We start from the raw sequence: 144,179 nt of genomic DNA on the forward strand, positions 1-144,179 counted from the left end.
ACAAAAAATCTGCACAAGTTCAATACAAACGCTTTTTTTTCCTGAATTTTTTTTCTTTCTTTTTTTTTTTAGAGGCAGAATCTTGCCCTGTTGTCCAGGCTGGTGTACAGTGGTGCGACCATAGCTCACTGCAGTCTCAAACTCCTGGGCTCAAGCAGTTCTTAAACTTCAGCCTCCTAAGTAACTGGGACCACAGGTGCATGCCACCATGCCCAGCTAATTTTGTTTTTTTTGTAGAGATAGGGTCTTTACATGTTGTCTAGGCTGGTCTTGAACTTCTGGGCTCAAGCGATCCTCCCATCTTGGCCTCCCAAAGTGCTGGGATTACAGAAATGAGCCACCTCACCTGACCTCTTTTTCTGATTTTTTTTTTTTTTTTTTTTTTTTTAATTTAAGGTTGGTTGAATCCATGGACGTGGAATCCATGGATGGGGAGGTGGCTTATACTCTATTATTAGTTATATTCAGTGGGCTGTTCAATTTATTATTTTCTAAAAAAGAGATCAGATTTACTCCTCCATTCTAACTGAGGCTTTATACCTTTTGACTATCATCTCCTCTTTTCCCCCAACCCCCAAGCCCTCTGGCAATCAGCATTCTACTCTCTTCTATGAGTTAAGTTGTTTTAGATTCCACATATAAGTGAGAATATATGGTATTTGCTTTTCTGTTTCTGACCTGACTTATTTAACTTAGCATAATGTTCTCCAGTTCCATCCCTGTTATCACAAATAGCAGAATTTCTTCATTTTTAAGGTTGAATAGTATTCCATTGTGTATATATACACTACATTTTCTTTATCCATTTATCTATTGATGGACACTTAGGCTGATTCTATATATAGCTATTGGGAATAGTGCTGCAATTTACATGAGAGTGCACACATCTCTTTGACATACTGAATTCAAAACTTTTGAGTGAATGCCCATAAGCCGAATTGCTGGATCATGTTGTAATTCTATTTTTAGTTTTTTGAGGAACCTTTTACTGTTTTCCATAATGGTTGCACTAACTTACATTCCCATCAACAGTGCACAAGTGTTCCCCTTTTTCCACATCTTCACCAATACTTGTTTTTTTTTCTCTTTGATAATAGTGATTCTAACAGATGTGAGGTGATAGTTCATTGTGTTTTTAATTTGTACCTTTCTAACTAATGATTAGTGATGTTGAGCATCTTTTTCACGTATCTCTTAGTCATTCATATGTCTTCTTTTTAGAAATATTCATTCGGTTTATTTCCAATTTCTTTTTCTTTCTTTCTTTTTTTTAAAATTTATTTATTATTATTATACTTTAAGTTGTAGGGTACATGTGCATAACGTGCAGGTTTGTTACATATGTATACTTGTGCCATGTTGGTGTGCTGCACCCATCAACTCGTCATTTACATCAGGTATAACTCCCAATGCAGTCCCTCCCCCCTCCCCCCTCCCCATGATAGGCCCTGGTGTGTGATGTTCCCCTTCCTGAGTCCAAGTGATCTCATTGTTCAGTTCCCACCTATGAGTGAGAACATGCGGTGTTTGGTTTTCTGTTCTTGTGATAGTTTGCTAAGAATGATGGTTTCTAGCTGCATCCATGTCCCTACAAAGGACACAAACTCATCCTTTTTTATGGCTGCATAGTATTCCATGGTGTATATGTGCCACATTTTCTTAATCCAATCTGTCACTGATGGACATTTGGGTTGATTCCAAGTCTTTGCTATTGTGAATAGTGCTGCAATAAACATACATGTGCATGTGTCTTTATAGCAGCATAATTTATAATCCTTTGGGTATATACCCAGTAATGGGATGGCTGGGTCATATGGTACATCTAGTTCTAGATCCTTGAGGAATCGCCATACTGTTTTCCATAATGGTTGAACTAGTTTACAATCCCACCAACAGTGTAAAAGTGTTCCTATTTCTCCACATCCTCTCCAGCACCTGTTGTTTCCTGACTTTTTAATGATTGCCATTCTAACTGGTGTGAGATGGTATCTCATTGTGGTTTTGATTTGCATTTCTCTGATGGCCAGTGATGATGAGCATTTTTTCATGTGTCTGTTGGCTGTATGAATGTCTTCTTTTGAGAAATGTCTGTTCATATCCTTTGCCCACTTTTTGATGGGGTTGTTTGTTTTTTTCTTGTAAATTTGTTTGAGTTCTTTGTAGGTTCCGGATATTAGCCCTTTGTCAGATGAGTAGATTGCAAAAATTTTCTCCCATTCTGTAGGGTCCCTGTTCACTCTGATGGTAGTTTCTTTTGCTATGCAGAAGCTCTTTAGTTTAATGAGATCCCATTTGTCAATTTTGGCTTTTGCTGCTGTTGCTTTTGGTGTTTTAGACATGAAGTCTTTGCCCATGCCTATGTCCTGAATGGTACTACCTAGGTTTTCTTCTAGGATTTTTATGGTATTAGGTCTAACATTTAAGTCTCTAATCCATCTTGAATTAATTTTCGTATAAGGAGTAAGGAAAGGATCCAGTTTCAGCTTTCTACTTATGGCTAGCCAATTTTCCCAGCACCATTTATTAAATAGGGAATCCTTTCCCCATTTCTTGTTTCTCTCAGGTTTGTCAAAGATAAGATGGCTGTAGATGTGTAGTATTATTTCTGAGGACTCTGTTCTGTTCCATTGGTCTATATCTCTGTTTTGGTACCAGTACCATGCTGTTTTGGTTACTGTAGCCTTGTAGTATAGTTTGAAGTCAGGTAGCGTGATGCCTCCAGCTTTGTTCTTTTGACTTAGGATTGTCTTGGAGATGCGGGCTCTTTTTTGGTTCCATATGAACTTTAAAGCAGTTTTTTCCAATTCTGTGAAGAAACTCATTGGTAGCTTGATGGGGATGGCATTGAATCTATAAATTACCTTGGGCAGTATGGCCATTTTCACGATATTGATTCTTCCTTTCCATGAGCATGGTATGTTCTTCCATTTGTTTGTGTCCTCTTTGATTTCACTGAGCGGTGGTTTGTAGTTCTCCTTGAAGAGGTCCTTTACATCCCTTGTAAGTTGGATTCCTAGGTATTTGATTCTCTTTGAAGCAATTGTGAATGGAAGTTCATTCCTGATTTGGCTCTCTGTTTGTCTGTTACTGGTGTATAAGAATGCTTGTGATTTTTGCACATTAATTTTGTATCCTGAGACTTTGCTGAAGTTGCTTATCAGCTTAAGGAGATTTTGGGCTGAGACAATGGGGTTTTCTAAATATATAATCATGTCATCTGCAAACAGGGACAATTTGACTTCTTCTCTTCCTAACTGAATACCCTTGATTTCTTTCTCTTGCCTAATTGCCCTAGCCAGAACTTCCAACACTATGTTGAATAGGAGTGGCGAGAGAGGGCATCCCTGTCTTGTGCCAGTTTTCAAAGGGAATTTTTCCAGTTTTTGCCCATTCAGTATGATATTGGCTGTGGGTTTGTCATAAATAGCTCTTATTATTTTGAGGTACGTTCCATCAATACCAATTTTATTGAGTGTTTTTAGCATGAAGGGCTGTTGAATTTTGTCAAAAGCCTTTTCTGCATCTATTGAGATAATCATGTGGTTCTTGTCTTTGGTTCTGTTTATATGCTGGATTATGTTTATTGATTTGCGAATGTTGAACCAGCCTTGCATCCCAGGGATGAAGCCCACTTGATCATGGTGGATAAGCTTTTTGATGTGTTGCTGAATCCGGTTTGCCAGTATTTTATTGAGGATTTTTGCATCGATGTTCATCAGGGATATTGGTCTAAAATTCTCTTTTTTTGTTGTGTCTCTGCCAGGCTTTGGTATCAGGATGATGTTGGCCTCATAAAATGAGTTAGGGAGGATTCCCTCTTTTTCTATTGATTGGAATAGTTTCAGAAAGAATGGTACCAACTCCTCCTTGTACCTCTGGTAGAATTCAGCTGTGAATCCATCTGGTCCTGGACTTTTTTTGGTTGGTAGGCTATTAATTATTGCCTCAATTTCCTACGCTGCTATTGGTCTATTCAGGGATTCAACTTCTTCCTGGTTTAGTCTTGGAAGAGTGTAAGTGTCCAGGAAATTATCCATTTCTTCTAGATTTTCCAGTTTATTTGCGTAGAGGTGTTTATAGTATTCTCTGATGGTAGTTTGTATTTCTGTGGGGTGGGTGGTGATATCCCCTTCATCATTTTTAATTGCGTCGATTTGATTCTTCTCTCTTTTCTTCTTTATTAGTCTTGCTAGTGGTCTGTCAATTTTGTTGATCTTTTCAAAAAACCAACTCCTGATTCATTGATTTTTTGGAGGGTTTTTGTGTCTCTATCTCCTTCAGTTCTGCTCTATCTTAGTTATTTCTTGCCTTCTGCTAGCTTTTGAATGTGTTTGCTCTTGCTTCTCTAGTTCTTTTAATTGCGATGTTAGAGTGTCAATTTTAGATCTTTCCTGCTTTCTCTTGTGGGCATTTAGTGCTATAAATTTCCCTCTACACACTGCTTTAAATGTGTCCCAGAGATTCTGGTATGTTGTATCTTTGTTCTCATTGGTTTCAAAGAACATGTTAATTTCTGCCTTCATTTCGTTATGTACCCAGTAGTCATTCAGGAGCAGGTTGTTCAGTTTCCATGTAGTTGAGCGGTTTTGATTGAGTTTCTTAGTCCTCAGTTCTAGTTTGATTGCACTGTGGTCTGAGAGACAGTTTGTTATAATTTCTGTTCTTGTACATTTGCTGAGGAGTGCTTTACTTCCAATTACGTGGTCGATTTTGGAGTAAGTACGATGTGGTGCTGAGAAGAATGTATATTCTGTTGATTTGGGGTGGAGAGTTCTATAGATGTCTATTAGGTCTGCTTGCTGCAGAGATGAGTTCATTTCCTGGATATCCTTGTTAACTTTCTGTCTCGTTGATCTGTCTAATGTTGACAGTGGGGTGTTGAAGTCTCCCATTATTATTGTATGGGAGTCTAAGTCTCTTTGTAAGTCTCTAAGGACTTGCTTTATGAATCTGGGTGCTCCTGTATTGGGTGCATATATCTTTAGGATAGTTAGCTCTTCCTGTTGAATTGATCCCTTTACCATTATGTAATGGCCTTCTTTGTCTGTTTTGATCTTTGATGGTTTAAAGTCTGTTTTATCAGAGACTAGTATTGCAACCCCTGCTTTTTTTTGTTCTCCATTTCCTTGGTAAATTTCCTCCATCCCTTTATTTTGAGCCTGTGTATGTCTCTGCATGTGAGATGGGTCTCCTGAATACAGCAGACTGATGGGTCTTGACTCTTTATCCAGTTTGCCAGTCTGTGTCTTTTCATTGGAGCATTTAGTCCATTTACATTTAAGGTTAAGATTGTTATGTGTGAACTTGATCCTGCCATTATGATATTAACTGGTTATTTTGCTCGTTAGTTGATGCAGTTTATTCCTAGCCTCGATGGTCTTTACATTTTGGCATGTTTTTGCAATGGCTGGTACCGGTTGTTCCTTTCCATGTTTAGTGCTTCCTTCAGGGTCTCTTGTAAGGCAGGCCTAGTGGTGACAAAATCTCTAAGTATTTGCTTATCTGTAAAGGATTTTATTTCTCCTTCACTTATGAAACTTAGTTTGGCTGGATATGAAATTCTGGGTTGAAAATTCTTTTCTTTAAGAATGTTGAATATTGGCCCCCACTCTCTTCTGGCTTGGAGAGTTTCTGCCGAGAGATCTGCTGTTAGTCTGATGGGCTTCCCTTTGTGGGTAACCCGACCTTTCTCTCTGGCTGCCCTTAAGATTTTTTCCTTCATTTCAACTTTGGTGAATCTGGCAATTATGTGTCTTGGAGTTGCTCTTCTCGAGGAGTATCTTTGTGGCATTCTCTGTATTTCCTGGATTTGAATGTTGGCCTGCCCTACTAGGTTGGGGAAGTTCTCCTGGATGATATCCTGAAGAGTGTTTTCCAACTTGGTTCCATTTTCCCCCTCACTTTCAGGCACCCCAATCAGACGTAGATTTGGTCTTTTTACATAATCCCATACTTCTTGCAGGCTTTGTTCATTTCTTTTTCTTCTTTTTTTTTTTTGTTTTCTCTTCTCGCTTCATTTCATTCATTTGATCCTCAATCGCTGATACTCTTTCTTCCAGTTGATCGAGTCGGTTACTGAAGCTTGTGCATTTGTCACGTATTTCTCGTGTCATGGTTTTCATCTCTTTCATTTCGTTTATGACCTTCTCTGCATTAATTACTCTAGCCATCAATTCTTCCACTTTTTTTTCAAGATTTTTAGTTTCTTTGCGCTGCGTACGTAATTCCTCCTTTAGCTCTGAGAAATTTGATGGACTGAAGCCTTCTTTTCTCATCTCGTCAAAGTCATTCTCCGTCCAGCTTTGATCCGTTGCTGGCGATGAGCTGCGCTCCTTTGCCGGGGGAGATGTGCTCTTATTTTTGGAATTTCCAGCTTTTCTGCCCTGCTTTTTCCCCATCTTTGTGGTTTTATCTGCCTCTGGTCTTTGATGATGGTGATGTACTGATGGGGTTTTGGTGTAGGTGTCCTTCCTGTTTGATAGTTTTCCTTCTAACAGTCAGGACCCTCAGCTGTAGGTCTGTTGGAGATTGCTTGAGGTCCACTCCAGACCCTGTTTGCCTGGGTATCAGCAGCAGAGGCAGCAGAAGATAGAATATTTCTGAACAGCGAGTGTACCTGTCTGATTCTTGCTTTGGAAGCTTCCTCTCAGGGGTGTACTCCACCCTGTGAGGTGTGGGGTGTCAGACTGCCCCTAGTGGGGGATGTCTCCCAGTTAGGCTACTCAGGGGTCAGGGACCCACTTGAGCAGGGAGTCTGTCCCTTCTCAGATCTCAACCTCCATGTTGGGAGATCCACTGCTCTCTTCAAAGCTGTCAGACAGAGTCATTTGCGTCTGCAGAGGTTTCTGCTGCGTTTGTTATTGTGTACTGTGCCCTGTCCCCAGAGGTGGAGTCTACAGAGACAGGCAGGTTTCCTTGAGCTGCTGTGAGCTCCACCCAGTTTGAGCTTCCCAGCAGCTTTGTTTACCTACTTAAGCCTCAGCAATGGCGGGCGCCCCTCCCCCAGCCTCGCTGCTGCCTTGCCGGTAGATCACAGACTGCTGTGCTAGCAATGAGGGAGGCTCCGTGGGTGTGGGACCCTCCTGGCCAGGTGTGGGATATGATCTCCTAGTGTGCCTGTTTGCTTAAAGCGCAGTATTGGGGTGGGAGTTACCCGATTTTCCAGGTGTTGTGTGTCTCAGTTCCCCTGGCTAGGAAAAGGGATTCCCTTCCCCCTTGCACTTCCCAGGTAAGGCAATGCCTCGCCCTGCTTCAGCTCTCGCTGGTCGGGCTGCAGCAGCTGACCAGCACCAATCGTCCAGCACTCCCCAGTGAGATGAACCCAGTACCTCAGTTGAAAATGCAGAAATCACCGGTTTTCTGTGTCGCTCACGCTGGGAGTTGGAGACTGGAGCTGTTCCTATTCGGCCATCTTTCTCCTCCTCTTTTTCTTTTTTTTGAGACAGAGTCTCGCTCTGTCACCCAGGCTGGAGTGCAGTGGCGTGATCTCCACTCACTGCAAGCTCCACCTCCCAGGTTCACGCCATTCTCCTGCCTCAGCCTCCCATGTAGTTGGGACTACAGGTGCCCACCACCACGCCCAGCTAATTTTTTTATTTTTTTTAGTAGAGATGGGGTTTCACCATGTTAGCCTGGATGGTCTCGATCTCCTGACCTCATGATCCACCCATCTCGGTTTAAGTTTCATATGTGTGTGTGTGTATATATGTGTGTGTGTATATATGTGTGTGTATATATGTGTGTGTGTGTGTATATGTGTGTGTGTATATATATAGTTTATTTTATTTTATTTCTTTTTTGAGACAGAGTCTCACTCTGTTGCCCAGCCTGGAGTGCAGTGGTACAATCTCGGCTCACTGCAGCCTCCGCCTACTGGGTTCAAGAGATTCTCCTGCCTCAGCTGCCCAAGTAGCTGGGATTAGAGATGTGAGTCACCACACCTGGCTAATTTTTGTATTTTTAGTGAAGATGCGGTTTCACCATGTTGGCCAGGCTGGTCTCGAACTCCTGACTTCAAGTGATCCACCTGCCTTGGCCTCCCAAAGTGGTGGGATTACAGTGTGAGGCACCATGCCCAACCCTCTTATGTATTTTGGATATTAATCCCTTATCAGATATATGGCTTGCAAATACTTCTCCTAATCCATAAGTTTTCTCTTCACTCTGTTGTTTCCTTTGCTGTGCAGAGACTTTTTAGTTTGACATAATCCCATTTGTCTATCTTTGATTTTTCTGCCTCTGCTTTTGGGGTAAAATCTAAACAATTATTGCCCAGACCAATATCATGTAGTTTTTTTCTCAATCTTTTCTTCTAGTATTTTATCATTTCTGGTGTTATATTTAAGTCTTTAATCCATGTTGAGTTGCTTGAGTATATGGTGTGAGATAACGTTCAATTTTATTCTTTAGCATATGGATATCCAGTGTTCTCACCATTTATTTAAGAGACTATCTCCTTTCCATTGCATGTTCTTGGTACCTTTGTCTAAAATCAATTGTAGTTGCATAGGCTCTTTTCCAGCTCTCTATTGTATTCTGTTGGTTGATGTATCCATTTTTATGCCAGTATCATGCTGTTTTAATTATTACCAATTTTTAGTATAGCTTGAAATCAGGTAATGTGATGCCTCCAACTTTGTTCTTTCTGCTAATGATTGCCTTGGCTATTTGGGTATTTTTGTGGTTCTATATGAATTTTGGGGGGATGACTTTTCCTGTATCTATGAGAGATAACACTGATATTTTAATAGAGACTTCAATGAAACTGCAAATTGCTTTAGATAGTATGGACATTTTGACAATATCAACTCTTCCAATCCATGTATATGGTATCTCTTTTTAATTTGTGTCTTCTTCATTTTTTAAATTAATGTTTTATGGTTTTTGGTGACTTTTCTCTTTTTTGGTTAAATTTACTCCTAAATACTTTATTTCTTTGATGCTATTGTAAATGAGATTGTTTTAAAGTATCTTTTTCATTCCATTTTTTGTTAGTATATAGAAACGCTATTAATTGATTTTGTATCCTGCAACTTTATTGAATTTATTATCAGTTTTAAGAGTTTTTTGGTATTGTGTTTAAGGTTTTCTGTATGTAAGATCATGCCATCACCAAACAGAGACAATTTTACTTGTTTTCTTATTTGGATGTCTTTCATTTATTTTTCTTGTCTCATTGCTCTGGCTAGTACTTCCCATACTATGTTGAATTGAAGTAGTGAGAGTGGGTATCCATGTGTTTTTCATGGCCTTACAGGAAAATCCTTCAACTTTCCACTATTGAATATGAGGTTAGCTGTGCACTTGTCATATATGGACTTCATTGTGTTGAGGCTAGTTAGAAGCTCCACTGTTGGGAACAGCAGTTTGCAGAACATACTAAGTCTCATCTACGCAGAAACTTGGACTTTTGAGTTTCATCCCTTTCTCTGCCCTGATCCCAGAGGATAAAACCTCTGGAAGTGCTTGTATGCCAATATATTACTGGTACTTTTTCCTGTGGTCTAGAGAGAGACTCCTGTATACTTAGTCCTCTCTGCTCCCAGAGTTGGTAAGTTAAGTGGATAGCTGTGGGGAACCTTAGAGTTAGGGTGTTAATGTGTGGTCTAAACCCTCCTTTTCCCAGGGAGAAGCTGGATGTTGGGGATTCCTTCTCAATTGTATGGTGTAGTGCCTGGGTGAGGTTGTTGTCATAGCTTTTACTTCCCAGTCTATGTGTATATGTTCTTTGTTGTCCAGTACATAGAAGTCTCTCAACTTGTTTCTGACTTTCTCTCAGAGGGAAATGATCTGTGAATAGATGTTTACTTGGTGTATCCTTGGGTGGAAGGAGATACTGGAGCCTCCTATTCTGCAATGTCACCATTGTGACACTGAGAATTGCAAACCCTTGATTCTGGCTTATAATGTATTTGTGTCTCTAATTTAATTATTTCCATTTCTGTCAATTAAGATTGTGTGTATACAAACAAGAAAAAACAGTTAACATGGCTTAAACAAATAATGTGTTTATTTATTTCACATACAGGGTGTCATGTGGGCAGTGCAGAACTAGTACTGTAGCTCTGAAGCATCCTAGAACCAGGTGCCTGCCATTTTTGATCCCCACACTTATAACATGAATCTTCATCTTGACTAATTTTTTTTTTAGACAGGATCTCTCTTTGTCATCCAAGCTGAAGAGCAGTGGCATGAACATGGTTCATTGCAGCCTCAACCTCCTGGGCTTATGTGATTTTCTGTGTCAGCCTACCATATAGCTTGGACTACAGATATGTGTCATTCACCCAGTTAATTTTTTTTTTTTTTTTTTCTGAGATGGAGTCTTGCTCTGTCACTCAGGCTGGAGTACAGTGGCACGATCTTGGCTCACTGCAAGCTCTGTCTCCTGGGTTGACACCATTCTCCTGCCTCAGCCTCCCAATTATTTTATTTTTATTTTATTTTATTTTATTTTTTTGAGAAGGAATCTCACTCTATCACCCAGAATAGAGAGCAGTGGCACCATCTTAGCTCACTGCAACCTCCACCTCCTGGGTTCAAGCGATTCTTATACCTCAGCCTTCTGAGTAGCTGAGATTACAGGCGCATGTCATCACGCCCAGCTAATTTTTGTGTTTTTAGTAAAGACGAGATTTCACCATGTTGCCCAGGCTGGTCTCAAACTCCTGACCTCAGATGATCTGCCTGTCTTGGCCTCCCAAAATGCTGGGATTATAGGCATGAGCCACCACGCCTGGACAATTTTTTGATTTTTTTTTTTTTTTTTTTTTTTTTTTTTTTTTTTAGAGACAGGGGTTCTCACTTGTTGCCCAGGCTAGTGTCAAACTCCAGGGCTCAAGTGATATTACTGCCTCGGCATCCCAAAGTGTTGGGATTACAGGCATGAGCCACCACAGACGGTCTTGTTAGGACTCTTAAATACTCACGTTCCAAGGTGATGTCTATACCATCTCTACCTTCATATATGTATTTTGAGTAAAAAGGAGAGAAAATGCCATCAGCAGGTTCCTGCTTCTATGTTATAGACAAGAAATACATTTCATAGCCAACACAGCTCCAAGATATCCTGGGAAATGGAATTTTTAGGCAAGCAATAGGTAAGTGGAAATGGGAAATGAACTTCATCGTATCCCTTATCATATTTACATTCTCTGCCACACTTTGCAGTGTTGTAGTTTTAATACTACACTCTCTAGTTTCCAAATTTCCTTATGTTTAGAACAGCCTGATATATTTTGGATTTTTTGTTAGTATGCTGGCAAACTATCAAATAATTAAGTGATGAAACAATTTTTAGGAAAAGCACAATCAACAGTCTGAATTTACTATTAAAAACTTGATAGCCACCGTAACTGATGTGTTTGGAGCTGGAACAGAGACAATGAGCACCACCCTGAGATTTGGACTCCTGCTCCTGCTGAAGTACCCAGAGGTCACAGGTATGATGATGTATGATGAGCAGGGTGATTTTCAGAAAAGATGTTGGGAAGACACTGCTATTGTCCTCCATCTTGTTTCTCTTAGAGAAGCTTCATTATTGAAATTTCTGTGCCATTGGTTTTAAGTTGTCTAAATACAATGAAGGGATAAGAATGAGACAAATTTGCACAATAGGGAAGAGTGACTAAGAGAAGTGAAGACAGTGTAATCAGTAGCAAAAGTGATAAAGCCCTGGATTTTAGTGACTAAATACTCTGAATAAGGTGTCTAGGTTTCATGGGAGAGGATTTGTAGCAGACATAGGCATGAGGAATTGACCTAGGATTGTATGTTGATTTTCTTAAGAACAGACCACTTTGTTGCAGTTTCTTTTTTGAAATGAGTAGAAATTGTATTTCACTAAAAGCCATGTCTACAAAATTCCATTTTCCAGCAGAACAGACCACTTTGAGTGATAAGTACGCTATTTTTTTTTTTTAAAGAACAATCTCACACTGTTGCCCAGGCTAGAGTGCAGTGGTGCAATCTTGGCTCACTACAACCTCCACCTCCCAGGTTCAACCGATTCTCCTGCCTCACCCTCTGGAGTAGTTGGGATTACAGGTGTACCCACAATGCCTAGCTAATTATTTTGTATTTCTAGTAGACATTATATATTATTCTGATACAACAGGGTTTCACCATGTTGGTCAGGCTGGTCTCGAACTCCTGACCACAAATGAACTGCCTGCCTTGGCCTCCTAAAGTGCTGGGATTACAGGTGTGTGCCACTGTGCCCAGTCAGGTATGCTCTTACAGATCTTCCCTTATTCTGGAACTGGAGTGTTTTAATGCTGAGACAGTAAAGACAGAAACTCTTTTTATTTTTAATTTTTATTATTGGCAATACTTTTGTGGTTGGTTTGATGCCATTTTTTAATGTTTTGGTAAATTTCTATTTTTATAGACTTAGGGGTACAAGTGAATTGTGTTCATAAATATATTCCATAGTGGTGAAGTCTGGGCTTTTAGTATACCCATCACCTGAATAGTGTTCATTCTTCCCAATAGATAGCATTTCATCCCTCACCTCCCTCCTACCTATCCACCTTTTAGAGTCTCCAGTGTCTATTATTCCACTCTGTATGTCTCTGTGTACCCATTGTTTAACTCCCAATTTTAAGTGAGAATATGTGGTTTTTGACTTTCTATTTTGAGCCTTTGCACTTAGGATAATGGCTTCCAGTTCCATCCATATTGCCACAAAAGACATGATCTCATTCTTTTACATGGCTGAGTAGTAGTGCATGGTATGTGTGTGTGTGTGTGTGAGACACACCATGGAATACTAGATGCAGATTTTTAAACCGCACACATAACATTTTTAATCCAATCATCTGTTGTTGGATGCTTAGGTTGATTTTATAAATTTGGCTTGGTGAATATTGTTGCAGTAAACATATGAATTATTTCAATTAGAATTGAAATAGACACTCAAGTCCAAGGATATACAAAAGAGGAGACATAATTATAGTTGTCCCACTTGTGATCGATGTTTATAAAATCATAATGATGTGAACACGAGTATTAATATAATAAAAATTGATATAAATACATTGGGGAAGCTTGAGTGGGGGGAAGTGGGAGTGTGTGTGAATGTTTCTGTTTGTGGGTGTGTGTCTATTTGTTATGGGTTGGTGATGGAGAAAGTCCTCATCTTTCTTACCATGAAGTTTTAGAAATTTTCTAAAAATAAATTAAAAAATCAAAAGAGAGTCATTATTTAGAAATATGAATATAAATTTCAGAAGAAATTTCTAGAATGTTTCAACATGGCCACCTTTGCGGAGTGTGAGGATAAGAGAATATCATTTCAAGTTTCAAATAACGTATGCACATAATACACAAATCCATTCTTACATATAGATCTATTAGTAGAATTAAAGGTTTAAAACATTATATATTATTCTGATACAACATTAATTTGGTTTTTTCCTTTCTCCAAGAACAGTAATTTCTTGAGTTTATAATGTACTAAATATTTGTATTTTGAAGTATTTTATGATTTACATTTGTACTGATTACCCTGTATGCTAATATGTAGGTGGTTACAGCTTTATCTTAATACTTAGCTTGTAGAAGGGTTAGATGTCTTTATAGTGTAGTAATTTCTTCTCTAAAGTCTAGGTGTATTTTCAATCCTATAAATTAAGTTTATAATGATGTTGGGACCCCTTCATTATGCTTCATGTAACCTGAATTGCCACAGCAAATGTGTCATTTTTCTCCTTTCCCATCATTTCTTACTTATGTCTTATCAGCTAAAGTCCAGGAAGAGATTGAATGTGTGGTTGGCAGAAACCAGAGCCCCTGCATGTGTGACAGGAGTCACATGCCCTACACAGATGCTGTGGTCCACAAGATCCAGAGATACATTGACCTCATCCCCACCGACCTGCCCCATGCAGTGACCTGTGATGTTAAATTCAGAAACTACCTCATCCCTAAGGTAAGTTTGTTTCTCCTACACCAGACCTCCATGCTCTTGAAGTTCCCAAACTCATAGTATGATACCAATCCTCTAACAACACACGATGAGAAAAGTGTACAATTCATACTTAGGGCAGCTTGATGGACTCTGCTATTTCCATTCCAGTTTGGACCTATGAAGGTTTATAACAGGTCACGATATCTAGCAGTGTATGTCTTCCAACTTTGTTCTGCTTCTTTAATGTTTTGTGGCTATTCTCAGGTGTTTCCAAAAAAATGTTTGAAGTGTAGTTTTGTCAATTTCCCAAAACACCGTGCTGGAATTTTTATCATGGTGACATTAATTCTTTAGATCAATTTAGAAAGAATTGATGTCCTGACAGGTTGAATCTTTCAATTTATGGATATGATTATGTTCTTAATTTATTTGGGCTTTCTTCTATTTTGTCAGTAATGTTTTGGTTTCAGTTCAGTGGCTTTCACATGTATTATATAATTTTTTCTGAAATAAATGATACTTTGGATATAATTGTACATTGTGTATATAATGTATAATTATAAATATATAATATGAATTATTATGAAATATTTATGTATCTTTTTTCTTTTCTTTATTATACTTCAAGCTCTAGGGTACATGTGCACAATGTGCAGGTTTGTTACATAGGTATACATGTGCCATATTGATTTGCTGCACCCATCAACAGGTCATTTACATTAGGTATTTCTCCTAATGCTATCCCTCCCTCTGCCCCCAACCCCATGACAGGCCCTGGGGTGTGATGTTCCAGGCCCTGTGTCCAGGTGTTCTCATTGTTCAATTCCCACCTATGAGTGAGAATATGTGGTGTTTGCTTTTCTGTCCTTGTGATAGTTTGCTCAGAATGATGGTTTCCAGCTGCATCCATGTCCCTGCAAAGGACATGAACTCATCCTTTTTTATGGCTGCGTAGTATTCAATGGTGTGTATGTGCCACATTTTCTTAATCCAGTCTGTCACTGATGGACATTTGGGTTGATTCCAAGTCTTTGCTATTGTGAATAGTGCCACAATAAACATACTTGTGCATGTGTCTTAATAGTAGCATGATTTACAATCCTTTGGGCATATACCCAGTAATGGGATCACTGGGTCAAATGGTATTTCCAGTTCTAGATCCTTGAGGAATTGCTACACTGTCTTCCGCAATGGTTGAGTTAGGTTACACTGCCACCAACAGTGTAAAAGCGTTCCTATATCTCCACATCCTCTCCAGCATCTGTTGCTTACTTACTTTTTAATGATTGCCATTCTAACTGGTGTGAGATGGTATCTCACTGTGGTTTTGATTTGCATTTCTCTGATGACCAGTGGTGATGAGCATTTTTTCATGTGTCTGTTGGCTGCATAAATGTCTTCTTTTGAGAAGTGTCTGTTTATATCCTTTGCCAATTTTTGGTGAAGTTGTTTGTTTTTTTCTTATAAATTTGTTTAAGTTCTTTGTAGATTCTGGATATTAGCCCTTTGTCGGATGGGTATACAGCAAAAATTTTCTCCCATTCTGTAGGTTGCCTGTTCACTCTGATGGTAGTTTCATTTGCTGTGCAGAAGCTCTTTAGTTTAATTAGATCCCATTTGTCTATTTTGGCTTTTGTTGCCATCGCTTTTGGTGTTTTAGTAATGAAGTCCTTGCCCATGCTTATGTCCTGAATGGTATTGCCTAGGTTTTCTTCTAGGGTTTTTATGGTTTTACATCTAACATTTAAGTCTCTAATAAATCTTCAATTAATTTTTGTATAAGGTGTAAGGAAGGACTCCAGTTTCAGCTTTCTGCGTATATGGCTAGCCAGTTTTCCCAACACCATTTATTAAAAAGGGAATCCTTTCCCCATTTTCTTTTTTTTTTTTTTTGGTCAGTTTTCTGAAAGATCAGATGGTTGTAGATATGTGGTGTTATTTCTGGGACCTCTGTTCTGTTCCATGGGTCTGTATATCTGTTTTGGTACCAGTACCATGCTGTTTTGGTTACTGTAGTCTTGTATACTTTGAAGTCAGGTAGCATGATACCTCCAGCTTTGTTCTTTTTGCTTAGGATTGTCTTGGCAATGCAGGCTCTTTTTTGGTTCCATATGAACTTTAAAGTAGTTTTTCCAATTCTGTGAAGAAAGTCATTGGTAGCTTGACGGGGATGGCATTGAATGTATATATTACCTTGGGCAATATGGCCATTTTTGTGATATTGATTCTTCCTATCCATGAGCATGGAATGTTGTTTTATTTGTTTGTGTCCTCCTTTATTTCGTTGAGCAGTGGTTTGTAGTTCTACTTGAAGAGGTCCTTCACATCCCTTGTAAGTTGCATTCCTAGGTATTTTATTCTCTTTGTAGCAATTGTAAGTGGGAGTTCACTCATGATTTGGCTCTCTGCTTGTCTGTTATGGGTGTATAGGAATGCTTGTGATTTTTGCCCATTGATTCTGTATCCTGAGACTTTACTGAAGTTGCTTATCAGCTTAAGGAGATTTTGGTCTAAGACGTTGGGGTTTTCTAAATATACAATCATGTCATCTGCAAACAGGGACAATTTGACTTCCTCTTTTCCTAATTTAATACTCTTTATTTCTTTCTCTTACCTGATTGCCTTGACCAGAACTTCCAACACTGTGTTGAATAGGAGTGGTGAGAGAGGGCATCTCTGCCTCGTGCCAGTTTTCAAAGGGAATGCTTCCAGATTTTGCCCATTCAGTATGATATTTGCTGTGGGTTTTTCATAAATGGCTCTTATTATTTTGAGATACTTTCCATCAATACCTAGGTTATTGAGAGTTTTTAGCATGAAGGGCTGTTGAATTTTGTCAAAGGCCTTTTCTGCTTTTCTATTGAGATAATCAGGTGGTTTTTGTCATTGGTTCTGTTTATGTTATGGATTATGTTTATTGATTTGTGTATGTTGAACCAGCCTTCCATCCCAGGGTTGAAGACTACTTGATCGTACTGGATGAGCTTTTTGATGGGCTGCTAAATTCAGTTTGCTAGTATTTATTGAGGATTTTCACATTGATGTTCATCATGATATTGGTCTAAAATTCTCTTTTTTGTTGTGTCTCTGCCAGGCTTTGGTATCAGGATGATGCTGACCTCATACAATGAGTTAGGGAGGATTCCCTCTTTTTCAATTGATTGGAATAGTTTCAGAAGGAATGGTACCAGTTCCTCCTTGTACCTCTGGTGGAATGTGGCTGTGAATCCATCTGGTTCTGGACGTTTTTGGTTGGTAGGCTATTAATTATTGCCTCAATTTCAGAACCTGCTTTTTGTCTTTTCAGGGATTCAACTTCTTCCTGGCTTAGTCTTGGAGGGTGTATGTGTCCAGGAATATATCAATTTCTTCTAGATTTTCTAGTTTATTTGTGTAGATATGTTTATAGTATTCTCTGATGGTAGTTTGTATTTCTGTGGGATCAGTGATAATATCCCCTTTATCATTTTTTATTGTGTCTATTTCATTCTTTTGTATTTTCTTCTTTATTAGTCTTGCTGGCAGTGTATCAATTTTGTTGATCTTTTCAAAAAACCAACTCCTGGATTCATTGATTTTTTGAAGGGTTTTTTTGTGTCTCTATCTCCTTCATTTCTGCTCTGATCTTAGTTATTTCTTGCCTTCTGCTAGCTTTTGAGTTTGTGTGCTCTAGCTTCTCTAGTTCTTTTAATTGTTATGTTAGGGTGTTGACTTTAGATCTTTCCTGCTTTCTCTTGTGGGCATTTATTACTGTAAATTTTCATCGACACACTGCTTTAAATGTGTCCCAGAGATTCTGGTACATTGTGTCTTTATCCTCATTGATTTTAAAGAACACTTTTACTTTTGCCTTCATTTCGTTAGGTACCCAGTAGTCTTCAGGAGCAGGTTGTTCAGTTTCCATGTAGTTGTGCAGTTTTGAGTGAGTTCCTTAATCCTGAGTTCTAGTTTGATTACACTGTGGTCTGAGAGATAGTTTGTTGTGATTTCTGTTCTTTTACATTTGCTGAGGAGTGCTTTACTTACAACTATGTTGTCAATTTTGGAATAAGTGTGATGTTGTGCTGAGAAGAATGTATATTCTGTTGATTTGGGGTGGAGGGTTCTGTAGATGTCTATTAGGTCTTCTTGGTTCAGAGCTGAGTTAGAGTTCCAGATATCCTTGTAAATTTTCTGTCTCATTGATCTGTTTAATATTGACTGTGGGGTGTTATAGTCTCCCGTTATTATTGTGTGGGAGTCTAAAGACTACCTTGGAGTTGCACTGCTCTAAGGAGTTGCTTTATGAATCTAGGTGCTCCTGTATTGGGTGCCTATATATTTAGGATAGTTAGCTCTTCTTGTTGAATTGATCCCTTTACCATTATGTAATGGCCTTCTTTGTATCTTTTGATCTTTGTTGGTTTAAAGTCTGTTTTATCAGAAACTACCATTGCAACTCCTGCTTTTTTTTTTTTTTTCCCATTTCCTTGGTAGATCTTCCTCCATCTCTTTATTTTGAGCCAGTGTGCGTTCTTTGCATGTGAGATGGGTCTCCTGAATACAGCACACTCATGGGTCTTGACTCTTTCTCCAATTTGCCAGTCTGTGTCTTTTAATTGGGGCATATAGCCTATTTACATTAAAGGTTAATATTGTTATGTGTGAATTTGATCCTGTCATTATGATGCTAGCTGGTTATTTTGCCCATTAGTTAATGCAGTTTCTTCCTAGCATTGATGGTCTTTACAATTTGACATGTTTTTGCAGTGACTGATACCAGTTGTTCCTTTCCATATTTAGTGCTTTCTTTGGGAGCTCTTGTAAGGCAGGCCTGGTGGTGACAAAATCTCTCCGCTTTTGCTTGTCTGTAAAGGATTTTATTTCTCCTTCCCTTATGAAGCTTAGTTTGGCTGGATATGAAATTCTGGGTTGAAAAAATTCTTTTCTTTAAGAATGTTGAATATTGGCACCCATTCTCTTCTGGTTTCTAGTGTTTCTGCCAAGAGATCCGCTGTTAGTTTGATGGGCTTCCCTTTGTGGTAACCCGACCTTTCTCTCTGGTTGCGCTTAACACATTTTCCTTCATTTCAACCTTTGAGAATCTGACAATTATGTGTCTTGGAGTTGCCCTTCTACAGGAGTATCTTTGTGGTGTTCTCTGTATTTCCTGAATTTGAATGTTGGCTTGCCTCACTAGGTTGGGGAAATTCTCCTGGATAATATCCTCAAGAATGTTTTCCAACTTGGTTTCATTCTCCCCATCACTTTCAGGTACACCAATCAAACATAGATTTTCTTTTTTCACATAGTCCCATATTTCTTGGAGGCTTTGTTCATTTCGTTTTACTCTTTTTTTCTCTAACCTTGTCTTCTTGCTTTATTTCATTAATTTGATCTTCAGTCACTGATATCCTTTCTTCCACTTGATCAAATTGGCTACTGAAGCTTGTGCATGCATCACATATTTCCCGTACCATGGTTTTCAGCTCCATCAGGTCATTTACAGTCTTCTCCACACTGTGTATTCTAGTTAGCCATTTGTCTAATCTTTTTTCAAGGTTGTTAACTTCCTTGCAATGGGTTCCAACATTCTCCTTTAGCTCGGAGGAGTTTGTTACTGCTAACCTTCTGAAGCCCACTTCTGTCAGCTCCTCAAAGTCATTCTCCATCTAGCTTTGTTCTTTTGCTGGCGAGGAGCTGCAATCCTTTGGAGAACAGGTACTCTGGTTTTTAGAATGTTCAGCTTTTCTGCTCTGGTTTCCTCCCATCTTTCAGGTTTTATCTACCTTTGGTCTTTGATGTTGGTGACCTACAGATGAGGTTTTGGTGTGGATGTCCTTTTTGTTCATGTTATGCTATTCCTTTCTATTTGTTATTTTTCCTTCTAACAGTTGGATCTCTCAGCTGCAGGTCTGTTGGAGTTTACTGGAGTTTACTATATCCTGTTTTCCTGGATATCACCAGCGGAGGCTGCAGAACAGCAAATATTGCAGAGCAGCAAATATTGCTGCCTGATCTTTCCTCTGGAAGCTTCATCCCAGAGGGACACCTGTCTGTATGAGGTGTCAGTCACCCCCTACTGGGAGGGGTCTCCCAGTTAGGCTACACAGGGGCCAGGGACCCACTTGAAGAGGCGGTCTGTCTGTTCTCCAAGGTCAAAAACTGTGCTGGGAGAACCACCGCTCTCTTCAGAGCTGTCAGACAGGGTTGTTTAAGTCTGCAGAAGTTTCTGCTGCCTTTTGTTCAGCTATGCCCTGCCCCCAGAGGTGGAGTCTACAGAGGCCTTGCTGAGCTGCAGTGGGTTTCACCCACTTCAAGCTTCCTGGCTGCTTTGTCTACCTACTCAAGTCTCAGCAATTGCAGATGCCCCTCCCCATACCAGGCTCCTGCCCACAGGTAATCTCAAACTGCTGTATTAGCAGTGAGCAAAGCTCCATGGGACCCACTGAGCCAGGTGCGAGATACAATCTCCTGGTGTGCCATTTGTTAAGAACTTTGGGAAAATGCAGTATTTGGGTGGGAGTGTCCCATTTTTCCAGGTACCATCTTCAGTTAAGGTATGGCTTCCTTTGGCTAGGAAAGGGAAATCCCCTGACCCCTTGCACTTCCTGGGGGAGTCGACACCCCACCCCATTTCAGCTTGCCCTCTGTGGGCTGCACATACTTTCCAACCAATCCCAATGAGATGAACCAAGTACCTTAGTTGGAAATGCAGAAATCACCCATCTTCTCTGTCAACCATGCTGGTGGTTGCAGACAGGAGTTGTTCCTGTTTGGCAATCTTGGAATGCAATTTGAATTCTTTTTAAGACAAACACATTTGAGCCTCCTCCTGGTGATGAACCCCAACCCCAGGTGCCGAGCCTGGCCCCATGTCGCTGGTCACCTGACAGGGTTGAACCAAGTCCAAGATATATATCATATTTTTTAAAATATGTTTTCAAAACACAGTCTTGCTATGTTGCACAGATTGATCTTCTGGGCTCAAGCAATCCTCCCACAACATCCTCCTGAGTAGCTGGGATTAGAGATGTGTGCCACTGCACCTGGCTTTTAAATCATATACTTTAAAAAAAAGTGCCTTTTCATTTCTTTGTTTCTGGAACATGGAAATATGATTGATTTTATTATTTTGATGACCTTACATCAAGCAAATTTACTTAGCATTGCTAATTTTTTGTTTGTAAATTTACTTGTAATTTCTATGTATTCTGTGATCTGTTTTATTTTATTTCTTATTTTTCAATTCTTATAACTCAATTTTCTCTTTATTGCTTTATTTCACTGGTTAGGATTTCCAGGACAGTGTTGAATAAATCATGATGGTGGGCATCCTTGTTTCATCTATGATATTCAGGATGGGTGGAGCTTTAACATCTCACCAGTGAGAATGATATTTTATGTATATTTTTGTATTAAAAAATCAGTTTACAGAAGATTGCCTTCTTCTTTACTTTTGATGATTTTTTTTGGTTATGAATGTGTATACAATTTGATCAAATGGATTTTCTGCATCAATTGATATATTTTATCCTGCCTATATATATAACATATATATGTGTGTGTGTGTATATATATATATATAAGTTAAAATACACACAAATACACACACAGAGACATGCACAACTGGGTTTTAGTTGCTATGTTTTTTCAGGATATTTGAATTTATATTTATAAGAGACATTGGTTTGCAATTTTTCTTCCTCAAAATTTTCTTGTCATATTTCTGATATTAAGGAAAGGCTGGCTTCATAAAATAAGGAAGATAATGTTCCCTATTGTGCTTGTTTTTATAACCTTTTCTCTCTTCTCTATTCTTATTGTGCTCACTTAGTTCTGTCTTTGGAGTGACTCATAAGTTTTGGTTAAGTGCCAGTTATGATATATGAAAAAATGCAGAATGTCAGATGAAGTTAATCTTCTTTCAGAAAAGGTTCATCCCTCCCGTACTAGGCAGACAGAATTATGCAACACCTTCTACCTTCATTCAGAATTAGATATGAACACAGTCAAGAATTGACTGTAGACATCAGTTGAGCTCTCTGAGGTTCCCCTATGTCTGCAAGCCTGAGTAATTTTTGTCTCAGCAGCTTTTCTAGTGCCTTCTAACACACGGTTTCTGTGTTTATTGGGACTTTTTAGTTGCTATTCTGCAAGCTGCTCCATTCCACTTGAAGCATGTACATATTGCCATTATAAATAAATAAAATAATGAAAATTTAACTTTGAGAGGAAAAAGGATTGGAGTTTACAGGGAAGAGGGAATCCTGAATGTCTGTATTGTGCCATATGGAATCCACTAGCCACAGGTACTTATTGAGTACTGAAGTGTAATGAATGCAACTGAAGAATTGAAATTAACATTTTAATTTACTTTTCATTACTTTAAATTTAAATACAAATAACCATGGATCATTCATGGCTACCATGCTACAGAACACATGTCTAATTTTTAAATGTTCTATAATACAGGGTTAGAAATATCTCATTCTCAATTATGCAATACTAAAAGCCTGAATAGCTAAAACCAATTTGAGGTAGGTGTAATTTCATTTGGCTAAACCTTTACTTGCATGGAGTGAATGTATTTATATTCCTTACTTATCATACTTTGTATAAATATTAATGTTTTGCTAAAGAAAAGGCCAGGTGTGGAGGCTCACACTTGGAATCCAGGCACTTTGGGAGGCTAAAGTGGAAGGATCATTTGCACCCAGGAGCTGGAGGCCAGCCTGGACAACATAGTGAAACCATATCTCTACAGAAAATTTAAAAAATGGCTGGGTGTAGTGGCATGTGCCTATAGTCGCAGCAGCTTGGGAGGCTGCAGTGGGAGGATTGCTGGAGACCAAGAGGTTGAAGCTGCTGTTAGCTATGGTCGTACCACTGCACTCCAGCCTGGGTGACAGAGCGAGGCCCTGTCTCAAAAAAAAAGAAAAAAAAAAAGAAAGAAGAAAAGAAATATCATGTATTCAATTATATGGTATCTCCCCACTCCCACATTATTGGGAGTATTAGAAAATCTATAGCAACTATCATGTATCATAATATCTTTCTAGAATGAATATGTGTGTGTAGGTATATAGTATACATATAATATACTGAAATGTGTATACATCTACATTTTCATCTATACATTTATCTGCATTTATCTATCATCTATCTACCTATGTAATCTAATCTGTCACATTTAACACCTAAGTACTTCAGTATATAATTCCCCAAAACAAGGACTTTCTCCTACATAATAATAATAACATTCACACTGAAGGAATGATTATCAATAGGTTAATATTATCTAATATCTTACAATTACATTTTCCCAGTTATACTAAAATATCTCTTATAGCTTTTTTTTTGGTGGACTTCCTGTAGTCCAGTCAAGGAACAAGCTTTTAATTTGGTTATCTTGTTTTGTTAGTCCTCCTTCATCATGAACACTATTTTTTAGTTTGTTTCACTTTAATGCATAGACAATTTTTAAAAGTCCTGTCCTCTTGTTATGTAAAATGTTGCTCAGTCTGACTTTCCTTGAATGTTTTTTGAGAATTAGCTTCCAGTTATGTGTTTTTGGCGAGAAAGTTACATAGGTGATGTTATATATGTGCTATTGCATCACATGTGCGGTCCACATTTTGTAACGGTGTGTCTGCTAGTCTCTCCATTGTTGGGGTTCTGTTTTCCATATACAGTTAATAAAAAGATGGCATGGTACTTTAATATCTTGTGAATATTACTTTCCAAAAGAATTTACCCAGTAGTTTTAAAGTTAATTGATGATCCTTGCCTGAATCTATGGTCCTACCTGAATGGTTGCAAAAATGATGATTTTTTCACTTTTATCATGCCTTCTGTGTTTTTTTTAGGTTGGATTCATCTGTAATGAAGAGTTCCCCCACATATTTTAATTAAAAGAAACATATAGCACTTCTGTGATCAATCCCTCAATTGATTTTAGTGTACTTGTTGATATCATCTCAGAAGTCACTTTTAATTAAATGAGATTTTGATTTAAAAAAACCCTATGAATGGATTCCAAATTCTCCTGACTCTTTAAGAGCCAGCAGAGGCTTCTATTTAAAAGTCATCATCTGGAAGTCCTAGCCAGAGCAATCAGGCAAGAGAAAGAAAGAAAATGTATTCAAATAGGAAAAGAAGAAATCAAACTATCTCTCTTCACTGATAGTATGATTATACACCTAGAAAACCCTAAAGACTCTGTCAAAAGGGCCCCTGGAAGTGATAAATGACTTCAGGAAAGTTTCAGGATACAAAATAAATGTACAAAAATCATTAGCATTTTTATATATCAGTAATGTTCAAGTTGACAGCCAAATCAAGAACGCAATCCCATTTACAATAGCCACAAAATATTAAATCCCTAGGAATACATCTAACCAAGGAGGTGAAAGATCTCTATAAGGAAAACTACAAAACACTACTGAAAGAAATCATAGATGACACAAACAAATGGAAAAACATTCCATTTTCATGGATTGGAAGAATCAATACTGTTAAAATTGCCATACTGCCCAAAGCAATCTACTGATTCAATGCTATTCCTATCAGACTACCAGTGTCTCTTCTAAAATTCATATGGAAACAAAAAAGAGACTGAATAGCCAAAACAAACCGAAGCAAAAAGAAGAAAGCTGGAGTCATCACGCTACCAGACTTCAAAATATGCTATAAGGCTACAGTAACCAAAATAGCATGGTACTGGTACAAAAACAGACACACATACCAATGGAACAGAATACAGTACCCAGAAATAAAGCTGCATACCTACAGCCATCTGATCTTCAACAACGTTGACAAAAATTAGGCAATGGGAAAGGACTCCCTTTTCAATAAATGATGCTGGGATGGCAGGGTAGCCATATGCAGAATGAAACTGGACCCCATCCTTTCACCATATACAAATATGAACTCAAGATGGATTAAAGTTTTAAATGTAAGACATCAAACTATAAGAATTGCAAAAGAAATACCCAAGAAACACCATTCTGGACATTGGCCTTGGGAAAGAATTCATCACTAAGTCCTCAAAAGCAGTCACAATGAAAAAAAAAATGATATGTTAATTAAAATTGATACATTAGTTACAAATTAAGAGCTTCTGTGTAACAAAAGTAACTGTTAACAAAGCAAACAGACAACCTACAGAATGGGAGGAAGTATTTGCAAACTAGGCATCTGATAAAAGTCTAATATCCTATAAGGTAATTAAACAATTGAACAAACAGAAAAACAATGCCATTAAAAAGTGGGCAAAAAACATGAACAGATGCTTCTCAAAAGACATACAAGCGGCCAATAAACATATGAAAAAATGCTTCACATCACTAACCATCAGAGAAATGCAAATCAAAACCAAAACAGGATACCATCTCACATCAGTCAGAATGGCTATGATAAAAATGTCAAAAAACAGTGGATGATGGCAAGGCTGTGGAGTAAAGGAAACACTTATAGGCTGCTTGTGGGAATGTAAATTATTTCAGCTACTGTGAAAAGCAGTTTGGAGGTTTCTCAAAGAACTTAAAACAGAATTACAATTTGATCCAGCAATCCCATTACTGGGTATATTGCCAAAAGAAAATAAATCATTCTAGTAAAAAGACACATGCACTTGTATATTCATTACAACATTATTCACAATGGCAAAGGATTGGAATCAACCTAAATGCCCATCAACAGTAGACTGGATAAAGAAAAGATGGTACAAACACACCAGGAAACACTATGCAGTCATAAAGAATGAAATCTTGTCCTTTGTAGCAACATAGATGCAGCTGGAGTGAATTAACGCAGGAACAGAAAACCAAATATTGTATGTTCTCACTTACAGGGGGGAGTTAAACATCAGTACTCATGGACATAAAGATGGCAACAATAGACACTGGGGACTGCTAGATGGGGGCTGGAGGGAAGGAAGGGTTGAAAAACTACCCGTTGGGTACTGTGCTTTCTACTTGGGTAATGGAATTATTTGTATCCCAAACCTCAGCATCACACAATATACCTGTGTAGCAATCCTGCAAACAAACAACAAAAAAGGTAATCCGTGTGTGAGATGTGTGAAAACTGAAGTGATGAAATACAGCAGCAAGTGGGGATGTACACCAGGGTCCAAGCTTGATAATAAATGGGGGATTCAGAAGGCTGCCCCCAAGTACTCAAATGCTCAGGACTTCAAATGCAATTAATTGGAGGGGACTTTAGCAAAGTCACTGCCACTTGCCTTAAATTCATCCTGCTTCTTACTAGGTCTGTCTGGGTGGGAATGTAACTTCTTTGGACCTCAATTTTCTTATCTATTGACCAAAGAGATTGGACTAGGTGATTTCCACCACTTCTTCCCATTCTTTGACTTCTTTATAACTTAGTTTGTCTGTTTTGCTATTTCCAAGTCATGACCATAATAACATCACTGACTTCTGTGCTGCACAATGACAAAGAATTCCCCAACCCAGAGGTGTTTGACCCTGGCCACTTTCTGGATAGGAGTGGCAACTTTAAGAAAAGTGACTACTTCATGCCTTTCTCAGCAGGTAATAGATATTCATTTCCATCTGTCCTTCAAGGGACATGATACCTTTTTGGGATCATTTGACTCTTACATGATGCCTCTGCTGGGGTCTGGCTGAATTGCTTTGCAGATCATTAGCACCGTTCCCTATGCCTATGCGATTTCCCTGTTGAACATCCCCTTTATTGGGCCAGATTAATGGGGCTTTGGAGAGTTGATCCAGTTTTTCAAACTGAAAAAGCTAGAGTGTAGGATAATTTAATTCTGCCTCTAGATACATCACTGAGCTACCCAAGAGCTCCTCTTAATGGGTGAAACTCATTTAGACATTTCTCATCTGCCATGAGAAAGGTATCTAATTCCACAATTTTGAATATCTGCCCTGTGGTGTCCCTCACTCCCTAGACTGAGCTCTGGAGATACAAGTATCTGAGAGCAGAGAATGGGCTCTTAAGAGGCTCACTTCTGATTTAGAGAAGTAGACAAGTAAACAGATCATTGTAATATAGTAGGAGGAAGGTTGCCAGAGGGGAAAGCACAGGATGTTGGGGAGCTCAGTGGGGGAAGCTGCCTGCTTCCTGCTCATTCACAAGCCATACCACTTCCAAGAGGAAGGAAACTTAAGTTGCCACATTGGAGCAGGAAGCAGGATAAGAAGAGAAGGCAGGAAATTTTTACAGAGGTAATGAACCCCAGTAGCAGGACATTTTCTGTAGATCTAGAGGATCAGAACCTGTCAACAAATTTCAGGATCAGGAAACCCTGGGAATATGGAAGGATAGTCTGCAATTATTCCAGAGCACCTTGATCTCCCTCCACTCATGATCATACATCTTGGATATTCAATCTCTACAGCTAAAGTGTGTGGTGAGTCTGTGGACATAGAATTCCCTTTATTTTTTTCTCTGGCTTTTGATCCCAGCTTTGGATCTGGCACTGTATACACTAAGATGTCAAGAACTGAGACCTTCATTTAAGGATCTCACGTTTTAGCGGGATAGAAAAATAAATACACAGAGAATAGAATTCTAGGTGATCTATGCTCCAGCGGAAGCATGAATATGATGAGGAAACCTAGAGAGGATGAGTTTCTATTGACTAGTGATCACAGAAATCCTAAAGAGGAAATGACATGGGACATAAATTCTGAAGGAAGCATATGAGTAGAGCTTTTTAGACAGATGGGACAGCAAGAGATAATGCTTGAAACTTTGTGGTGTGTTGGAGATTGATGAAGAATGGATATGCCAAGAGCTGAGAGCGGAGGAGATGAAAAATGGAAGGAGTGATATAGAATGTCAGCCTGGAAACAGAATGTGAAGAGTCAGGTCAAGCCATTTGACCTTTATCCCATAGGACAGATGGGTGTCATTTAAAGTTGTAAAGTGAGAGAGTGACATGTTTAGACATGTACTTTTCAAAGTACACTAGGCAAAAAATCTTTGGCTACATATTGTTCCAGAGGTACAAAGGAGAACACACTGTATGAGCCTTCTCCTTTCAACCTTCTTCCTTGTGAGTTCATTTCTAGAAAAAGACTGATGGAAACTAGTAGTGTCAAAAGAGCAGTTATAATGTGGGAATACTTAGTGAAGTACGTGGCATAGAGCTGATACTCCATAAATATTTTTTGAGTGAAGGGTATCTAGTAAAATATGATATTAAGTAGATAGGAAATGTATCCATTTTTCTGCCTTTCTATGTATCCAACCTTTCTTCCAGCCATTCTGCCTTCGATCCATCCATCAATTTGATCATTTATCAAATAGTTACTGTATACTTTTTGTGACTGTTCATGACCTAATGTTCAAGGAACAGATCCTCTATGTCTGTTATTTTCAAGAAAATTGATGTGTGTGGGAGAGGGCCTGGCCTGCGTGGAGCTGTTTTTATTCCTGACCACCATTTTGCAGAACTTTAACCTGAAATCTCAGGTTGACCCAAAGGATACTGACATCACCCCCATTGCCAATGCATCGGTCGTGTGCCACCCTTGTACCACCTCTGCTTCATTCCTGTCTGAAGAAAGGCAGATGGTCTGGCTGCTGCTGTGCTGTCACCTGCAATTCTCCCTTATCAGGGCCATCACCCTCTTCCTTCCCACCATAAGGGATATCTTCTCTGACTTGTCAACCCACATCTTCCCATTCCCTCAAGATCCAGTGAACATCCAACCTCCATTAAAGAGAGTTTCTTGGGTCACTGCATACATTTATCTGCTATTCTCCATACTCTGTAACACTTGTATTGATCACTACATATGCTAATACCTATCTACTGCTGAGTCGTTAATATGTTATCACTATAAAACAAAGAAAAATGATTAATAAATGACAATTCAGAGCCATTTATTCTCTGCATGTTCTAGATAAAAAGGATTATTATTTTCTGGGTCAGTTCTCAGATTTCTGTCTTTTGAGTAAAATGAAAGTGAGAAATGAAAGAAAATAGAATGTGAAGAGGCTTTGCTGGACCTCATAATGTTAAGCACAAAAAGAGAGAAAGGTAAGAAGGTAGAAAAGCTGTTTTGGCTGAGTGTCACCTAGAATTACTGGAGGTCTGGATTTGGAACAGAAAAACTATGTCTAGGAGCAGCTGTAACCTGTAGGGATATACTGGAACAATCAGCCGTAAGAGGAATGAACATTAAGTGTTTGAATTCATGCTCTGATTTTGTGTTACTGTAAACACAAGATCAAGATTTGGATAATCTTTTTCCTTTGTGTTTCCAACTTAGATCATGTCTAAATATATGTTTTCTTATTGCTAGTCATGCATTAATGACTGTTATTTTTCTCTTCCAAACAAGAGAAAAATCTCCAGAAATTCTCACCAGGTTTTATTTTTTTCTATTTTGCACTGCATCCATTTTTTTTTTTCTGACTGAACATAAATGCAGTGGTAATTAGATGCTATAGTCCTGAAATTATTAGCCTTATGTCAACTCTAAAGCTTAAACGAGTGAACAACTCATACACAACAAATTCTAGTCTTTTTTTCCTTCCTTCTGTCTTGAAGTGTATGAAATGAGAAATGACACATTAACTTTTTCTCAGTTCATCTCCAACAGAAAGTCATTTATACTTATCATGCATTGACAAGATAACACATGTGTATAGTTTTATAAACACACACACATATGTTTGTATAGGTGTATATTTACACATAATATATACATGCATATATATATAAGATTAATAGTGGTTCTTTAATATACTGGGTTTATATTACACACACTATATTATACAACTTGCTGGCTTTTTTTAACTTTTATTTTAGGTTAGGAGGTCCACACGCAGGTTTGTTATGTTGGTAAACTCATGTCACGGGGTATTTTTGTACAGATTATTTCATCACCCTGGTACTAAGCCTAGTACTCAAGAGTTATTTTTCTCTGCTCCTCTTCCTCCTCCCACCCTCTACCCTCATGCTGTCCCTAGTGTTTGTTGTTCCTTTCTTTGTGTTCATGAGTTCTCATCATTTAACGCCCACTTATAAGTGAGATCATGTGGTATTTGGTTTTCTGTTTCTGTTAATTTGCTATTGATAAAGGCCCCAGATCCATCAATTTTCCTGCAAAAGATATGTTTTGTACTAAACCATATGCCAGGAAAATTTCCAAGGTAGTAGAAATATGGGCAAGTCATTTCATTGGTCAGATTACAGAAGAGAACATGGAAATGGCCAAAAATTAAAAATATTTTAATTTAATATTTAATTAAAAATATTAAAATAGCTTAAAAATAAAACGTATACATTAAGCTACATTACTTGTAATATTAGCAATAAAACAGACATTTCTTTATTTAATCAATAGATAATATACAGCAGCTTTTTCACCAATGCTACTGTCCCATTACTGTGTTGAACTTAAAGCAGGGAGTGAGCGATGGTTGTATTAGCAATGTTGCCCAAAGTTGCCCTCCAGGTGGACTAAAGGTTCTCTAAATTAAGTGAAAATCATAGGCATTAATAGTGATAAGAGTCTTACAATACGGAGTCTTTTTCTAGTGTTGTGGGAAATGCTGTCAATAGCATGAAGCCATGAAGCCATCAACTTCTCATTCTGGTTTGCAGTTTGAATGTCTCTGGTTATGGGCATTGAGAGGTTTGATAAATTTTCTGTGTGCCCCACACATCAGGAATGAGACTCGTCCCTTAAAATTCATCTAGTTTCAGATTATAGGGCTTCAGAACCAGAGCAGTTTCCAGTTTTAGAAATTTCATCAAAGAAAACGGGATTAGAGAAATCTAGAAGAATTCAAGATCTAGTCTACTCTGTAGGTAGATGACAAGAACTAGAAAACAATGCACAGGGCTACAATCCAATAACTGGTGTCACTTTTCTCTACAAACATACTTTTTCTCTCTACATTGATCACAGAGGAATCTCAGATTTATTGTTTTTTTTTTCTTCTTTTTAACTTTTATTTTAGGTTCAAGGTACATGTGCAGGTTTGTTATGCGGGTTAATTTCAAGTCACGGGAGTTTGGTGTACAGATTATTATTACATCTAAGCTTTGTAAGCTTAGATGTTGTTGGTATATAGAAATGCTATGAATTTTTGTACATAAATCTTGTACCCCAAAACTTTGCTGAAATTGTTTATCAGATCAAGGGGCTTTTGGTTACAGACTGTGAGTTTTCTATGCTAATCAAGTACTTATTAGCATAGTAGTTGATAGGAAGTTTTTTGATTTTCACCCTCTACCCTCAAGTAGGCCCCGATATCTGTTGTTCCCTTCTTTGTGCCCATGTGTTCTCAATGTTTAGCTTCCACTTATAAGTGACAACATGTACTACTTGGTTTTCTGTTCCTGTGTTAGTTCTCTTAGAATAATGGCCTCCAGCTCCACCCATGTTCTTGCAAAGGACATGATCTTGTTCTTTTATATGACTGTGTAGTATTCCTCGGTGTATATGTACACTTTTCTTTTTCCAGCATGCGATTGATGGGCATTTAAGTTGATTCCATGTTCTTGCTATTGTGAATAGTGCTGCAATGAACATATGCATGCATATGTCTTTATGGTAGAACAATTTATATTCCTTTGGGTAGTATATACCCAGTAATGGAATTGCTGAGTTGAGTGGTAATTGTGTTTTAAGTTCTTTGATAAATCATCAAAGTGCTTTCCAAAGTGGCTGAACTAATTTACATTCCCACCAGGAATCTATAAGCATTCCTTTTGCTCCGCAGCCTTGCTAGCATGTGTTATTTTTTGACTTTTTATTATGATAGCCATTCTGACTGGTGTGAGATGGTATGTCATTGTGGTTTTGATTGGCACTTCTCTAATGATTAGTGATGTTGGGCATTTTTTAATGTTTGTTGGCTGTATGTATGACTTCTTTTCAAAAGTGTCTGTTCATGTTCTTCACCCACCTTTTAATGGGATTGTTCATTTTTTACTTGTTCATTTGGTTAAGCTCCTTATGGGTTCTGGATATTAGACCTTTGTTGGATGCATAGTTTGCAAATATTTTCTCCCATTCTGTAGGTTGTCTCTTTACTTTGTTGATAGTTTATTTGCTATGAAGAAGCTCTTTAGTTTAATTAGGTCTCATTTGTCATTTTTTACCCTTGTTACAATCACTTTTAGCATCTTTATCATGAAATCTTTGCCAGGCCTTATGTCCAGAATTGTATTTCCCTTATTATCTTCCAAGGTGTTTATAGTTTTAGGTTTTACAAATAAATATTTAATTCATCTTGACTTCGTATATGGTGTAAGGAAGGGATCCACTTTCAGTCATCTGCACATGGCTCACCAATTATTTCAGCAACATTTATTGAAGAGGGAGTCCTTTTCCCTTTCTTATTTTTCTCAACTTTGTTGAATATCAGATGGATGTAGGTATGTCGCATTATGTATGGACTCTGTATGCTGTTTCATTGATCTATAAGTCTGTTTTTGTACCAGTGCCATGCTGTTTTGGTTATTGTAGTCTTATAATATAGTTTGAAGTCAGGTACTGTGATGTCTTCATCTTTGTTCTTTCTGGTTAGGATTGCCTTGGCTATTCAGGCTCTTTTTTGATTTCATATAAATTTTAACATAGTTCTTTCTAATTCTGAGAAGAATGTCATTGATAATTTGATAGAAATAGCATTAACTCTGTAAATTGTTTTGAGTAGTATGGCCACTTTAATAACATTGAATCTTCCAATTCATTAGCATGGAATGTTTTTCCGTTTGCTTCTGTCATCTCTGATTTATTTCATCAATGTTTTGTGGTTTTCTTTGTAGAGCTCTTTCACTTCCCTGGTTAGCTGTATTCCTAGGTATTGTATTCTTTTTGTGGCTATTGTGAATCACATTCTGTTCTTGATTTGGCTCTCAGCTTAGATGTTGTTGGTATATAGAAATGCTATGATTTTTGTACATAAATCTTGTACCCAAAAACTTTGCTGAAATTGTTTATCAGATCAAGGAGCTTTTGGGTACAGACTGTGAGTTTTCTAGGCATAGAATCATATAATCTGCAGTGATAGATTGACTTCTTCTCTTCCAATTTGGGTGAGTTTTATTTCTTTCTCTTGCCTAATTGCTTTGGCTAGGACTTCCAATACCATGTTTAATAAGAGTGGTAAGAGAGGGCATCCTTACCTTGTTCCCGTTTTTAAAGGAAATGCTTGCAGCTTTTGCTCATTCAGTATATGTGGCTGTGGGTTTTTCATTGATCACTCTTATTCTTTTCTTTCTTCCTTCTTTGTCTTTCTCTCTTTCTTTTAAAATTATTATTGTTTACCGGATAAGATGACTCTTACTATTTTGAAGTATGTTTCTTAAAAGCCTACCTTGTTGAGGGTTTTTAACATGAAGGGATGTTGAATTTTATCAAAGGACTTCTCTGCATATATTGCGATAATTGTGAATTTTTTGTTTTTAATTCTGTTTATGTGATGAATCACATTTTTACTGATTTGTGTACATTTGTGTACATTTGTGCACATACATTGTGTACATTATGTGATGAATCACAGTTTACTGATTTGTGTACATTAAACCAATCTGACATACCAGATATGAAACCTACTTCACTGCAGTGGATTAGCTGTTTAATGTGCTGCTGGATTCAGTTTGCTGGAATTTTGTTGAGAATTTTTGCATCAATGTTCATCAAGGATATTGACCCGAATTTGTGTGTATGCGTGTCTGTCTGCCAAGTTTTGATATTGGGATGATGTTGGCCTCAAAGAATGGGTTACAGAGGTATTCCTCCTCCTCATTTTTTTGGGAATCATTTCAGTAGTAACACTTCCTGCTCTTTATTCATCTGGTTGAATTTGCGTATTGATCCATCTGGTCCTGGGCTTTTTTTTTTTCCTGGTTGGTAGGCTTTGCATTGCTAATTCAATTTTTGAACTCATTATTGGTTTGTTCAGGGATTTGATTTCTTCCTGGTTCAATCTTGGGAGGTTGTATGTCTCCAGAAATTTGCCTATTTTTCTAGGTATTCTACCTTGTGTGCATAGAGTGTTTATCGTAGTCGCTGATGGCTTTTGTATTTTTGTGGGTTTTGTGGTAATGTCTGCCTTTTCACTTCTTGTTGTGTTTATTTTGGATGTTGTCTTTTCATTGGGCTAGCTAGTAGTCTATTGATCTTGTTTATTCTTTCAAAAAACAAACTGGATTCATTGGTCTTTTATATGGTTTTGCATGTCTTGACTTCCTTCTGTTCAGCTCTCATTTTGGTTGTTTTTTGTCTTGTGCTAGCTTTGGTGTTGGTTTGCTCATTGTTTTACTAGTTCCTCTAGATGTGATGTTAGGTTGTTAATTTGAGATGTTTCTAATTTTGTTTTGATTTCCAACTTTTATTTTAAATTCAGGGGTACTTGTGCAGGATATGCAGCTTTGTCACATACTTAAATGTGTGCCATGATGAGTAGCCTCACAGATTTTCCCATTACCTAGGTTTAAGCCCAGAATCCATTAGCTGTTCTTCCTGATGCTTTCCCTCCTCCCACCCCCAACCCTCTGACAGGTCCCAGTGTGTATTGTTCCCCTCATGTGTCCATGTATTTTCATCATTCAGCTCCCACTTATAAGTGAGAACATGAGGTATTTGATTTTCTGTTCCTGTGTTAGTTTGCTGATGATAATGGCTTCCAGCTCTATCCATGTTCCTGTAAAGGACATGATCTTGTTCCTTTTTATGGCTGCATAGTATTCCATGGTGTATATGTGCATATTTTTTTTATCCACGCTATCATTGATGAACATTTAGGCTGATTCCATGTATTTGCTACTGGTAAATAGTGCTGTAGTAAACATACATATGCATGTATCATTTATTTATTTATTTATTTTGAGACAGAGTCTCACTCTGTTGCCCAGGCTGGAGTGCTGTGGCATGATCTCGACTCACTGCAACCTCCACCTCCTAGGCTCAAGCGATTCTTTTGCCCCAGCCTCCTGAGTAGCTGGGATTACAGGTGTGCATGACCACGGCTAGCTAATTTTTGTATTTTTAGCAGAGACAGGGTTTCATTGGCCAGGTGTGGTGGCTCAAGCCTGTAATCCCAGCACTTTGGGAGGCCGAGACGGGTGGATCACGAGGTCAGGAGATCAAGACCATCCTGGCTAACACGGTGAAACCCCGTCTCTACTAAAAAAATACAAAAAACTAGCCGGACGAGGTGGCGGGTGTCTGTAGTCCCAGCTACTTGGGAGACTGAGGCAGGAGAATGGTGTAAACCAGGGAGGCGGAGCTTGCAGTGAGCTGAGATCCGACCACTGCACTCCAGCCTGGGCGACAGAGCAAGACTCCATCTCAAAAAAAAAAAAAAGAGACAGTGTTTCACCATGTTGTCCAGGCTGCTCTCAAACTCCTGACCTCAGGTGATCCATTTGACTCCCAAAGTGTTGGAATTATAGGCATAAGCCACCATACACAGCCATTAAACCTTTTCTTCTTTACAAATTACCCAGTCTTGGGTATTTCTTCATAGCAGTATGAAAATGGACTAATAGAGTGTCTTTACATAATCTCATATTTTTTGGAGATTTTGTTCATTCTTCTTTTATCTTCCTTCTTTATTTTTGTCTGAATGAGTTATTTTGGAAAACTGATCTTCAAGCTCTGAGATTCTTTCCTCAGCTTGGCCTATTCTGCTGTTAATACTTACAATTGCATTATAATATTCTTGCAGTGGTTTTTCAGCTCCATCATGGTAGCTAATTTGTTCTTAAAATGACCATTTCATCTTTCATCTCCTGTATTGTTTTATTGTATTCCTCAGAATTCTTGGATTAGGTTTCAACTTTGTTTTGAATCTCAATGATCTGTTCCTAGCCGTATTCAGAATTCTATCTGTCAATTCAGCCATTTCAGCCTGTTTAAGAACCATTGCTGGGGAACTAGAGTGGTTGTTTGTAGGTAGAAGACACTCTGACTTTTGGAGTTGCCAGAGTTCTTGCTCTGGTTCTTTCCCATCTGTGTGGGCTGATGTTCCTTCAATATTTGAAGTTTCTGTCTTTTGGATGGCTTTTTTTTTTTTTTTTTGCTTTTTGCTTTTTGCTTTTATCTTATTTGATGTCCTTGGGGGTTTGATTGTTTTGCAAGGTAGGTTCAGCTGACTGGCTTCATTTCCAGGAGATGTTAGGGTGCCAAGGTTCAGCTCAGCACTCCTGGGTTGCGGGCTCTAACTCTCAGGGACTAGCATCTGGCTCCCAGCTTTGTTCTCTTACCCCTTGAGGTTAGTAATGTGCTGAGCTGATGGGACTGCTGTGTTCCTGGACTGCTGGCCACAGTGTTCCAATGCATGGTACCAGCCAAAGTGCTTCACTGGGGTGGACACAGTGGGATCCATGCTTGTTTTTGTGTGCCAGCAGTGGTTGCAGTATGGCAGGGTGCATGAGTGTTGGCTGGGGCAGAGTACCAGTGGGATCAGGGCTGCAGCCTTCTTCCACATGCTCATTCTCATTGTGGTGATGACAGTGGTGGTGTGGCATTGGGGAGTAGGGTGCACACACGTGTTTGCAGCAGTGGTGGCGGTTGTGTGCATGGGATCAGGGTTGTTGGCCTCTGTGCATCTGTTTGTACTGTTGGCAGTGGCTGTGTGCTGGGGGCCAGGGTTGCCAGTATTTATGCATATGTGTGCACTGGCAATGGTGGCATGCCCTGGGACGGGGGTGGGGTATGCTCATGCTGGTAGCAGTGACACAGTGCGGTGTGTGCACACACGTGCACGGGCAGGTAGGGGAGATGAGATCTGTGTGCGTGTGTGGTAGCAAAGCAGTCAGTGGAGGGTGGGTGTGGGAAAGTGCATGCTGGCAAAGTGGTGTAGGAGAGGCTTCAGTGGGAAAAGGGTGTGGGTAGGCTGTTGCACATTGGTGGGGCTGCTCTCTTGAAGCTCTCTGATGGTCATGCAGGTTCTGTTGGCAAAGGAGCTATGATGAGGGCCCCAGGGAAGTACCCCAGGTGGGCATCTGAGGCTGCCCTGCAAATGGGCTTGGCCAGGCTGGGGCTCCTGGGGAGACCTATAGACAGAAAGCACTTGGACTGGCTCTGCCTCATGGGCAAGACCATCCTGCTCTGTCCAAGTCTGACAGTACCCCAAGGCTAAAGTCTTCTAGAGTAGTATGGTGACCCTTGGGGAATTGGTATGTTTTCCTGTGCTCCACTCCAGACAGTCTTATGGTCCCTAAGCCTACCTACAATCTTAAGGTTCTTGAGCCTGCCAAGAAAAGACAGCTTTTATGCCCTCACTGTAAGACGGGGAGCCCTAGAAGCCAGGTTTTTACACACATTCTCATGTATGATATTTGAGTCAAAGCCTTGGTAGAATAACTGTTTCCAATTGTATCCTGTTATAATAAGAGCAGATTTTTATTGAATTCATGCAAATAGCCATACTAGCATAGAAATACTCATGAACAGCTTCCCAATTTTGGAGGGATCAAGTAGGGGTAAAAAGTAAAAATTTCTACCTTTATTCACAGAAGTGTACTTTACCAAATTGCTATAAACTTTAAATAGCTGAAGAGAAAAGTTTCCTTAAATCTGAAAGGCAAAACATTAAAGAATCAACAAGATTTCAAGTGATAGTCATAAAATATCATCTTCATCAGTTATTTGATCTCATATAATTAATTTTTTTTCCTGTGGTGGGTTATCATGATGAACATTTACTTAATTTTTATTCTGCTTTATTTGGGTTAGAAGTTGTACAAATCCATCAGTTGCTTCTTTAGAGCCATGTCTATGCTGTAGGTAATAATACATGCTCTGCCTGAATAAATTCCTCTGGGAGAGTTGAGGCCCATATATACAAAATAAGAAAATGGGCCACAGGGTTATAAGAAGTCTCACTTAATTCTCTACGGTCATTTGATTTTTCAATTGGTTGCCTTTAAACCTAGGCTCGTGGCTTAAAACTGTTTTGCAAACTGAGATTATCATGCTACTATTAATTACTTTGTATTTTCCTTTTTGCATTTTTACCTGTAACTTGTTAAATTTCTGCAGAAGTGCAACTTCTAAAAGAAGAATGCTGGCCCGGCACTTTGAGATTATAGCTATTGCCTACAGAGCAGACAAAATTCAACTTAACAGTAAACTCCATGTAGACAGCCTGGGGACCACTTTTCTGAAACTTCCTTGCTGCTCAGATGTGGCTAAAAGGGTTTTGGCACTGACTCCTAGTCACTGATCACTTACTTCAAATGTGGGACCAGTCCAAATCAAATAGGGACAGCTTCATGTCAGCACCAAGAGACCTCAGTATTTACCTAAATTAGTTGAAAAGTTATTTCTACACAAAAACCTGCAGATGGATGATTGTGACAACTTTTTGTCATTGCCAATACTGGAAGCAACCAACATGTCTTTAATAGGTGATTAAGAAAAGTAGTAAATCCATACAATGGAATATTGCTTATGTTTAAAAAGAAATTAGCTGTCAAGCTATGAAAAGACATGGGAGAAACATATGCATACCAGTAACTAAAATAAACTAACCTGAAAAGGCTATATACTGTGTGATTCCAACTTATATGACATTCTGGAAAAGGCAAAACTATGGTGACACTAAAATATTATAATTTTTGCCAAGGACTTGGGGAAAGAGAGGAATGAATAGGCAGAGCACAGAGGATTTTTAGGGGATTGAAACTATTCGGTATGATACTAACGTGCTGGATACATGTCATACATTAGTCAAAGCCCATCGAATGTACAACACAAAGAGTGAACCCTGTATAAGCTGGACTTTGTTGATGGCAATGTGTCAATATTGGTCTATTGATTGTAGCTATGAAACCTCACTGGTGAGAGTAACTAATTGTGGGGGAAGTTATCTGTGGGTGACAAGAGGGAGTATGTGGGGACTGTGTACTTTCCACTTAGTTTTGCTGGGAATTCAAAACAATCCTAAAAAATAAATTCTACTAATTAAAACATTCCACTGTAATCCACAATTCTAGCCAAGCTGAGGTTTGCATTATTCTGTGACTGTGGAGGGCTTAATGCTGATACTCTCGTGATCATTTTGATTGAGATGTGTGTTTTACAGGATGGGATGTAGGATGTCATTAAACTGTTGAAAAGCTGAAATTCTAACACACTTTTGCATTGGTGGCACTTTATCTCATTAGGTCACCAAATACTCATTCCTAAAAAAAAAAAAAAATCAAAATTAGAGGTCCCTTCTGTCTTTAACTTATCTATGATTCTTTCATTCTATAAATATAAAGGTCTAGGCAGAAGATTCATTTCATCCAAAGGGAGGAGGGCAATTCAGGGACACTCACCTCTCAAGGAATAAAATGATTGCTGTAAAGGGGACCCTCAACCCTCAAGGAATAAGATGATTGCTGTAAAGAGAGCAATTGATCTTATTTTATCAAAAATAAGATGGCCTAGTTCTTCTAGAATTTGAGGTATGGGAGTTGGACAGTAACTCTTCACCCTGGATACAGAATTAACCAAGATCTAGACTCACTCAAGTACTAAAGGTTGCATAAAACTATACTCTCTGACCCCCATTTTAGTCAATTGGCACTGTAATTATTAACTAAATTAGTATTTACTTTGCAAGCCACTCACTAGGCTGAATCATGAAATGTCAAAACACAGTACACAATCAGTCAATGTTAGCAAACCCAGTTGAACTGAATGTTTTATTTGGGAGAAAGGGTGCAAGACTCAGAGGTTATGGGTTCCATAGCATCTGCAGACACCATGTCCTTGGTCAAGACACTGAAATTCTGAGGCCCAGCTTCCTGATCCCTAAAATGACAGTACTTTTACCCTAGGCAAAAGTAATTGAGAGAATAAAAAGGAGTATGATGGGTATGAAAATTACATTGGTAGGTACTTATAGTTATGGGGTACGTTTGATGTTTTGATACAGGTATAAAATGTGTAATAATCACATCAGCGTAATTGGGGTCATGTTAAATATTTATCTTTTTTTGTGTGTGGTGGGCACATTCCAATTCCAATCTTTTAGTTAATTCAAATATACAATAAATCATCATTGATTGTAGTCACCCTACCGTGCTATCAAATACTAGGTCTTATTCATTATATATAACTATATTTTTACACTCACTCACCATCCCCACTTTATCCCCAATTTCTGCTACCCTTCTCAGCCTCTGATAACCATCATTCTATTCTCTATCTCTATGAGTTCAATTGTTTTAACTTTGAGCTCCCACATATGAGTGAACATGTATTTGTCTTTCTGTGCCTGATTTCTTTCGTTTAACACAATATCTTCCAGTTACATCCATGTTGTTGCAAATAACAGGATGTTATTCTTTTTTTATGGCCGAATAATATTCTATTGTATAAATATACCACATTCTTTTCACCCATTTACCTGTTGAACACACTCTAAATCTTGGCTATTAAGAATAGTGCTGCAATAAACATGGGAATGCAAGTATCTCTTCAATATACTGATTTTCTTTCTTTTGAGTATATATCTATCAGTGGGATTGCTGGATAATATGGTATTTCTATTTTTAGTTTTTGAGGAACATCCATACTAGGTTGCTAAAATGTTTTGCATGGAGATTGTACTAATTTACATGCCCACCAACAATGTATAAGAGTTCTCTTTTATCCACATCCTTGCCAGCATCAATTATTGCCTATCTTTTGGATAAAAGCCATTTTAAGTGGGTTGAGATTTAATGATGTTGAGTATTTTTCATATATCTGTTTGCCATTTGTATGTCTTCTTTTGAGGAATTTCTATTCAAATCTTTGGCCCATTTAAAAAATAGAATTATTAGACTTTTTCCTACTGAGTTGTTTGAGCTCTTTACATATTCTGGTTATTAATCCTTTGTTAGATAGATAGTATATAAATATTTTCTCCAATTCTGTGAGTTGTTGCTTCACTTCATTGAATGTTTGCTTTGCAGGATCTTTTCAAACTTGATATGATCCCATTTGTCCATTTTTGCTTTGGTTGTCTATGCTTTTGAGGTATTACTCAAGAAATTTTTGCCAAGACCAATGTCCTGGAAAGTTTCCTCGATACTTTCTTTTAGTAGTTTCAGAGTTTGAGGTCTTAGATTTAAGTCTTCAATTTATTTTAATTTGATATTTGTATATGGTGCTCTCACCATATACGGGTCCAGTTTCGTTTTTCTGCATATAGATGTCCGGTTTTCCCAGCACCATTTATTGAAGAAAATAGCCTTTCCCCAGGGTATGTTCTTGGCAATTTTGTGAAAAATGAGTTCATTTTAGGTGTGTGGATTTATTTTTGGGTTCTCTATTCTGTTCCATTGGCCTATGTATCTGTTTTAATGCCAGTACCATGCTGTTGTGATTACTATAGCTCTGTAGTATAATTTGAAGTCAGGTAATATAATTCCTTCAGTTTTGCTCTTTTTTCTTTGGATAGCTATGGTTATTCTGGTTTTTGTTCATTCCCTATGAATTATTGGATTTGTTTCTCTATTTCTGTGAAGAATGTCATTGGTGTCTTGATGGGGATTTCATTGAATATGTGAAGTGCTTAGGATAGTATGGACATTTTAACAATTGTTGAAGATTTTGCATTAAATCTTCCAGTCCATCAACATGGAATATATTTCCATTTTTTGGTGTCCTCTTTAATTTCTTTTATCAATGTTTTATAGTTTTCATTGTAGAAATCTTTGGTTAAGTTATTCCTGAATATTTTATTTGTGTATAGCTATTGTAATGGAATTACTTCCTTTATTTCTTTTTCAGATTGTTCACTGTTGACATATAGAAATGCTTCTGATTTTTGCATGTTGGTTTTATATCCTGCAACTTTACTGAATTTGCCAGTTCTAATAATTTTCTTGGGAAGTTTTTAGACTTTTCCAAATATAAGTTTATATCATCTACAAACAAGAGTAATTTGACTACTTCCTTTCCAATTTGGATGCCCTTTATATCTTTCTGTTGTCTGATTGCTCCAGCTAGGACTTCCAGTAACATGTTGAATAGCAGTGGTGACAAGTGGGCAGCTTTGTCATGTTCCAGGTCATAGAGGAAAGGCTTTCAGTTTTCCCCATTCAGTATGATTCTAACAGTGGGTCTATCATATATGGCTTTTATTATGTTGAGGTATGTTCCTTCTATCCCCAGTTTTTTGAGGGCTTTTATCATAAAGGGATGTCCAATTGTACTAAATGCTTTTTCAGCATCAATTGAAATAATCATACCATTCTTATCCTTCATTCTATTGGTATATCACATTGACTAATTTGTGTATATTAAACCTTCTTTGCATCCCAGTCATAAATCCCACTTAGTCATGATACATGATCTTTCTAATGTATTGTTGATTTTGATTTGCTAGTATTTTGTTGAGGATTTTTGCATCAATATTTATCAGCGATATTAGCTGGTAATTTTTCTTTTTTTGTCTGGTTTCAGTGTCAGTAATACTGGCCTTGTAGAATGAGTTTGGAAGTATTTCCTCCTCCCCTATTTTTCGGAATAGTTTGAGTAGGATTGGTATTATTCTTCTTTAAATGTTTGGTGGAATTCAGTAGTGAAGCCATTAGGTCCTAGGTTTTCTTAACTGAGAGGCTTTTTCTTAAGGCTTTGATCTTGTTACTAGTCTGTTCAGGTTTTGGATTTCTTCATGATTCAATGTTGGTAGGTTTTACGTGACTAGAAAATTGTCAATTTCTTCTAGATTTTCCAATTTATTGGCATGAAGTTGCTCATAGTAGCCACTAATGATCCTTCGAATTTCTGCAGTATCAGTTGTAATGTGTCCTTTTTCATCTTTGATTTATTTGTATTTTCTCTTCTTTTTTCTTATTCTGGCAAAAGGTTTGTCAATTTTGTTTAACTTTTCAAAAAACAAATGTCTTATTTTGTTGATCTTTTGTATTGTTTTTAAATTTCAATTTTATTTATTACTGCTTTGATCTTTATGATTTCTTTTTTTCTTACTAATATTGGGTTTGGTTTGCTTTTGCTTTACTTATTTTTTAAGATGCATCGTTAGATTGCTTATCTGAAGAGTTTCCTGTTTTGTGATGCAAGCAGTTGTAGCTGTAAACTCCCTCTTTGTATTACTTTTGCTGCATTCCATAGGTTTTTGTATGTTGTGTTTCCATTTTTTTTAAAATAATTTTTTCAATTTCCATCCTAATTTCTTCATTGACCCACTGGTCATTCAGGAGTGTATTGTTTAATTTCCATGTATTTGTACAATTTCCAATATTTTTGTTATTGATTTTGAGGTTTTTTTTTCTTTTTTGATAGAGTTTTGCTCTTGTTGCCCAGGCTGGAGTGCAATGGTGTGATCTTGACTCACCGCAACTTTGAGTTCAAGTGATTCTCCTGCCTCAGTTACTCTCCTGAGTAACTGAGATTATGGGCATGTACCACCACGTCTGACTAATTTTTTTATTTTTAGTAAAGACGGGGGGGCAGTTTCTCCACATTGATCTGTCTGGTCTCAAACTCCTGACCTCAGGTGATCCACCCACCTTGGCCTCCAAAAGTGTTGGGATTACAGGTGTGAGCCACTGCACCCAGCTGATTTCTAGTTTTATTTCATTGTAGTCAGAGAAGATGCTTGATATTATTTAAATTTTGTGTCTGTGAGAGAGGGAAACATCATGTTTCTGTCTATCCAGGACATGGAGCTGGTGCAGCCCAGTCACACTTCATGGAGAGATCAGTGAATCTTACCAGGAACTTCTCAGCCATACTTATCAAACCCCGTGCCTGTGCTCATCACTGAGGTATTTATGGGTAAGCCAGCTTTGCCCAGCTGTGGCCCTGTATCCCCACAGAACAGGAAGCTCAGGGAACTGGGCACTCCAATGTCCGGCTTATCACCTGAAACAACAGAGAACATCTCGCAGTAAACAAAGATACCCTACATACCCATCTGCTTGTGCCACAGCTGGTTCTTACCTGTAAGTGCCATCTACTTGCTTATAAGTTGAATCGGACAGTTTGATATAAAATCTGCTGACAGAGGGTATAGTTCTATAGAAGAAAAGCCAAAAGACCTTACCCAATATACTCTATAGTTACACCCCATAGGAAGGGAGAGAATGATAAAGGAAAAGAAATAATAAGGAAAGAAAAAATTATATCCACAGAAAAATAATTTCAAATTTTAAAGTGGCATCCTCTCCACATGAGAAGGAACCATCATGAGAATTCTGATACCATGAAATATCTGAATGTTGTAAACCATCAAAAGATCATGCTAGCTCCCCAGAAATGAACCCTAACCAAAATGAGAACTCAGAAATGACATATAAAGAATTCAAAACATGGATTGCAAGGAAGATCAATGAGATTCAAGACAAGGTTGAAAATGAACACAAAGAAACTACTAAAGTAATTGGGGAAATGAAGAAAAAGAAAAACATCTTTAAAAAATCAATCAGAATTCTGGAATTGGAAAATTCACTTAAAGAATTTCAGAATACAATGGAAAGATTTACCAATAGACTAGATCAAGCAGAATAAAGAATTTCAGAGTCTGAAGACCAGTCTTTTGAACTAGCCCAGTCAGACAGAAATAAAGAAAAAGAATTTTAAAAAATGAAGAAACCTTTGAGAAATATGTGATGATGTCTAGCAACCAAACCTATGAATTATTGGCATTCCTGAGAGAGAAGATAAAGTAAACAGCATGGAAAATGTATTTGACAGAATACTTCAAAATTTTTTTTCAAGAAAAAAGAGCAACAAAGTCTGGATGACAGCACATCAGTGTGCATCATAATTTACTGAATATCTTAAGACCACTTTTGAGATCTACCACTCAGAAAAAAAATTCTTTTGAAAATATTACTGATCCTTGACAATACACCTAATCATGGCACCGATGAGCACTGATGGAGATGTATCAAGAGATGTTATTTTCATTATTGACAACACAACATTTATTCCGCAGTCATGAATCAAGTAGTAATTTCAACTTGTAAGTCTTATTATTTGATAAGTACATTTCAGAAGGCTATACCTGCCAGAGATACTGATTCCTCAGGTTAATGTGGGCAAAGTAAATTAAAAACCTTTTGAAAAAGATGAAGAACATTTGTAATTCATGAGAGGATTTAAACTATCAATATTAACCTGAGTTGGAAGAAATTGATTCCGACCCTCATAGATGACTTGGAGGTTCAAGACTTCAGTAAAGAAAGTAAATGCAAATGTGGTGGAAATAGCTAGAAAATTAGAAGTGGAGCTTGAAAATGTGACTAAATTGCTGCAATCTTATAATTAAACTCTAATGGATGAGGAGTTGCTTCTTACAGATAAGCAATGAAATTGTTTCCTTGACGATGAACATACTACTGTTGAACATTGTTAATGTGACAAAAAAGTATTTAAAATATTACATAAACTTTGTTGGTGAAGAAGCAATGGGATTTCAGAGGATTGATTCCAATTTTGGAAGAAGTTTTACTGTGGATAAAATGTTATTAAACAGTATCACATGCTATAGAAAAATATTTCATGAAAGGAAGAGTCAATTAATGTGGCAAGCTTCATTGTTGTTTTATTTTAAGAAATTTTCACAGTCACTCAAAGATTCAACAAGCACTACCATGATCAGTCAGCAGCCATCAACACTGAGCTAACACCCTCCACTAACAACAAGATTATGACTTGCTGAAGACTCTAATGATCATTGCACTTTGTAGTCATAAAGTATTTTAAAATTAAGTTATGCACACTTTTTAGGTGTAATGCTATTGCACACTTTACCTCCAGTATAGTATAAACATAGCTTTTATACATACTAGGAAACCAAAAAAATCATGTGTCATGCTCTATTGAAATATTTGCATTATTGTGGTGGTCTGGAATTGAGCACATAATATCTTCAAGATATGCCTGGTGATCCTCATAACCAAAAATGTAGTTTTCCATCCAGTTTTGTACATTGTGGTCATTCTTCACTGTGTGTCTGTTTGATAATATACCTATCTCCTGTATACCACTGAAGCACATTTTGTTGCTATTCTATCATCTCTCTTTCTTGGTGTGTGTTACCTTATTCTATTATTTCTGACAATGACAGGGAAAAAAGTTACAGATGCAGCTATGTCTGGAGGTGACTAAGAGGTGGGAGAAGCCATAATTTCTCAAGTGTTCTCTACTAAATTCTCTGAGATTGGCTCTTCCATTGGTTATTCTGAACATGTCTTACTTCTGCAGTAATGGAGAGATGAAAACACTATATTTTTTTCCCATTCTCTTGAACACCTATGACCTTTGTCTCCTTTGAGTGAAATAACAGTCTTCTATTTAATGTGATGACTTTTTTGATGAAGGAACAGAGTTACTAGAGTATACATTCAGGGAAACAAATGCTTTTGGAGTTTGTTTTGTTTTGCTAAAATTGCTCTTGAGGCAGCTGTGTTATAAGCAATAATGTACCACAATGGAAATCATAAGATCTCCATTCAAATCTGAGTTCTGCCAAATAATCAGATATGTGACACTAGACAGATCTCCCTTTCCCCATTTTAAAAATTAAAAAATGTTAATCTTTGCCTTCTAGTGCTTTGAAAAAAGTTTAATGATATACTGGTGAAAATTCCCTTTAGTTGCTTTCAACAACTCTGTCATTGTCTTTTGAAAATTAAGTTATAATATGTCTCGATATGGGTCTCTGAGGATATATTCATTGGAGTTTCTTGAGCTTCTTTAACGTTTAAATTAATGTCTGTCCTTTGTCCACAAGTGATTTTCTTCTGGTCAAACTGTGAGGGATATATGTAGCTTTTTAAGCTCTTTGTAGCTATCTTATTCAGGAATAGAATGAGAGGCAGGTTTGCCCAGTACAGTTCCTAGCTTGACTTTTCCCTTTGGCTTAGTGATTTTGAGACCCTGAGATTTATTTTCCTTTCACATTTTCCAACTTTTATTTTCTCTTGGAAAAAGCATTTCTCAAGAAAATGAGTCTCTGGTTTCAGATTTTGTCTGATCTCTCCTGATTAGGACAATGTATTCCTAGATGGGTAGGAATTATTAGGAAAGCTCATTTTTAACAGGTGGTAAAGTCGCACATTTTATGAAGAGAAAATCAGGAGAAGAAGGGAGAAAAACAACAACAAACAACAACAACAAAAATAACAATCCTGGAAAATTGATACAGACCATATTACCCTGAAGTCCATACATTAGTAGGCAGGTATGAAAGTAGTTTATGTATGTAAATAGGTTACTGTTATTTTCTTCTGAAGTTTAAGTTGTCTAGCTTCAGTTTACAGGGCTTTAAGAAAGAACAGCTTAAATTTTAGTTACTTCAAATCAGGAAAAAATTGGGAGAAAAGGAAGGAAGAAAAAAAGAAAAACATTATTTCAGAGACTTGTAGGCAGGAAAAATTCTCAAATGCAGTCCAAACTTTAGAAAATAATAAAAATCAAAACTGTTAGACAAGACTACAGTCTAAAAACAATTGTGCTATAGTTTATTGTGAAACTTTTTTCTCTTTGTAATCCCATTTTCACTACAGACAAATCATAGGACAAATTCATTTGCAAAATAAATTTTAGTCTTATACTTGTCCAGAGTATTTGCATAAAGTCAGCAAAAATAATTGTTTGCCATTTCGGCTCCTTTTTTTTGTTGTTGTTGTTTGTTTGTTTAAATTGGCTTTACTAGAACTTCATTTGAGAAAAAATCTCAGATTTAGCTTCAATGCCTTAGGCCCAGCTTGTACCTACGAATTCCTGTGTTAATTGGAGGAATTCCTCACCTCAAGGTCCCAGGAAAATTTGGGGCCCCTGGACTTGTCAGAAAATGACATCCTTTAGTTATCATGGGACAGAAACCTGTACAGTGACTGTGTAAACAAGGTATGAGGCCAGCTTTCCCAGGGGGTTTTTATTGGTTCTGCAAGTCAATTTTGATTCCTTTAAAGAGCTTGTTTGTAATTGAATGCATGCCATTCCAGTCAAAACCTTGGTAAAATAACCAGTATCTCCTATTGTGTCCTGTTACAAAAGAAAATAGATTCTTAATAATCTTATGTAAGTAACTGTATTGTTATAAGAATACTCACAGCTAGTTTCCAAATTTTGAAGACATCAGGTAGAAAGAAACATGCTCCAAATTTTGCTTATAGGAGTATAGTTTACTCAATTATTAAAAGCTGTATATAGCCCAAAAGAAAAGTTCTCTTGGCTCTGAAAAACAAACAAAGGATTAGCAATGTTTTAAGCAAAATGTCATAAAATAATTATTTCAATCTTCTGTTAGTTCAGCTCATGCAGTTAACTCTTGTTTTGCTTGATATTCATGAATATTTCAGTTCTCCATGGGAGTCTTGGAAGTTTTTCCTTTATTCTAGTGTCACAATCTCCAGAGTTATCAGAAACTTGCATTCAAGCACACTTGTCAGAGTCTTATAGCTGATTGTAAAACCACCTTTTGAAAAGGATAAAAGTAACACAACTGTGGATGACAGAAGTCTCAGAACAGTCATAGTTAAATACACAATTTACAAGGAAATTTGGTTAAATCTGTGGCATATAAGAATTTTACATAATAATCATAATTACTACTGATAACGTATGCTAAGATATATCAGAAGCACAGGAATTTCATAGAATTCAGGAACACATACTAATAACACATTTATATAAATATAATCCAAGGAAGGCTAAACATCACTTTATATATGACAATATTTTCTGTATGATTTTATTATATCAAATAAGCTAAATATATCTCTTTTGGACTTCAGGGGACTAATATCAAAATTTTAATAAGGACCAAAGGTAGAATTTGATTTTGGAAAGTTTGTTAAATATAAAAAGTTTAAGACACTTGATATCACAAAATTGGATCACAGGTTATTGTAAAATAAGTCATTCATTTAGCCAACATGATAACTCAAAGATTTGAGTGTTGGGAGCAAGGCTCCCAAAATCCTGGCTGTAAACTGGGCCCAAAACTGGCCATAAACAAAATCTCTGCAGCACTGTAACATGTTTGTAATGGCCCTAATACCCACGCTGGAAGGTTGTGGGTTTACCAGAATGAGGGCAAGAAACACCTGGTCCCCCCAGGGCAGAAAACCGCTTAAAGGCATTCTTAAGCCACCAACAATAGCATGTGCAATCTGTGCCTTAAGGACTTGCTCCTGCTGCAGTTAACTAGCCCAACCTATTCCTTTAATTCAGCCCATCCCTTCATTTCCCATAAGGGATACTTTTAGTTAATTTAATGTCTATAGAAACAATGCTAATGACTGGTTTGCTGTTAATAAATTTGTGGGTAAATCTCTGTTAGGAGATCTCAGCTCTGAAGGCTGTGAGAGCGCTGATTTCCCACTTCACACCTCTATATTTCTGTATGTGTGTTTTTAATTCCTCTAATGCCACTGGGTTAGGGTCTCCCCAGCTGAGCTGGTCTTGGCAAGTGGCATCCATCATGGGGGCTCGAATACAGGTCGAAGGGTCACCGGAGCGGCAGTTGGAATGGAAAACTAGCTGGAGGATACCCGAGTACTCTTAAAGCAATCTCCATGGTGAGTAAGAAAGGGAGTACAGAAGTGTCAGGGTAGCAATGGGACAAGTGTGGAGTCTGGTTCGTTTCACCTTGGAACTTTTTCACACTGATGATGAGGAGGAAGGAGAGTATAGTGAAGTAACAGAAGAGGTTACAGAGCATGTTTACCAGTTAAAACTAAAGAGACAAAAGAAGGAGAGGTTCATCCTTACCTTTCTTCATCACTTCCTTATTATTGTGAAGAAAATGAACCTCCAGATCTTTCTTATCCAGAGGACACTGGGTGAAAAGTAGTTGCCCCAGTGACTGTTTGAGCAGCACCTCGAGTGACTGTTCTTATTTCTATTCAGGCAGGAATTCAGTAAGCTAGATGAGAGGGTCATATAGAGGACTTGGCAGTTTCCTGTTAGAATACACCCCCCAGATCAAGAGGGAAATATTACAGCTACATTTGAGCTTTTTCCTTTTAAATTACTCAAAGAATTTAAACAAGCTATAAATCCAATTGGACCAGGTTCTCCTTTTGTAATGGAACTATTAAAGAATGTTACTGTTTCCAGTTGGATGATACCTACTGACTGGGATGCTCTTACTCGAGTGTGTCTAACTCCTGCTCGGTTCTTACAGTTTAAAACTTGGTGGGCAGAGGAAGCATCCATTCAGGATGCTTGTAACAACCAGGCACAACCTCAAATTAATATAACTGCAGACCAACTTTTGGGGGTTGGTGGCTAGGATGGTTTAGATGCACCAGTGGTCATGCAGGATGATGCCATAGAACAGCTTAGATGAGTGTTCATTACAGCTTGGGAAAAAATCACTTCATGTGGAGAACAATACACTTCCATTATTGCTATAAATCAGGGACCAAGAAAATCATATGTTGATTTAATGGCTTGGTTACAAGAGTCTCTTAAAAAGATGATTGCAGATTCAGCTGCTCAGGATATAATGTTGCAGTTATTAGCTTTTGGCAATGCTAATCCCATTTGCCAGGCTGCTCTGCAACCTATCAGATGGAAAGTACATTTAGTTGATTATATCAAGGCCTGTGATGGTATCGGAGGTAATCTGCATAAAGCTACTGTGTTGGCACAGGTAATGACAGTACTGAGAGTGGATGAAGGAAATACTCCAATTCCTGGAGCTTGTTTCAACTGTAGGAAGCATGGTCATACTAAAAAAGAATGTGGAAAAAATCAGCGAGTCAGGCCACCAGATAGGGGAAAAAAGAAAACCGTTGAGCCTGAAATATGTCCACAATGTAAAAAAGGAAAACATTTGGCTAGTCAGTGTCACTTTAAGTTTGATAAAGATGGGAACCCAATTTCAGAAAATGCCATGAGGGGCCCATCTAAGGCCCCATTCTAAACTGGGACATTTCCAGTTCAGGCCACTCCCTCACCCCTGTACAATATCTGTCCCCCACCACAGGCGGTAGTACCGCAGTAGATTTATGCTGCACAAAAGCTGTGAGCCTTCTGTATAGGGAACCCCCACAAAAGGTCCCAACAGGAGTCTGTGGACCCTTGCCAGCAGGGACAATAGGATTACTTTTAGGAAGGTCTAGTTTAAGTTTGAAAGGCTTACAAATAGATACAGGAGTCATTGATTCAGATTACAATGGGGAAATTCAAATTTTTATATCTACTTCTGTTCCCTGGAAAGCAGAGCCAGGAAAGTGCATAGCACAGCTCCTGATTGTGCTGTATGTAGGAATGGGAAAAAGTGAAGTTAAATGAATGGAAGGATTTGGAAGCACAAATAAACAAGGCAAAGCAACTTATTGAGTAAATAAAACTACTGATAAATGTCCTACCTGTGAAATAACTATTCAAGGAAAGAAATTTAAAGGTTTGGTAGATACAGGAACTGACATTTCAGTCATTTCTCTATAGCACTGGCTGTCCACGGGGCCAATTCAACCCACTCAATTTGACATTGCTGGAGTTGGTAAAGCCCCGGAAATATATCAAAGTAGTTATATTTTGCATTGTGAAGGGCCCAATGGACAACCTGGGACTATTCAACCAATTATAACTTCTGTACCTATAAATTTTGGGGAAGAGATTTATTACAACAATGGGGAGCACAAGTTCTAATTCCAGAACAATTATATAGCCCTCAAAGTCAACATATAATGCATGAAAAGGGGTATGTACCTGGTATGGGACTAGAAAAAAATTTGCAAAGTTTAAAAAGTTCCTGCTGAAGATTAGGATATCATTTTTGATGGCAGCCATTGTGAAGCCTCCAGAACCTATACCTTTAAAATGGTTAACAGATAAGGTAATTTGGGTAGAACAATGGCTGCTAAGTAAAGAGAAACTGGAGGCTTTAGAGAAATTAGTTACTGAACAATTAGAAAATGGTAACATAGCTCCAATATTTTCCCCTTGGAATTCTCCAGTTTTCATAATTAAGAAAAAAATCAGGTAAATGGAGAATGTTAACTGACTAAGAGCCATCAATTCAGTTATACAACCTATGTGAGCTTTACAGCCAGTATTGCCTTCTCCTGCTATAATTCCAAAAAATTGGTCTTTAATAGTCATAGATTTAAAAGACTGTTTCTTTACTATCCCCTTAGCTGAGCAAGACTGTGAATGGTTTCCATTTACAATTCCTGCAGTAAACAACCTGTAGCCTGCCAGGAGTTATTATTGGAAAGTGCTGCCACAGGGCATGTTAAACAGTCCAACAATTTGCCAGAAGTATGTGGGCCAAGCGATTAAACCTACTCATAAAAAATTTTCACAGTGTTACATTATTCACTATATGGATGATATACTTTGTGCTACCCCCACTTGAGAAATATTACTCCAATGTTATGATCACTTGCAACATTCAATTTCTCATGCTGGTTTAATTATAGCTCCTGACAAAATTCAGACTACTACTCCTTACTCCTACATGGGGACCTTAGTAAATGACACTACCATTGTGCCACAGAAAGTAACCACACCTAGGGATCAATTAAAAACATTAAATGACTTTCAAAAATTACTAGGGGACATTAATTGGATACGACCTGCTGTAGGCATTCCTACCTATGCCATGAGTAATCTGTTTTCTGTCCTTAGAGGAAATCTTAGTCTCACTAGCTCTCAGCAATTAACAAAGGAGGCTGAGGCAGAGTTACAACTGACTGAGAAGCAAGTCCATAAAGCTCAAATAAATAGAATAGATCCAGAGAAGACTCTAGATTTGCTAATTTTTTCAACTCAGCATTCACCTACTGGTGTTATTGTCCAAGAACAGGACTTAGTAGAGTGGCTTTTTCTTCCACATACTAATTCATGGACTCTAACTACTTATTTAGATCAAATCGCTACTATTACAGGGATTGGGAGAATTTAGATTGTTAAATTACATGGATATGATCCTGGAAAAATTATTATCCCTCTCATGAAGGCACAAATACAGCAAGCTTTTATAAAAAGTCTTACTTGACAAACCCATTTAGCTGACTTTGGGGTATTCTCAATAATCATTTTCCTAAAATGAAGTTGTTTCAGTTTTTGAAATTAACTAATTGGATTCTGCCCAAAATAACTAAATTTAAACCAATTGAAGGTGCTGAGAATGTTTTTACAGCTGGGTCTAGTAACGGTAAAGCTTTTTATTTCGGCTCAAAAAGTACAGTTTTCCAGACGCCGTATACTTCACTTCAAAAAGCAGAGCTTGTAGCAGTAATTGAGGTATTGACTGCTTTTGATATGCCTATTAATGTGATTTCTGATTCTTCATACGTGGTTCATTCCACACAGTTAATTGAAAATGCTCAGTTATGATTTCATACAGATGAACAACTGATGACTTTATTTACCCAATTGCAAATAGCAGTTAGGAGTAGAATGCACCCTTTTTACATCACTCACATTAGGGTTCATACACCTCTTCTAGGACCTTTGACTGAAGGGAATCAAATGGCTGATCGCCTAGTTCCTAATGCAATATCTAATGCTGGATATTTTCACAATTTAACCCATGTTAATGCCTTTGGTGTCAAACACAGATACAGCATTACCTGGAAAGAAACTAAAGCTATTATCCAGCGATGCCCAACTTGCCAAATGGTACATTTCTCATCTTTTACAGGAGTTAATCCTCGAGGACTGGGACCTAACTCTCTTTGCAAATGGATGTCACACATGTTCTCTCATTTGGGAGACTAGCTTACATACATGTATGTGTGGACATCTTTTTTCACTTTTTCTTGGCTACCTGTCAAACAAGAGAGACTTCTGCCTGTGTTAAATGTCATCTTTTGCAGTGTTTTGCAGTGATGGGCATTCCAGCTACTATTAAAACAGATAATGCTCAGGTTATACTAGCTAAACTCTAGCTTCATTTTTCTTTATGTGGAACATTAAACGCATTACTGGTATCCCATACAATTCTCAAGGACAAGCCATAGTGGAAAGAATGAATCTCTCCCTAAAACAGCAGTTGCAAAAGCAGAAAACGGGAGACAGAGAATATGGAACCCCACAGATGCAACTGAAGCTAGCATTATTAACTTTAAATTTTTTGAGCCTGGTGTTATCAGCAACTGAACAGCATCCACAGAAACCAGCTGCAAAGACAGAAACAAAACAACTGATTTGGTGGAGAGATCCAATAACAAAAAGTTGGGAAATAGGTAAAATAATAACTTGGGGTAGAGGTTATGCTTGTGTTTCTCAAGGACAAAATCAACAGCCAATTTGGATACCAACAAGACACCTGAAACCTTGTCATGAGCCAGATGCCAAGGAAGAGACTCCAGGAGGATGCTGAGGACCCACCAGTTGCAGCTGCAACATGTTGAGACTGATGCTGAGGAGGACCCCAACTGTCACGATCAATGCCCATCGAACACAGCCACCCACCTGGGGAAAGATCAAGAAGCTGTCACAGATGGCAGAAGAAAACCTGAGAAAAGTGGGACAACCAGTGACAATGAACAATTTAATGGTAGCTATGATAGTGGTTATCAACACTGCCATGAGTATTCCTTCAATAAGGGCTGACACAGAGAACAGTTATACTTATTGGGCATTTTTATCAATCTTGGCTGGCAATAATGCCTGGATGCAATTGCTCTGACACAGTTACACATGCTTTCTGATCTCATTATTTACCATAATAAATCTGCTCCTATAATTGAGGCATACGGCCTTCAAAAACCTATTTGAAGTAGAAACAAAGTAGAACCTGGCCAGAAATAACAAACATACTTGTTTAGCAAGATTGCATTGCAGAACAGGCAGCGGTGCTGCACAACGATTCCTATGGAGTCATTATTGATTGGTCCCCTAAGAGGATGTTTAGCTTGAATTGCACCTCTCAGTCTGTGTGCCACGGCCATACTATGTTCAGATGATCTGAACAAAATGGTCAGATGGTAGAAATGATAAGGAATACATCAAAAGTTCCTATTATCTGAAACCATGGCGGTATTGTGGCACCTCAACCTCAAATGATATGGCCTGCTCTAGGAGCTTAACATAAGGATTTGTAGAAACTATTAAATGCTCTTAATAAGATCAAAATGTGGGAAAGCATAAAAAAACATCCAGAAGGACACTCTACAAACTTGTTTTTGGATATAGCAAAATTACAAGAACAAATATTGAAAGCATCCCAGGTACACCTGACCTTAATGCCAGGAACTGGAGTGCTTAAAGGAGCTGCAGTCAAATTAGCAGCTAGTAACCCATTAAAATGAATAAAAACACTTGGAAGCTCTGTGATTTCAATGATGATTGTGCTTTTAATCTATGTTGCTTATCTTTGTATAGTCTGCAAATGCAGATCCTGACTCCTGTGAGAAGTAGCTCACTGTGACAAAACTGTCTTTGCTTTTATTGATTTGCAAATCAAAGAAAGGGGACATGTTTGGAGCAAGCCCCCCAAAATCTGGCAATAAACTAGCCCCCAAACTGGCCATAAACAAAATCTCTGCAGCACTGTAACACGTTCATAATGGCCCTAATGCCCACACTGGAAGATTGTGGGTTTACCGGAATGAGGGCAAGGAACACCTGGCCCATTCAGTGTGCAAAACCGCTTAAAGGCATTCTTAAGCCACAAACAATAGCATGAACAATCTGTACATTAAGGACATGCTCCTGCTGCAGTTAACTAGCCCAACCTATTCCTTTAATTTGGCCAATACCTTCATTTCCCATAAGGGATATTCTAATTAATTTAATATCTATAGAAACAATGCTAATGACTAGTTTGCTGTTAATAAATTCGTGGGTAAATCTCTGTTAAGGGATCTTAGCTCTGAAGGCTGTGAGACCCCTGATTTCCCACTTCAAACATCTATATTTCTGTGTGTGTGTCTTTAATTCCTCTAGTGCTGCTGGTTTAGGGTTTCCTTGACTCAGCTGGTCTCGGCATTTGAGGAAAAAAAGGTTGAAAATCTTTATTTTTTGAGAGAGAAAACGTAATTTCTCAAACAATAAGTCCTAATAGTTCATGTGGAACCAAAAAAGAGCCTGCATTGCCAAGACAATCCTAAACCAAAAAAACAAAGCTGGAGGCATCACACAACCTGACTTCAAACTATACTATAAGGCTACAGTAACCAAAATGGCATGGTACTGGTACCAAAACAGAGATATAGACCAATAGAACAGAACAGAGCCTTCAGAAATAACACCACACATTTACAACTATCTGATCTTTGACAAACCTGACAAAAACAAGAAACGGGGAAAGGATTCCCTCTTTAATAAATGGTGCTGGGAAAACTGGCTAGCCATAAGTAGAAAGCTGAAACTGGATCCCTTCCTTACTCCTTATACAAAAATTAATTCAAGATGGATTAGAGACTTAAATGTTAGACCTAAAACCATAAAAACCCTTGAAGAAAACCTAGGCAGTAGCATTCAGGACACAGGCATGGGCAAGGACTTTATGTCAAAAACACCAAAAGCAATGGCAACAAAAGCTAAAATTGACAAATGGGATCTAATTAAACTAAAGAGCTTCTGCACAGCAAAAGAAACTACCATCAGAGTGAACAGGGAACCTACAGAATGGGAGAAAATTTTTGCAATCTACTCATCTGACAAAGGGCTAATATCCAGAACCTACAAAGAACTCAAACAAATTTACAAGAAAAAAACAAACAACCCCATCAAAAAGTAGGCAAAGGATATGAACAGACATTTCTCAAAAGAAGACATTTATGTAGCCAACAGACACACGAAAAAATGCTCATCATCACTAGCCATCATAGAATGCAAATCAAATCCACAATGAGATACCATCTCACACCAGTTAGAATGGTGATCATTAAAAAGTCAGGAAACAACACGTGCTGGAGAGGATCTGGAGAAATAGGAACACTTTTACACTGTTGGTGGGACTGTAAACTAGTTCAAACATTGTGGAAGACAGTGTGGCGATTCCTCAAGGACCTAGAACTAGAAATACCATTTGACCCAGTCATCCCATTGCTGGGTATATACCCAAAGGACAATAAATCATGCTGCTATAAAGACACATGCACACGTATGTTTATTGCGGCACTATTCACAATAGCAAAGACTTGGAACCAACCTAAACGTCCATCAATGACAGACTGGATTAAGAAAATGTGGCACCTATACACCATGTAATACTATGCAGCCATAAAAAAGGATGAGTTCATGTCCTTTGTAGGGACATGGATTCAGCTGGAAACCATCATTCATAGGAAACTATGGCAAGAACAGAAAATCAAACACCGCATGTTCTCACTCAAAGGTGGGAATTGAACAATGAGAATACTTCAACACAGAAAGTGGAACATCACACACTGGGGCCTGTTGTGGGGTCGGGGGAGGGATGAGGGATAGCATTAGGAGATATATCTAATGTAATTGACGAGTTAATGGGTGCAGCACACCAACATGACACATGTATATATATGTAACCAACCTGCACGTTGTGCACATGTACTCTAGAATATGAAGTATAATAATAATAAAATAAAATTAGACCAGCGTCGTGGTGGGTGCCTGTAGTCCCTGCTACTCGGGAGGCTGAGGCAGGAGAATGATTGGAACCCGGGAGGTGGAGCTTGCAGTAAGCAGAGATCGTGCCACTGCACTCCAGCCTGGGCAACAGAGCGAGACTCCGTCTCAATAAATAAATAAATAAATAAATAAATAAATAAATAAATAAATAAAAAGTCTTATACTGACGCATTGTGATACTTTGTCTCACTGAGTCAACAATTGCTCATTTCTAAAAAAAAACAAAGCAAAGTTTAGTTGATTTCAGAGATCCCTTCTGTCTACAAATTATCTGTAATTCTTTCTTCCTATAAACTGAAAGATCTAGGCAGGAGCCTCAACTCAGTAGGAGAGAGAAGGAGCCGAGCTGGCACACCTAGCTCTGAAGGAATGAAATGATTATACTAAAGAGAGTAACTGAGCTTATTTTACCCAAAATAAGGTAGTATATTTCTGTTAGAGTTTAGGGTTACATGAGTCAGGGACAAAGTTATTGCTTTTCTTTGTCCTGTGTAAAGGGATCTCCAAGGCCTTTGACTTACCCAAGAACTAAAGGTTATAAAACCAAACTCTTCTGACCTCTCAATCTAGTCAACTGGGGCTGCAATTATTGATGAAATTAATGTTTATTTTGAAAATCATTTACTAGACTGAATCACAAAATACTGAATCATTGTACACAATCAGTAAATATTGGTAGACTCAATTGAACTCAATGTTTTGCTTGAAATGAAACCTTCAAGATGCAGGGCTTATGGGTTCTAGTCCCATAAGACATGGAACATGGTGCTGGCTAAGGTAGACACCATGTTCCTGGTTAAGGTACTGAATCTTCAAGGCTCAGCTTCCTCATTCCTGAAATGGGTCAATTTTATTGTAAGCAAAGGTAATTGAGAGATTCCAAAGGGACATGAGGCATAACAATTCTCTGTAAATTGTTAGAATCCATGTTAAAAATGACCAGTAAAGCATGGTGCAGCTGTGTCTTAACATAACTTTATTTTTCTCAATAAAAGAAATGGAAATAAACCCACTAGGGAATTTAGCACAAATATGATGATATAGTTAAAGAAAATGGCTTTGCACAAGTATTGTCATTAGTGATCTAGTAAAGTGTATCTTTCTAGTTGTATTTAGACCCTCAACTCAATATGTCAGCTCCTGTTAAGGTCTATACATTGTGGTGGTTCTGTATTGTGGATCCATTCAGTGATTTTCCTACCTCTCATCCTCTGTTGCATCCACAGCTGTGGTTCTGTCCATAATTTCCTTTGCTTGCTGTGCATTATTACATTATTTCTGAAAGTGAGAGACCAAAAACAATAGAAAGCAGCCAGGTCTGGAGGTGACTGGGGGATAGAAAAGCCCAAGTTTCTCAAACCCTTAGCACCAAATTCTTTCCTCAGTTACACTGAGCTTTTCACCTCTGCAGTGATGGAGAAGGGAGAACTCTTATTTCTTTTCATGAGCATCTCTGGTGCTGTTTTCGTTAGAGACAAATAAGGAGTTCTATTTAATGTGAAGCCTGTTTTATGAGCAGAATCAATGTGGTGCATATTCAGAATAACTAATGTTTAGAAGTTTGTTTTGTTTTGCTGTAATTGTTCTCAAGGCAGCTCTGGTGTAAGAGACAATACACTATGATGGGCATCAGAAGACCTCAGCTCAGATCCCAGTTCTGCCAGCTATGATCTGTATGGCACCGACAGATGTTCTGTTCTCCCAGGGTCTCCCTTTTCCCATTTGAAAAATAAAAAGTAACAATTCCTGCCTTCACGTATTTTTTTTAGCAGGTTTAATTGTAAAGGTGTTTATATCTGCTAAACTAATTTATTTGATATATGTTTGGTTATTTAAGATATACAAGTTATGCTAGCTATTTCATGTTTAAGCTGCTGTATTTTTAGTAGGCTATATTAAATATTTGAAAGGATTTCATTATAAAGAACAAAGTCTCCTAATCTTTGTATAGCATTGACATACTTTTTAAATACACAAGGCATGGAATACATTATTTTCCCTCAAAATCATAAGTTCCCAACTGGTTATTAATCTAAGAATTCAGAATTTTGAGTAATTGTTTTTGCATCAGATTATTTACTTCAGTGCTTTCAATCGTGATGGTGCATTGGAACCATCTGAGTTAACATTTGTTTTTTATTACCAATACCTAGGCTCCAACCTAGTACAATGAAACAGGAATGTACAGAGTGGGCACTGAAATGAAGGAGAACAAGATCAAAGGACATTTTATTTTTATCTCTATCAGTGGGTCAAAGTCCTTTCAGAAGGAGCCTGTAGTGGACCTAGGTGATTGGTCACTTTATTCGTCAAAGAGGCACACACTGAATTAGCATGGAGTGTTATAAAAGGCTTGGAGCGCAAGCTCATGTTGGTCTTAACAAGAAGAGAAGGCTTCAATGGATTCTCTTGTGGTCCTTGTGCTCTGTCTGTCCTGTTTGCTTCTCCTTTCACTCTGGAGACAGAGATCTGGGAGAGGAAAACTCCCTCCTGGCCCCACTCCTCTCCCAGTCATTGGAAATATCCTAAAGATAGGTATTAAGGACGTCAGCAAATCCTTAACCAATGTAAGTATGCTCCTTCAGTGGTTTGCAAAAGGTAAGTAAATTCACCTGTATTTTTTGAATAAAGTATATCCCTTGAGGTACATTGTTACAAGAGATCATTGTAAAGTAAAATACTTTGAAAGGCTTTTGTTGCCTTTTCCAGTCTGTCAGTGTCAGAAATAGTAGAATGAAATCATGTATTTTGAGAGTAGAGAAAGATTTGGGTCTTTGCATGTTAGATTCAAAATAACAAGTCAATAGTTTGAAATGCTGTGTTTCTTCTTCATTTCATAGCTATTTGCTATAAATTTTGCTGAAGGTAAATGGTAAGGGACGTGTTTGTTGTTAGAGATTTTATTAAGTCCTCTACTATACTAGCCATGTGTTTTATTCAGAATAGCCATGAAAACTGAACTTCTCTGAAGAATTAATTTATGCCTGTTGTAAAGGAAATAGCTGTGGATTCAGGACCAGCAAAAGCAGATAAATGGTAGATAATTAGTTACAGGCTTCCATTATTAGATCCACAAACTAATGTTTTAATTAAACTGTAGCTACAATATATAAACCCCAAAATGACCTTAGGGTTTAGTAATGGTAGGAAGAGAGTCAGAAGATGTATAAGTATTAGGGTTTTTTCTCGAGTGAAAGATGGTTTAACAGTGTTAATATGATATGTGAATACCCCTTGTTGTGTAATAATTAGCATATACAGGTAGTAAAGGACTGTGATTAGTGTATTAAACCTTATGAGCATGATGGTATGATTAGACCAAGAGAATGAGGCTATAGTTATGAAGACTACTCCTACTAGATTGATGGTAGGGGGCAGGGCATGGTTGGCAAGACTAGTTAGGAGTCATCACATGGCTTTCAGGGAGAGAAGTGTTTGAAGGTCCCGTGTTAGTAGTATGGTTTGGCTGTGAACTCATTTGTAGTTTGAGTTTGAAAGACAGAATAATAGGGATGAGGTTAGTCTGTGGACAATTATTAGGACAGTTGCACTGCTGAAACTTCAGGAGATTTGAATGAGAAAAGCTATGATAACAAGTGCCATGTGGCTTATGGAAGAGTAAGTAATGAGTGATTTTAGATCAGTTTGGAACAGACAAATGGAGCTTGTTATGATTATAACTCATAAGGATAGTATAGGGGAGGAATAAGCTATAAGCTCTGTTGGGGGGGAGGGATTAAAATGATTCATATAATCCTATAGCCACCTAATTTTAGGAGTACTGCTGTGAGGACTATTGACCTGGCAATGGGTGCCTCTATGTGGGCTTTTGGGAGTCCTAAGTGGAGTCCATAGAGAGATATTTTTAGTATAAATGCTATGATGCACGCTATTCATAAAAGGCTATTAAACCAGGAAATTGCTAGTTCTTGAAGCTGGGTATTGGTCTTAAGGTGGTCTCAAGAGTGCTGATAAATATATCAAGCATTAGCATTTGAATAAATGGAGTTTCAAATTTGGGTCTTCTGTATATTAGCTGTAGGACACTGAAAATGAATTTGTCATTCTCTGAGCTCAGTTTTTATTTATTTATTTATTTATTTATTTATTTATTTATTTTTGAGACAGAGTCTTGCTCTGTAGCTCTGGCGGGAGTGCAGTGGTGTGATCTCAGCTCGCTGCAACCTCCATCTCCTGGGTTCCCGTTCAAGCAATTCTCCTGCCTCAGGCCCCCAAGTAGCTGGCATTACAGGCATGTGCCACCATACCCACCTAATTTTTGTATTTTCAGTAGAGAAGAGGTTTCACCACATTGGCCAGGCTGGTCTTGAACTCCTGACCTTGTGATCCACCTGCCTCAGCCTCCAAAAGTGTTGAAATTACAGGTGTGAGCCACCACACATCGCTGTTTGTTTAAAATAGAGTAAATAGACCTGCTGAATATGTTGATGTGAGGATTAATTGTAATCTGTGCAGCAATTGTCTGACTATTGCCTTGAACATCACAGATCATCTGAGTGGCGAATATAATCATCATCATGTTTATATGTAAAATTCAGAAATATCTGAAGCCTGTGTGGCTGAATAAAAGCATACAAATACAATGAAAATATCATTCTAAGTGAGGCTTAGTAAATGGACGAAATAGTTGCTGCATTTGCTATTATCTATATCTACTTTCCTAGCTCTCAAAAGTCTATGGCCCTGTGTTCACTCTGTATTTTGGCCTGGAACGCATGGTGGTGCTGCATGGATATGAAGCGGTGAAGGAAGCCCTGATTGATCTTGGAGAGGAGTTTTCTGGAAGAGGCCATTTCCCACTGTTTGAAAGAGCTAACAGAAGATTTGGTAGGTGTGCATGTGTCTGTTTCAGTGTCCATCTTGGAGATGGGGAGGGTAAGAAAACAGAGACTTGCAGAGCTTCTCAGGCAGAGCTTGGCCCATCCACGTGGCTGCCCAGTGTTAGCTTCCTCTTTCTTGCCTGGGATCTCCCTCCTAGTTTCTGTTTCTCTTCTTGTTAGGAATTGTTTTCAGCAATGGAAAGAGATGGAAGGAGATCCGGCGTTTCTCCCTCATGACGCTGCGGAATTTTGGCATGGGGAAGAGGAGCATTGAGGACCGTGTTCAAGAGGAAGCTCGCTGCCTTGTGGAGGAGTTGAGAAAAACCAAGGGTGGGTGAACCTACTCTGTATCACTGACCTTACTGGACTACTATTTTCTCTACTGACATTCTTGGAAACATTTCAGGGGTGGCCATATCTTTCATTATGAGTCCTACTTGTTAGCTCATGTGAAGTGGGAGTTTGAGGCTGAGAGCCAAGGGAATTTGCACATATTTGTGCTGTGTGTGTACAGACATGATTGTGCATACACTGCGGGTATAAAAGGCTCATTTAATCCTGTGTTCTCCTGAATTTTTCTTCTTTGCTTTCAAATAAGAAATCATGAATATAGATTTTGAGTTCATTTTTTGAAAGAGTTAAAGAGCAGTTTTTCCCATTACCTATTCCAGAACAAGTCACCAGAGAATAGACATGGTGGGAATGGCCCTATCACACCCCTAGGGAGCATGAACCAAATGGCATGTGCTTTTATTTAATTGGACTGTATTTGTATGGTCAGCCTCACTGACTTGTCTGGGGTTTCTTCTAGGCCCATGCTTGCTTAGGCATATCTTACAGCAGTTCTCATCAATTATTATTTCTCTGTAAACATGGTATTATTTAAAAAAATAGTGTTAATTATTTCTTGTTACTCTTGATTTATATATTTTCAGTAAATATGTGCTGTAGCATAATTCTGTGAAATACACAAATGTCAATTTACAAAACGATTTATTTAACTAGATTTTAATTATTAGTAGTAACTCTGTAATCTATTTTCCCTAAGTATAATTTGCTCTGTTTCAGTTATGCTTATCTTTTTCCCACCATATTTATGAAATTTTGGCTTAGAAATTTATGGTAATTATTTTTTCCACTGCCATCTCTACTCATCTATGAAATTTTACAATGTATCTGTTTGTCAGCCTCGATACCAAATTACTTTGTTTTTAAATTCTGTTTTCCAAATGAAGTGAAAGACTGAAAATCAGATTTATCTGTGAATGACACAACAAACTAACAGATTTCCAGCTGTTCGATGCCCAGCCATTCAGAGTACTATTGAATAAAGTCACTATTTAGGACCCATAGATGTGAATTTGGGAGCTCTTTAAATATAAAGTTTAATATCTCAAAATAAGAGCTATTTATGACAAACCCACAGCCAATATCATTTTGAATGGGCAAAAGCTGGAAGCATTCCCTTTGAAAACCAGCACAAGACAAGGTTGCCCTCTCTTACCATGCCTATTCAACATAGTATTGGAAGTTCTGAACAGAGCAATCAGGCAAGAGGGTATTCAAATGGGAAGAGAAGTCAAATTGTCTCTGTTTGCAGGTGACATGATTGTATATTTAGAAACCCCATCATATCAGCCCCAAAACTCTTTAAGCTGATAAGCAACTTCAGCAAAGTCTCAGGATACAAAATCAATGTGCAAAAATAACAAGCATTTCTACACACCAATAATAGACAAGCAGAGAGCCAAATCATAAGTGAACTCCCATTCACAATTGCTACAAAGAGAATGAAATGCCTAGGAATACAATTTACAAGGGATGTGAAGGACCTCTTCAAGGAGAACTATAAACCACGGCTCAAGGAAATAAAGAGATGATGCAAATGGAAAAAAAATTCTATGCTCACGAATAGGAAGAATTAATATTGTGAAAATGGCCATACTGCCCAAAGTAATTCATAGATTCAATGACATATCTATCAAGTTATCATTGACTTTCTTCACAGAACTAGAAAAGACTACTTTTAATTTCATATGAAGCCAAAAAAGAGCCTGTATAGCTAAGACAATTGTAAGCAAAAAGAACAAAGCTGGAGGCATCATTCTACCTGACTTCAAACAATACTACAAGGCTACAGGAACCAAAACAGCATAGTACTGATACCAAAACAGATATGTAGTCCAATGGAACAGAACAGAGGCCTCAGAAATACTACCACACATCCACAATCATCTGATCTTTGACAAACCTGACAAAAACAAGCAATGGGGAAAAGATTCCCTATTTAATAAATGGTGTTGGGAAAACTGGCTAGCCATATGCAGAAAACAGAAGCTGGACCCCTTCCTTACACCTTATACAAAAATTAACTCAAGATGGATTAAAAACTTAAGCATAAAACCTAAAACCATAAAAACCCCAGAAGAAAACCTAGGCAATACCTTTCAGGACATAGGCAGGGGCAAAGAGTTTGTGACTAAAACACCGAAAGCAATGGCAGCAAAAGCCAAAATTGACAAATGGCATCTCATTAAACTAAAGAGCTTCTGCACAGCAAAAGAAACTATCATCAGAGTGAACAAGTAACCTACAGAATGGGAGAAATTATTTGCAATCTATCCATCTGACAAAGGGCTAATATCCAGCATCCACAAGGAACTTAAACAAACTTACAAGAAAAAAAGAAATATCCCCATCAAAAAGTGGACAATGTTTATGAACAGATATTTATCAAAAGAAGACATTCATGGAGCCAAGAAATGTACGAAAAAAAGCTTATCATCACTGGTCGTTACAGAATGCAAATCAAAACTACAATGAGATACCATCTTATGCAGGTTAGAATGGTGATCCTTAGTAAGTCAGGAAACAACAGATGTTGGTGATAATGTTGAGAAACAAACACTTTTACACTGTTGGTAGGAATGTAAATTAGTTCAATCATTGTGGAAGACAGTGTGGTGATTCCTCAAGGATCTAGAACTAGAAATTCAATTTGACTCAGAATTCCCATTACTGGGTATATGCCCAAGGGATTATAAACCTTTCTACTCTAATGACACATGCACATGTATGTTTATTGTGGCACCGTTCACAATAGTAAAGACTTGGAACTAATCCAAATGCCTATCAATGATGGACTGGATAAAGAAAACGTGGCACATATACACCATGGAATACTATGTGGCCATAAAAAAGGATGAGTTCATGTCTTTTGCAGGGACATGGGTGAAGCTGCAAATCATCATCCTCAGCAAACTAACACAGGAACAGAAAACCAAACACCACAAGTTCACACTCATAAATGGGAGCTGAACAATGAGAACACATGGACACAGGGAGGGGTACATCACACACTGGGGCCTGTCAGGGGATGGGAGGCCAGAAAGGGAGAGCATTAGGACAAATACCTAATGCATGAGATGCTTAAAACCTCGATGACAGGTTCATAGGTGCAGCAAACCACCATGGCACATGTATACCTATGTAACAAACCTGCACGTTCTGCACATGTATCCTAGAACTTAAAGCAAAACAAAAGAAAATTTAAAAAATATAAACTTTATCAATCACTTGATTATAACAACTTTATTTCAGAGATCCTCCACCAAACAAGAAAACCTTACCTATAATTTAATTTATTTAGCTATTAAATGATGGGCTGGGCCTAATCAATATCAAATTAAATAAGTTAAATTTGCAGATGACTACAGATGGTGGGCATTTAGTTCCTACATGAGGAAATTCATTTTTAAAAAGCTACAGAAGAAAAAACTCCATTTATCAATTTACACTTTCTTATTTGCCTTACCTGGGATTTATATTTAAAATAAAAACTTTTTGGCCAGGCGCTGTGGCTCATGGCTGTAATCCCAACACTTTGGGAGACCAAAGTGGGCAGATCACCTGAGGTTGGCATTTCGAGAACAGCCTGACCAACATGGAGGAACCCGTCTCTACTAAAATACAAAATTAGCCGGACATGGTGGCACATGCCTGTAATCCCAGCTACCTCTGAAGCTGAGGTGGAGAATTGCTTGAACCCAGGAGTCAGAGGTTGTGGTGAGCTGAGATCATGCCATTCCACTGCAGCGTGGGCAACAAGAATGAAACTCCATCTCAAAACAAACAAATAATAAATAAAAACAAACAACAAAGTTTTCATTTAAATTTTTACAAACTGATCTGTGTTAGGCATATTATTCATTTACATTTGTTTTCCTTCTTATAAAACACATTCTGCTTCTTACATTTATTTCCTTAAATACATGAATTCACCCACAGTCTCTGTAGTTCCTCTCTACTGGTTCAACACATGACTCTTTCAGCTATTCATTATGTATAAAAAGTTTTAAAATCCTCAACTATTCTTGCCCTTTCTATCTCAGTGCCTTGTTGTCTACAGACTTTGCAGACTGATGTGATTCCCTCTGAAATGTGAATTATTAGGTTTTTAGAAAATATCTTTTTTTTCCCCCAAAGTAAAAGACAAATAGGCTGGCAATGTAAATTTATCATTTGAACAACCGTTATTTAACCAGCTAGGTTGTAATGGTCAACTCGGGATTAATGTAAAAGTGCTGTGTTGATTTTATGCATGCCGAACTCTTTTTTGCTGTTAAGGGAATTCATAGGTAAGATATTGCTTAAAATTTCTAAACTACTATTATCTGTTAACAAATACAAAGCATTTTATATCTGAAGTTTAATAGTGTTTTAAATTGTTTCTAATTCTTTAGCCTCACCCTGTGATCCCACTTTCATCCTGGGCTGTGCTCCTTGCAATGTGATCTGCTCCATTATTTTCCATAAACGTTTTGATTATAAAGATCAGCAATTTCTTAACTTGATGGAAAAGTTTAACGAAAACGCCAAGATTTTGAGCAGCCCCTGGATCCAGGTAAGGCCAAGATTTTTACTTCCTGATAAACCACTTATGCTCTTTTTTTCTGACAAATCCAAAATTCTATATGGATCAAGCTCTGAAGTGCATTTTTGAATACTACAGTGTTGCCCAGACAACAATGGGGTGAATATCTGGGAAAGATGGCCAAGTCCTTTATTTTATGCATGGAAAATAAATGTCCCAATATAGGCCTAACTTCTAAGCCCATTAGCTCCCTTATCAATGTTTCTTCCACTAAACTCCAAAGCCCTGTTTCTATAAAGCACTTTGGTGACAGCCCCAAAGCGTGCTCATATCACTCCATGGACATCCAGGCACTTTGGAGGCTTCCATTACTCACAAGACTTGTTCTTCAATTCACACTTTGTCATATTGTGTGGCAGAAATATCCTAATTTGAAAGACATCTCCTTCAAGAAGGGAGAATATTTGGGACCATAGAAGCTGCCGAGAAACATGAATAGGGCAGGGATGTTTGATATCTCAGTTTGGGATTCTAGCTGATGAGATAGCTGGGTTAGGAATGATGAAATTACTGCTTTTATGGTCTATGAACCATAAACAGACATCATACTTATACTCTGTGCTGAATTGGCATGTTTTATACTCTGCCTAAATAAAAATTGTGTGATTTTACAGAAGTCATTTAACTGCTGTGGTACACAGTTGGAATTTGAAGTATATTTGAGCCCCTCCCACTTCTAAAATACTAATTCCATTTCAGAGGTTGCTTGATAGAAATCAATATAGTAGGGACTACCTTTGTACTATCAATCAGGTTGTCCAAACTCTCTTAACCTATGCTGTCGTCTACAAAACGTGAATGTGGTAATTCATGCCATCTTATATTTCAAGATTGTAGAGAAGAATTGTAAAAGGTAACAGAATTAATATGAAGATGCTTTTATACAATAAAAAGGAGGTATGAGTCTAGAAAATGTTTATCATTGGGTTAGAATTGATTCTCTGGTCAGAATTTTCTTCCTCAAATCTTTTATAATCAGATAATTACTACATATGTACAATAAAAATTTTCCCATCAAGATATATGATATATTTTATTTATATTTATAACTGTAATTTACAACCAGAGCTTGGTATGTGGTATATATGCCTTTATTAAAATCTTTTAATTTAATAAATTATTGTTTTCTCTTAGATCTACAACAATTTTTCTCCTATCATTGATTATTTCCCGGGAACTCATAACAAATTACTTAAAAACATTGCTTTTGTGAAAAGTTATATTTTGGAGAAAGTAAAAGAACACCAAGAATCGATGGACATGAACAACCCTCGGGACTTTATTGATTGCTTCCTGATCAAAATGGAGAAGGTAAAATGTTAACAAAAGCTTAGTTATGTGACTGCTTGTGAATCTGTGATTCATTGACTTGCTCTGTGTTTACTCGGGATGTTTAACTGGTCAAACAGTAATGCTTGAGAAGCACTTTAAGTTGTTATTGTATGAATGAATATCCAGTAAGCATAATGGAAAATATAAAATTAGATTGTTAAATAATTAGAATATGTAGACTAAATTGTTTAAATAAAAATAATCTGCCCAAACAATAAAGATGGCCGAATAGGAACAGCTCTGGTCTGCAGCACCCAGCGAGATCAATGCAGAAGGTGGGTGATTTCTGCATTTCCAACTGATGTACGTGGCTGATCTCATTGGGACTGGTTAGACAGTTAGTGCAGCCCATGGAGGGTGAGACAAAGCAGCGTGGGGCCTCGCCTCACCCAGGAAGGGCAAAGGGTCAAGGAAATCCCTCCCCTAGCCAAGGGAAGCTGTGAGGGACCCTCCCATGAGGAATGGTGCATTCTAGCCCAGATACTATGCTCTTCCCACGGTCTTCACAGCCTGCAGACCAGGAGAGTCCATCAGGTGCCTACACCACAAGGGCCCAGCACAAAACTGGGGGGCTGTTTGGGCAGACAGAGCTAGCTGCAGAAATTTTTTTTTTTTATACCTCAGGGGCACCAGGAACACCGGCGTGACAAAACTGTTCACGGCCTTGGGAAGAGGGCTGAAGCTAGGGAGCCAAGTGGTCTGGCTCAGTGGATTTCACCCCCACAGAGCCCAGCAAGCTCCACTGGCTTGATTCTTACTGCCAACACGGCAGTCTGAAATTGACCTGGGACATTTGGGCTTAGTGGGGAGAGGGGCGTGCGACATTACTGAGGCTTGAGTAGGCAGTTTTCCCCTCACAATGTAAACAAAGCCACTAGGAAGTCTGAACTGGGTGGAGCCTACTGCAGCTCCAAAAAGCTGCTGTAACCAGACTGTCTGTCCAGATTCTTCCTCTCTGGGTGGGCATCTCTAAAAGAAAGGCAGCAGCCCGTCAGGGGCTTATAGATAAAACTCCCATCTCCCTGGGAAAAAGCACCTGGGGGAAGGGGCGGCTGTGCATGCAGCTTCAGCAGACTTCAATGTTCCTGCCTGCTGGCACTGAAGAGAGTAGATCTCCCTTCAAAGCACTCGAGCACTACTAAAGGACAGACTGCCTCCTCAAGTGGGCCCCTCACCCCCATGCCTCATGACTGGCAGACAACTCCCAGCAGAAGTTGACAGACCTCATATAGGAGAGCTCCATCTGGCTGGCATCTGGCAGGTGCCCATCTGGGATAAGGCTTCCAGAAGAAGGAACAGGAAACAATCTTTGCAGGGCTGCAGCCGCTTCTGGGAATACCCAGACAAATAGGGTCTGGAGGAGACCTCCAGCAAACTCCAGCAGACCTGCAGCAGAGGGGCCTGACTGTTAGAAGGAAAGCTAACAAACAGAAAGGAATAGCATTAATATCAACCAAAGGGACATCCACACGAAAACCCCATCCAAAGGTCACCAGCATCAAAGACTAAAGGTAGATAAATCCATGAAGATGAGGAAAAAAAAAAAAAAAAAAACAGTGCAAAAAGGCTGAAAATTACAAAAACCAGAATGCTTCTTCTCCTCTAAAGGATCACAACTCCTCTCCAGCAAGGGAACAAATTGGATGGAGAATGAGTTTAATGAATTGACAGAAATAGCCTTCAGAAGGTGGGTAATAACAACCTCACCGAGCTAAAGGACCATGTTCTAACCTAATGCAAGGGAGCTAAGAACCTTAAAAAAGGTTACACAAGTTGCTAATTAGAATAACTAGTTTAGAGAAGAGCATAAATGACTTGAAGGAACCAAAAAAAAACAGCACAAGAACTTTGTAAAGCATACACAAGTATCAATAGCCAAATTGATCAAGCAGAAGAAAGGATATCAGAGATTGAAGATCAACCTAATGAAATAAAATGCAAGGACAAGATTAGAGAAAAAAGAATGAAAAGGAACAAACAAAGCCTCCAAGAAATATGGGATTATGTAAAAAGACCAAACCTACGTTTGATTGGTGTACCTAAATGTGATGGGGAGAATGGAACCAAGTTAGAAAACACTCTTCAGGATACTATCCAGAATAACTTCTTTAACCTAGCAAGACAGGCCAACATTCAAATTTAGGAAATAAAGAGAAGACCACAAAGATACTCCTTGAGAAGAGCAACCCTAAGACAAAGGAAGTCCATAAAACTAACAGCAGATCTTTTTGCAGAAACAGTATAAGCCAGAAGAGAGTGGGAGCCAATATTCAACATTCTTAAAGAATTTTCAATCCGGAATTTCATATTCAGCTATACTATAGCAAAGGACTATAAATCATCCTACTATAAAGACACAGGTGCACATATGTTTATTGCAGCACTATTCACAATAGCAAAGACTTGGGACCAACCCAAATGCTGATGAATGACAGACTGGATAAAGAAAATGTGGCACATATACACTGTGGAATATTGTGCTGCCATAAAAAAGGATGAGTTCATGTCCTCTGCAGGGATATGGATGAAGCTGGAAACCATCATCCTCAGCAAACTAACACAGGAACAGAAAACCAAACATTGTATGCTCCCACTCATAAGTGGGAGTTGAACAATGAGAACACATGGACACATGGAGGGGAGCATCAACGCCGGGGCCAAGATGGGTGCAGCAAACCACCATGGCACATGTATACCTATGTAACAAATTTGTACCTTCTGCACATGTATCCCAGAACTTAAAATATATATATGTATAAATCTACCCAAGAAGAAACAGAATGCATATTTCAGGTGAAATGGAATCAATTACCGACAAATATGAAAATATAAAATATGCCATATGATGAAGATGAGCATCATTATTGCACACAGTTTATTTGAGAATGGGAAAGAATGGCTTAACTTAGGTGGGTTTCCTGGATTCCTGCAAATTGAAATAGGCCATAAAATATTTGCAGTGAGAGTCAGAGGAGGGTTTCAGATGGATCAGAATGCTCTACATGGAGGTGCAGAGGTGGGTGATGGAAAAGAGTAGGTGGATGGAAGAGGGAAGGGAAGCCTTCATTGAGTGTAAACTAAAATGATTTGTACAGATAACAGTTGGAATTTGGTGTCTATCAGATGATGTGTAAACATCAATCCTGTTGTTATTGCACCATTGTTGAAAAGGCTATTTTTTCCCCTATTGAATTGTCTTGGCAACCCTGTCAAAATCCAATTGACTATAAATGTGTGAAGGTTTTTTTTGTGTGTGTGCGCTCTCAATTGTACTCCATTGATCTATACGTCTCTCCTAATCCCTATAATACACCATCTTAATTACTGTAGTATTGCATTAATACCAAGTTATTAAATCAAATCAAGGCGTGTGAGTCTTTTGTTATTCTTTTTCAGTACCATTTTCAGTATTCTGGGTCCCTTGAATCTTCATATGAAATTTAGAATAAACTTGTCAATTTTCTCAAAGGAGCCAATGGGGATTTTGACAGGATTGCATTAAGTCTGTAGATCAGGGAATTATGTCATTTCTTAAATTGAAGTGAAATTCACACAATATATAATTAACCATTTTAAAGTGTACACTTGAGTGGTATTTAATGTATTCACAATGTTGTGCAACCACCAGCTTTCTCTGGTTTCAAAATGTTTTTATCACTCTACAAAAACATATCATATTCATTAAATTATCACTCCATTCCTCCACCCCATCATGTAATGACCTCTAATCTTCTTTCTGTTTCCATGGATTTGCCTGCTATGGATATATAAAGGACTCATAGCATATGTAGCCTGTTATTTCTGGGTCCTTTCACATACGAAGTTTTGGAGGCTCATCTAAGTTGCAACGTGTATTAGTACTTCATTCTTTTTGTCGCTGAAATATATTTTATTTTCCACGCACATATCTCACAATTTGTTATTCATCTGTTTATGGACATTTGCATTGTTTCCAACTTTTGGCTCTTATAGATAATCTTGTTTTGACCATTTGTGTGTCTTTATGAGCATGTTTTCATCATTCATGGATATATTCTCAGGAGTTGAATTGCTGGGTCAAATGGTAATTTTATGTTTATTTTCTTGTATAGGAGCCAAACTTTTCTACAGTGAATGTGGCATTTTATATTCCTTCCAGCAATGTAGAGGGATTTCTATTTTTCCACATAGTTGCTAATACTTGTAATTTTCTGTATTTATTGAAGCCATCCTAGTGAATGTAAAGTGGTAGCTCATTGTGGTTTTATTTATTTATTTATTTAGAGACAGAGTCTTACTCTGTCACCCAGGCTGGATTGCAGTGGCACGATCTCAGCTCCCTGCAACTTCTGCCTCCTGGGTTTACACAATCCTTTTGACTCAGTCCCCAGAGTAGCTGGAATTACAGGGATGTGCCACCACACCTGGTTAATTTTTATGTTTTTGGTAGAGATGGGTTTTCACCAATTTGGCCAGGCTGGTCTCGAACTCCTGACCTCAGGTGATCTGCCCATCTTGGCCTCCCTAAGTGCTGGAATTATAGGTGTGAGCCATTGCGCCCAGCTCTCATTGTGGTTTTAACTTGTATTTAATGGCCAATGATTTTGAACTTGAATAATAATATGTTATTATTCAATATATATATAATATTATATATAGTATAATAATATAATATATTATTACTCATTTGTATATCTTCTTTGGATACATGCCATTCAAGTACATTTTCTATTTAAATTAAGTTGCTTTTATTTTTCTTTTTAAGCTGTTAGAATGGTTTGTGTATTCAAAACATTAAACTCTTACATATACATAATATGAAAATATTTCCTCCCATTCTGTTGGTTGTCATTTCACATTCTTAATTATATTCTTGCTGCACCAAGTTTAATTTTGATGAAATTTCGTTTATCTATTTTTCCTTTTGCTGCCCTGGTATCAAATTTATAAATCTATTGCCAAATATGAAGTCATGAAGATTTACCCGTACGTTTTATCCTAAGAGTTTTATAGTTTTAGCTCTTATATTTAAGTTTATCCATCCATTTTCAGTTATATTTTTCATTTGGAGTGAAGTAGGGAAGGTCTCAGTTTCATTCTTCTGCATTTCACTGTCCTCTTGTCTCATCACCATTTGTTGAAGAGATTCTTTCCTCAGATTGAATGGTCTAGGCACCCTTGATGAAAGTAAGTTTGCCATAGATCTTTAGGTTTATTTCGTGACTTCAGTTTTATTCCATTTGTCTTGATGATATCTTTATGCTAGTACCACACTGTTCTGATTATTATACTTTGTAGTAAGTTTTGAAGTTGGAAACTGAGTACTCACAGATACAGAAATTAAGTAGAAATTACTTAGGCAGATAGTATGCCTTTGGGAGTCCTCAGTAAGGTTTTTCTTTTCAATGGAAAGCAGCCCCAAATCATTTTCTAACAAAGAGCAGCTTGTAAAATTGAGCTGCAGACACAGATGAGGAAGCTGGAAGCTTCTTGGGCGAATGCTGGTAGTACAGAACTACCTGTGACTAGGCATGTTCAAAATGGCGGCTTCATCTTCCCTCCCCTTTGCCAGCAACGTGTATAGTAAGGAGCAGATAAGATGGCACCGGTCAAGTGGAAAGTCCATATGCATAATAAGATTACAGTGGGGAGGCCAGCCTTGCCCACTCGCTATTTAAATGTCACACCTGATTAAACCAATCTCTATGGGCCCTATGTAAATCAGACACTGCTTCCTCCAGCCTGCCTATACGATTTGCTGTTATCCACCTCCTTCCCCCTTTTCCAATGTCCCTCTCTCGCACAAGAAACTGCTCTTTTCTCTCCTTTCTTCTATTAAATTTTCTGCTACTTAACCCACTCAGATGTGTCCCTGTCCTAAATTGTCCTGGGGCGTGATGACAAACCCGAGGGTGTACATCCCAGACAACGTAGCTGCTTCATCACCATGTGGTTGCATATTAATTGAACAATCAACTTTCCCATTTCTGGAAAAAAGACCATTGGTATTTTGGTAGGGATTGCATGAATTTTTAGATCACTTTGAGGAGTATTGCCATCTTAACAATATTAAGTCTTCCAATCGTTGAACATGGGATAGTTTTCAATTTATTTAGGTATTAGATATTCTTTTCTCCTCTGTTGCAAGGGTCTGGTTTAGTTTAAAAGGCAAGTTTATCTTAAATTTTGTATTTAGTTATGACCATTGATTGTCTGATTTTAAAATGATACCATATTAAATGCCTTCTTTTTAAAAAAATATTTCAACTTTTAGATTCAGGAAGTGCACGTTCACATTTGTTACATGGGTATATTGTGTGATGCTGAAGTTTAGGGTACAAATAATGCTGTCAACCAGGTAGTGAGACTAATACCCAATACATAGTTTTTCAGCCCTTGCCTTTATATCTCTCTACTCTCTATAGTAATTCCGTGTGTATTGTTTCCATCTTTGTGTCCCACTTTTATATGAGAACATGTGGTATTTGGTTTTCTGTTGCTGCATTAATTCTCTCCAGATAATGGCTTCCAGCTGCATCTATGTTGCTGCAAAGATATGATTTTTTAATGGCTGCAAAGCATTTCATGGTGTATATATACCACATTTGCTTTATGTGACACATCATTGGTTGGTTCTATGTCTTTACTATTGTGAAAAGTGCAGGAATGGACATATGAGCACATGTGTCTTTTTGGTAAAACAATTTGTTTTCCATTGGGTACATACCCAGTAGTGAAATAGAATGATAGTTCTGCATTTCGTTCTTTGAGAAATCTCCAAACTACTTTCCATATGGCTGAACTAACTTACATTCCCACCAGTAGTATATAACTGTTCTCTTTTCTCTGAAGTCTCACCAACGTCTGTTATTTTTTTGACTTTTTAATCATATCCATTTTGACTGGTATGAGATGATATCTCACTATGGTTTTGATTTGCAATTCTCTGATTATTAGTGATGTTGAGTATTTTGTCATGTGCTTGTGGGCCATGTGTATGTCTTCTTTGGAAGGACATATGTCCTTTGCCCACTTTTTAATGGGGTTACTTGTTTTTTAACTTGTTGAATTGTTTAACTTCCTTATAGATTCTTGCTATTGAACCATTGTTGGATTCACAGTTTGCAAGTATTTTGTCCCATTCTGTAGGTTGTCTGTTTATTCTGTTGGTAGTTTCTCTTGCTGTGCAGAAGCTCTTTAATTAGGTCCCACTTGTCAATATTCATTTTGGTTCCAATTTCTTTTGAGGAATTATTCATAAATTCTTTTCTAAAGCCTGTATCCAGAATGGAATTTTATAGATTTTTTTCTATAGGATTCTTATGGTTTGAGGTCTTAAATTTAGATCATTAATCCATCTCGAGTTAATTTTTGTATATGGTGCAAGGAAGTGTTCCAGTTTCATTCTGCATATGGCTAGTCAGTTATCCTAGTTCAATTTACTAAATAGAGAATTCTTTCCTCATTGACTATTTTTGTCAACTGTTGAAGATCAGCTGGCTATACGTGTTTGGCTTTATTTCTGGCTTCTCTACTTCTGTTCAATTTGTGTTTCGTACCAGTTACAAGCTCTCTTGGTTACTGTAAACTTACAGTATAGTTTGAAGTCACCTAATGTGAAGCTTCCCAGTGTTCTTTTTGCTTAGGATTGCTTTGGATTTGGGCTCTTCTTTGGTTCTATATGAATTTCAGAATGAAATGACATTGGTAGTTTGATAGGAATAGCACAGAATCTGTAGACTGCTTTGGGCAGTCTAGCCATAATGATATTGATTGTTTCAATCCATAAGCATGAACTGTTTTCCCGTTTGTTTCTGTCATCTATGATTTTGTTTGGCAGTATTTTGTAGCTCTCCTTGTAGAGACCTTTTTGCCCCATTTGTTAGTTGTATTCCTAGGTTTTTTCCTGTGGCTATTGTAAATGGGATTGAGTTCTTGATTTGGCTTTCAGCATGAACATTTTTTGTGTATAAAAATGCTACAGATTTTTGAATATGTATTTTGTGTACTGAAATCTCACTGAAATTGTATATCAGTTCCAGGAGTTTTTTGGAAGGTTCTTCAGGATTTTCTAGGTCTAAGATGGGTCTTCTAAGTCTGAGATGGTTCTTCTACTTCTACTAGTAGAAGATGGTCCTTGTAGTCCTGAGGACAGTAGAAGGATGGGTCTTATTTTTAATCCAACTTCCTACTCTTTGACTTTTATGTGGAGCATTTAGACTGTTTACCTTCAATGTTAACATTGATTTATGAGGTTTTGATTCTATTGTGAAGTGGTTAGCCAGTTGCTTTGTAGTTTCTATCGTGTGATTGCTCTATAGAGTCTGTGGGCTACATACTTGTGTGTTTTGTGGTAGAAATGAAATGTTCTTTCATTTCCATATTTAGAACTCCCTTAATGATCTCTTTTTTTTTTTTTTTTTTTTTTTTGAGACGGAGTCTTGCTCTGTCGCCCGGGCTGGAGTGCAGTGGCCGGATCTCAGCTCACTGCAAGCTCCGCCTCCCAGGTTTACGCCATTCTCCTGCCTCAGCCTCCCATATAGCTGGGACTACAGGCACCCGCCACCTCGCCCAGCTAGTTTTTTGTATTTTTTAGTAGAGACGGGGTTTCACCGTGTTAGCCAGGATGGTCTCGATCTCCTGACCTCGTGATCCGCCCGTCTCGGCCTCCCAAAGTGCTGGGATTACAGACTTGAGCCACCGCGCCCGGCCTAATGATCTCTTATAAGCCTGATCTAATGGTAACAGATTTTCCTGACACTTACTTGTTTGGACAAGATTGTATTTCTTCTTTGCTTTTGAAGCTTACTTTGGCAAACTATAAAATTCTTTTTTGTAATTTTTAAAAAAGTGAATGTTGAAAATAGGCTGAGCATCCTTTTAGCTTGACAAGGTTCTCTTCGTATGCAATCTGACCTTTTTCTCCAGCTGCTTTTAAAATTATTTTTTAGCCTTGACTTTGGACAGCCTGGTGAGTAAATGCCTTAGTGATGTTAATTTTGTATAGTGTCTCACATATATTCCCTGGATTTATTGTATTTGGGTGTCTACCTGTCTAGCAAGTTTGGGAAAACTTTCTCTACTTATTAGCTCAAATATATTTTCTAGATTATTTACTTTTTCTTCTCTCTTCAGGAATGCCAATAATTCCTAGGTTTACTCCTTTTCAATCATCACATATTTCTTGAAGACTTTGTTCATTTGTTAAAATTATTCTTTCTTTATTTTTATCTGACAGGGTTAGTTCAAAAGACTGGTGTTCAAGCTCTGAAATTGGTCCAGTCTATTGATAAACCCTTCAATTGCATTCTGAAATTCCTTAAGTGAGTCTTTCAATTCCAGAAGCTTTGATTGATTTCTTTTTAAGATGTTTATCTGTCGCTCCATTCCCTGGACTGCTTTAGGTGTTTCCTTGCATTGATTTGCAACCTTGTCTTGGATCACTGAGCTTACTTGCAATCCATATTTTGAATTGTTTATCCGTCATTTCTGAGTTGCCAGTTTGTTTAGGGTTCATTGCTGGGGAGTTCATGTGATCCTTTGTTGGTTTTACAACATTCAGACATTTCATGGTGCCAGAATTCTTTATGCTGGTTTCTTCTTCTTTGGAGAGGCTACCTCTTCTGATTTTTGAAATTATTTTTGTGCAGATAGAATTGTTTTTCTCTCCGTATGTTTTTTTCTTTCCTTTTCCTCTCCCCCTTCCTATGTGGTGTGACTATAAAGTATGTTGTGTGGGACCTTTGACTTTGATTCTATAGCTGTGTTCACCTCTGTGGGCAGTTTTATATTGGCCTGTGCAGTTTGACATACATGTCAGTAGATGGCACTTATGAGTGAAAGCCAGCTGTGGCTAGCACAACTTGATATATCACAGCTTGATCCTTGTTTTCTGGGGGAGCTTCTCTGTTTCCTCAGACAATCTGTTTATCTGTGGAATTCAGAGTAGCCTGGGCTCCCTGCTCAGTCCCGGGGGCATCAAGATGGGTGTTGCTGGACTGGGTAGTCCTATCTACAGGTCCCCTAATGGCAGGCACTAGCACCAGCACTGAAAGACAACTGATTTTTGCATTGATCTTGTACTCTGAAATTATGCTGAAATCATTTATTAGCTCTACTTGTTTTCTGTCTGTATTGTATGAGATTTTTCTATATATAGAATCATGTTATCTTCAAATACACATGACTTGAATTTTTCCTTTCCTATTTGAATGTGTTTTATTTCATTTCTCGCCTAATTTCTCTGGCTAGAACTTCCAATACTATGTTTAATAGTAGTAAAAATGGACATTCTTGGTTTTTTTTTCTTTTCTTTCTGATTTTACGTTATAAGCTTTTAGTCTTTCACAATTTAGTATGCTTTAGCATTGGAGTTTTCATAAATATGCTTTATTTGGTAAGGGAGTTTTATTTCAATTAGAGTTTTCTAAGTGTTTTTGTTATGATGGGTATTAAAAGTTGTCAATTTCTTTTTCTGTGTCTAATGAGATGAACATGTTTTTCTCTTTTATTCTAATATGGTGTAGTACACTGATTGACTTTCTTGTTAAACCACTTTTGCATTTCTGGGATAAATCTCACTTGTTTATTGTGTATTTATATATTTTTTAATTTTGTAAAAAAATTGTGGCAAAATACACATAACATAAAAGTTTCTGTATTAATCATTTTAAGTGTATAGTGTATTGGTATTAATTACATTCACATTGTTGTGCAAACATCACTACCATACATCTCCAGAATCCTTTTCATCTTGCAAAACGGAAACTTTATACCCATTTACTAATAACTCTTGACCAGGCATTGTAGATCATGCCGGTAATTCCAGCCCTTTTGGAGGTTGAGGTGGGCAGACTGCACGAGCTCAGGAGTTCGAGACCAGTATGGGTAACATGACAAAACCCTGTCTCTACCAACAAAGTAATCAACAAACAAAACCAAAGTAACATAATCTTCTCAACTATGCAAACTAATTCATATTAATAATTCCATGAAGTGTGTCCATAGCAACACAAGAACAGAAGGTGGGCCTTGTAAAGGTGGCCCACCACATTCTTTGAGGTCTTTGTCAGTCTTATCTGCCAGAGACTGTGTAGACTAGCTGCAGATAAAATTCCCATTCCCTTATATCTTGCCCTGAAATTTATCTGAAGTTAAAGGGAATGGGTTGCCCAAAGAGAAGTGTCCAGAGACGTAGATGATGCAGGAAGAAATGTTGTAGAACCCCACCCCCACCTCAAATGATAACTCTACATTTCTCCCTTCCACCATCCCATGGCAACCAACATTCTACTTTGTGTCTCTATAAAATCAAGTATGCTGTGTACCTCATAAAAGTGGAATTATTACATATTTGCCCTTTTGTGACTGGTTTATTTCACTTAACCTAATGTTATGTTCTCAGGGTTTATTCATGTTTTCTCATGTGTCAGATTTTTCTTCCTTTCTAAGAGTGAATAATATTCCGTTATATGTATAAACCAAATTTGCTTACCCATTTATCTGTTGATGAGCATCTGGATTACTTTCACCTTTTGACTTTGTGAGTAATACTATTATGAATATGGCTAAACAAATATCTCTTTGATGTGTTGAGTTTAATTCTTTTGGATATATATCCAGAAGTGGCATTTCTGGGATATGTGGTAATTCTGTTTTTAATTCTTTAACTGCCTTAATATTGTCCTTAACAGCTGCACCATTTTACATTTCCATCAGTAGGACCTGAGGTTTCCAATTTCTCCACATTCTCACCAGCACTTGTTATTTTCTTTTGTTTTCTTAGCCTTTACTTATTTGATTTAATTATTGCTTATTTAGTAATAAATGTATAATACAGTATTACATATTATATATTATAAATTTATATTATATATCATATATAAATTTATATTATTATAAATGTATAATTTATAATTTAATGGGCACAATAATTGTACATATTTATGGGGTGTACTGTAGTATTTCAGTACATGTATACAATGTGTAATGATCAAGCAGGATGATTAACATATCTATAACCTCAAATATTTTTCATTTCCTTGTGCTGGAAACATTAAAAATCTGCTCTTCTAGGTATTTTAAAATATGCAATAAGATGTTGTTAACTATAGTCACTCTATACTGCTATAGAACACTATTACTTATTCCTTTTATATAGTTGAACTTTTGTATCTGTTAACCAACTTCTGGCTATCTCCCTTACTTCTCTACCTCTACTAACTATCCTGCTATTTCTTTCTTTTTTTAATTGCATTTTAAGTTATGGGATACATGTGCAGAACATGTAGGTTTGTTACATAGGTATACATGTGCCGTGGTGGTTTGCTGCACCCAACAATCCATCATCTACATTAGGTGTTTCCCCTAATGCTATCCCTCCCCTACTCCCCCAACCTCTCGACAGACCCTGGTGTGTGATTTTTCCCTCCCTGTGTCTGTGTGTTCTCATTGTTCAACTCCCACTTATAGGTGAGAATATGTGGTTTGGTTTTCTGTTCCTGGTTTAACCTTGGAAGGGTGTATATGGGAAGGAATTTATCCATTTATTCTAGATTTCACAGTTTATTTGCATAGAGGTGTTTTTAGTATTCTCTCATGGTAGTTTGTATTCCTGTGGGGTCAGTGGTAATAACCCCTTTATCATTTTTTATTGTGTCTATTTGATTCTTCTCTCTTTTCTTTTTTATTAGTCTGGCTAGTAACCTATCTATTTTGTTAATCTTAGCAAAAAATCAGCTCCTGGATTCATTAATTTTTTGAAGAGTTTTTCACATCTCTATCTTCTTCAATACTGCTCTGATTTTAGTTATTTCTTGTCTTCTGTGAGCTTTTGAATTTGTTTGCTGTTGCTTCTCTAGTTCTTTTAATTGTGATGTTAGGGTGTCGATTTCAGATCTTTCCTGCTTTCTCCTGCGGGCATTTAGTGGCCTAAATTTTCCTCTAAGCACTGTTTTAGCTGTGTCCCAGGGATTCTGGTACATTGTGTGTTTGTGCTCATTGGTTTTAAAGAACATCTTTATTTCTGCCTTCATTTTGTTATTTACCCAGTAGTCATTCAGGAGCAGGTTGTTCAGTTTCCACATAGTTGTGCAGTTTTGAGTGAGTTTCTTAATCCTGAGTTCTAATTTGATTGCACTGTGGTCTGAGAGACTGTTTGTTATGATTTCTGTTCTTTTACATTTGCTGATGAGTGTTTTACTTTCAATTATGTGGCTGATTTTAGAATAAGTGCAGTGTGATGCTGAGAAGAATGTATATTCTGTTGATTTGGGGTGGAGAGTTGTGTAGATGTCTATTAGGTCCTCTTGGTCCAGAGCTGAGTTCAAGTCCTGAATATCCTTGTTAATATTCTGTCTCATTGATCTGTCTAATTTTGACAATGGGGTGTTAAATTCTCACATTATTATTGTGTGGGGATCTCAGTTTCTTTGTAGGTCTCTAAGAACTTGTTTTATGAATATTGGCGCTCCTGCATTGGGTGCATATACATTTAGGATAGTTAGCTCTTCTTGTTGCATTGATCCCTTTACCATTATGTAATGCCCTTCTTTGTTTCTTTAATCTTTGTTTGTTTAAAGTCTGTTTTATGAGAGACTAGGATTGCAAGCCCTGCCTTTTTTTTTTTTTTTTTTTTTTTTTTTTTTGCTTTCTAATTGCTTGGTAAATCTTCTTCCATCCCTTTTATTTGAGCCTTGGTGTGTCTTTGCAAGTGAGATGTGTCTCCTGAATGCAGAACACTGATGGGTCTTGACTCTTTGTCCAATTTGCCAGTCTGTGTCTTTTAACTGGGGTATTTAGTCCATTTACATTTAAGGTTAATGTTGTTATGTGTAAATTTAATCCTGTCATTATTACGCCAGCTGGTTATTTTGCCCATTAGTTGATGCAGTTTCTTTATAGTGTTGATGGCCTTTACAATTTGGTATGTTTTTGCAGTAGCTGGTTCTGGTTTTTCCTTTCCATATTTAGTGTTTCCTTCAGGAGCTCTTGTAAGGCAGGCCTGGTGGTGACAAAATCTCTCAGCATTTGCTTTTCTGTAAAGGATTTTATTTTATTTCTTCACTTTGAAGCTTAGTTTGGCTGGATATAAAATTCTGGGTTGAAAATTCTTTTCTTTAAGAAGGTTGAATATTGGCCCCCACTCTCTTCTGGCTTGTAGGGTTTCTGCAGAGAGATCCACTGTTAGTCTAGTGAGATTCCCTCGGTGGGTAACCCGACCCTTCTCTCTGGCTGTCCTTAGCATTTTTTCCTTCATTTCAACCTTGGTGAATCTGACAGTTATGTGTCTTGGGGTTACTCCTCTCAAGAAGTATCTTTGTGGTATTCTTTGTTTTTTCTGAATTTGAATGTTGGACTGTCTTGCTAGGTTGGGGAAGTTCTCCTGGATAATATCCTGAAGAGTGTATCCCAACTTGGTTCCCCTTTCCCCATCAATTTCAGGTACACCAATCAAATGTAGGTTTGGTTTTTTCACATAGTCTCATATTTCTTGGAGGCTTTGTGTATTTCATTTCATTTTTTTTTTCTCCAATCTTGTGTTCAGGCTTTATTTCATTAAGTTGATCTTTAATCTCTGATATCCTTTCTTCCACTTGATAGATTCAGCTATTCATACTTATGTATGTTTCATGAAGTTCTTGTGCTTTGTTTTTCAGCTCCATCAGGTCATTTATGTTCTTCTGTAACCTGGTTATTCAAGCTAGCCATTTGTCTAACCTTTTTTCAAGGTTCTTAGCTCCCTTGCATTGGGTTAGAATATACTCCTTTCTCTCAGAGAAGTTTGTTATTACCTGCCTTCTGAACCCTACTTCTGTCAATTCATCAAACTCATTCTCTGTCCAGTTTTGTTCCCTGCTGGTGAAGAGTTGTGATTCTTTGGAGGGGAAGAGGTGTTCTGTTTTTTTTTTGAATTTTCAGTCTTTTTTTACTGGTTTTTCCTCATCTTCATTGATTTATCTACCTTTGGTCTTTGATGTTGGTGACCTTCAGATGGGGTTTTTGTGTGGACATCCTTTTTGTTGGTGTTGATGCTATTGCTTTCTGTTTGTTAGTTCTCCTTCTAACAGTCAAGCCCCTCTGCTGCAGGTCTGCTGGGGTTTGCTGGAGGTCGACTCCAGACCGTGTTTGCCTGGGTATCACCAGCGGAAGCTGCAGAGCAACAAAGATTGCTGTCTCTTCCGTCTTCTGGAAGTTTGTCTCATTGGGGCACCCACCAGATGCCAGCAAGAGCTCTCCTTTCTGAGGTGTCTGTTAACCCCTGCTTGGAGGTGTCTCCCATCAGGAGCCACGGGGTCAGGGACCCACTTGAGGAGGCAGTGTTTCCTTTAGTAGAGCTCAAACGCTGTGCTGGTAGATCTGCTGCTCTCTTCAGAGTCAGCACGCCAGAATGTTTAAGTCTGCTGAAGCTGCGCCCACAGTTGCCCCTTCCTCCAGGTGCTCTGCCCCAATGAGATGGTAGTTTTACTTATAAGCCCCTGATTGGAGCTGCTGCCTTTTTTTCAGAGATGCCCTGCCCAGAGAGGGGGAATCTACAGGGGCAGTCTGGCTACAGCTGCTTTGCTGAGGTGCAGTGGGTTCTGGCCAGTCCAACTTCCCAGCCATTTTGTTTACACTGTGAGGGAAAAATTACCTACTCAAGCCTCAGTAATGGTGGATGTCCCTTCCCCCACCAAACTCGTGCATCCCAGGTAAACTTCAGACCACTGTGCTGGCAGTGAGAATTTCAAGCCAGTGGATCTTAGCTTGCTGGGCTCCATGGGGATGGGATCTCCTGAGCAAGACCACTTGGCTCTTTGGCTTCAACCCCCTTTCCAGATGTGTGAAAAGTTCTGTCTCTCTGGTGTTCCAGGTGCCACTGGGGTATGAAAAAAATCTCCTGCAGCTAGCTTGGCGTCTGTCCAAATGGCTCCCCAGTTTTGTACTTGAAACCCAGTGCCCTTGTGGTGTAGTCATCTGAGGGAATCTCCTGGTCTACAGTTTGCAAAGACCACGGGAAAAGCCTAGTATCTGGGCCAGAGTGCACTATTCTTCATGGCACAATTCCTCCCTGTTTCTCTTGGCTGGCGGGGGGGAGTTCCCTGATCCTTTGGGGTTCCCGGGTGAGCTGATGCTCCACCCTGCTTTGACTTGCCCTCTGTGGGCTGCACCATCTAAACAGTCCCAATGAGATGAGCTGGGTAATTCAGTTGGAAATGTAGGAATAACCTGCCTTCTTTGTTGATCTTGCTGGGAGCTGTAGATTGAAACTCTTCTGATTCGCCCATCTTGCCAGCCACCCCCACTATTAAGTTTCTTCAAGGTAATTATTTTGAATTCCTTTTTTGAATATTTGTTGATTTTATTTTCATCAAGTTCTATTATTTGAAAGTTATTATGTCTTTTTGGTGGTGTCATATTTCTTGATTTTTCATGTTGTGTCCCTGCATTGTTGTCTATGCATGTGGTGGGACAATGGCTGTTCCAGTTTTGGAGTGGATTTCATAGAGAAAGACTTTCATCTGAAGTTGAGTGTTTGTGTGCAGGTGATGAAGAGTGGGTAAGTCAGTTTTTGAATAGATGCCGTGTGATAGTATCTATGTAGTTTCTTTAGCTGTGGTCAACATCAGCAATAATTTTGGGTGCTTCAGTGGCCTAGGTTATGGAAGTTTGCAGCAGTATCAGGAGTAGTGTAGGTTGTTAATGTCCTTGGTGTCGAAGTATTTGGGTATCCTCCTATTTTTATTTTCCTAAAATTGGAGTGACTTAGCCTAAGGGATTCCTTTTGATGTCAGCTCTGACATGGCATACACGCAGCTGCATTGGTGCTGGGTTACAAGTACAGGTCCGTGAAATTGTCATAGAGGCATCACTCTAGACTCAGGGTCTTTTAATCATGTACTGTGACACCTGGGTCTTGGGGTGCAGATTCACTCTCAGGCAGAGTTGAATGTAGATTGCCCACAGAGTCAAGATCTATGACTCTGTAGCACACCCTAGCAGCTGAAGCCCACAGACTGAGTTGTAGCTGTGAGTCTGTTTCTGAGGGTGAGGTGCAGGACAATGCCCTGACCTGCCTCTGATGTAGAAGGAGTGCTCTTTAGATTTGAGCACAGCAAGTAGAATATGGCTACTATCATTAATAAGATAGGACAGGCACACAACTGCTAAATAACCAAGCTCAAGTCAACAGATGGAAATGTTAATACTGGTTTTGTGAGTGCACTGTTCTTACTTAAGAATAATTTTTAACATGACAAGCTTAGAAAACTGTATGAAGCGGATATTACCAAGAGAGAGGATTGTCTTCATCTAGTAAGTAGACATGTTGAGAGGATCTAGTCTATTTCAGTGGTGTTGATTACACAATATTCAATATGACCCATGTCACTTGGAGAATCTAAAAGCATCATTAATTTATTGCTGACCTAGGGACTGGTTAAAAAGTAATATGTTTTGTATATTGATGGTCTCTTTCAACTAAGTATTCCTTATTCGTTGCTTTCTTTCTCCTAACTTCCAATTTATGAGAACTCCAGCCTCTGAGCCTTGGCATATGCATTACCCTTAATCACTCCTTTATCCCCTGTGACAATTAATTGCTTTATTCTCCATCTTCATCATTGTCCTTTCTCTTCACTTTGTACATTTTTTATTTATTCCTGCACTACTGCATCCTAGAACAAGTTGTCTGTTGCCTCCCATCTAGATTATAATAGTGTAGGCCCATCTTGTCATTGCAAACCCATTCTCTTTCTCTATGATTTATCCTAGGTTTTGCTGTCATATTGCTTTTTTCATATTTGTTTTTACAAAATTTCAACTTTGTAATGAATCTGGAGGCAATATTGAGTCCATGTACCTTTCTGACAGAAGAAGATAATTGCAGACTCTTGATTCAGGCTCACAGTATCTAATGATATGGCCCTAATTTACTTTTTTTATTAATTTAGATTGCGGTTGTCTACAGATAATAATGGCTTTAACACATAATGTCTTTACTTATCTCAAATACAGGGAATCTCACAGTGGGGCAATCTAGGGATAATACAGCAGCCCCAAAGCAGTAGAGAGTCAAGGGCTTTCCTTTTTCCCACTAAATTTAGTATACAGAACTTCATTTTCATGATTAAATCCCAGGATGGAGTCCACTCTACCTCCTACTTCACATTTGTGTTTTGGATATGAAAGAGGATATAGAAGAAGTGGACCTTCTGCTTTTATTTTTTGGCAAAACACTACACTGTGTGACGCAGCTAACTACAAAGAGCCTGATGAATGGAATTTTTAAGGCAAGCACGGAACAAGGGGGTAGGAAATAAAACTTGGGCAAGTTGGTCTACAGCTTCTGCTACACCATACAGTATTTTTTTTCTAGTAGTATGCTTTCCAGTTTCTATGTTGGTAACTACATAACAATGTGAGTAATTTTGAATTCACTGTAATCAAATATGCTGGTAAATAATTTGTCAGATAATTGCATTTTTAAATCATTCCTAGGAAAAGCACAACCAACAGTCTGAATTTAATATTGAAAACTTGGAAAACACTGCAGTTGACTTGTTTGCAGCTGGGACAGAGACGACAAGCACAACCCTGAGATATGCTCTCCTTCTCCTGCTGAAGCACCCAGAGGTGGCAGGTATGATCACAGATATTGAGTAAATTGATTTTCAGAAACGATGTTGGGAAGGTGTTGCTAGTGTCCTCCTTCATGATTCTCCTAGAGGAGCTTCATTATTTAAATTTCTGTGCTTCCAACTGTAATATGTTCCAAACTAATGGTGATTAAAATGGGATATATTGGCCTGGTATGGTGGCTCACACCTGTAATCCCAGTAGTTGGGAGGCTGAGGTGGGTGGATCACTTGAAGCCAGGAGTTCAAGACCATCCTGGCCAACATGGCCAAACCCCATCTCTAATAAAAGTACAAAATTTAGCCAGGCATTGTGGCACACGGCTGTAATCCCAGCTGCTCAGGAGGCTGAGGCACCGTAATCGCTTGAACCCAGGTGACGGAGGCTGTAGTGAGTCAAGATTTTGCCACTGCACTACAGCCTGGGCGGCAGAATGAGACTCTGTCTCAGAAAGAAAAAAACAGAAGAGGAAAATAAAAAGGTCATCTTTGCACGGTAGAGGAAGATAACTGAGAGAAATGAAGACAGCATAGCAGTAGCAAAAGCAATAGAGCTCTGGTCCAGTATGTCTGGATTTCATAGACAACAATTTCTGGCAGGAAGAGACAAGATAAATTGACCGGGGATTGTATGTTGGTTTTATTATGAGAAGGCCATTTTAAATAGCAAGTATATTCTTGAAGATAACTTTTCTCATTCTCAAAATTTCAGGTTTGAATGCTGGAATAGGGAAACTGGAAACTCTCCTTATTGAAGGATAAATGGTAATCCTAGAAATGTAGTGAGTCTGCCTGAGAAAATTCCTAGTCCGATAAGTATTCTAAAAAGTTAGATTCATAAGAAAGGTAATTCTGTTTACCAGAAGAGTTACCTAAAGAATGTTCCATTTAGGCAGAATATGTACCTGAGACAATTCCCGTGTAATTGGTGTTGGACAAAATAAGATATTTTAAGGGAGTCAATAATTTTGTCTTTCATGAACAACTTTACTTTAGAAATTTACTTTTAGGGACTTTTGGTTATGCTGCAGATAAGAAATATTCTTTTTTTCTCCTATGTCAGTATCCCCCATTGAAATGACAATAAGCCAATTACGAATAAGAATTAGGCCTTTTTTCGGAACAGTTACTAGCCTATTGAGTTCTAGATGATTATTTTTCAACTTTTATTATAAATTAAAGGGTACAAATACCGGTTTGTTCCATAGGTAAGTTGTGTAACACTGAGGCTTGGGGTCCCAGCTATTCCATCACACTGACAGTAAACGTATTACCCAGCAGATGGTTCTTCAGCCCACATCCCTTCCCTCCCTCCCCCATCTAGTGATCCTCAGTGTCTATTGTTCCTGTCTTTAAGTTCTTGTGTATTCAATGCTTACCTCCCACTTATAAGTGAGAACATGTGGTATTTAGTTTTCTGTTCTTGTATTAGATTGCTTAGGATAATGGCCTCCCACTTCATCTATCATCCTGCAAAAGACATAATTTTTGTTCTTTCCTATGGCTGCATAACATTCCATGGTGTATGTATTAGTCTGTTCTCATGCTGCTAATAAAGACATACCTGAGACAGGGTAAAGGAAAGAGATTTAACGGACTCTCAATTCCACACAGCTGTAAAGGCCTCACAATAAGTCTCTGATAGAGACTTATTCACTATCATGAAAACAGCATGGGAAAGTCCGGCCTCTGTGATTAAATTACCTCCCAATGAGTCCCTCCCATGACGTGGGAATTATGGGAGCTAGAATTCAAGAGGAGATTTGGGTGGGGACCCAGCCTAACCATATAAGTGTCTATTTACCACGTTTTCCTTATACAATCCAATGTTGATGAGCACATAAGTGGATTCCATTTCTTCGCTATTGTGAAAAGCACTACAGTGAACATATTGAGGTGTGTGTCTTTTTGAGAGAATAAATATTTTGGGGGCATATACTCCCTAGTGGGATTGCTGGGTCAACTGGTAGGTCTATTTTAAGTTCTTTCAGAAATATCCAAACTGGTCTCCACAGTGACTGAACTAGTTTGCATACCCACCAACAGTGTAAAAGTATTTCCATTTCTCTGCAACTTCACCAGCGTCTGTTGTTTTTGGACTTTTTAATATTAATAATTGCTATTCTGACTGGTGTGAGATGGTACTTCATTGTGATTTTGATTTGCATTTCTCTGATGATTAGTGATGTTGAGCATTTTTTCATATATTTGTTGGCTGCTTGTATGTCACATTTTGAGAGGTGCCTGTTCATGTCCTTTGCCCATATTTAATTGATTTTTTTGTTTAATGCTTGTTGATTTGTTTACATTTTTTATAGATTTTGGATATTAGACATTTAGGTCCTTTAATGTAGGAAGAGTACAGGAGATAGTCAAGAAGACTTCAACAAATTTCTAAAACACACAGAGCATATAGAGGAATGATAAATCTGTACAGAGAGGATAAACCTGTAACCAAAAAGTCAGAAGAGAAAAATTTATCAAGGACAAAAAGTTAATCAGTGTCCCTTAAATCCCCCCAATTGGTATTTGGAAGTACCAAGGGTCAAAGATGGTGGAGAATGAGACTGAAAAAGGAGGCTCTCCCTGCCTACGTTTCCTCCACAACTCTTTTCATCAGGTAACTAATTTTCTCCCACATGGAAAAGGAGGCTTATTCTCTAGAGAAACTGAGTTTAAGAAGCCCTGTACTCAGGGACACAGGGAAGTGCCAGAAAAGGCATGAGGTGTAGGCTTGAAAGGCAGATTTGGTACGGATCTGCTCCTTGAATTCAAAGACTCTTAGCTCTTTTATTCATCTTGCTTCCTAAAATTCAGTAGCTAGCTTTATCCCACAGAAAGGGAACTGATCTAGAAAAATGACATTTTTCTTTTGCCATCTTAACAGAAAATTATCTTCAATGTCCAACAGAGTGAATGAAATGAAAACATATACTGCTAGACCCAGGGTTATGGAATTTCAGGACGTGAGAATTAAATGGAAAAATCCCAAAAACTTTCAGAGCTATACCAGGTTATAGTGAAAGAATTAGGATTCAGAATTCTCAAGAACTATTAATATTATCGTGTATATTAATAGAAACAGGGTGTTTTCAAACTTGCATGTTTGCCAAAAATTTTACCTTCTATTTTCCCTTTCTCAGAAAAATGTTGGAGAATGCACTTCATTCAAATGCCTGAAACCTAGTTAGAGAATGTCCTGAGCTCCAGCAATCAGGAAACCTCACATAGGAGAATGAGAGTGTCAGGGAGGCTGCGTAGCACCAGACCTAGAAAAGAACTACTTCAGAATGGACCTGGTGGATAATTCAGAAGTGAGAGGAGACAGCAAGAACAAGAGATGTGACAGATTTTATGGGAGTTTCCAATAACTAAAAAAGAGTTTCAAACATCTGCCTGAACATTTGTAAATAATTCTAACTTGGGAAACAGAAAATTACAAATTGAAATAGAGACATGGTTAAGCCAAGGAAAGTACTAAAAATATAATTTAATCATAGCTGTCTTACCAGATAACTATATTTGTGTAGTCAGAATGATGTAAGCAATGAATACTGATATCATAAAAATTGTCATCCAAATATATTCTGGAAAAAAGCATGTGAAAAAGTGAGTATGTCTATCTGTGGGTGTGTTCAAATATGAGGTGAAGATAGAGATTAAAATTCTCATCTCTCATAATAAAAAATTATTAAATATAATATACAAAAGGATAAGTAAGAAATAGAAACAGAGTCTTTATTTTAAAATGTGGATGTATGTTCAGAAGGAGCTGCTAGAATGTTCAAAATGGTGGATTTGGAAAGTGTACAAATTGCAAACCATTGCAATTTGCGACCCTTGCCACACACAGATGCACAAATACAGTCATATATACGCATAAATCTGAGAGTATAATTTAATGTTTAAGCAACATATGTTATTTTGATATGAAATCAATCCCTGTTTTTTTTAAGACAGTAATTTCATGACTAAATTATATGCTTACTTTATGTTTTCAAACATTTTATTATTTTTATTTGTATTATTATATATACTAATGTATAATTTATACACAGATTCATCTTTTATCTTCTTTAATTTTTATGGGTACATAGTAGGTATAAATATGTTTGGGGGTACATGAGATGTTTTGATACAGGCATGCAATGTGAAATAAGCATGTCATGGAGAATGCGGTATCTATCCCCTTAAGCATTTATTTTTTGAGTTACAAACAATTCAGTTACACTCTTTAAGTTATTTTAAAGTGTACAATTTAATTATTATTGACTATTGTCACCCTGTTGTGCTATCATAGAGTAGGTCTTATTCATCCCCACCTCCCCTCCCACCCCCCACTACCCTTTTGAGTCTCTGGTAACCATCCTTCTATACTTTATGTCCATTAGTTCAATTATTTTATTTTTAGATCCCACAAATAAGTGAGAACATGCTATGTTTGTCTTTCTGTGCCTGGCTTATTTCACTTAAAGTAATGATCTCCAGTTCCCTTCATGTTGTTGCAAATGACTGAATCTCATTCTTTTTACGTCTGAATAGAACTACATTGTGTATATGTACTATGTTTTCTTTATCCATTTGTCTGTTGATGGATATTTAGGTTGTTTTGAAGTCTTAGCTATTGTAAACAGTGCTGCAACCAACATAAGAGTGCAGATGTCTCTTCAACATACTTATTTCCTTTTATGGGGGGTATATACCCAGAAGTAGGGTTGTTGGATCATATGGTTGCTTTATTTTTAGTTTTTTGAGGAACATTCAAATAGCTCTCCATAGTGGTCATACTAATTTACATTCCCACCAACATTGTATGAGGGTCCACTTATCTCCACATCCTCACTAGCATTTGTTATTGCCTGTCATTTGGATATCAGCCATTTTAACTGGGGTGAGATGACATCTCATTGTAATTTTGATTTATATTTCTCTGAGGGTCAGTGGTGTTGACCACCTTTTCGTATGCCTGTTACCCATTTAAATGTCTTCTTTTGAGAAACATCTATTCAAATCTTTTGCCCACTTTTGGATTGGATTATTAGATTATTTTCTATAGAGTTGCTTGAGTTTCTTATATATTCTGGTTATTAATCTCTTGTCAGATGAATAATTTGCAAATATTTTTCTCCATTCTGTGGTTTGTCTCTTCCCTTTGTTGATTGTATCTTTTGCTGTGCAGAAGCTTTTTAACTTGATGCGATCCCATTTGTTCATGTTTGCTTTGAATGCCTGTGCTTGTGGGGTATTGCTCAAGAAATTTTTGCCTAGACCAATGTCTGGGAGAATTTCCCTAGGGATTTCCTACAGTACTTTCACAGTTCGAGGTCTTAGATTTAAGTCTTTAATCCATTTTGAGTTGATTTTTGTTTATGGCAAGAGATATGAGTCCAGTTTCATTCTTCTGTGTAGGATATTAAATTTTCCCAGCACAATCTATTGAAGAGATTGTCTTTCCCCCATTGTACATCCTTGGCACCTGTGTTAGTCTGTTCTCATGCTTCTGATAAAGCCAACACAAGACTGGGTAATTTATAAAGGAAAGAAGTTTAATGGACTCACAGTTCCACATGACTGGGGAGGCCTCACAATCATGGCAGAAGGTGAATGAGGAGCAAAGTCACGTCTTACCTGGCAGCAGGCGGAGAGCTTTGCAGGGGAACTTCCATTTATAAAACCATGAGATGTTGTGAGATTTATTCACTACCATGAGAAAAGTATGGAATAAACCACGCCTATGATTCAATTATCCCCACCTGGCCTCACCCTTGACTTGTGGGGATTATTACAATTCAAGATGAGATTTGGGCTGGGAACACAGCCAAACCATATCAGCTCCTTTGTCAAAAATGAGTTCACTCTAGGTCTGTGAAATTGTTTGTGGATTCTCTATTCTGTTCCATTGGTCAATGTGTTTGTTTTTATGTCTGTACCATGCTGTTTTAGTTAGCACAGCTGTGTAGTATAATTTGAAGTGAGATAATGTGATTCTTCCAATTTTGTTCTCTTTGCTTAGGACAGTTTTGACTATTCTGGGTCTTTTGTGGGTCCATATACATTTCAGGATTTATTTTTGCTATTTCTTTGAAGAATGCCATTGATATTTTGATAGGGATTTTATTGAAACTGTAGATTGTTTTGATAACATGGGCACTTTAACAATGTTGATTTTTCCAATCCATGAACATGAAATATTTTTCTGTTTGTGTCCTCTTAAATTTCTTTCCTCAGTGTTTTATAGTTTTCATTACAGAGATCTTTCAGTTCTTTGGTTAAATTAATTCCTAGGTATTTAATTTTATGTATGGCTACTGTAAATGGGATTACTTTTTAAATTTTCTTTTTGTTCATTGTTGGCATATAACAACACTACTGATTTTTATATTGATTTTGTATCCTTCAATTTTACTGAATTTGTTCATCAGTTCTAATAATTATCTTGTGGAAGCTTTAGGTTTTTCCTAGTAAAAGGTTATATCATCTGCACACAAGGATATTTTGACTTCTTCCTTTCCATTTTGGATAGCCTTTATATTTTTCTCTTGTTTGATTGCTCTTGCTAGGTCATCCAGTATTATGATGAATAACAATGGTGACAGTGGGCATCCTTGTCGTGTTTCTGATCTGAGAGGAAAGACTTTGCATTTTCCCGATTCAGTATAGTACTAATTGTGTGTCTCTCATATAGCTTTTTTACGTTGAGGTATGTTTCTTCTATCTCAAGTTATTTTTCATGAATTTGTATGAGGAAAGGATGTTAAATTTTATCAAATCCTTTTAAAGCATCAACTGAAATGATCATATGGTTTTTATCCTTCATTCTTTTGATATGATGTGTCACACTGCTTGATTTGCACATGTTGAACCATCCTTTCATCCCAGGGATAAATCCCACTTGGTCATTGTGAATGACCTTTTTATTGTATTGCTGAATTTGGTTTGCTCACAGTTTGTTGAAGATTTTTGCATTCGTGTTCATCAGGTGTATTGGCCTGTAGTTTTGTTTTCTTGATGTGTCTTAGTCTGATTTTGGTATCAGGGTAATACTGGCCTCATGGAATGAAGTTGGAAGTGTTCTATTTGCCTTTATTTTTTGGAATAGTTTGAGTAGGATTGGTATTAGTTCTTTAAATGTTTGGTAAAAATCAGCAGTAAAGCTAGTCAGTCTTGGGATTTTCTTTACTGGGATACTTTTTATTTTTTGTTTGATCTTGGTACTGGTCATTGCATGTTTAGGTTTTGGATTTCTTCCTGATTCAATCTTGATGGGTCATATTTGTCTAGGGATTTGTCCATTTCTTGTAGATTTTCCAATTTATTGGCATATAGTTGCTCATAGTAACCACTAATAATTCTTTGAATTTCTGCAGAATCAGTTGTAATGCCTACTTTTTAATTTGTTTCTATTTATTTGAATCTACTCTGTTTTTTTGTTTGTTTGTTTGTTTTTTGTTTTTTTCTTATTCTGGCTAAAGGTTTGTCAATTTTGTTTAACTTCTCAAAAAAAGCAACTTTTTGTTTCATTGATCTTTTGTTTTGTTTTCTTCATTTAAATTTTATTTGCTTCTGCTCTGATCTTTATTATTCCTTTTCTTCTACTAACTTTGGGTTTAATTTACTTTTGCTTTTCTAGTTCTTTAGGATGCATCATTAGATTGTTTACTTGTCAATTTTTCTCCATTTTTGATATAAGCTCTTGTAACTATAAACTTCCCTCTTACTAGTGGTCTTGCTGTAGCCCCTAGGTTTTGGTATGTTGTGTTTCCATTATCATTTGTTTCAAGAAAATTTTCAATTTCCTTTTTAATCTCTTCATGGACCCACTGTTCATTTGTGAGCATATTTTTAAATTTCCATTTATTTGTGTAGTTTCCAAATTTCCTCTTGTTATTGATTGCTGGTTTTATTACATTGTGGTCAGAGAAGATGCTTGATATTATTTCAGTTTCTTTGAATATTTTAAGACGTGTTTTGTGACCTAACATATGGTCAGTTCTTGATAACAATCCATGTGCTGTGGAAAAGAGTATGTATTCTGTAGCAGTTGGATAAAGTATTCTGCAAATATCTATTAGATCCATTTGGTCTATAGTGCAGATGAAGTTCAATGTTTTCTTGTTGATTTTCTCTCTGAATGCCCTGTGCCATGCTGAAAGTGGGGTGTTGAAGTCTCCAGCTATTATTGTATTGTGGTCTATCTCTCTCTAGTTCTAATTATAGTTCTTTTATATATCTGGGTGCTCCATTGTTGGTTGCATATATATTTAAAATTGTTCCATCTTCTTACCGAGGTGACCACTTCATTACCAATAGTGATCTTCTTTTTCTCTTCTTACAGTTTTTGTGTTGAAATGTGCTTTGTCTGTTTTAAATATAGTAACTCCTGCTCTTTTTTTCATTTCCATTGGCAGGTACTGTCTCATTCCATTCCTTTATTTTCAGCCTATGTGTGTCTTTATAAGTGAAGTGTGTTTCTTTTAGGTAACAGGTTAATAGGTCCTGTTTTTCCATCCACTATGTCTTTTGATTGGAGATTTTAGTCCATTTACATTCAGTGTTATTATTGACAAGTAAGGACTTACCCCTGCCCTTTTGTTATTTGTTTTCTGGTTGTTTCGTGGACATCTGTTCCTTCTTTCATTTCTTCCTGCCTTCCTTTATTGAAGATAATTTTCTCTGCTTACATGTGTACGGATTTTTCTTAATGCCTAGTTTATAGCAGTTACACATTTGTGCATCTGTAACAGTCCTCTCTTTAAGGTTGTGTATACTTCCATCACTATAATTTAAATTTCTAATGATGTTTGGATACCTTCATCATGATTCATGTAGCCCTGAATTGCTGTAACAAATGTGCCATTTTTTCTCCTTTTCCATCAGTTTTTACTTGTGTCTTGTCAGCTAAAGTCCAGGAAGAGATTGAACATGTGATAGGCAGAAATCGGAGCCCCTGCATGCAGGACAGGAGCCACATGCCCTACACAGATGCTGTGGTGCACGAGATCCAGAGATACATTGACCTCCTCCCCACCAGCGTGCCCCATGCAGTGACCTGTGATGTTAAATTCAGAAACTATCTGATTCCCAAGGTAAGTTTGTTTCTCCTACACTGCAACTTCATGTTTTTGAAGCCCCCAAATTTATAGCATCATTCTTATCCTCTACCATCACCAAGTGAAAGAAGTGCCTAACTCATATGTATGGCAGTTTAATGGGACTTTCTGTTGTTTCCAGTTTGGGGCTACAAAGTTTTGTAACAGGTCCTTGTGTCTGGCAGTGTGTGTTTTCCAGATTTATTATCTTTCTTCAAGATTGGTTTGGCCTCTCTTAGGTGCTTATATTTCCAAATATATTTTAAAGGTATTAGTTTGTCAATTTCCCAAAACATTGGGCTGGAATTTCTGTCAGGGTGACATTAAATTTGTAAGTCAGTTTGGAAAGAACTGAATCTTGACACCTTGAGTCTTTCCATTCCTCAATATAATTATCCTTCCAATTTATTTGGTGTTTCTTTTATTTTCCCAGGAATGTTGTGATTTTGTTGTCATGGCTTTCAAGTCTTTGGTTTTCCCTAGATAATTAATATTCTTGTTGTGGAACATAATCAGTTTTTATCATTCTGATGATGTTAATCTGTCAACTTTGCTAATTTTACTAATCACTGTTCATAATTTATTTCTGGATTCATTGTAATTTCTGTGTACATTATATGTATCTGGGTTAATATTGTTTTATTTCTTATTTTCCATTTCTCATGGGCTTAATGCCTCTTTATTGCATTCATTATTGCATTGGCTAGAATTTCTAGGAGAGTGTTGAATAGAATTGGTGACAGTGGGGATCCTTGTTTCTCATTTCTAATCTGCAGAAAGCAGTGGAAGTTTTCCATTTCAATATCGAGAATGATGCTTGAAGTAGATTTTGGTAGTTTTTCTTTTTATAAGATTAGAGAAGTTTGCTGTCATATATATATATATGTCATCATTGTGTATAAAATCTTATCAATCAATTCTGGGCATCTATTTATACAATTGTGTGTTAGTCCATTTCCATTGCTATAAAGGAATATCTTTGGCTGGGTAATTTATTTAAAAAGAGTTTTATTTTGGCTCATGGTTCTGCAGGCTGTACAAGAGGCATAATGGGAGCAGGCATCTCCTCCTAGTGAGGACTTCAGGTAGCTTTCAATCATGGAAGAAGGTGAAGGGGAAGCAAGCGTGTCACATGGCAAGAGAGGGTGTAAGGGAAAAAGGGGTAGAAGTAACTTTAAACAACCAGCTTGTGTGTGAACTAACAGAATATGGACTCACTTATTATCATGGGAAGTGCTTTAAGCCACTTATGAAGAATTCATCCCCATGTCCTAAATACCTCCCACCAGACCCCACCTACAACATTGGGAATCACAATGAGATTTGAAGGGGACAAATATCCATTCAACATCAGATTACATATATTTGGCTTACATTCCTCACTAAATAAAAATAAGTATCCACATAAAGATGAACTGACCTTCTTCATATTGTTTAGGACTTCAGTGTTTACATTCACAAGAGATTTAGTTTATAATTTTCTTTCCCAGAATTTTCAAGATTTTTGATATTAAGATTATATCAGCCTTATAAAACTAGGCGAAAAAAGTTTCCTAATGTGAGTCTGTTTTTATTGCCATTCCCTCTCCCCACTTTTCTTCTTGTGATAACTTAGTTGTATCTTTGAAATGTCTGATAAATTTTGGTTAAATACCAGATGTTATATATAAGAAATTGCAGAATTGCAAAGGAAGTTTATATTCTTTAAAGAAATATTCATTCCTCTCCCATAGGCAGTCATAATGACATAACACCTGTTGTCATGATTCAGAATTGGATGTAATGCAAAGACAGCCAAAAATTGAGTGTCAGTGTTAGCCTAGCTCTCTGAGTTTCTCCTACCTCTGGAACCTTGAGACCAATTTTTATCTCAGTGGTTTTACAATGCGTTCTATCACATGGTTTCTGTATTTATCCAGACACTCCAGTTGCCATCTCAAAACTACTTTTTCCAAGTAAAACCATAGTCTCCAATGCACTGCAATATTATTAGTGAAATAAAAAATAATATAACTGAAACTTGTATTTTCAAGGGGAAAAAGCAATGAGATTGGTAAGGTTGCAATTACTAATGTCATCTTTTGAAGAAGACAGAATTGATAATTTACTGAGAGATTATGCGGCTTACCCTAATGGTCACTGATTTAATACAAGAAAAAATACTTCAATGCACTCTGTCTTCACAAACACAGGAGGTAACCAGAGAAGATTTTTGTTTCTCAAAATTAGGGTCTGACGGTAATAGTAATGAAACTTACTTCTTCTCCTATAACTAATTAAATGAGAAATATACTGAAGAATCAGGCAGGAGTTGCCAGTCTCCCCAGTTCACTGCATCAGCTTTGGTGACCTGCTGGAGGGGAAATGCTGCATCTGATGAGCTTCTTCACTCACCCCCATGCAGGGCAACTCATGCTGTGTCTGGTGTCTTTTGAGCCCTGAGAAGCCAGAGCCCAAGGGAATTACCCATTGAATCCCTTCTTCATGGAATAGCCCAGTACAGAAAAATGCAACACTGTGTGGCCAATTCTACCCTCTTTACAAATCAGATATATGTGTTCTTCTGTCACAGGCTGGATCCATTTATCTAGCTGGAGATAGTAGTCTGAGACAGGAGTTGGCAAATTTCTGTAATGGGTCAGATAGTAAATATTTTAGACTTTTCCGGCCATGTGGTTTCTGTTGCAATTTTTGACATCTGCTATTGTAGCATGAAAGCAGTCATAAACAATCTGCAAATGGATGAGGATTGATATGTTCCAATTTTTATAGAAACAAATGTAAATTTCCCATAAAATGTTTGTTTCAAAAATATTATTTCTTATTTGCATTTGTTCAATGTAAATACTTTTAGCTCACATACTATACAAAAACAGGTGGCAGGATGGATTTGTGCAGTGAGTATTTTTTCTTGATGCCTAATAAAAGAAATTCCTGTCCAGCAGAATTTTCTGCAAAGATGTGCGATTGATTTGTGCTTTTGTGTCCTATTTAAAAAATATTTGTCAGCACAAGACTCCAAAGACTGGCTTTTAACTTTCCCAGAATTTTTTTGTTTTAGCTCTTATATTTAGAACAATGACATATTTCAAATTAATTTTTATTCATAATATGAAGTAATAGTGGCCATGCTTCAATGTCTATAAATTTCTACTTATTCGAGTAACATTTGTAGAAATAAATCTGCGTTGGCATCTTAATAACATTTTAATATAGTACTTGTTTAGAAACATTCAAGGGAATATTTTTAAAAAACAAAATTATAGACTATTTATATAGAAATTTAGGGGGTAGAATTTTTCCTCACCTTTGCATTATAACATTTTTTTAAATAAATAACATTACACACACATATGTGTATGTACATATGGCAGTGTGTATATATATCTACTTTGATATCTGTCCATCCATCTATTTATGCCTCAATACTTGAGTATGTATAGCACAATAACAATGGTTTTCTCCTACATGATAATAATAGCATTCATACTGTGGAGTTATTAGTAAAACATTATTATTTACTATACAGCTTATATTTAAAATGTCCCACTTTTTAAAGAATATTTTAATCACTTTTTTCTTTCAATTCATTCTCCAGTCAAGAAGTAGGCACATAATTTCGGTATCCTGATATTTTCATCTCCTGTAATCAAGAAGAGTCCATTTCCTCTGTTTCCTTTCAGTATGTTGATCTCTGTGAAGAGCTGAAGTCATTAGTCATTTAAATTTTCCTGGGGCTCATTTTGTATGATTGTTTTCTAGATATTATATTCCAGTTATGACTTTGGCAAGAAAGCTACATAGTACTTTGAATATCCCACTGAATCACAGTGGTGAGGCAGGGGCACATAATGTCACATATGCCATTATTGGGTTGTGCTAAGATTCTCACCTAATAAGTTGGAATCTGCCAGATCTCTCCATTGAAGGGGTTCTGCTTTTTATGTGTAAATGATGAAAATCTATGGCATGGTACTGTAAGACTGAACACCCTGCTTCCCAAATTACACATCCAATGGTTTTATCTTTCATTGCCTGACCTGATGATCTTGACCTGAATGGTTACAAATAGGTGATTTTTCTAATTTCATCATTCCTTCTGTATTTTTAAGCTAGGATAAATCTGTAATGAATATCTCTCCCATATCTTTAAATGAAGACAAACAAACTGCATGACAATGACAAGAGCTCAATAGTTTTGTCCTTGCCACTACACTTGTTACCATCCCAGAAGACGTCATTTGAAACTCAATCATGTGTTTATTCACAAATGCCCTGGGAACAGATACTGTGCCCATTTCCCATGTCAACAAAGACTTCAACTTTAAGTCATAATCTACACATAAGGTTGGTGAAAACTGAAATGATGGAATAGGGCAGCAAGTGTGGACAGCCACTAGTGTCCAAGCTTGATGAAAAGGAGAACAGACTCAGAAGGTTGCACCCAAATATCCAAGTACTCTGGACTTCAAATGTGATTTCAGGGCACTTTAGCAAGTTTATTTTCTCTGGTCTTAAGCTCATGCCTCTTATTACTTGGTCTATGCATCTGGAAATGGTACTGCTCTTCTTTGGAATGGGATTTCCTCATCTGCACATCAAAAGATTTAACTACATGACTACCACTCCGTCTTCAACCTTCATGACTTCTTTACATTTCAGTTCATCTATGTCTCTTGTTTCTAGGGTACAACCATATTAATTTCCCTGACTTCTGTGCTACGTGACAACAAAGAATTTCCCAACCCAGAGATGTTTGACCCTCGTCACTTTCTGGATGAAGGTGGCAATTTCAAGAAAAGTAACTACTTCATGCCTTTCTCAGCAGGTAATATAAATGTATTTCCATTTGTGTCTCAGGGTATAAGACAACTTTTTTGATCAGTTGGAACTTACGTGTGCCTCCTCTGCAGTGGTACAGTTACTCTTTGTACATGATCAAGAGCACTGTTCTGAATGTCTGTGTACTCCCTGCTCATGATACATCCTAATTATTGGGCCAGATTAGTGGGCTTTGGGGAGTTAATCCAATTCTTCCAAATTGAGAAAGCTGAAGTATAGGTTGGTTGAATTCTGCCTCTAGATACACCACTGAGGTACCCAAGAACTCCTCCTAGAAGATAAAACTAATTACATTTTCCTCACTAGCCATGAGGAAGTTATTTCACTCCAGAACTTCACTGAGTGTTTTCCACATGGTGTCCCTCACCCCCTAGGCTGGGCTTGTAGGATAAAATTATCCTCAAAATCCTCAAACACTGAAGAGGGTTTTAAAAGCCTCACTTATGAGTTTGGAAAACACAGCAAACAGATCATTTTAGTTCAATAGGACTGAGGCTGTGATACAGGAAAGGATAAGCTGTTGGGAGTTGGGAGGTAGATGGAAAAGCTGTCTGCTTGTTGTTCTCTTACACCCCAAAGTGAGGCATAAGTAACATTTTAATAGCAGTAAAGACATTTGAGCTACCTCAAAGGAGGCAGAGAGGATGAAAAGAAGAGAAGGCAGGGTTATTAAAGGAGCAGGACATTGGCTCTAAATAAAGGATATTAGAACCTTTGCCAAATAACCATGGATGGGATGAGGGGGACAGTGGGAATGTAGCAGGATACTCTGCAGTGATGCAGAGCACCACGCTCTTTCCCTAGTCATGGCCATGTATCTTGAATGTTGGATCTCCACACCTGAAATGTGTGTGCTGAGCGTCTGGTGATAGAATCTCCTTCCTTTATTCTGTGACCTTTGATGTCTGCTTTATATCCGGCACTGTAGATACCAAGAAAACAATAAAAGAAACCTTCCTTCAAGCATTCACCTTTAGCACATGTATTAGTCCATTCTTACATTGCTATAAAGAACTACCTGAGACTGGGTAATTTATGAAGAAAAGAGGTTTAATTCACTCACAGTGCCACAGGCTGTACAGGAAGCATGGCTGGGAGACCTCAGGAAACTTGCAATCATGGTGGGAGGCAGAACGTAAGCAAGCACATCTTTCCGTGGCAGAGCAGGAGAGAGAGAGCAAAGAGGAAAGCCTACATGCCTTTAAAAACCGGATCTCATGAGAACTCACTCATTATCATGAGAACAGCAAGGGGGAAATTATCCCCCATGATTTTATCACCTCTCACCAGGTATATCCCCCAACATTGGGAATTACAATTTGACATGAGATTTGGGTAAGGACACAGAGCCTAACCATATCACACACTAATGAATAAATAAATAAATACATAAATAAATAAATGATTATTAGTCTAGGTGACCCATGCTGTCTGTTTCTTCCGCCGTAACAAAATATCCAAGACTAGGTAATTGATAAATAATGGAAATTTATTTCTCACAGTTCTGAAGGCTGGGAGTTCCAAAATCGAGGTGTCAGCAAGTTCAGTGCCTGGTGAGGGCCTGTTCCTTATAGATAATGCCCCCTCTGTATCCTTATATGGCAGAAGGGCAAAAAAGGCAAAAGGGGAGAAATGGCTCCCTTGCATCTCTTGATGTTATTATTTTAGCAAGGACAGAGCCCTCCAGACTTATTCACTTCCTACAAGGCCTCATCTCTTTAGTAATGTTGCATTGGGGATTATGTTTCAACATACAAAATTGGGAGAAGCCATATTCAGATCATAGCACATTTTTCAATGGAAACATAAATATAATGTTGAAGAAATCCAGAGTAAGCAACATTTTCTTGCTCAAGAAGATGAGAAAGCGGGTATGAAAGGAGATAAAATTTGACCTATGTCCTGACTGTAGTAACAGAAAAGTTCATCTTGGCCAAAAGGAGCAGCGTGATATAAAACTTGAAACTTCGTAGTGTGCTAGAGGCTGATGATGAGTGGCTATGCCTAGAGTTGAGGGTAGGGGATGTGAAGAGTGTAAGGAATGATATGAATCATCAGACTGGAAACAGAATGTGAGGGTCCAGGTCAATCCATTGGGACTTTATTCTATAGGACAGACAGGGAAGTCATTGAAAGTTTTAAAGTAAGAAGGTGACATGTTTAGACATGTGCTCCTGAAAGTACCTAGGGGAAAAAAAAAAAATCTTTGACTGCGTATTGAGCCAGAAATACAAAGGGAAATACAGTATGTTAGCCTCCTCCTCTAGGTCCTTCTCAGTTCAACCCACTTGACAAGGAACGTATGTTTCTAAAGAAAGATTGATGAAGACGTTTAAAGTCTGTAGAAAGATTTTAATAAAGTGCTTGGCATGTAGCTGGTACTCAATAAATGTTTGTTGAATACAGAGTGCCTGTTAAGATTTGATATTAGGGGAAGAGTAAGTATGTCCATTCATTCTTTCAGTTGCCTATCCATCCATCCATTCATCCATTTATCCATCCACCCATCCATCCATTCACTCATGCATGCACCCAACCACCCATCTATCTCCTTGTCCTTCCTGTGATTCACTGAACAGTTATTGCATATTCTGTTTGTGCCAGTTATAGAGACAGTGTTTGTCACTGTCACAGTTACACATGAGGAATAACAGATCTCTGTGTTTTCTATTTTCAGGAAAACGGATTTGTGTGGGAGAAGCCCTGGCCCGCATGGAGCTGTTTTTATTCCTGACCTCCATTTTACAGAACTTCAATCTGAAATCTCTGGTTGACTTAAAGGACCTTGACACCACTCCAGTTTTCAATGGATTTGTCTCTGTGCCGCCCGTCTACCAGCTGTGCTTCATCCCTGTCTAAAGAAGAGCAGATGGTCTGGCAGCTGTTGTGCTGTCCCTGCAGCTCTCTTTCCTCCAGGGCGTTATCCACCTTTCACTATCTGCGATACCTTTTCTGGCCTGTCATCTCACATTTTCCTTTCCCTCAAGATCTAGTGAACATTCAGCTTCCATTAAGGAGAATTTCCTATGTTTCACTGTGCAAATATATCTGCTATTCTCCATACTCTCTAACAGTTGCATTGACTGTCACATAATGCTAATGCTTATCTAATGTTGAGTTATTAATATGTTTTCAGTGTTAAATAGAGAAAGATGATTTGTGTATTATAATTCAAAGGCATTTCTTCTTTGCATGTTCTAAATAAAAAAACATTATTATTTGCTGAGTCAGTTTATTAGATCTTCCTTCTTTCATGCATAACGTAGGTGAGTAATTAAACAAAATAGAGTTCCAGGAGGCCATGCTGGTTCTCAAAATGATGAGGACAGAAAGGACAAAGGGGAAGAGGGTCGGGAAGCTATTTTGGCTGAGTGTTAGAGTTACTTGAGGATTGGATTTGAAAGTGAGAAACTGTGTCCAGGAGCAGTTCCAACCTGTAGGGAAATAGTCAGAGGATTAGCCAAAGGGAGAAATGGATACTAAATGTTAGAATTCTTATATCCACATTGGTGTTTTTGTTTTGTTTTGTTTTGTTTTTGTTGTTTTTTTTTTTTTTTTTTTTTTTTTTTTTTTTTTTTTTTTTTTGAGACAAAGTCTTGCTCTGTCACCCAGGCTGGAGTGCAGTGGTACGATCTCGGCTCTCTGCAACCTCCGCCTCCCAGGTTCAAGTGATTCTCCTGCCTCAGCCTTCTGAGTAGCTGGGATTATAGGTGCATGCCACCGCGCCTGGCTAAATTTTGTATTTTTAGTACAGACAGGTTTTCACCGTGTTAGCCAGGATGGTCTCGAACTCCTGACCTCGTGATCTGCCTGCCTCGGCCTCCCAAAGTGCTGAGATTACAGGTGTGAACTACTGTGCCTGGTCTGGTGTTAAAGTGTCATTATTTTATCTCTAAATAAAGAATCAGAGTACTTTTATTACTTCATGTTTCCAACTTAGAACCAGGTAAAGAAGCATAAATATATGCTTTCATATTGCTGCTCATGTGCTCTGTCATGCTTCTCTCTTCAAACATGAACGAATTTCTCTTTTTTTTTTTTGAGATGGTGTCTCACTTTTGTTGCCCAGGCTGGAGTGCAATGGTGTGATCTTGGCTCACTGCAATCTCCACCTTCAGGGTTCAAGTGATTTTCCTGCTTCAGCCTCCCAAGTAGCTGGGATTACAGGTGCCCACCACCACACCAGGCTAATTTTTGTATTTTTAGTGGAGACAGGGTTTCACCATGTTGGCCAGACTGGTCTTGAACTCCTGACCTCAAGTGATCCACTCACCTCAGCCTCACAAAGTGCTGGGATTATAGGCATGAGCCACTACGTTTGGCTGTACAAAATTTCTAAGAAGAATTACCAGGATTTTATCTTTCTCAATTTCTCCTATATTATTTTACTTTTAACATAAGTGGGATGATAATTTTATGCTATGGCCCTAATATAATTAGCCTCATGTCATCTCCAAAGCATAGACAACTAAGTATCTTATGTTAAATTATATTCACCACTCTTCCTGTCTTCTACTTGAAATGTAAGAAATAAGAAGTAACATAACTCATTATGCTTCTCACAGCTCATCTCCCAGAAGAAGTTACTTATACTTTGGAACATGTTTTAAAGATAATATGTGGGTGCAGGTGTACATGTACATCTATATATGTATGTGTACTTTATGTGTATTCACCCATTTTATATATTATATATAACTTATGCACATACACATATAGGGTTAAATGTTTATTTACAATATTGGGCTCATATCACACATCTTGTATTAAAACTTACTATTTTCCTATCAAGTAACATGCCAGCAAAACCTCTAAAGTGATAGAAACATAGGCAAATGATTCAGAGAGATAATAGAAGAGAAAGTGGATATGAGTATTACGTTAATGGGAAGAACCAAATGGAAATTACACATTATACCTTTTAAACCTTCTTCAGTGGGAAATGAAAATGTATTAATGTAGTGTTAGTAGAGGTGTTGGCAAACATCCCTAGGTGAGATACATCAAGGAGTTGTTAAGTCTGTTTTCTTCTGGAGACTGTAGTGAATAATCTGTTTTCCTGCCTATTTTAGCTCCTAATGGCTGCCTGCATTCCTTGGCTCATGAACTCTTCCTTCTTTCACTCCAAACACTTGCTTCTGTTGTCACATCTCCTACTCCTACTACTGACTCTTATTCTCACATCTCCCTTACGTTAGAAATGCAAAATGTTTTTTCCCTGGTACCGCAAATAAATAGCACTCAAACATAAATTCAATTTTCTCAGCAAGGCAGTTTTTACTTTCTGCAGAAAGAGTGCTCCTTGTAGATGGAACAAGGGTGAGAGCACACATGTACAGAGGAGGGGAAGAGGTTCTTATTCCTGATGGAGATAGCCTCTACTGCTGTGTCATTCCCCTGTTTTCTAGAGTTGGACTGCATAGTCTAAACTAATTTCGACTGGTTATTTTAAAAAAGAGCAAGAGTATGAGCCAGAGTGGTGAGGCATGTAGTTTGGCAGGAAGGGCAGTTACAGAACTAGTGGCTCAGGGTGAGTCAGGATGGAGCAGGTGACCGGGGTGACTCATTTCAAAGCAAGTGACCCGGGGAACAGATGTGAACTACTGATTAGGACTGGAGGGAAAGTTGTTTACTGAAATTAGAAGCAACTGGGTGAAGGGAACCAGGAAGTTAAACTTTAAAATGGAGAATCAATAATAGAGCTGAACATACTGACATGCTGATTCTTTGAAGAGAAACTTGGGGTTCACTATATTTAACAATTCTTCATCTTGAATTTTTCCAATTCTTTCTCTTCAAACTTCCTTAATATGTCTTGGCTTAGCTGTTTGGCATGATTCTCTAAAAGAAAAAGCTTCTCTGAATAAGGTGGAGGACAATTAAGGGACGTTTTAGTAAGTGCTGCCTGTATGAGTCTGTGCATCAGCCCACAGATGCATGGTATGACACAACACCCAACAAGAATGAATATGCCCACTACGGCCATGAGAGAAGTAAGAACTGAGGCTATGATTTTTTTTCCATTTACTGAATGATTTTTCTAGCCACCTTTTAAAGCGGTCATTTACCCCTGAGTTTTTGGTTAACTCACTGGACAGAGCAGTTAGACCTTGCAATGCATTTGTTATACTTCCATCAGGGGCAGTATTATTTGGGATGAAGGTACAACATTGAGTTTTAATCATGAGGCAAACTCTTCCTCTTTCTGCTGATATAATGTCTAAGGCTATTCTATTTTCCCAAGCCATCTGGCTAGCAGCCCCTAATTTCTCTGCTATTTCTTTAACAGCATCTCTAGTGTAGTTAATAAACCACTGTTGACCATAATAGATGTAATTTATCCAGACTACATTTTTATTAATTTTCACCCACCAGAATATTGACTGAAATCCTGAAGTTATTTGATCATGGGTTTTAAATTCATCTGGCACTCCTCGTTGAGCTCTAATAGCATTTATATAAACAAGGGGGTCAAAGGACCCACATAGGGTACTTCTTCCTTTACAATTTTCTCTTTTCTTTGTAATTGTGTTGACGGAATGCTAGAGTCAAAGGGAAAGCAAATTGGACTAGAGCACAAGAGCTGCTCTAATTACTTGGCAGAGTACCCAGCAATAGTCCCCCATACTACCACCACACTTATGCTCAGGGATGAACAAGGACAGACTGATTGGTAAGCTCTTGAAGAGGCTTGGTTTCACTACACCCTGTTAAATCTTCAAGGAATGCTAACTTTTCCCCCTGCCGTGAAAGGCATGAGGTGAAGTTAATATCAGGGGCTGGAGGCCAGATGGCCCTTGAGGGCTGACCCACAGGGCTCTTAACCTCAGGGTAAAGCAGTAAAAGAGTCTTGCATGACCCATCACCCCAGGTTGTGGGGTTCTGGAAAAGAGCTACCATACAACTCATGCCCAGTCCCTGAGACGACCATCCAAGTAGAAAGGGAACATCTGGGTGTCTGGCCTGCCTATCGCACAAGCGTTTCAGTCACTTTTGTTTAGTGTGCAAACAGAATATTTTATCCATTCCAGCCAAGCATTTGCATCTTGATACCCTTTTTCAATTGCTATAGTTTGTTTTAAATAGTTAACCTCTACAACAACTACTTTGATTTTATCATCGGGTATATAACAAGAGAAGGTTTGGTTAGGGGAGAATGTAGGAGAGGGAGAAAAGGGTGCAGGAAGTGAGGAGGCAATGAAGCACATTTCAAAGGATCCTGAGACTTCTGCTCCTATACCATAGAAATGGCTTAACGAAGGGAAGAACTCTGGGGAGCAGAGGCAGTAATCTGTACTGGATTACATTGGTTTAGCTGACAGTGGGGAGGGATAACTCCTTTAGTAAAATGAATATATGGTTTTAAGAAATTGCAGGTACTGGTTGGGGTGGTCCATCCTTGCTCTTTAGTATTTTATAGAGCATTGAACCAACTTTGGCAGAGAAGCTCTGATCTAGGAGGACAAGATTTCCAGTTAATACTGGAATCTTCATCAAACTCTTCTCAAACTAACTTATCCCTGTTAACAGATTTTTAGTCTGAGGAGAGCTAGGAAGGATAAAGTACTTTTCTGAAGTGGAGAGTTGCCTCTAACTTGGCAAGTCTCCACAGGGTGTAACAAGGCAATCATCAAAAGTAATAGTTTGAGGCAAAATTGACTTGGTACATCAATAACTAGGTGGTCAGCAATAGAGCAAGGAAAGAAGAAGGAGTAACAGAGTAGATGAAAGGAGTTAAATTTTTCTTAGCTTTAGTTCGATAGGGTTTTCCCCTCAGACTATGGCCCATGACTCTGGAAGGGGCGGCACTTTCTTGACTAGGGTGTGATGGGTCCATCCTTTTTCTGCTGTCCAGACTGCAGTTTCGGGAGTTAGGAGCACTAGGTAAGGTCCTTCGAAGGCCGGTTCGAACCTTTCATTTTCTTCAACTTTTGACAATGACGTGGTCCCCAGGCTGACGTTGGTATGCTGGAAACTCTAGGGGTGGCACCTGTGCTAAAAGACCTTTTGTTCTGAGGGAAGGGAAAGTGGAAGATAAACCAAGTATATAATTTCTGAGAAACTGATCTTTTGTTTCAAATGTAGGGAGATCAGTAGTTGAAAGTAGATAAGGCAATCTATAAAGCATCTCATAAGGGGAGAGGCCTATGTCTTTTCAGGGAGCAATTCAGACTCTCAACAGCGTAATAGGCCTTCTTACCTTACTTGTTGAAGGTAGGTGTCAGAGAGTATGATATTCACATGTTATATCCAGTACCTGAGCTCATTTCTTAATGACATGTACAGTGAAATGAGTCCTATTATCTGAATCAATGTTTTCTATTAATCTAAACTTAGGTATAATATTTTCAGCTAATGCCTTGACTACACTATTAGCAATTGGACTTGAAAAGAAAATAGCTTCTACCCAATGAGTAAGGTGATCTACTATTACTAATAAATACTTTAGACAATCAATTGGAGGCATCTCTATGCAAGCAATCTGGATATTCTGGAATGGCGTTAAGCTTGGATTCCTTCCCCTGAGGATTAATGTTTCTATAGCTTGTTTATTAGTTTTCTTATATGCTAAGCAACTGTCTGTAACTTGTTTGGCCAGGGTATAAATTTCTATACCACTATAAACTCTGAGAACTACATCACACATGCCTTGGGGTCCCCAGTGGGTCCCTTGATGCAGTTGGAACAATATTTCCCCTCGTAAGATGTTTGGATAACATTTTTCTCTGGTTTAGCACTCTCCTTTTTCCTTCTGAATTTTTTTAGCACCTATTTTTATTAGTTTTTAGACAAAGAAAGCCAAATGTCATTTTATATTTGACAATGCTTTCTGTAAGATTTTATAGCAGATAAGCTAAATTTTACCTTTATATTAGTATACTATTAATGTTAAACTCAATTTTTGTAAAACCTTGTAGACATTATTTATCCAATTTTAATGTCTGACCATAAGGTAAGATTTTTATAGAGTCTTTTTAACCCTTTATAATTTTTGTTAAAGAGCAGGTTAGTGCTTAAAAAAAAACTGTTATGCTTTTTATGTCTGGTTCACAGAAAAACTGGATGATACCCCTTTAACTTTAGCCAATGTTTACCACAGAATTTCCTTTATAATTAATGTTTCAAAGTTTGCTTAAGCCTTCAAAACAATTTTTTAAATCTTTAATGTAGGTAAAATTCACATTTTTATGCCTCCTTATAATCCTTTTACCAAAAGTACATTTTACTTTCCTTACACACCTTGCACGTAAACTGTTTCTTCAATAGTTTTACATTCAAGAGGTCTAATTACTTTCAATTTATACAATAATTCTTGCATAAATTCCCTTTTATAGCATTTTTCATGACTTTCACAGACAGTCTTTGACATGGCTCAACTTTCTGACTTGTAAACATCCCTTTCTTGAAACAACCAATTAATCTATTTTAGGACAAGAAGTTACCACATAACATTTCTTTTACATAAATTCTCTCCTCCCCCTCTTTTTTTTGGTCAAAGATGATAACTGTTCTTTTCCAAAGTGAACTTCCTTCATGTCCATGGACTAGATTGCCTAAGGCCACAAGATTGAAAGTTAGGATAATACATGTTACACTGTTAATTTTTAGCTAACTTTACTTTTGTTGAAAACCTTGTAAGTTTGGGATTTTTATTATCCTTTGCTATTAATAAGACTTCATTTGGTCTAAATTTTTTTCCCAAAGTATAAGCCACTTCAAAGGCATACTTAGAACTGGTGTAGATGGTTCTTCCCTGGTTCTGTGAGTACTTTAAGGCTTGGCTGAGTGCAAACAGCTCACACGTTTGAGCAGACCAATTATTATACAATTTTCCTAACTCTATTTTTACAAGAGTTTCCCAATCAATTACTGAATACCCATTCTTTCTTTTTCCCTCAATCACCCAGGTGGCACCACCTATAAATAAGTGTTGTCCCATCCTGAAGGGAGTTCCTCTTAGGTCTGGTTGGGCCTTTGTAAGGTAATTAATTAAGATTTAGATCCCCTGTTAGGAAACCTGCTGCATTAAGTGAATTATCAGTGGCTAACGTGAAATCACACTTTTCTAACAGAATAGCATCATACTTCAAGATTCTTTTTTTTGTTTTAACTTTTCCAAAACTCTTTACTAAATATGCCTCAGATTACCACACTTAATGACCTTCATTGTTTAAAAAAAAAATACTTCAAGATTCTTGAGTCAGTAAGCTACCTTTTTGCTTTTTTTGACTTAGGATAGTTCTGAATTGGTAAGGTATGCTCACAATGAGGTTTCCTCTAAAAGTTATTTTTCTACTTTCTTCTGTTAGCAAAGCAGTTGCAACTAAAGACTGAAAGCATTTGGACCATCTGCAGGTTACTAGGTTAAGAATTTTTGATAGGAAGGCTACGGGTTGTCAGTGCTTTTGGGTACTTCTAAGGCTACGCCCTTGTTTACACTGAAAACAAGATGGAATGGCTGTTTCAGGAAGGTAAAGCTAGGACAGGGGCAGTTACTAATAGATGTTTTGACTTTTCCACCTGTTGGATTTCTGGTATTTGGCAAATGACGGTGTTTGGCCCATCTTGTGTGAGGTTTTTTTAATAAGGGTTTTGTTTTTAGGGCATAAGAGTCTATCCATAGATGACAGTTTCCAACTAATCTTGAAATTTTCTAAGTGCTTGTTTAGTCTCTAGCAGAGGCATGGATATGATGCCTTCAATCTGTTCAAGCTTAATTTACTGTTTACCTTTGGTAATTAAATGACTTGTTCTAATATTTGACTAAATAAATTTGGAGACTCTGTAAACCCTTGGGGTAAGATTGTCTATGGGTATTGGCTATTTTCAACTGGAGTGAGGGTCTTCTCACTCAAAGGCAAATAGGTCCTGGCTCTCCTCTGCCAATGGACAAGCCCAGAAGGCATTTTAAAAATCTATTATCGTAACAACAGGGTGGGTCATTTGAACTGTCTGATTAATACCTCTAAGGTCTTGCACTTACTGGTGTGACCCATCTGGCTTCTTTACAGGCAGTATTGGAGTGTTATAGGGTCACGAAGAAGGCCTTCAATGATCACTTACAGGTTTTAAATTTACCCCGGCTTTTAAAGGAATAGGGTACATTGCTTTCACTTTACTACTCTCTCTCTCTCTGTCTCTCTATTTTTTTTTATCCTTCTAATATTTTAACATTAGGCCTAGGGGATTATTAGGGGGAATATTATTGTTGTTAGCTTTATCCTTCACCTTACTTGGGGTATTTTCCGTTTGGGGGGTTAGGCTCAATTTCCCTTACCAGAAATGTTTCACATTTTGGGGTGAGGCTCAATTCCCTTACTGGAAATACCTTGCCTTTTTGGGTGAGGCTCAATTTCCCTTACTAGAAATGTCTCACCTCTTCTTCATCCCCAAGATATCCTGACTAAGGAATACTTCATTGCCCCCCATGGCTTTTCTTTCCTTAGTCCCAACTAAGGAATGCCTTACCACCCCTGTAGCTTCTCTTTCCTTGGTATGTCCCAACCAAGGAATGCTTCATTGCCCCTGCGTTTTTTCTTTCCTTAGTCCTGACCACCAAGGAAATACTTTACCATTTCCTCCAGTGTTTCCTTCCTTGGCTTGTGCAGGAAGTTGTCTGGTCCACGAGGTACGTGAGGATCCTTTACTCCAGGTCACCAGCCCGTTTCTTTCCGCCTTGCTGAGAGTTCGGGTTTATTCAACACAGCAGGGTTTCAGTTCCTCACCCCTGAGGTCACCACAATGAGGCAGCAGGGCGCCTCCTTATGAGAGAAGACTGGAGACCACCCCCAGAGGAGAATAGGTCCCCGTACGGGCCACCAAATTGTTAGAAATGCAAAATACTTGTTCCCTGGTCCTGCAAAGAAATAGCGCTTGAATATAAATTTAATTTTCTCAGCAAGACAATTTTTATCTTCTGCAGAAAGAGTGCTCCTTGCAGGTGGAACAATGGCGAGAGCACACCCGTACTGAGGAGGGGACGAGGTTCTTATTCCTGATGCAGGTAACCTCTACTGCTGTATCATTCCCCTATTGGCTAGGGTTGGACTGCACAGTCTAAGCTAATTCTGATTGGCTATTTTAAAAAAGAGCAGGCGTATGAGCTGGAGTGGTGGGGTAAGTAGTTTAGGGGGAAGGGCGGTTACAGAACTGGTGGCTCAGGATGAGTCAGGATGGAACAGGTGACCAGGGGTGACTCGGGTCAAAGGAAGTGACAAGGAGAACAGATGTGAACTGCTGATTGGGACTGGTAAGAAAGTTGTTTACTGAAACTGGGAGCAAGGGGGCAAAGAGAATCAGCAAGTTAAACTTTAAAACAGAAAATCAAAGAATAAGATAGCTGAACATACTGACTCTTTGAAGAGAAACTTGGGATTCACTATATTTAACACTTATGTAAAGACCCTTGTGATTACATGAAACCCACCAGCTTAATCTCTTTATGTCAAGACATTATTTAGCCTACCATACTATTATTATACCCATTTGAACACTCAAACAACTGCACTGATGATCTGTTAAGTATCTTGTTCAACGTGACACAGCTTTTTAAGTGTCAGAGCCAACAGTTGAAAAATGACAATCTGACTGGAAAGTAGAAGGTGCTAACAACTTTGCTAAATCTCTGCGTTTATTTTTATTGTTTATATTTCATCCCTAAAATATATGTTTCATATGAGCAGAGAACTTTCTTTGGCTCACTAACGAATACCAGCCATCTGAAACACTGTTTAGAAGATATTGGCTAAATAAATACTAGATAAATTAATGACTACTTAGTGAATGAATGAATGAATGAATGTGGCAAAAAAGAGCGTGTGAATTTGTTTATTCTCTTATAAAGCCAATGGGACTATATTCATAGAAATGTGTATAAACACCTCCATCCTTCAAACAGTTTCACTTCTTGAGTATAATGGATATCACTGAATGTATATATTAATTACTCTATATATGAATGCTTATTTTATGATTGTTTGTAATAGATTTGAAACAAAAATCTTCCTGGAGGTTGTAAATAAATTATGGTGGATCTTAAAAATGGAAAAGTATGCATAGTTTCAAATGATTTTCATAATTATATAATGATGAAGTATTTATTGTATGGCAGACACTATTTTAATCATATGAAAACATTAATTAATTTAGTTCTTATAACAATACAATGAATTTGGTACAATTATAATTCATCTTCATTTAACAGATAAGGTCGTGGAGGAATAGAGATGTTTATTAACGTGTCCAATGTCACAAGGCAAATAAGTGACACAGATGGGGTAAATAGAAGATCTGACTCCAGAGTCTACTCCCAAACTCTATTTCTGGGGAGTCTCATCTGTACAGTCCTTCTAGGCTCTGGCTCTGAGAGACATGGCCTCCCTTCTTCCGCCTCATGCTATCCTGATATCTATGTTCTCCTTTCCATTGCTCTTCAATGCTATTCCAGATCTGGGTAGAAAAGCCTTAGCTTCACAGTCCCTCAATAATAATGAAATGGGTGTTTCCTTATCCCCCTCGCAGGATGTGTGACAGTGGTGTGGCTCACCTCCTTGGTGCTTCGCTGCTCAAGGGAGCATGCAGATGGGCAGGTACAGAGGCTGTGGGGAGTGCTTTTTGGACTCTGGCCCCATGGCAGCATCTAGGGGTGTCTGTGACTCCTGAAGCCCAAGTGGGCTGTGTTACAGTGTGCTTTTTCAGCTTTGCTCTCTGCACATGGCTTGTGTTAATCAGCTGAGCTAGACCCTCTGCCTTATTGTAAGGACATAGGGCTTTCTGTATCCTGGGTTCTTGCCCTAGTTACCAGAGAAATGAGATCCCATGTGGGTTTGGAGGATGAGTGCAAAGTTTCATTGTGTGGTGGAAGTAGCTCTCAGAGAGATGGATTAAGATTTAGAGGGAGATGGGGTGGGAAGTGGTCTTCCCTTGGAATAGGGCTGGTCAGTGGCTGGACTCTCCTCCAAGCACCCCCGGATGAATTTCCCTTGGCAGCATACTATCTGTACCCCAATAACTTATGGAAAAATAAAAAAGAATAAATAAATCTGTAACATTAAAAAATAAATAAATAAAACTGATGCACCCCTCCCCCGCAAAAAAAGAAAAGAGCACAGGGAACAACATAAGGGCTTACATAGTGCTAGTAAGAATTTCTGTAACCATCCTCCAGAGAGAAATACCTCTAATTCATTGGATATCAGGTAGAGTGTTCAAAGAGTATTTCCTCAGTAAAAGGGAAAAAAATAATCCATAGGCTAAGAGCTGCTCTGATGTGCTCTAATAAAGTTAAATACAAACTTCAAAAGGATAAAACTGTTTTCTAGTAACTTAACTACATTTTGGAAGAACACACAAAAGTATTTATAAGATCATACAAATTTTCTGCAGCCATAACATAAAATCACAATGGTTTTTATCCAAACAAGAATTATCAGACATGCAAGCAAAAGGGAAGATATGAGAAAAAAAAGTAATATATAGAAATAGGTTTAAAAATTATGACAAGGAAAATAAGATAGTTATAACTGAATATCTAGCTTCCATGTGTTCAAGAAAGCAGAGGGAAGATTGGCCATACTACTTATTAAAAGGGGATATATTAAAAAAAAACACAGATTGGAAACCTAGAGAAAAAAATGCAAGGTCTGAAATGAAAAGCACACTGGATTGAATTGTAGATTAGAAACTACAAAAAAAAATAAGTGAATTTGAAGACATAAGAGAAGAAACTATTCTAAATTAAACAAAGGGAAAAAAAAAGACTGAAATAAATTGCTGGGTATATACCCAAAGGATTGTAAATCATGCTGCTATAAAGACACATGCACACGTATGTTTATTACGGCACTATTCACAATAGCAAAGACTTGGAATCAACCCAAATGTCCATCAGTGACAGACTGGATTAAGAAAATGTGGCACATATACACCATGGAATACTATGCAGCCATAAAAAAGGATGAGTTTGTGTCCTTTGTAGGGACATGGATGCAACTGGAAACCATCATTCTCAGCAAACTATCGCAAGAACAGAAAACCAAACACCGCATGTTCTCACTCATAGGTGGGAACTGAACAATGAGATCACTTGGACTCGGGAAGGGGAACATCATACACCGGGGCCTATCATGGGGAGGAGGGAGGGGGGAGGGATTGCATTGGGAGTTATACCTGATGTAAATGACGAGTTGATGGGTGCTGACGAGTTGATGGGTGCAGCATGCCAACATGGCACAAGTATACATATGTAACAAACCTGCACGTTGTCCACATGTACCCTAGAACTTAAAATAAAATAAAAAAAGACCAAAGAATAAATAAGTGGTGGGACAACTTCAACTAGATTTTAAAATGTGCAATCATTGCTCATAAATGTGGATAAAAGAAATATGGAAAATATAATAGCTATATTTTCCCCAAAAGACAATCTTAAAAGCAACCAAAAGGGATTTTAAATGTGGGCAAGTGAAATTAAGGTGTATGGTCTTTCTTAGTTCTCTTTTTGCTTTTTTTTTTTTTTTTTTTTAATGCACACAGTGTTAAGTTGTTGTCAGCTTAAAATAATGCATTATAAGGTAGTATTTTCAAGTGCCATGGTAACCTCAACCCCCCACCCAAAAAGAAAAAAAATACAATGGAGACACAAAAGTTAAAAGCATGACACTAACTTATATTGTAAGGGAAAAATAACCTTCATTAAAAGGAAGACAAGAAAAAAAAGAAAGAAAGAAGGAAGAAAAGACTAAAAAACAAACAAAAGCAAAGAACAAAATGACAGGAGTAAGTCCTTACTTATCAATAATAATATTGAAAGTAAATGGACTAAACTCTTCAATCAAACTTTGTAGAGTGGCTAAATGGATTAAAAATAACCCAGTGATCTGTGGCCTAAAAGAAACATATTTCACCTATAAAGACACATAGACTGAAAATAGAAAGATGGAAAAAGATATTCCAAGCCAATGAAAACCAATAAAGAGCAGCATTGCTATACTTATATCAGACAAAACAGATTTCAACACAAAAACTATAATAGACAAAGAAGGTCATTATATAATGATAATGGGGTCATTCAGCAAGAGGATGTAACAATTTTAAATATATATTCACCCAACACTAAGGCATCCAGATGTACAAAGAAAATATTAGAGCTAAAGAGGAAAATAGGCCCCAATAAAATAATAGGAGATTTCAACTCCTCACTTTCAATATTGGACAGAATTCCAGACAGAAAATCAATAAAGATACATCAAACTGAATCTGCACTATAAAACAAATGGATCTAATAGATATTTATAGAACATTTTATTCAAGAGCTACAGAATACACATTCTTTTCTTTAGCACACAGATCATTCTCAAGGATAAACTATATGTTAGGTCACAAAATAGTTCTTAAAACATTCACATAATTTGAAAGAATATCAAGCATCTTTTTTGGCTGCAATAGAATAAAACTAGAAATCAGTAACAAGGGGAATTTTGGAAACTATTCCTATACATGGAAATTAAACAGTATGCTCCTGAATGACTAGTGAGTCCATGAAGAGATTAAAAAGGAAATTGAAAAATTTCTTGAAACAACTGATAATGGAAACACAGCGTATGAAAACCTGGGGTCTACAGCAAACTAGTACTAAGACGGAAGTTTATAGTTACAAGTTCCTACATTAAAAAGAGGAAAAACTTCAAATAAACAATCTAATGATGCATTTTAAAGAATTAGAAAAGCAAGAGCAAACCAAACCCAGAATTAGTTGGAGAAAAGAAATAATAAAAATCAGAGTAGAAAGAAATGAAATTGAAATGAAAAACAATACAAAAGGAAAACTGATGGACCCAAAGGAAAATACTAAGAGAAACAGACAATTGGGATTCTCACAGTGGAAATATAAGCTGTCAACAATGACATCGGTACAAGACATATAATGTAAACCTTGATGCATAAATACAGATTTTGGATAAGTTATTTTTAAAATAAATATATGAAAAAAGATCAATGAAGCAAAAAGTTGTGGTTTTTTTTTTTTTTTTTTTGCGGGGGCAGGGGGAAGTTAAACAAATTGATGAACCATTAGCCAGACTAAGTAGGAAAAAAGTAAGAAAAGCCATATGAATGAAATCAGAAATAAAAAAGGAGATATCACAACTGATACCAAAGAAACTTGAAGGATCATTAGTGGCTGATATGAGCAACTATATGACAATAAATTATGAAATCTAGAAGAAATAAACAAATTCCTAGATATATAGAACATACCAAGACCAAACCATGAAGAAATAAAAAAGCGTGAACAGACCAATAACAGGTAACAAGATGGAAGTCGTAATAAAAAGTTTTCCACTAAAGAAAGACCTGGGACCTGACAGCTTCACTGCTGAATTCTACCAAATACTTAAAGAAGAATGAATACCAATCCTACTCAAAACATTCCAAGAAACAGAGGAGATGGGAAGACTTCCATAGTTATTCTTTGAGGCTGGTATTACTTTGATACCAAAATCAGACAAAGACACACACAAAAAGAAAACTGTAGCTCAATATCTCTGATGAATATCGATGCAAAAATCCTCTACAAAATACTAACAAGGTGAATTCAACAATACATTATAAAGATCATTCAGCATGACCAGGTAGGATTTATCCCTGGAGTGTAAGGATGGTTCTACACACTCAACTCAATCAATGTGATACATTATATTCACAGAATGAAGCATTAAAAACAATATAATCATTCCAATTGATGCTGAAAAAGCATTTGATACAACTTAACATCACTCCATGAAGAAAACCCTCAAAAAACTGGGGATAGAAGGAACATACCTCAATGTAAAATCCATATACAACAGACACGCAACTAGTATCATATTGAATGGGGAAAAACTGAAAGCCTTTTCTCTAAGATCTGAAACACAGTAAAGATGCCCACTGTCATCATTGTTACTCTAGATAGTACTGTAGGTCCTAGCTAGAGCAATCAGACAAAAAAAAAAAAAAAAAAAAAAAAGACATAAAAGCCATCCAAATTAGAATGGAAGATGTCAAATTATCTTTATTTATTTATTTTTCCATTAGTTATTGGGGTACAGGTGGTATTTGGTTACACAAATAAGTTCTTTAGTGGTGATTTGCGAGATTTTGGTGCATCCATCAGCTGAGCAATATACACTGTACCATATTTGTAGTCTTTTATCCCTCACCCCCTTCCCACTCTTTCCCCCAAGTCCCCACAATCCATTTTATCATTCTTATGACTTTGCATCCTCATAGCTTAGGTCCCACATATCAGTGAGAACATATGAAGTTTGGTTTTCCATTCCTGATCTACTTCACTTAGAATAATAGTCTTCAATCTCATCAGGTTGCTGCAAATGCTGTTAATTCACTCCTTTTTATGGCTGAGTAGTATTCCATCATATATCTTTATGATGGTATGTATACATGATGGTATATATATATGTGGTGTGTGTGTGTGTGTGTGTATACACACCCCACATATACACATACCACAGTTTCTTTATCTACTCTTTGATTGATGGACATTTGGGTTGGTTCCACAATTTTGCAATTGTGAATTGTGCTGATACAAACATGCATGCATGTGCAAGCATCTTTTTCATATAGTGACTTCTTTTCCTCTGGATAGATACCCAGTAGTGAGATTGCTGGATCAAATGGTAATTCTACTCTCAGTTCTTTAAGGAAGCTCCACACTGTTTTCCATAGTGGCTGTACTAGTTTACATTCCCACCAGCAGTGTAGAAATGTTTCCTGATCCCCGCATCCATGCCAACATCTACTGTTTTTTTATTGTTTTGATTATGGCCATTCTTGCAGGAGTGAGTTGGTATTGCATTGTGGTTTTGATTTGCATTTCCTTGATCATTAGTAATGTTGAGCATTTTGTTCATAAGTTTGTTGGCTATTTGTATATCTTCTTTTGAGAATTGCCTATTCATGTCCTTAGCCCACTTTTTGATGGGATTGTTTGTTTTTTCTTACTGATTTGTTTGAGTTTGTTGTAGCTTCTAGATATTAGTCATTCTTTAGATGTATAGATTGTGAAGATTTTCTCCCACTCTGTGAGTTGTCTGTTTACTCTGCTGACTGTTCCTTTTGCTGTGCAAAAGCACTTTAGTTTAATTAAGTGTGAACTATTTATCTTGGTTTTTATTGCATTTGTGTTTGGGTTCTTGGTCATGAAATCCTTGCATAAGCCAATGTCGAGAAGTATTTTTTTCAGTGTTATCTTCTAGAATTTTTACAGCTTCAGGTCTTAGATTTAAGTCCTTAATCCATCTTGAGTTGGTTTTTGTATAAGGTAAGAGATGAGGATCCAGGTTCTTTCTCCTACATGTAGCTAGCCAATTATCCCAATACCATTTGTTGAAAAGGGGGTCCTTTCCCTATTTTAGGTTTTTGTTTGCTTTGTCAAAGATTAATTGGTTGTAAGTATTTGGGTTTATTTCTGGGTTCTCTATTTTGTTCCATTTGTCTCTGTGCCTATTTTTATACCAGTGTCATGCTGTTTTGGTGATTATGGCCTTATAGTATAGTTTCAAATTGGGTAGCGTGAGGCGTCCAGATTTCTTCTTTTTGCCTAGTCTGCTTTGGCTATGTGGGTTCTTTTATGGTTTGGTTTGATATGAATTTTAGAATTGTTGTTTTTCCAATTATGTGAAGAATGATGGTAGTATTTTGATGGGACTTGCATTACATTTGTAGATTGCTTTTGGCAGTATGGTCATTTTCACCATATTCATTGTACCCATCCAAGAGCATGGGATGTATTTCCATTAGTTTGTCTCATCTATATTTCTTTCAGCAGTGTTTTGTAGTTTTCCTTGCAGAGGTCTTTTGACTTCTTGGTTAGGTATATGCTTAAGTATTTTATTTTATTTTTGCAGCTATTGTAAAAGGGGTTAGGTTCTTCATTTGATTCTCTGCTTGGTCGCTGTTGGTGTATAGGAGAGTTACTGATTTGTGTACATTTATCTTGTATCTGGAAACTTTACTGGAATCTTTTATCAGTTCTGGGAGCTTTCTGGGGAGTCTTTAGGGTTTTCAAGGTAAAGGATCATATTACCAGCAAACAGTGACAGTTTGACTTCCTCTTTACTGATTTGGATGCCCTTGATTTTTTTTCTCCGGTCTTATTGTTCTGGCTAGAACTTCCAGTACTATGTTGAAGAGGAGTGGTGAGAATGGGGATCCTTGTCTTGTTCCTGTTTTCAGGGGCAATGCTTTCAACTTTTTCCCACTCAGTATTATGTTGACTGTGGGCTTGTCATTGATGGCTTTTATTACATTGAGTTATGTCCCTTGTATGCCAATTTCACTGAGGCTTTTAATCATAAAGGGATGCTGGTTTTTGTCAAATGCCTTTTCAGCATCTAGTAAGATAATCATGTGATTTTTGCTTTTAATTCTGTTTATGTGGTGTATCACATTTATTGACTTGCATGTGTTAAACCATCCTTGCATCACTGGTATGATGCCCACTTACTCATGGTGGATTATCTTTTTGATATACTGTTGAATTATGTTAGCTAGTATTTAAGAATAATATAAATGAAGTATATAAATGAAGTATATCTTAAATGAAGTATATTCTTAAATGTTCTTTGGTGAAGTGTTCTGGAAGAGATAAACCACATTTATGCTATGGAGAAAGCATTGTTCTTTAACTCTTTCTGAAAATGAACTCATATCTTGTGTTCATGATTTCTGATTTGAAAACAAACAAAGTTGAAGCAAAAGGATTAAGTGACCTTGTATACACACACTGTATGCACTGTTATGCCTATGTAAACACAGCACAGGTACACAGCAGCAATCTTGGCTCTCTCCTCCAAATAATCCCTCCTCTACATCAGGACTGACAACCACCACCTATAATGAAAGATCATGTCACCACTGAAATTTTCCAGTGTTATCTGTGAAGATGGCTGACTGTTAAGGTCAGTGATGCAGAGTAGAGTCATCCACCCTTGGTTCTTCTCACCTCCTGCACAAGACAGTGGGCTTCCCTTTGAACATGCTTCCCCAGTGCTCCTCTTCACTACCCCACAATTCCATAGGGTCATGAGCAAGAAGAGCCAGATCTCCTTACATGTCTTTTCATTGCTAAAAATGATCCTAACAGGAAGAGAAACAAAAACAAGGAGGGAGGTCCTAGGCAAGAAAGAGGGAGCTAATTTTCAACAGCCACACATATGGGCCAAGGTCAGTTTTCGGAGCTCTTCAAGTGTTTGCTTTCCATTCCCTTTCTGCCTCATTACCCATACAAAGGCGTGCACACACACACACACACACACACACACACACACACACACCCCTACCAACTCCTTCCTTGCTTTTTTTGGATACTGGGAAAATACCTTTTCCAGAAAACTCCTCTCCATGATCAATTACCACTTCATATTCATGCAACTCCAGGATAAGCTTTATGTCAAAGTACACAGTGAACACTGGGACATAGACTTTTGAGAACTGGGAAAGGAGATATATATACACATATTTGATGATTACTCTAGTTGCCACTTATGGATGGCCTGCAATGTGCCATGAAATGGCCCAGACAACCGGTAGACATTAAAATTTATCCTCACATCAATACACTCAGCATGTTTATTTGCCTTGTTTTGCACATAAAAAAACTGAGGTCAGAGAATCTCAAATTCATTTTCAGGGTCCTAAGGTCAATATATAGAAGATCCACATTTGAATCTCTACTTATTCAAACTCTTACAGTTGAGCAATTCATCAGTACCCTCAAGGTAATCCTTCTTTTTTTGTGTGACTAACATGTTTTGTAATTCATATGTAGCGTCATTTTTAATACACACATATTTCTATGAGATGAGCATTATTACCCCATTTTACAAAGGCAAGATTTTATTAATGATAAAGATGGTATTTTTATTTTATTTTGTTTTATTTTATTATACTTTAAATTCTGGGATACATGTGCTGAACGTGCGAGTTTATTACATAGGGATACATGTGCCATGGTTGTTTGCTGCACCTATCAACCTGTCATCTAGGTTTAAGCTCCACATGCATTAGGTATTTGTCCTAATGCTCTCCCTTCCCTTGTCCCCCAACCCCCGACAGAGCCCGGTGTGTGATGTTCCCCTCTCTGTGTCCGTGTGTTCTCATTGTTCAACTCCACTTATTAGTGAGAACATGAGGTGTTTGGTTTTCTGTTCCTATGTTAGTTTGCTGAGGATGATGGTTTCCAGCTTCATCCATGTGCCTGCAAAGGACATGAGCTAATCATTTTTATGGCTGCATAGTGTTCCATGGTGCACATTTGCCACATTTTCTTTATCCAGTCTATCATTCATTGGCATTTAAGTTGGTTGCAACTCTTTGCTATTGTAAACAGTGCTGCAATAAACATACCTGACCATGTATCTTTATAGAAGAATGATTTACAATCCTTTGGGTATATACCCAGTATTGGGATTGCTGGGTGAGATGGTATCTCATTGTGGTTTTATTTGCATTTCTCTAACGACTAGTGATGATGAGCTTTTTTCACATGTTTCTTGGCTGCAGAAATGTCCTTTTGTGAAGTGTCTGTTCAGATACTTTGCCCACTTTATGATGGGGTTGTTTATTTCTTGTAAATTTGTTTAAGTTTTTTTGTATATTCTGGATATTAGCCCTTTGTCAGATGGATAGATTGCAAAAATTTTCTCCCATTATGTAAGCTGCTGTTCACTACGATGATAGCTTCCCTTGCTGAGCAGAAGCTCTTTAGTTTAATTAGCTCTCATTTGTCAATTGTGGTTTTTGTTGCCATTGCTTTTGGTGTTTTAGTCATGAAGTCTGTGCCCATGCCTATGTCCTGAATTGTATTGTCTAAATTTTCTTCTAGGGTTTTTATGATTTTAGGTTTTACATTTAAGTCTTTAATCCATCTTGTGTTAATTTTTGTATAAGGTGTAAGGAAGAGGTTCAGTTTCTGATTTCCTCATATAGCTAACCAGTTTTCCCAGCATCATTTATTAAGTAGGGAATCCTTTCTCCACTGCTTGTTTTTGTCAGGTTTATTGAAGATCAGATGATTGTAGATGTGTGCTGTTGTTTCTGAGGCCTCTGTTCTGTTCCACTGGTCTATCTATCCATTTTTGTACCAGTACCATTTTGTTATATTGCAAATACTAAGAGCATCGGTATACTTCTGCTTTTATTTCTGGGGAAAGAAATATTCTGTGTGACTAACCTAAGCAGCATATGATTTCATAAATGGAATTTTAGGTCTGTCAGGAAAAAAAGTTTAGGTCAACTGATCTGCAGTTTCTGCCAAACCATACAGTTGTTTTTGTTTTTGGTTTTGTTTTCTAACACTGTACTGTCCAGTTTCTCTTTTGGCTAACTTCATAATATAGTATATTTTTTAAAATTTAGTATAATTAGATATGCTGGCACATAATTTGTCAGATAATTGCATGAAATCATTTCTAGGAAAAGGACAACCAACCACTGGAATTCACTATTGAAAACTTGGTTGGCAATGTAGCTGATCTATTTGTTGCTGGAACAGAGACAACAAGCCACTCTGAGATATGGATCTCTGCATCTATTGGTTACAGGTAGGACCACAGATGATGAACAAAGTGAATTTCAGAACAATGTTGAGAAGACAGTGCCAGTGTTTGTCATCCTGTTTCTCTCAGAGAAGCTTCATTCTTTAAATTTCTGTGTCATCAGCTGTAATCTGTCTAAATTTGATGACATGATTAAAAAGGACATCTTTGCACAATGGAGGAGGATGACTGAGATCAGTAAAAACAGTATGGCAGTAGCAAAATAAATAAAGCCCTGATGAAGTGTTTGGATTTCAGCAGAGGTAATTTGTGGTAGGGAGAGTCAGCAAAATTGGCCTAGTATTGAATGTTGGTTTTATTATGAAAAGTCCACTTTGAACAGTAGGTACATTCTTGAAGATATCTTTTCTCATTTTGAAAACTGCATGCTCTGATACTGGGGTAGGGAGATGAAAACGATTTTTGTTCAAGCACAAGTGGAATTCTAGAATTGTACTGAGGCATCCTGAGATAAATTCCAGTCTGGGAAGTAATCTAAAAGTTAGACACCTAAGAAACATGTTTCCATTTAAGCAGAGGCCATACCTAAAGGAATTTTATTATTCCAGAAGCGTGTTTCATAAAACTGCTATTTGACCAAATGGGAATATTTGGAAGTGGGGGGGGGTTAATAATTGCTTCTTTCACATACAACTTTTCTTTAGAATTTACAATTTACCTTTAGAGTAAACTCTACATTTCCTTAGAATTTACATTTAAATAGTAAATGTAGCAGATTTTGTTTGGCAGCAGATAACATACCTTCTTCCCTGTGTCAGGATCCTACTGAAATTTCAATAACTAAATTACAAATTAAAATTAGCCTGTTGAAGTAAAAGGAGAGGAGAATAGAAAACAGCCTATAAGTCTCTGGCAAATTTCTGAGACACGGAGAGACAATGGAGGGCTGACAATTGAAACAGCATAGGGGATGCAGTTGTAACGTTAAGTATCAGCAGAGGAAGATTTATCAAGAGGAGAAGCTAATCTATGTCACTATAATTCTCATAAGGTTCAGTATTTGGAGGCACCAAGGACCAAAGGTAGGGAATGAGACTGAAAAGGGAGCCTCTCCTACTCAGGTTTCCTCCATAACTCCTTTTACCAGGAACCTGATTTTTTCCCACTGGAAAAGGGAAGCACACTCTCCAGAGAAACAGAGCCTAAGAAGCCCTGTACTCGGGGACACTTTACAGGGCCAGGAAAGTGTGAGGTGTGAAGCCAGCCACTATTTTCTGGAAGAGATTAAAGATAATTGGTATAATTTTTTTTCTTAAATGTTGGAGGAATTCAAGAGTGAATATAATTAGGGCTTATATCTTTTTGCTTTGGAAGTTACTAATTATTGATTCAACTAAGTTAGTAAAAAAGGCTTAAGCAGATTATCTATTTTCTTTTGTCTGAGTTTTAGAAGATTTGTCTTTAAGAAATTAATCGATTTCATTTGAATTACCGTGGTTGTGGGCAAAGAGTTGACCATAATATATATTTATTATCATTTCAATGTCTAAGGTATCAATAGTTATACCCCTTTTAATTTTGACGTTATTAAAATGTGTTTTCTCTCTTTTTGCTCTTGGTGAAACTGGCTAGATGTTTGTTAAATTTATTTTCAAAGAACAAGCTTTTGGTATCATACACATGGTTGGACCTTGTTTTTTATCCACTCTGATAGTTTGTGTCTTTTAGTTGGTGTATTTAGTTATGTTTAAAGTGATTTTGATATAGTGGGATTATATGTACCACATGTTTGTTGTTGTGTTCCACTCATTGCCCTTGTTCTTTTTCTATTTTTGTCGTCAATTCTTGTTCTGCCTCCTGTGGTTTTAAATGAGCATTTTATATAATTTAATTTCCTCTTCTTAACACATAATATTTCAATATTTACTTTAGTAATTTCCCTAGAGTTTGCAATTTATATTTGTAATTAATCCAAGATCACTTTCAAATAACACTACACTGCTTCATGGGTAGTGCATCTATCTGTAACAAAGTATTCTTAACTCCTCCTTCCAATTCCTTATATCCTTACTGCCATTCATTTCACCTATCCATAAGCTATAATTACCAAATACATTGTTGTCATTATTATTTTGAACAGACTACTATCTGTCTGACAATTAAGAATAAGAAAAATAGAAGTTTTATATTGCTCTCAATTACTCCTTCTCTAACATTGTTCTTTTCTTTTTGTGGGTCGGTGTTTGGCTTATATCATTTTCTTCTTTCTGAGGAAATTTTTAACATTTCTTACAAGGCAGGAACTAAAGACAATTTTCTCAACTTTCTATGAGTGAGAGTCCTTATTTCTCCTTCAGTTAAGAAGGATAAGTTTTCTGGATACAGAAAGCAAAGTGGATGAGAATATTTTCCAACACTTTAAATATTTTGCTTCACTCTCTTCTTATTTGCATGAACTTTTAAGAGATGTTTGATGTAATTCTTATTCTCATTCCTAGATAGCTATGATGTTTTCTTCCCCTAGCTTCTTTCAAGATTTTTGCTTAGTCTTTATTTTCCTCATTTGAATATGATGTGCCTAGGTGTAGGCTTTTGGGTACCTAACCTACTTGGTGTTCTTTGAGGTTCTTGGATCTGCAGTTTGCTGTCTGTCCTTAATTTTGGGAAATTCTCAGTCATTACTGCTTCAAATATTGCTTCCGCAGAACACTTTGTTTTTAAATAAGCTTTTTTCATTGAAGTACAATATACATAGAAAAAGATGCACATGTTCTAAATGTACAGCTCAATGCATTAACATAAAGTGAATGTCTTTGTACAACCTACAAGTAAGGCATAAAAAAGAACTTTGTTTCTAAGGCATCCTCATTCTTTCTACTGCCACATCCTCTCTTAAGGTATCCACTATCATTCCACAGGTTAGTTTTTAAAAATTTTGTTGTATTATACAGTCAGGGTATACATGCTCATATTTCTTAAATGGGTATGTTGTGTACTGGTGGGGACTGGGCTTCTAGTGCACCCATTACCCAAATGATGAACATTACACCTGATAGGTAATTCACCAAACTTTGCCCCCCAGTACATCCTCCACACTTTTGGAGTTCCCATTGTCTATTATTTTTCATCTTTATGTTCATGTGTACCCATTGTTTAGCTCCCACTTACAAGTGAGACCATGTGTTATTTGATTTTCTGTTTCTGACTTAGTTCACATAAGATAATGGCCTCCAGCTCCTTTCAGGTTGCAGCAAAAAACATGATTTTGTTCTGTTTTTTATGACTATATGGTACTCCATGGTCTAAATACACCACATTTTCTTTACCTGAATAACCACTTATGGACATATAGGTTGGTTCCCTGAATTTGCTATTGTGAATAGTGTTGTGAGAATATTAATAAAGGTGTGTTTTTATATAATGATTTTTTTTCCTTTGGGTATATACCCAGTAGTGAGATTGCTGGATTGAATAGATTGAATCCTTTCCCCATTGCTTGTTCTTTTCAGGTTTGTCAAAGATGAGATAGTTGTAGATGTGTGGTGTTCTTTCTGAGGTCTCTGTTCTATTCCACTGGTCCACCGTTTTGGTACCAGTGCCATGCTGCTTTGGTTACTGTAGCCTTGTAGTATAGTTTGAAGTCAGGTAGCATGATGCCTCCCACTTTGTTCTTTTTGCTTAGGATTGTCTTGGCTATGTGGGCTCTTTATGTTCCATATGAAATTTAAAGTAGTTTTTTCCAATTCTCTGAAGAAAGTCAATGGTAGCTTGAATGGGGATAGCATTGAATCTATAAATTACTTTGGGCAGTATGGCCATTTTCACGACATTAATTCTTCCTATCCATGAGCGTGGAATGTTTTTCCATTTGTTTGCATCCTCTCCAATTTCTTGAGGAGTGGTTTGTAGTTCTCCTTGAAGAAGTCCTTCACATCCCTTGCAAGTTGTATTCCCAGGTATTTTGTTCCCTTTGTAGCAATTATGAATGGGAGTTCACTTATGATTTGACTCTCTGTCTATTACTGGTGTGTAGAAATGCTTGTGATTTTTGCACATTGATTTTGTATCCTGAGACTTTGTGAATTTACTTATCAGTTTAAGGAGATTTGGGGCTGAGAAAATGGGTTTTTCCAAATATAAAATCATGTCATCTGCAAACAGAGACAATTTGATCTTCTCTCCTTCTATTCAAATATCCTTTATTTCTTTCTCTTGCCTGATTGCCCTGGACAGAACTTCCAATACTGTGTTGAATAGGAGTGTTGAGAGAGGACATCCTTGTCTTATGCCGGTTTCAAAGGAAATACTTCCAGCTTTTGCCCATTCAGTATGATTTTGGCTGTGGGTTTGTCATAAATAGCTTGTATTATTTTGAGATACATTCCATCAATACCTAGTTTATTGAGAGTTTTAGCATGAAGGGGTGTGGAACTTTATTGAAGGTCTTTTCTGCATCTATTGAAATAATCATGTGGTTTTTGTCATTGGTTCTGTTTATGTGATGGATTACGTTTATTTATTCATTTATTTTGAGATAGAGTCTATCCCTGTTATGCAGGCTGGAGTGCAGTGGTGTGATTTCAGTTCACTGCAACCTGCGCCTCCCAGGTTGAAGTGATTCTGCTGCCTCAGCCTCCTGAGTATGTGGAATTATAGGCACATGCCACCACAACTGGCTAATGTTTGTATCTTTAGTACAGACGGGGTTTCGCCATGTTAACCAGACTGCTCATGAGCTCCTGACCTCATGATCCACCTGCTTTGGCCTCTCAAAGTGCTGTGATTACAACCGTGAGCAGCCTCACCTGGCCTACATTTATTGATTTGTGTATGTTGTACCAGGCTTTAATCTCACAGATGATGCCAACTTGATCATGGTGGATAAGCTTTCTGATGTGCTGCTGGATTTAGTTTGACAGTGTTTTATTGAGGTTTTTCACACTGATGTTCATGAGAGGTATTGGCCTAAAAGTTTATTTTATTGTGTCTCTGCCAAGTTTTGTTATCAGGATGATGCTGGTCTCATAAAATAAGTTAGGGAGGAGCTACTCTTTTTCTTTTGCTTGAAACACTTTCAGAAAGACTGGTACCAGCTTCTCTTTGTACCTCTGGTAGAAGTCATCTGTTATTCTGTCATGTCCTGGGCTTTTTTTGGTTCATAGGCTATTAGTTACTGCCTCAGTTTCAGAACTTGTTATTAGTCTATTCAGGAATTCGACTTCTTTCTGGTTTAGTCTTGGGAGGGTGTATGTGTCCAGGAATTTATCCATTTCTTCTAGGCTTTCTAGTTTATTTGCATAGAGGTGTGTATAGTATTCTCTGATGGTAGTTTGTATTTCTGTGGGATCAGTGGTGATATCCCCTTTATCATTATTTGTTGTGTCTATTCTTTTCCCTTTTCTTCTTTATTAGTCTAGCTAGTGGTCTATTTTGTTGATCTTTTCAAAAAACCAGCTCCTGGATTCACTGATTTTTTTGAAGGGTTTTTCAAGTCTCTATTTCCTTCAGTTCTTCTCTGATCTTATTTATTTCTTGTCTTCTGCAAGCTTTTGAATTTGTTTGAATTTCTTTGTAGAGTCTGGATTTTAGCCCTTTGTCAGATGGATAGATTGCAAAATTTTTCTCCCATTCTGTAGGTTGCCTGTTGAACCTGATGATAGTTTCTTTTGCTGTGCAGAAGCTCTTTAGTTTAATTAGCTTTCATTTGTCAATTGTGGCTTTTGTTGCCATTGCTTTTGCTATTTTAGTCATGAAGTCTTTGCCCATGCCTGTGTCCTGAATAGTATTGCCTAGGTTTTCTTCTAGGGCTTTTTTGGTTTTAGTTTTTAAGTCTTTAATCCACCTTGAGTTAATTTTTCTGTAAGGTGTAAGGAAGGGACTCAGTTTCAACTTTCTACATATGGCTAGCCAGTTTTCCCAGCACCATTTATTAAATAGGGAATCCCTTCCCCTTCCCCCATTGTTTGTTTTTGTCAGGTTTGTAAAGATCAGATGGTTGTGGATGTGGGGTGTTATTTCTTAGGCCTCTATTTGGTTCCATTGGTCTATATTTATATGTTTTGGTACCAGTACCGTGCTGTTTTATTTACTGTAGCCTTGTAGTATAGTTTGAAGTCAAGTAGCATGATGCCTCCAGCTTTGTTCTTCTTGCTGAAGATTGTTTTGGTTATGCAGGCTCTTTTATGTTCCATTTGAACTTTAAAGTAGTTTTTTTCCAATTCTGCAAAGAAAGTCAGTGGTAGCTTAATGGGGATAGCATTGAATCTATAAATTACTTTGGACAGTATGGCCATTTTCATGATATTGATTCTTCCTATCCATGAGCATGGAATTTTTTTCCATTTGTTTGTGTCCTCTTTTATTTCGTGGAGCAGTGGTTTGTAGTTCTCCTTGAAGAGTTCCTTCACATCCCTTGTAAGTTGGATTCCTAGGTATTTTATTCTCTTTGAAGCAATTGTGAATGGGAGTTCACTTATGATTTGACTCTCTGTTTGTCTGTTATTGGTGTATAAAAATGCTTGTGATTTGTGCACATTGATTTTGTGTCCTGAGATTTTGCTGAAGTTGCTTATCACCTTAAGGAGATTTTGGGCTGATACAATGGGGTTTTCTAAATATAAAATCATGTCATCTGCAAACAGAGACAATTTGACTTCCTCTTTTCCTAATTGAATACCTTTTATTTCTTTCTTTTGCCTGATTGCCCTAGTCAGAGCTTCAATACTATGTTGAACAGGAGTGGTGAGAGAGGGCATCCTTGTCTTGTGTCCCAGAGATTCTGGTACCTTGTGTCTTTGTTTTCAATAGTTTCAAAGAACATCTTTCTTTCTGCCTTAATTTCATTATTTACTCAGTAGTCATTCAGGACCAGGTTGTTCAGATTCCATGGAGTTTTTGAGTGAGTTTTGAGTGAGTTTCTTAATTCTGAGTTCTAGTTTGATTGCACCATGGTCTGAGAGACAGTTTGTTGTGATTTCTGTTCTTTTACATTTGCTGAGGAGTATTTTACTTCCAATTATGTGGTCAATTTTAGAATAAGTGAAACGTAGTGCTGAGAAGAATGTATATTCTATTGATTTGGGGTGGAGAGTTCTGTAGATGTCTATTAAATCCACTTTGTTCAGAGCTGAGTTCAAGACCTGGATATACTTGTTAATTTTCTGTCTCATTGATCTGTCTAATATTGACAGTGTGGTCTTAAAGTCTTCCATTATTGTTGTGTGGGAGTCTAAGTCTCCTTGTAGCTCTCTAAGGACTTGCTTTATGAATCTGGGTGCTCCTGTATTGGGTGCATATATATATATAGGATAGTTAACTCTTCTTGTTGCATTGATCCCTTTACCATTATGTAATGGCCTTCTTTGTCTCTTTTGATCTTTGTTGGATTAAAGTCTGTTTTATCAGAGACCAGGATTGCAACCCCTGCTTTGTTTCACTTTCCATTTGCTTGGTAGATCTTCCTCTACCCCTTTATTTTCAGCCTATGTGTATCTTTGCACATGAGATGGGTCTCCTGAATACAGCACATTGATGGGTTTTGACTATTTATCCAATTTGCCAGTCTGTGTGTTTTAATTGAGGCATTTAGCCCATTTACGTTTAAGATTAATATTGTTATGTGTGAATTTGATCCTGTCATTGTGATGATAGCTGGTTATTTCACCTGTTAATTGCTGCAGTTTCTTCAGTGTTGATGGTCTTTATAATTTGGCATGTTTTTGCAGTGGCTGGTACTGGTTGTTCCTTTTTATGTTTATTGTTTCCTTCACAAGCTCTTGTAAGGCAGACCTGGTGGTGACAAAATCTCTCTGCATTTGTTTGTCTGTAAAATATGTTATTTCTCCTTCACTTATGAAGGTTAGTTTGGCTGAATATGAAATTCTGGATTGAAAATTCTTTTCTTTAAGAATGTTGAATATTAGCCCTTACTCTCTTCTGGCTTGTAGGGTTTCTGCTGAGGGATCTGCTGTTATTCTGATGGACTTCCCTTTGTGGGTAACCCAACCTTTCATTCTGGCTGCACTTAACATTTTTTTCCATCATTTAAACCTTTGTGAATCTGACAATTATGTGTCTTCGGGTTGCTCTTCTCAAGGAGTATCTTTGTGGTGTTCTCTGTATTTCCTGAATTTGAATGTTGGCCTGCCTTGCGAGGTCTGGAAAATTCTCCTTGATAATATCTTGAAGAGTGTTTTCTAACTTGGTTCCATTCTCCCTGTGATTTTCAGGTACACCAATCAAATGTAGATTTGGTCTTTTCACATAGTCACATATTTCTCAGAGACTTTGTTCATTTCCTTTCACTCTTTTTTCTCAAATCTTGTCTTCTTGCTTTATTTCGTTTATTTGATCTTCAGTCCTTTGAAAGGATGTCCTTTCTTCTACTTGATTGAATCAGCTATTGAAGCTTGTGTATGCTTCATGCAGTTCTTGTACTGTGGTTTTCAGTTATATCAGGTCATTTAAGGTCTTTTCTACACTGGTTATTCTAGTTAGCAATTCATCTAACCTTTTCTCAAGATTTTTAGCTTCCTTGCAATGGGTTAGAATATGCTCCTTTAGGCTAATATCCAGAAACTACAAAGAACTCAAACAAATTTACAAGAAAAAACAAACAACCCCATAAAAAGTGTGCAAAGGATATGAACAGACACTTATCAAAAAAAGACATTTATGCAGCCAATAGACACATGAAAAAAATGCTCATCATCACTAGCCATCAGAGAAATGCGAATCAAAACCACAATGAGATACCATGTCACACCAGTTAGAATGGCGATCATTAAAAAGTCAGGAAACCACAGGTGCTGGAGAGGATGTGGAGAAATAGGAACACTTTTACACTGTTGGTGGGACTATAAACTAGTTCAACCATTGTGGAAGACAGTGTGGCGATTCCTCAAGGATCTAGAACTAGAAATAACCATTTGACCCAGCTATCCCATTACTGGGTATATACCCAAAGGTTTATAAACCATGCTGCTATAAAGACACATGCACACGTATGTTTATTGTGGCACTATTCACAATAGCAAAGACTTGGAACCAACCCAAATGTCCATCAGTGACAGACTGGATTAAGAAAATGTGGCACATATACACCATGGAACACTATGCAGCCATAAAAAAGGATGAGTTCATGTCCTTTGTAGGGACATGGATTCAGCTGGAAACCATCATTCTCAGCAAACTATAGCAAGAACAGAAAACCAAACACCACACGTTCTCACTCATATGTGGGAAATGAACAATGAGAACACTTGGACACAGGAAGGTGAACATCACACACTTGGGCCTGTTGTGGGGTGGGGAAGGGCGAAAGGATAGCACTGGGATATATACCTAATGTAAATGATGAGTTAAGGGATGCAGCACACCAATATGTCACATGTATACATATGTAACCAAGCTGCATGTTGTGCACATGTACCCTAGAACTTAAAGTATAATAAAAAAAGAAAAAAAAGGAATATGCTGCTTTAGCTCAGAGAAGTTTGTTATTACTGATATTCTGAAGCCTACTTCTGTCAATTTGTCAAACTCATTCTCCCTCCAGTTTTGTTCCCTTGCTGGTGAGGAGCTATGTTCCTTTGGAGGAGAAGAGGCATTGTTTTTTTGGAATTTTCAGTCTTTCTGCTCTGCTTTCTCCCCCTCTTTGTGGTTTTACCAACCCTTAGTCTTTGATGTTGGTGTCCTACCGATGGGGTTTTGGTATGGGTGTCCTTTTTCTTGATGTTGATTCTATTTTCCTTCCAACAGAGAGGCCCCTCAGTGACAGGTCTGTTGGAATTTGCTGGAGGTCCACTCCAGACCCTGTTTGCCTGAGTATCACCTGCGGAGGCTGCAGAGCAGCCAATAATGCTGTCTGATCCTTCCTCTTGAAGCTTCATCCCAGAGGGGCACCCACCTGTATGAGGTGCATTTTTGCCCTTCCTGGGAGGTGTCTCCCAGCCAAACTATACAGAGGTCAGGGACCCACTTGAGGAGGCAGTCTTTCTGTTATTGGATCTCAAACACTGTGCTGGAACAACCACTGCTTTCTTCAGAGCTGTCAGACAAGGACTGACAGAAGCTGACAGAAGTCTGCAGAAGCTGTCTGCTGCCTTTTGTTCAGATACATCCTTCCCCCGGAAGTTGAATCTAGAGCAGCAGTAGGCCTTGCTGAGCTGTGGTGGGTTCTGCCCAGTTTGAGCTTCCCTGCCGCTTTGTTTACACTGGAACCGCCTACTCAAGCATAGAACCGCCTACTCAAGCGTGAGCAATGTCAGACACACCTGCACCCTGCCAAGTTCCAGTGTCCCAGATCAATCTCAGACTGCTGCACTAGCAGCAAGCAAGGCTCCATGGGCTTGGGACCTACTGCACCAAGCATGGAAAGGAATCTCCAGGTCAGCTGATTGTGAAGACCATGGGAAAAGTGCAGTATTTGGGCAGAAGTATACTGTTCCTCCAAGTACAGTCACTCACAGCTTCCCTTGGCTAGGAAAGATAAATCCCCCGACCCCTTGTGCTCCCCAGGTGAGGCAATGCCCTGCGCTGCTTCAGCCCACTCTCTCGTTTCAACCTTGTTGAATCTGACAGTTATGTATCTTGGGGTTCCTCTTCTCAAGGAGTATTTTGTGGTGTTCTCTGTATTTCCTGAATTTAAATGTTGGCCTGCCTTGCTAGATTGGGAATGTTCTTCTGGATAATAATCTGAAGTGTTTTCCAACTTGGTTGTATTCTCCTCATCACTTTCAGGTACACCAATGAAACGTAGGTTTGGTCTTCTCACACAGTCCCATATTCCTTGGAGGCTTTGTTCATTTCCTTTGATTCATTTCTTTCTAATCTTGTCTTTACACTTTATTTCATTAGTTTGATCTTCAGTCTCTGATATCCTTTCTTCCACTTGATCTGTTTGGCTATTGATACTTGTGTATGCTTCATGAAGTTCTTGTGCTGTGTTTTTTAGCTCCATCAGGTAATCTATGTTCTTTCCTAAACTGGTTATTCTAGTTAGCAATTCGTCTAACTTTTTTTCAAGGTTCCTAGCTTCCTTGCATTGAGTTAGCACACATTCCTTTAACTCAGAGTAGCTTGTTAATACCCACCTTCTGAAGCCTACTTCTGTCAATTTGTCACTCATTCTTCATCCAGTTTTGTTCCCTTGCTGGCAAGTAGTTGGGATTCTTTGGAGGAGGAGATGCATCTGGTTTTTGAAATTTTCAACCTTTTTGTGCTGAGTTTTCCTCATCTTTGTTGATTTATCTACCTTTGGTCTTTGATGTTGGTGACCTTCATGTGAGGTTTCTTTGCAAATGTCCTTTTCGTTGATGTCGATCATATTACTTTCTGCTTGTTAGTTTTCCTTCTAAATGTCAGGACCCTCTGCTTCAGGTCTGCTGGAATTTGCTGCATGTCTTCTGCAGACCCTGTGTGCCTGGGTGTCACCAGCAAAGGTTGCAGAACAGCAAAGATTGCTGCTTGTTCCTTTCTCTGGAAGCTTCTTCCCAGAGGGGCTCCCACAAGATGCCAGACAGATGGAGCTCTCCTGTACGATATGTCTGTTGACCCCTGCTGGGAGGTGTCTCCAAGTCAGGAGGCACAGGTGTCAAGGACCCACTTGAGGAGGCAGTCTGTTCTTTTGCTGAGCTTCAGCACTGTGCTGGGAGATCAGCTGCTCTCTTCAGAGCAGGCAGGCAGAAAAGTTTAAGTCTGCTGAAGTGTGTCCTCAGCCACCCCTTCCCCCAGGTGCCCTGTCCCAGTGAGATGGGAGTTTTATCTATCAGCCTCTGCCTGGGGCTCCTGCCTTTCTTTCAGATATGCCCTGCTCAGAGAGGAGGAATCTAGAGAGGCAGTCTGGATATAGTGACTTTGCCAAGCTATGGTGGGCTCTGCCCAGTTCAAACTTCCTGGTGACTTTGTTTACACTGTGAGGGGAAAAGTGCCCACTCCAGCCTCTCTAATGGTGAATTCTGCTCCCCCCATCAAACTCTAGTATCTTAGGAAAACTTCAGACTGCAGTGCTGGCAGCGACAATTTCCAGCAAGTAGAACTTAGCTTCCTGTGCTTTGTGGGGTGAATTCCACTGAGCTAGGCCACTTGGCTCCCTGGCTTCAGCCCCCTTTTCGGGGGAGTGAATGATTCTATCTCGCTGGTTTTCCAGATGCCACTGAGGTATGAAAGATAACTCCTCCAGCTAGCTCAGTGCATGCCCAAATACTGCCCAGTTTTGTGCTTGAAACTCTGGACCCTGGTGGTGTAGACCCTTGATGGAAACTTCTGGTCTGTGGGTTGCGAAGACCATGGGAAAAGCATGGTATCTGGGCTGGAGTGCACCATTCCTCAGGCACAATCTCTCATGGCTTCCTTTGGCTAAGGTAGGGGTTCCCTAACCTCTTGGGCTTCTGGGGTGAGCCTCACCCTGCTTTGGCTCACTCTCCATGAGCTGCACCCATTGCCTAACCAGTCAAAATGAGATGTGCCATGTACCTCAGTGGGAAATGCAGAGATCACCAATCTTCTGCATTAATCTCGCTGGGAGCTGCAGACTGCAGCTGTTTCTATTCAACCATCTTGACAATGTGTGGGTGTTTTCAATGAGATTTACTTTCTGATATAGTTCTTATCTTGAATCTTATTGGTGTATACAAATTCTACAGATTTTTGTACCCTGAACATTTACTGAGGTTGTCAATTAAGTCTAGAAGACTTAAAAAGAGGTTGTTAGATATTTCTAGGTATATGATTCTATCATCAACTAGCAGAAATAATTTGAGTGCCTCTTTTCCAATTTGAATGTCTTTTCTTTCTTTTTCTTTCTTGGTTGCTCTGGCTATAGCTTCCAGTGCTATGTCCGGTAGGGAGTGCTGAGAGTGGACATCCTTGTCTTGTTGCAGTTCTTAGGGGTTGTTTTCCCTTCTGCACATTCTACATGATGTTGGTTGTGTGTTTGTCATAGGTGGGTCTTATTAATTTGCAGTATGTTCCTTTAAAGCCTAATATGTTGAGGGTTTTTTTTTTTTATCATAATTGCCTTTTCTATATCTATTGAGATAATCATATGGTTTTTGTTTTTAGTTGTGTTTCTTTGATGACTCACATTCATTCATCTGTGTACGTGGAAACATTCTTGCATCCCTGGAAGAAAATCCACTTGATTAGGATTTCTGTTTACTTATTTGTTTGGTTTTTTAAAAAGTCAATTTTTATTTTAGATACAGGGGCTACATGTGGTGATTTGTTACATTGGTACATTGTGTGATGCTGAGATTTGGAGTATGGATCCAATCACCCTGGTGGTAAGCATAGTACCTGACAGGTAGTTTTTACCCCCTCTCCCACCTTATTGTTGTCCATAGTGCTATTTTTTCCCATGTTTATGTCCATGTATGCTCAATGTTTAACTCCTACCCACAAGTGAGAATGCTCATTATTTGGTTTTCTGTACCTGTATTAGTTTGCTCAGGATTATGGTGTCCAGTTCCATCGATGTTGCTGCAAAGGACCTGATTTCATTCTTTTTATGGCTGCATAGTACTTCATGATACATATGTACCACATTTTCTTTATCCAATCTACCATTAATGGACACATATTTTGATTCCATGCATTTGCTATTGTGAATAATGCAGTGATGAAGATATGCATGCACATATCTTTTTGATAGAATGATTTATTCTCTTTTGGCTATATACCAAAGTGCTGGGGTTGTTGGGTTGAATTGTGGCTGTGCTTTAAATTCTTTGAGAAACCATCAGAGTGTTTTCCACAGTGACTGGACTAATTTGCATTACCACCAACAGTGTATAAACATTTTGATGTGCTGTTTTATTTGGTTTGCTAATATTTTGTTGAGGATTTCTGCATCTGTGTTCATCAAGAATATTGGCCTGTAGTTTTCCTTTTTGTGTGTGTGGATGTCCTTGATTGTTTTTGGTATTAGGGTGATACTGGTTTCATAGAATGAGTTAAGGAGAAATTACTGCCCCTTCACTTTTTGGAGTTGTTTCAGAAACATTGGTGTCAGCTTTCCTATGTACAACTGACAAAATTTGGCTATGAATCTGTCTGGTCCTGGGCATTTTTTGCTAAAAGATTTTTTATGACTGATTTGATTTCATTACTCATTATTGGTATATTCAGGATTTCTATTTATTCCTAGTTCAGTCACGTGAGGTTGTATGTCTCTAGGAATTTATCTATTTCCTTTAAGATTTTGAGTTTGTTTGCATAGGTGTTCTTTGTAGTTTCTGATATCTTTTGTATTTCTGAGGTATCCGTTATAATGTCACATTTATTATTTCTGATAATACTTATTTAAATCTTCTCCTTATTTCTTGGGTACTCTAGCTGTAGTTGTCTATCATTTTTGTTTGTTCTTTCAAAGAACCACATTTTTGTTTCATTGATTCTTTGTATCAATTTTGGGGGGCCTCAGTCTCATTTATTTATGCTCTGAACTTTGTTATTTCCTGTCTCACTTAGTTCTGCTCTGATCTGATCTTTTTTATTTCCGTTCTTCTCTTAGCTTTGAGATTGGTTTGTGCTTGTTTTTCTAGTTCCATGATGTATGACATTAGGTTAAGTTGGAATCTTTCTATGTTTTTTGATATAGACATTTAACACTATAAACTTTCTCCTTAGCATTGCTTTTACTGTATCCCAGAGGTTTTGGTATACTGTGTCTATATTTAATTTATTTCAAAAAATTATTTGATTTCTGTTTTAATTTCATTGTTTACTTAAAGGTCATTCAGGAGCAAGTTGTTTGGCTTCCACATACTTGTTTAGTTTTGAGAGTTCCTCTTCGTATTGATGTCTAATTTTATTCCACTGTGGTCTGAGAAGACACTTAATATGATTTTGATATTTTTTGAATGTATGAGGCTTGCTTTATGGCTAAGCATATAGTGGACTTTGGAAAATGTTCTATGTGCAATTGAGAAGAATTTATACTCTGAATTTGTTTGATAGAATGTTCTATAAATGTCTACTTGGTCTATACGATCTATAGCCAAGTTTAAGTCCAGAAATTCTTTGTTGATTTGCTGCCTCAATGATCTTCTAGTGATGTTAGTGTGCTGTTGTAGTCCCTCATTATTATTCTATTGCTATCAGTCTGTTTACTTATATGCAGTATTATTTGTTTTATGAATCTGGGTGCTCTGGTTTTGGATGCATATATATTCAGGATATTTATTTTTTCTTGTTGTATTGAACTCTTTATCATTATAATCCTCTTTTTTTTCAATTGTAGGTTTAACATCTGTTTTATCTGATATGAGCGTGGCTACTTCAGCTCACTTTAGCTTTCCATTTGCATGATATATCTTTTCCCCCCTTTACTATGAGTCTATAGCTGTTTTAGCTGGTAGGTAGGTCTCTTGAAGGCAGCAAATGACTAGGTCTTGTTTTTCAATCAAATTTGCCATTCTGTATTTTTTAAGTAGAGTCTTTACATCACTTACATTCAACGTTAATATTGATATGTGGCCAGGCATAGTGGCTCACACCTTTAATCCCAGGACTTTGGGAGATCAAGGCGGGCAGATCACCTGAGGTCAGGAGATTGAGACCAGTGTAACCAACATGGAGAAATCCTGTCTCTACTAAAAATACAAAATTAGCCAGGTCTAATGGCACATGCCTGTAATCCCAGCTACTGAGGAGGCTGAGGCAGGAGAATCGCTTGAACCTGGGAGGCAGAGGTTGCAGTGAACCGAAATTGCACCATTGAACTCCAGCCTGGGCAACAAGAGCAAAACACCATCACACACACACAAAAATTGATATGTGATGTTTTGTTCCTGTCATAGCGTTGTTAGCTTGTTGCCTTTGAGTTTCAATTGTAAAATTTGTAAAATTGTTTTTATCAGATGTGTGAGCTTTGTATTCGTATGTCCTCTTACAGTGAGTATTCCCATTTTGTTTCCAAGTTTAGGATTTTTTTGATCAGTTCTTGTAGCACCAGGCTCATGGTGAGCAATTCCCTTAATGTTTGTTTGTCTGCAAATGACTATTTCTCTGTCATTTCTGAAGTTTTGTTAGGCATGATATGACATTCTTGGTTGGCAGTTCTTTCTTTAAGGATGCTAAAAATAAATAGTCCCCATCTCTTCTAGCATGCAGGGTTTCTTCAGAGCAGTCCAGTATTACTCTGATGAGATTTTCTTTATAGGTGATTAGAAATGTCTTTCTTGATGCTCTTAGGATTTTTTTCCTTCACGTTGACTTTAGATAGTTTGATGACTATATGCCATAATGAGGTTCTTCTTGCAAAAAATCTTCCAGAAGCTCTCTGAGCTCACAAATCTGAATGTCTCAAATTTCTCCTAAGACCAGGGAACTTTTCCTGAATTTTTTCCTAAACTAGGTTTTCCCATACTTTTTAGTTTTTTCCCTTCTCCCTTTGGAGTGCCAGTAACTTGTAGTTTTGGATGCTTTACAGAATTCCATATTTTTCAAAGGCGTTGTTCATTTCTAAAACCCTTTCCTCTTTATTTTTGATTGACTCGATCAATTAAAAGACCTGTCTTCCAGGTCTGAAATTCTTCCACTTTGTCTATCCTTTTGTTAAAGTTTCAACTGTATTTTGTGAATCCTTCATTTTTTTTTTTAATTGCCAGAAGTTCTGTTTGGTTTCAAAAATGATATCTATTTCTTTTTTCATATCATGAATTGTTTTTCTGATTTATTTGTGTTGGTCTTTAACTTTCTCTTGGACCTCACTGGGGTTTTAAAAATGAATACTTTGCATTATTTATTTGGTATTCAAATATTTTATTTTTGTTAGTATGATCCTTTGGAGGTGTTATACACTTCATCTTTTCATACCTTTAGAGTTGTTTCTCTGCTTTTCTCTCATTTGAATGAGCTATTTCACCTTCTTGTTTTTTGAATTAGCTTTTGTTTGAATAACAAATTCCCCCCCTTAACCCATTCCCCATTTGCACTGAGAGTGCTCTCTGTTGGCACTTGCAGCTGCAGCATTTACCCTGAGATAACACACCAGGTTTTGGTATAAGAAATTCTTTTACCACCTTTTAAACATTACTCTGCTCACATGATCAGTCATGCAAACTTCAGAGTGACGTTGATAGAAAGAATGCTGGAAAAGCATCACAAGCAAGGGCAGCAACCTCTTCAAGACCCTCCATGCTGTGATGATGTCACACCACATTGCCTGTCTAGATGACATTTCCCCAAAAGCATACCACCAACGTCAGGGAAACAGAATTGGCTGGTTGCTGTATCATTTGCTGCTCACACAATGACAAGGATGGCAAGAAGATTCAGAGAGAAATGCAGTACATTTTTGTGGAATGTGATGTTCCACTTTGTGTTGTTCTATGGTTTGAAATTTACCACACAGAAAAACTATTAAATACTGATCTTTACATATACTTTTGTTACATTAGGATTAGAGACAAGTTCTGTTTGGAAACAACTCCAAGGAAAGTTTTTATATTTTATTTTCACATTCAAAACCTTTGCTTCAGCCTCAAAGAGAGTGTTTATGTAAAATTAAATAAATGCTGACAGTGAGCTGTACTTTTTTTTGTCTAATGGGAAAAGATTTAAGAAAGTGTGTATTACATATGCTGTTTAGGGTCCTTTGGCTTTGGTTCTGGGTGCTTTCAGTGGCAAAGTGTTTGTAAAAGCTCCTTGGTTATAAATAGGCTTTGTATAATGGCTTTCTCAGATGCTGGTTGAAATAGTGCTGTGCATGGTACGTGAGCAGGCTCATTTTCTCCTCTGGGGCTAGAGTGTGGAGTTCTCAGAAAGTATATATTGTTCCCCAGTGCTGTGCATTGTGTCAGTAGATTTTCTATTGTGTTATGCATTTCAACCTCCAGGACCACTGGTGGTACTCATAGGTAAGAGCTGGCTAAGGTTAATGCAGATGTGTATATACTTGATCCTTGTTTACTGGTAGAAGCTCTCTGTTACCTCAGGCAATGGGCTGATTAGTGGCATGCACATTTGTCTGAGCTCCCAGATTAGCCCTCAAATGGAGGACCAAGACTGGTGGGGTGATGAGACAGGCCTGCCTACAGGTCTCCTAGTGTTAGGAACAAGCATCAGCTTTGAAAGCAGGTCTAGTGGACCATAGCCAGGCATCTGGAGGTGTGCTAATTCATGTTGTCAGGAAATCCTGGCTGCCCCAAGTTCTCTGCATGGGTGGGGTGGCCTGAACTTCTAATTTAGAATAGTGAGTGCTTCAAGTGCCTGGAGATATTTCTGGCCATCAAGCAGAGAGGCCATGGCTGCACCAATATTTCTTCACCTGAAGGGAAGGGTACTTCAGGATCCTTATCCAGGGAAGCAGGTGTACCAAATGCCTGGAAATATGCCTGAGGAGGTAGCAGAAAAACTGCTGCTGCCAAAAGGTCTTTGCAGGGGATAAGAGGGGCAAGTCAAGCTCCTAATCCCAGAGAGTATGTGCCGCTCAAACTGTGTGTGAGATGACTAGGGAATGAGCACAGAAATCGCCACAACAAGGTCTTTGCATGGGAAGGTAGGGGCTGTTCAAACTCCTAATCATTGAGAATGGGTTTGCAGAATGCCTGCAGTTATGTCTGGGTGTGCAGCAGAGGAAGTGCTACTGCACTAAGGTCTTCGTGTGGGAAGAAGTGGTGACTCAAGCTCCTATTCCAGTGAGTAGGTACACCCAAAGCTTGGTGTTATGTGTGGGTATGGAGCAAACAGTGTGCCTCTGCGCCAAGGTCTCTGCATGGGAAGGGAGGGGAAGCTCAGGCTGCTAATCCATCTGAGTGGGTGCTCCAAATGCTTGGAAAAATGACCAGGAGTGGAGTGGAGGGCACATGTACCACCTTGCCAAGATCTTAGTAAGGAAAGGGTAACTTGGCTCAGGCTCCCAATACAGGTAAGCAGGAGTGTGGTTTGCCTCTCTCCTGTTTCTCAGAACTGGTGGGACACTCTGTCATGACTGAACAAGGGAGCAGGATGGGGCATCCAGCAGTGACACAGGCAGACCAGTTCCAAGTCACAAAGCTGTCCCAGACTGCAAGCTGTGATGCCCAAGAGAAACCTCGATTTCAGCAACTCTCCTCCCACTCCAGTCCAGTGATGGGAGAGAGCTCAATTCCAGCGCTTACTGTTGGGGTGCTCACCACACTCACTGCTCAATTCTGACTGTGGGTGCCCTTTCCCTGCTCCAGAACAAGTGCTTCTGTCTCTGTCCTGAGACTAAAATGCCTACAGTGACTGCTGCTGCCAGGTCACCAATGACTGACTTTCCAGGAGCGCAGATTAAAAATGGCAACGTCTTCTCAGTTCTGGGTCTGGGAAACACATGCAGATTTTCCTAGTGTCTTTCCCTTTCATCACTTTCCAGCCTCCCTCCAAGTAAGTTCCAGCATTTGGGGCCTGGATCTCTACTGGAAAGGAGATTCAGAGAGGGAGACTCTCTGGCCCTCTCACAAACTGGGGGCTTCACCTGTTTTGATAAGCTGAACACCATCATTGGGCCTGCATTCCCACCTCCTTCACTTGGGATCTGAAGTGTGTTTCACTATTTCAGCGAATTCCCACATTTTTTCTTGAATTAAAGCTCACAGAATTGATCTTTACACACTATTTTGCTATTTCCA

The 144,179-nt window shown here is 37.9% G+C and overlaps 1 protein-coding gene across 6 annotated transcripts; it reads left to right on the top strand.

Moving 5' to 3' along the window:
- The first annotated feature begins 59,769 nt into the window (after positions 1-59,769).
- Positions 59,770-104,252, top strand: CYP2C9 (cytochrome P450 family 2 subfamily C member 9). Of its 6 annotated transcripts, none has more exons than XM_045361231.2 (9): positions 59,770-59,994; positions 62,082-62,244; positions 62,418-62,567; positions 66,980-67,140; positions 68,305-68,481; positions 86,959-87,100; positions 95,973-96,181; positions 100,871-101,012; positions 103,704-104,252. In XM_045361231.2, exons 2-9 carry the CDS (start codon positions 62,133-62,135, stop codon positions 103,883-103,885), a joined length of 1,275 nt encoding a protein of 424 aa, XP_045217166.1. In that variant the 5' UTR covers positions 59,770-59,994; positions 62,082-62,132; the 3' UTR covers positions 103,886-104,252. The 6 variants fall into 6 exon arrangements, with proteins under 6 accessions (XP_045217166.1, XP_073858343.1, XP_045217164.1 ...); XM_074002242.1 differs by having other exon boundaries at positions 95,994-96,181; XM_045361229.2 differs by having other exon boundaries at positions 59,770-59,963.
- The last annotated feature ends 39,927 nt before the right edge of the window (positions 104,253-144,179 follow it).

The sequence above is a fragment of the Macaca fascicularis genome, chromosome 9, assembly GCF_037993035.2.
Source record: "Macaca fascicularis isolate 582-1 chromosome 9, T2T-MFA8v1.1".
Lineage (NCBI taxonomy): Eukaryota > Metazoa > Chordata > Mammalia > Primates > Cercopithecidae > Macaca > Macaca fascicularis.

Bases quoted from the DNA above. Each gene is read 5' to 3' on its own strand.
- CYP2C9 (XM_045361229.2), top strand. From the start codon at position 59,796: ATGGATTCTCTTGTGGTCCTTGTGCTCTGTCTGTCCTGTTTGCTTCTC. The intron at 59,964-62,081 runs GTAAGTATGCTC...CTACTTTCCTAG, and splicing joins TCAGCAAATCCTTAACCAAT to CTCTCAAAAGTCTATGGCCC. The intron at 101,013-103,703 runs GTAATATAAATG...TTCTATTTTCAG, and splicing joins CTTCATGCCTTTCTCAGCAG to GAAAACGGATTTGTGTGGGA.